This window comes from Pararge aegeria, chromosome 13 (assembly GCF_905163445.1).
Source record: "Pararge aegeria chromosome 13, ilParAegt1.1, whole genome shotgun sequence".
In the NCBI taxonomy this organism is placed as follows: domain Eukaryota; kingdom Metazoa; phylum Arthropoda; class Insecta; order Lepidoptera; family Nymphalidae; genus Pararge; species Pararge aegeria.
The window spans coordinates 12,352,982-12,474,877 of record NC_053192.1 but is presented as its reverse complement, the minus strand read 5'-3'; the positions used below and the strand labels follow the sequence as shown (position 1 = coordinate 12,474,877).

At 36.5% G+C, this 121,896-nt stretch overlaps 4 protein-coding genes across 4 annotated transcripts; 1 reads left to right on the top strand and 3 right to left on the bottom strand.

Annotated features, from left to right (window-relative positions):
- Positions 1-11,604: 11,604 nt before the first annotated feature.
- On the bottom strand, positions 11,605-25,459 carry LOC120628675 (alpha-amylase 2-like). Its single transcript, XM_039897227.1, has 9 exons — positions 25,283-25,459; positions 23,933-24,084; positions 23,642-23,822; positions 19,312-19,427; positions 18,373-18,609; positions 17,192-17,462; positions 15,262-15,462; positions 13,375-13,536; positions 11,605-11,666 (listed from the first exon to the last, which is right to left on the bottom strand). The coding sequence occupies exons 1-9, from the start codon at positions 25,451-25,453 to the stop codon at positions 11,655-11,657; spliced, it is 1,503 nt and encodes a 500-aa protein (XP_039753161.1). The 5' UTR covers positions 25,454-25,459; the 3' UTR covers positions 11,605-11,654.
- A 1,293-nt stretch (positions 25,460-26,752) lies between these two features.
- LOC120628640 (alpha-amylase-like) lies at positions 26,753-52,870 on the bottom strand. Its single transcript, XM_039897173.1, has 11 exons — positions 52,741-52,870; positions 51,026-51,195; positions 43,843-44,000; positions 40,107-40,278; positions 38,175-38,290; positions 37,559-37,748; positions 32,777-32,950; positions 30,838-30,969; positions 29,460-29,660; positions 27,560-27,721; positions 26,753-26,923 (listed from the first exon to the last, which is right to left on the bottom strand). The coding sequence occupies exons 2-11, from the start codon at positions 51,191-51,193 to the stop codon at positions 26,909-26,911; spliced, it is 1,488 nt and encodes a 495-aa protein (XP_039753107.1). The 5' UTR covers positions 51,194-51,195; positions 52,741-52,870; the 3' UTR covers positions 26,753-26,908.
- Positions 52,871-58,347: 5,477 nt separating this feature from the next.
- Positions 58,348-76,064, bottom strand: LOC120628684 (F-box/LRR-repeat protein 4). The gene is made up of 13 exons (XM_039897239.1): positions 75,673-76,064; positions 74,290-74,383; positions 73,713-73,905; positions 73,017-73,180; positions 71,440-71,561; positions 68,999-69,151; positions 67,186-67,283; positions 65,889-65,998; positions 64,702-64,857; positions 63,854-64,019; positions 61,802-61,987; positions 61,328-61,397; positions 58,348-60,653 (listed from the first exon to the last, which is right to left on the bottom strand). The coding sequence occupies exons 1-13, from the start codon at positions 75,898-75,900 to the stop codon at positions 60,543-60,545; spliced, it is 1,851 nt and encodes a 616-aa protein (XP_039753173.1). The 5' UTR covers positions 75,901-76,064; the 3' UTR covers positions 58,348-60,542.
- Positions 76,065-76,768: 704 nt separating this feature from the next.
- Positions 76,769-87,138, top strand: LOC120628903 (splicing factor 3B subunit 4). Its single transcript, XM_039897569.1, has 6 exons — positions 76,769-76,900; positions 78,449-78,532; positions 83,509-83,606; positions 84,426-84,602; positions 85,383-85,567; positions 86,612-87,138. Exons 1-6 carry the CDS (start codon positions 76,867-76,869, stop codon positions 87,063-87,065), a joined length of 1,032 nt encoding a protein of 343 aa, XP_039753503.1. The 5' UTR covers positions 76,769-76,866; the 3' UTR covers positions 87,066-87,138.
- The last annotated feature ends 34,758 nt before the right edge of the window (positions 87,139-121,896 follow it).

The window sequence follows — 121,896 nt, the reverse complement described above, 5'->3', positions numbered from 1 at the left end:
GGTGAATATAAGTTGTTATGACAGAAGGTAAAAGGTAAACAATAATGGCGCTGAGCGATCGCCAGCGATAATGAGAATATCATAGTCAAAATATGTCCGTAATATTTTCTTAGTACACAAATGCTATTAAAAGTTGTCATTTGAAGAATATTACTTCATCTGTTACCAATGGCACCTGGTATATGTCGGCGATACGCCAGGGTTTTCACGCTCGGTGTCCATTATAATAAAATAACTCACAAAATATCACGTAGTTTATTTTCGCACAATTGCTAGTATAGAACAGAGCCGATTTACATAAATTAAACGCTTTTATAGTTTCCTTACAATGGCTAAAACGGATATAGTAAATACAACTTCTTTTGAAACAAACAAATAAAATTAGGTACTGCAAAATAATCCTTAAAATATTCCTTAATATTTATAATAAATGTTTAATCAATTTAAATGACTTAAAATGATTAATCATTTATATAATACAGAGATTTGTTCATTTAATTGCAACAAACATTAGTCAGTCTAAAGATGGCGCTGCAGGCCAGATTTAAAATGAATTAAAGAAAGACTTATTGCATAAAATAATAAAGTTTGATACAGAATAATGATATTAATTCTATAAGATATTAATTTGAACATTTTCACAGTAAATAAAGTAGTTTAACAATAAATGGAACATCAAACATCTTTAAAACATTCAAACAGTCAAAACAGTGTCTATTAAATATCAGGCCCTAATAAGTAGCGGTTTCATGTTTACAAATAACTATTTGAATTTAAATCTGATATATTTCAGATATTTTTATAATAAAATATTCACTTTAACGATAAACTAAAACGTAAATATCAATAGTCGCCAATTATTGCCGACAGGTGGCGATTTGCGCCCATACGGCCATACTGACTCCAGCGCGTCCCTTGCGCTGTTTTTATGACATAATTTCAAAGGCCTCACCCATACTGAGATCTAGCCAACACACAAGGCATCACCCATCATGGGATCTAGCCAACACACAAGGCATCACCCATCCTGGGATCTAGCCAACACACAAGGCATCACCCATCCTGGGATCTAGCCAACACACAAGGCATCACCCATCCTGGGATCTAGCCAACACACAAGGCATCACCCATCCTGGGATCTAGCCAACAAGACCAGGTTTAAAAGGATACGCATGGTGGCCAGCCAGCGTTTAAGGAAGGATATTGGATAGGAAAAATAAGTTTCACGCAAACTCATTAATAATTACAATCTTAAATCATATCAATTATTAACACATTAATAATTACAAAATTAAATTATAAACCATATCAATTCACTCGTATGTTATCATGTAGAACTAACTTTGTCCGAAAAGTAAGTGGACGCACCCTCGGTCTCCACTGATTCCTCCGCCCATACGGTCAATTCGTCTGAGTTGTCAGAATCATTGAAAGGGTCTGATTGAGCTATGGGAGCGGGACGTAAGGCATCGTGACTTGCAATCTTTTCTGAACAACCACGAAGGTTAACATGCCTAAGCCTATATCGATCATTTGGTAATATTTCTAAAATTTCCATCGGACCTTCAAATTTTGAGCCTAACTTAGTAGTGTGTCGTTCATGGCGCCGCATTAAGACGAAGTCACCGACTTTAAATGGACGGATTGTGGCTTTACCTTTATCAAAACGAGTTTTATCGCTAAGGGACCGCTCGTCCATCCGTTTTTTAGCAATCGATCTAACTTCCTCTAAGTTGTCTGTTAGTATGTCATCGTCAATTTGCAATATTTTAATGGCAGGTGGGTAACATCTTTTTCCTAATAATAATTCCATGGGACTTTTACCTGTACTTTTTGATACTGTGCAGTTAATAGCTAATTGTAATTCTTGTAAAGCTGTGTGCCATGGCCTACTCAGTTCTATAACAGACATGTTATCCTTTATAACTTTCATTAATCGTTCAACCTGACCATTGGCCCTACTAGCTCCCTTTGCTACTACGTGGTGTTGAATCCCATATCGTTGACAGAAGTTTTTAAACTCTGTTGAAGTCATACTTTTATCTTGGTCAGTAATTAATCGCGATGGAGAGCCAAATATTGTAATCAGATTTTGAAAACATTTGATTGCAGTTTCACTAGTACGATCATTTGTGTAAATCATATGGACATATTTAGTAAAGCCGTCAATAAATACAAAAGCATATTCAGGTTCACTACGTTTTCCGTTCATTCTTCCAGTTATATCTGCATGAACGGTATGGAAAGGAACAGCTATTTTGTCAACGGGATGTAAAGTAACCTGTCTAGCACCAGATACTCCTTTTCTAACTCTACACATGACGCAATTTTCTACAAATTTTCTGATTAATCTGGTCATATTAGGGAACCAGTACTGCTCTCGCAATTTTTCAAGAATCTTTTCCCAACCGAAATGTTGAAGATTATCATGATAATGGGATATAAGATTCCATCTATAATTACGTGGAACTATAATTAACTTATGTGTCTTGTTATTAATCTGTACTTTACGTCTCAGTAATTTATCCTGAAGTATAACGTAAGTATCTGCGATATTCTTGGGAATCGAATCACCTTTCAATTGCTCTACAATACTAGATAGAGTTGAATCGCGTTTTTGTTCTACAAGGAGCCAGTTATGATCAAGTGTAGTGGTATTAATGGACCAAATTAGGGGTCTTGATTTATTAAATTCTAAACAGCGCTTTAATTGACGTCCATTAGAATTTTTAATTGGATTACGACTAAAAAAATCAGCATGAGCAAGTTTATCGCCCTTACGTTATTCAATTTCAAATTAAAAATTTTGCAAGAAGGCCCACCATCTATGCACTCTGGGGGTTAGGTCTCGTTTGTGACTCGAAGCTTTTAATGAATTGCAGTCTGTGACTAGTTTAAATGACCGGCCATGAAGGAAATGGCGAAAATGTTTAATAGCCTTTACCACTGCAAGAGTCTCTAGTTCGTAGGAGTGGTATTTACTCTCTGTATCTGAAGTTCTCATAAGCTACTACTAAAGGATTCCTATCTTGTCTCTGAATCAGAACGGCGCCATAACCAATTGAACTGGCATCTGTATGTAGCTCAGTTGGCAAATTTGGATCAAATATAGTTAAAACTGGGGAAGATGTGAGTATGTTAATTATTTCTCGTCGAGCAATTTCATGTCGGTCAGTCCAATTAAAAGAAACATTAGCTTTAGTTAGGTTGTATAGAGGTGCCATGATTTTAGAGAAATTGGGTACAAATTTTCGAAAATAACCTGCTAAGCCGTTAAATTGCCTTACTTCTTTTATATTTTTAGGCGTTGAAGAGTCAGTAAGAGCCTGAACTTTCCTTGGGCTTGGCCTAACAGTGCCATTTTCAATAATGTTACCAAGATATTCAATTTTAGTTTTAAGAAAAGAACATTTGGCAATATTTAGAGAAAATCCAGCCTGAGTTAATCTAGTCAAAATAAGATTCAAATTTATCAAACCCTGTTGCACGGATTCAGATACAACCAGAATTTCGTCAACATAAACTAAAGCAATATTATCTCTATAATCACCTAAGGCGGCATTTATGGCGCGTTGGTATACAGACGGAGCATTACATAGACCGAATGGCATTCGAAGATATTCAAACTGTCCATCCGGGGTTACAAATGCAGTTTTCTCGATAGAGTCTTCCGCTATAGGAATACCGTGGAAACCAGAGGCCATGTCTAAACAACTATAATATCGAGCTTTGCCTAATCTATCAATTTGGTCCGCTATAAGGGGTAAAGGATAATTGTCTCTAACGGTATTTGAATTTAACTCTCTGAAATCAACGCAAAGTCGGTCCGTACCGTCCTTTTTTTTAACTAATAATATAGGGCTGCTGAACGGAGACGAGCTATCTCTTATTATGCCATTTTCTTTTAGGTCTTTAATAATATCTCTGACCTTCTCACGTTCTAAAGGGGACAAACGATATGGTCGGCGTTGCACGATCTTATCGGGATTTTTTAATCTAATTTTTAGCTCCCCGGTGGTTACCTGTGAGACGCGATTTCCAGATGTGAAATTATCCTTGAACTCATTGATAATACGATAGATTTCTTTAATTTGTGTATCGTTAGTAAGGTCGGTATCTAATTCAAAAGAAGATGTTAAATTTAAACATTCATTGATAAAGAACTCGCGATTAATTGATATACTGTCCTCGCTAAGGGTAACGCTAAGGCCGGGTATATTTAGAAGATTAAAACCTATTAGAATGTCAAATTGAGTTTCATTATCACCTACTACATAAAACTCGAGCTCTAAGCGAACATTATCAATTTGAACTATAGTTTTAATGCTTTGTTTTGAAATAATTGTTTGACCCCCAATACCGATAAACTTCACGTAAACTTGCTTACGCTTTCCAGCAACGGAGCCAGCTATTTTCTCCCGAATTAATGAACAATCAGCTCCAATATCGAAAAGACAGTTATAATTTGTGTTTCCAATAATTACATTAAAAGTGGCATGTTTAATAGATGAACAATAATTAATTGTTTTATTTGGGGCATTACGTTCCGTCATTTTGACGGCGGTAACAATTTTTCTCTAAGTGGCCCTTACGATGACAGTATTCACACTCAATAACCTTAGCGTTATTAAAACTACCACGAGAATTAGAATTATTATTTGATTGTGACAAAACTGGGTTATTTTTAGATGGATTTTTGCAGTCTCGTGAGAAATGACCCGGCTTATTGCAATTAAAACATGTGACTTGATCCTTTGAAGGTACCGTGACACGTGGTTTTTTGACGTCATTATATTTACTCTCTCTATTTTCAATTTTACGCTTTCGAAATGTTTTTAGTATCGATACTAATTTGGGAAGTGAATTGGGGGTATTTCTCAACAACTCAGAACGAATAAATTCAGGATAAATACCTGTGATCAGTGCATCCACTACGTCGGCGTCGGTAGCTTCTGGTCGAACCCTCCTGAAGAGAGTCCAAGCCGTTGTAGCATATTCAGCGTAGCTGCTCGCTTGGTCTGAAGTGTAGCTGCGCCATTTCTGCACGTCATCCGCGTACCGGAACTCATTGCCAAACGTATGAGTTAGCTCTTCCTTCACTTGTTCCCACGTGGTTGAATGCAGTGACCAGGTGTCGGCCCAGGTCTTTGCTCGTCCTCTCAATTGTAAGATGGCCTTCATTCGAGCTTCATGGGGCGAAATATTTAACTTCGTAATGGTTTCGTCCACATTAGCACACCAGTCCCTGATGTCATGCGATCTCTCATCAGGGTTTAACGGCGGTAGATAAAAGTCATGGTGCCGCCGTAAAGGTGCAGTCTCTGTAGATAACGTCGCTCTCGCAGCGCTTGTCGCAGCAGTTCTTGTTATGGAGGTTAGGAGACCCATCACTTGTTCCATACTGAAAGTTGTACAATCTGGAGGCCCTGAAGAGTTTTGGGGCTGTGATCCCACCGCTGCTGTCGGCGATACGCCAGGGTTTTCACGCTCGGTGTCCATTATAATAAAATAACTCACAAAATATCACGTAGTTTATTTTCGCACAATTGCTAGTATAGAACAGAGCCGATTTACATAAATTAAACGCTTTTATAGTTTCCTTACAATGGCTAAAACGGATATAGTAAATACAACTTCTTTTGAAACAAACAAATAAAATTAGGTACTGCAAAATAATCCTTAAAATATTCCTTAATATTTATAATAAATGTTTAATCAATTTAAATGACTTAAAATGATTAATCATTTATATAATACAGAGATTTGTTCATTTAATTGCAACAAACATTAGTCAGTCTAAAGATGGCGCTGCAGGCCAGATTTAAAATGAATTAAAGAAAGACTTATTGCATAAAATAATAAAGTTTGATACAGAATAATGATATTAATTCTATAAGATATTAATTTGAACATTTTCACAGTAAATAAAGTAGTTTAACAATAAATGGAACATCAAACATCTTTAAAACATTCAAACAGTCAAAACAGTGTCTATTAAATATCAGGCCCTAATAAGTAGCGGTTTCATGTTTACAAATAACTATTTGAATTTAAATCTGATATATTTCAGATATTTTTATAATAAAATATTCACTTTAACGATAAACTAAAACGTAAATATCAATAGTCGCCAATTATTGCCGACAGGTGGCGATTTGCGCCCATATATACGTTAATAATTTATTTAACATAATTCGGCAACTTTTAATTTGGTTATTTTAATATACTTTTTGCACAAATTAGGTACTTATAAATTTCTAAAGACCTTGAATGTAATAAAATTCATTGATAAATTTTTTAACTACAAAAAAGAATTATTGCCGTTTAAAACAATAACAAACAAAGCAAATTACTTGTGCTTATAAAAAAACAAAGCATACATTTGGATTTCAAATTTCCGTAAGCAGTGCTTTTAAGATTTGCACACAAGCGAAACCCCTATACTGGAAACCTGGAAAACTCGCACACATAGAAAGAGCCAAATATTGTGTAAGCACGCACGCGATTATATCACTACACACCAGAACTTCCATGTGTGCTGGTGCACACAAGTAACGACAGATGCATTCAATCGCCGTGCTTCTATGGAGACCGCGGCGGCGCGGCGCATTAATTCGAGCGACGAATAAACGATTTGCCCGGCAATGGATACTTAATCGTGAAAACCCCAGCTAATTTTATGAGATTTAAATTATATTTAAAGCGTTACTTTTTATTTAGGGATACTGTTTACAACTCAAAATTAAAATATAGTCGAAATATTATGCAGTTTGTCTATTTTAGTTCTAAGCCATGACACGGGACTTGTCCATTGATTTACATAGAAGTCCGGCCGGTTTTAACTAGATGGCGCTTTTATAGTTTTCTATAAATTGTTTAATTTTTTTTCAATCTTTAAATTTTAAGTCGTCCTTATGGTCTGAGAGGCCCTGAGGTCAGGGTATGCACTGCTTATTTGCATCTATGAGATGCACGCCACTGCCGACATAGTGTTTTTCACCACTGGGTGGTTTGGGTGAATAGGATTCTTCTTCTTTTGCTTGAATAGGAAGTCTTGTTCTGTACTTTAAACTATTACTTTTCATCTCAAGCTCTCAAGGATTTCAATTATTTTTAGGAACCTGGTGGAGCATTCTGCAATCTGCTCCAGGATGTAATTTAGTGTCCTTTGTATTATATTTGTATTGGAGTCACATGCTGATTCCCGTAGTTGGATACCGTTTAAATGTGGCATAACGTCGGAATAAATTATCCAGAATTGCTCCACGCTCCAACATTGGATAGGTGAAATGTGACAAAACACTGTGACATTACATTGCTGTTTTTTTAACTTTATGCCACGTTGTAAACATATTAATTTTTATTTTCACTTATCTTGTTGAATACTAGCGGTTTTCCACGACTTCTTCCGTGTACAACTGCTGACGAATTTCCTATACAAATATACTCACGGCCGATTGGCGCAGTGGGCAGCGACACTACTTTTTGAGTCAAGCCCGTGGGTTCGATTCCCACAACTGGTAAATGTTTGTGTGATGAACACGTTTTTCAGCTTCTGGGTGTTTATATTACAACGATTTTGGATATTATTCATAAAAATATTCATCGGTCATTTATGGCTAGATTGTGATGTGTGTATTGTCGTAGTATATTATTATTATTTACATGCTTAATATACTCCAACCTACTGCGTCTTATCACCGCCTATACTATTATTATATGTATATTTATTCATTAGTTAGCTCGTATAGGTTGCAGCATGAGACCCGTAATCAAGAAATGGGAAATTAAATGCAAACATTTTTTTCTTATCCCGCTGGTTGTTTTAGAGAACAAAAAAATATTAATTTTTATAATAATTATTAGTATAGATTTACAAACAAACTTCAGCGCCTTGAGGCGATAAAATTATGAAATTATTAGTTACGAAACTTACATGATTGTAAGTAAAATCTAGGATCTAGTCCAGGATCTTAGACTTTTATACGCATAGTCAAAGACAGTAGATATATTTTTCTTCTACAAAGTATAATGGTTAAAATTTGCATCTCTTTCATTAATGAAACTTGCTAATAAGCGACTAACTATGCCTGACATTCTGATGTCTAGACTGAGTTACCGTGCTTTGCAATATTCATAAGTACAAGTTGCTTGCCCGTCGCTTCATGCTGCTATAATATTTGGTATGACCCTGCTGGTATAGCAGTGTTATTCATATAAAGACTCCGCAGGATAAAAATTTATGTTGTGAGGCTGACCTTTTTTAAGCGAGGCAGATTTTAGAATAGAATAGAATGGAATAGAACAAATGTTATTTCTTTAACTGTGCGTCCAACAGCTTGCGTTCTGGCGTATTTAAACTTTATTTTACATATGATTTTTAAAATAAACACTTTTAAACTTTAGACACTAATTAAGAACTGTCGAAAAAATATTCGTTAATATTATAATTTGCTTTACTTATTAACAAAAATTTCAAAATTACATCAAAAAAAAATTAATAAAATGCATGGGCAGAACCATTATATCCCCGGGGAAAGGATAAAAATGTATCTTCTCCCACAGCTTACTCAACTCTCAGAGCACATGCGCGCAAGTGGAAATAATATCCTAGTAATGTATGTGTAATAATAATCGGGGTAAACTTCTCCGACTCCCTGTTCCCGTGCTTTAGCAGGTGGATACGTTAATGATATCCCCTGTCCGGGGATAAAATCGGGGGATATAATTTTTGTCTCTTGCCTGTGCTAGCCTTGCTGTGGTTTTAAGTAAAAATGCCGAGTTCGATCCAGTCAGGGGCCATTTAGAAATTTATAATTACTGTGTTTTTACTTTTCTGGACCAAAGCTTTGGTCTGGTCTGTTTTTTTGACATTAATTATCTTTCTTTAGTCTTTTCCTTTTGTCATCATATACATTTTTTTTAATATTCTACGACAATACATACATCGCCATCTTGCCCCAGATACCTGTTGAATATTTTTATGAATATAATACACAAAAATACTTATATACAGATAAACACCCATGACAGACACTGAAAAACAATAATGTTCATCACACAAACATTTTCCAGTTGTGGGAATCGATCCCAGGGCCTAAGACTCAGAAAGCAGGGTCACTGCTGACTGCGCCAGTCGGCTGTCAAACACATAATATACATTAGGTACTATGAAACCCTTAAGTATATCAAAAAGTACGGTATAGATTCCAATCAGCCTATCAACGTCCCACTGGGCATAGGTCTTCATTCTTTTAAGCGTTCACTCTTAAAAGATTTAAGAGCATAAACCCACCACGCTTCTTCTTCGCGGGTTGGTGAGTGTTAACGACCACCATCAAAATATGTTAGTAAGAATAACCAGGTCCCTCAGTTTAACGAGCTCTACGAGGCTCTCCAGGCTCCTATTTGTATCGATGGGACAAATAAAAAAAGCCAGTGTAATTGCGATGGCATGTTCCCTAGAACCAATTATAAGAACCACTGAACTTCTTTAGTTTTTCCATACCTACCTATAAATATTATCGGAGCCCTTACAAGTAAATAATCAAAGTGAATAAAATATAAACAGCCCCAATCCATGTCCGATATCACGGTACGATTCAATCGAACCTTTTAAGGATTAGATTTTTGGGATCCCCTTTTCAAGTTTACCCGAGGGTACAAGAATTCTCTTTATTTTCCAAGGGAGATAAAAACAACCCAGTGTACTTAATGTAAGTAGAGTTTGATGTTTTATGCTATTGAACGTATAACCAAACCCGCGCATTTTATATATTTGTACTTTATCATTTTTTTTTTTTAAATAATTATACTACGAAATTAAACACACATCGTCATCTAGCCCCGCAGTAAGCGTTGTTATGGATACTTAATGTAAGTAGAGTTTGATGTTTCATGCTATTGAACGTATAACCAAACACGCGCATTTTATATATTTGTACTTTATCAATTTTTTTTATAAAAAAATAATTATACTACGAAATTCTACACACATCGTCATCTAGCCCCGCAGTAAGCGTAGCTTGTGTTCTGGGTACTAAAATGACTAATGAATATTTTTACTTATAATATACATATGTATATGATATACATATATCCTGCCTGAAATGACCTCCTTCACTTTATTTTATTTTTCTATTTCATTTGCTGTAACGTCACTTGGGTATCAGTTCAAAGAAAGCGTCATGGATGTAAATGCATTGCAAACGTTAAGCTGTACACCATTTCTGTCTGGTTTTACAGACACACATTCGGTTGCTATATTAACATAAGATGTACTGTTTGTAACACTTAACTTGTCTAAATAAATTTTCTTTCTTTCACATCTTAACTTTTCGAGGTTGTGTGCGTTTTAAGCAATTAAATATCACTTGCTATAAAAAGTTATTTTTATTTTGGGAAAATAAATCCATGCCAGCAAAAGCGAATGAAGTTGTAACTCAAAAATATTGTTGATTTTTTGTACGATGTAAAAATTTGTGGAATGATTGTGTACGATAAAAAGTGGAATTTGTCTTGGACAAGCAAATTGCTCAAAAGCAGCTTCGTTCCGACTCTGAACTCCCAAAACCCTCACTCTGTTAATCAGTACTTACAAATTCTACCTGTGAATATTAAGGAGGATTCTACGAAGTTCATCTAGGATTAATTAGGTGACGCGCAACCGGTAAATCTATACTGCCGCTGAACGACTTTCCGATACATTGCTATTTAAATATAGAACGCTTATTTGCGTTTTGCTTCATGGATAAGTACCATAACGGCGATAAACATATTTCTACGAAAATCCATTTTACTGTTCCTAACAACACAAATGAAAGCAGACCTACCTATTCATAATGCGACGATTATCGTGTATTGTTGTAACAATAATCACTACTTAACAATAATGGTAGCTTGTTCCTGAGAATGTAGGTAATGTGAATAATATCAGATAATGTGATAAACTTTTTTTTGTATCCTTGCTTGCCTTCCATTCTGGTATAATAAATAATCATACAATGTCTTACTAAATGAAGAATTCTCGGAAAAAATTTCATTTCAAAAAATGTTTAGCTAGAAATAAAAATCTTAATTTCCTTCGTAAATCAGTTTTGAAAATTGAAATCCACTAAACTATTTAAAATATGCATTGGTTTAATATAAATAAATACACCAAGGTGTTTATAAAAAATCCTATCGTTTGACGACCTCGTAGTTGTGATCACTAGCGAGGAAAGTTTGAGAATTGGAATTTCTGAATTTTCACTGGTCTGGTCTGGTCTGGCGACAAAGACGTGCCGCCAAACGATTTGGCGATCCGATACGATACCGTATAGAAGCCGATTAGGACTTTAATATAACTGCCGCTTTCTTCTTTGACTGTATCATCGCTTACTTAGAGGGTTAAAGAGGGCGAACTTGTAGTGGAATAAAAAATAAAGATTATAATTCTTTATACCGTGGAGTCTTCAAATAGCTCGTTGCTAGGCTACATCATAACTTACGTAAGGTGAAAAAGGTGGAATGTGTTACTGATAAATAAAACAATTTCAAAGAATTCATTGCATATGCTATTTACATAAATAGAAACTTATCTCTACTGTAATTTTCTTAGTCTTTGTCTCCTCCCCTCATCCAGTCTTCTGATCAACATATTTAATCTCGATGTTTTATATGCGCGACTGAAACAAAACGAGTAAAATTACTGTAGATAATAATTTGAAACGTTATAGCTAAATGTTAAAAATACATCGTTGGTCTTTTGGGTTGTATAGATTACGAGGTCCTAGTTTTGATAACTGATTCGGGCCGAAAAGTTATAAGCACCTGATTGGGTTTTTCTCTCTGTAATTTGCGAACCAGCTGGTAGGCAATACGTCTCTATCTAACACATAATATGTGCATTTCCCCCTCTAACATTAAAACACGTACCAGCTTGGAAATTACCATCCAACCCTATAAATCGAAAAGCACGTGAAACTGACAGTCTCGGTTTATGTCCTCTACTCCTAAAAAGGACACTTATGCCCAGCAGTGGAAAATTTAAAGTAGTCCGATGAATATGATGATAAGGGCGGAGCTAGGTAAAAAGTATGCGTTCATACCAGCCGCCCTTGAGTATACAACATGTGACCAATTACGAAATACTGTTTAAGAGTGCATAAGAATATTTCTTAAGGAAACACACTGACAACCCTATAGAGGATAAAAGACCGACACGCGCAAAGTACCTACGCTACGCGACGCGTACCTAATGAAGTGATAGGAGTCACTTGATTTTGATTAAGCATGTGATGTTAGGGCTATATCTATAATGAGTGTATGTAAGTAAATAAATAATGTTCCTCTAAAACTATTGAAATAAATTTCGGTTTTCATTTACACGTTGTATAATGTAAAGATATACTGTAGGTTTTTTTATACCACTACAAGTTAGCCCTTGACTACAATATCACCTGATGAATGATAAGTGGTGATTACATAAAATGGTAGCGGGCTAACCTGTTAGATAGTATGTCATTATTTTAAATCCATACTCCTTTCTACGCGACATCGTACCGGAACGCTAAATCGTTTAGCGGCACGTCTTTTCTGGTAGGGTGGTAACTAGTTGTCGAAGCCTTCCACCAGCAAATATATTCAGTCTAGAGTTGTAAAAGCCTAGCCTTCACTCCATAACTGCCTGTGCTATAATTTACAATCACCAAGCAAGTCGCTATTGCATACAGATTTATATTAAATGGCAAGAGCTTTCGTGGAAAATTGGATGTCCCAATTTCCCTTCGCAAGAGGATTATAAAGTAAACTTTGTCACGTTGTTCCATTAGGAATGTATCCACGTGGGTTTTTTTTTCAGTGAATTTTAGGTTCTCGTATGTATGTTTTACTTTCCAAGTGAAAATTAGTTTATAATAACACTATAACTAATTCTTCAGTGAACTAATTGTAATGTAGTATTTTATATAGTTGTTTTATAAGCAAAAATATTATATCACATATCAGCTTAACTAAGCCAAACCTTGTCTCGGTCTATTATTTCATTCTTTATTAATTAAAATTGTCACCAAATGCTTAAAATTTCTCGTTGCTTTGAGTACTTGGGCATAAAAATATTTTTTTTTTTAAATGTAAACCTGTGCAAAATAGAGTAAATCCATTGGCTACTTTTTTGTTTTGAGGGCATAAACATACAGAAGCGGATTTTTGTAACCGTTTATAAAGATGATAATACTTGAATGTTGAACAATATGATTGCATTAATAAATAATAATATTTTAACCACATTGAATCAGTGTGGTGGGTGTATGCCCTAAAATACTCTCCTACGAGAGCCGAGATAGGAGGTCTGTGACGAGAAAGAAAACATCACTTAACGATGATGATACTAACCTCAGGACCACGGTGGATGGCCAGGAACATGTCGTAATCGCCAGGGCCGATGACGATGTTAGCGCGTCCATTGGAACCGACATTAATTGTCTTTCCAGTACAACGGTTGTTCACTTTGGAGCCAGAGATGACGTCACAGTATGTACCCGATGGGAGGCAGGTCTAGAAGAAGAACGGTATCATTATTACTACTAAAAATATGTATGTAGTCTACCGAAAGCTTAAGAATACGGAATAGGAACTAAAAGTGAGGCTCGTCAACGGGCCAGGTTTATAAGCTAGCTCTACGATAGTACGGCCAACTTGTTAAGTTCTCTCTGGATAAAATCTGGATAATATCTGGATAATATCAGATAAAAGTGCCATTTCCGTTGTTAACCACACTAAATTGATCACACTTCAATCAGTTATGTCCCTTGTGGTATTTGTGAATAAGGATAGCTAGTTTAGTGAAGAGATTTGTGTCTCAACAGAATTGGCATATCAGCGAATTGATCGACGTTAGCTTTCGTTTTACCCAAATATAGCGCCCTTAGTTTCAATATAGTTTAAACTAATCCCAAATTTTAATACAACGTTTAAATTTTTAGACATCCTATTTCATTATCAAAATTTAAGCAGTTCCTAATTAATGTAATCATTTTACCATATTACAAATGCAAAAGGTAATCTATTTGTTTAGAACAACTACTGAACTAATCTAGACGAGATTCGGTACTTTTATTACAGGAAATTTAAGGATTCCAACGCGATTTAAAAATAAAATATATTTTTTAGTAGTCTGTAAGTGAGTTAGGGAATGGGTCTACTCATTTTACGTGGATAAAGCCGCGGGCACAGCTAGGAAAGCGTATAATCAAGAGATATATTGTATATATCGTAATTCATGATAATTATTCTACAAATAGGGACTAGATACCTCATACATATTGAAATTATAATTGGGTACTGTCAGAAATATCTATTTATAATATACATAATATGAAACAATATAATATTATCGAAGAGCGAGCGGTAAATTTCTAACTAGGTAATTATAATGAACCTCAGACATACACAGGACAAAGTAAGGACAAAATATGATATTGCCTTGTGTTCTGAATCACCTTTAAATATTAGAAATGTTTAAAATAGTTTTAAAATACTGCACGAAGTTCTTGCAACTAAACGTTTTTCATTATTTTTCCACGATAATTTCACTGAAAACTTTATCGCAATGGTATATTAAAAGATAACTTCTCTATAAAATGCTTGGTTCTTATTTTATTAAATTTTCAAGTAAGTATAAAACGGATTAGGTTTTTGGTTGTTGCTAAATGTATTATGACGTTACGGTCTACTTAGTCTAGCTCGATTACAAAACTTTCATATTATTAATTTAAAAGCTTTCGTTCTCTATATATATATATGTGTATATAACGATATACTATTCTATCACCTTATTCTGAATCTATTTGACGCGTTATTGGAGGTCTGCAAAATCTTAAGAGTTTTCCTTAACCTTTTGTCATATCCTTAAGTTAAATGAACGGAGTGTTGTAAGGGGATCCAACGCCGATTTGGCGTGCACTAAAAGCAGCTTTTTAGTATTGGCTGCTTCAATAAACATATTTTTTTTTCTATTTCAGGAAAATCAATATAAAACGCGTAAGTCTGAACGAACGAAAAACGATCTCAGCGATTGCTAATCTGAATGTCGAGTGCCATTATTAGATCCACATGATGGATTTGTTGAAGTTACTGTTTTAATCAAAATTTCAGACTTAAAAATTATGGTTTGACACCAAAAAGCTCAAAGTGTTTTAGATTCACCGACTATCGTAGCCGATATAAACTTTTGATAATAAAACTGGATGCTTAATCAGAGATGGCGTGTTACGTAATCACCTGCAAGCTTTCATTCATATTCCAGCCATCGTTGTTAAAAGCGACGAACGCGTTGGAGCCACGACAGAAGGCGATTTGATTGCTACCGTTGTCCCACCAGTTAAGGATGTTGCCGTTGCCAGCAATGTTACGCCAGGCCACCATCGAGAAGATCTGTCGCCAACGGTGCTCGCAGACCCAGCCGTTGCCGCATGAACCATCCTGTTACAAATAAATAATGAATTCATTCATTCTTTTCAAGGAAATAACGTGTGGACGTCCTTACAAAAGACCAAGGTAAATCCAGCAATAGACATCTATCAGTTGAAAAGATGGTAACGAAGTCTCACTTTTGGTAGACTCAATAACTGTAACGTACAATAGCAAGCATGCAATCGGTTCTAGAAACAAAGCTGAAGAATTTGTTTTCTATGTTACGAAAGTAACATATTAAATCATTTAAAGTTTGTATTAAACGTAAGCTTATAGAAAAGTCCTATTATAGTATAAAGGACTACGTAAACGATAAAAAATCTTGGGTGTAAATTATTGCTCTAACCAGGTTGCTCTTCTAATAATTTAAAATGACATTGTGAGATGGTGATAACAACACAACACCCGGCTAAGTTTGTTGTGGGCTTCTTCTTAGACCAGGACGCGTTTGGAACCCTCGTAGCTTTAGTTTTAAGTTTACGAATGTGGTTATCGCCATCATCTCACTACCGTGTGGTTCTTATGTACGCATCAAAAGTGCCACTTGTGGGCCGGGCCTACTTGAATAAAGATATTTTTGACTTTGACTTTGACTTTGAATCAATGATTAAATGTAAAATTTTATTGACGGTTACTTCCCTGAACTGAACGGAATGTCTCACTAATGGACCAGTTATTCACAATGCCTATCCAAAGGCGTCATCATAAGCCAACCGGCATTTAAAAGGAATAATAAATTGATATAATCATAAATTCAAATGTAATTTTAATGCCCCACTCCCTCTCTCCTAATCAAAGGGTCGATTGCAGAGGTACATTCATTACTAATGGACCAACCTTTGACGAGCGAAAAGGGCTCGCGAGAGATTAAAATATAAAGTATTTCTTGATTGAAAAAGGTTCTGAGATACCTTAATTTTCTTGACTTGTTTGTACTCGGACACTATACTTTTGTAAAACCCCCTTAAAACTGAAGCGTCAAAGAGAGTGCGACACATTTCTTCTCCTTCAATGATCCGTAGAAAGAAATATAAGATACCGACCTAGTTAAACGAGTCGCAAAGCTGGAGTAGCATTGGGTTGCGTAGTGAATCTGGCACCTTCGGGTGCCAGATTTAAAACGCAGCATCCGTTAGCTCTCAATAAGATGCTCAAACGACATCAAACGATTCGCTAAGAACCGCTAGCGGCAAGCGGCTCTAGACCGCGGAGTTTGCAATTTACTACAGAATACTTTACTATGTATACTTATATTTCCAGCAATGGAGGTTAATCGGTCAATATGCTGATGATGATGATAGATCGTAAGAAAAACGCCAAAAGTACTTTAAATCTGCAACAGTAGGTATATGCTTTTACTTAGGTTGCCCTATCTGTGTTCCATATTTTACCGTTTGGTATATATATTCAATCCATTAATATAGGTATTGAGCAGACGTAAAACTAAGATAAAAAATTGTCCTGGATCCTATCGGACATCTCTGTTAAGAAATTCCTTGTTTCTAGCCCGAAGTTAGAAAAATGGCATTGTGCTTCCATATGCCTCAGACAGCACGATGACATCGATCCCAATAAATTATTAGGACACTGAAGCAGCTTGCGATGAAATCAAAAAACCCCACCAACTCATCTTGAAACAGCCAGGACACAGGACTTATCGTCTGAAACTGTCTTTCCTGAACAAAGCCCTAATGGGGCATGAATAGGCTGGTAATAAATATTTAAGATTCAAACTTACAGAGTTAATGGATGGAGAAATTATATTTCCAGAGTGGTCCTGTGGTGGTCCAGCTTCCGTGTCCTGGAAACTGAAGCTGCTCATCAGCTGAGGCTTGCCGTAGGGATGAGCCAACATGAAGGCGATAGCTGCCTTGTATTGACGAGCATTCTTGTATGTGAGGATCGCACCTCCAGCACCGTGGCCTCGTTGATTGTCGTGGTTATCAATGAAGGTTAAAGCGTCACCCGAAGCCAAAAGACCCCAATTTGGTCCGAAGGTGCTCAACCACCTGTAAAGAAAGGTATAGGTTTGTGAAGAACTTTCAACAAAAAGATGGTAGAGTTATTTTCGTTTAGTGACGTTATCAAGACAGTAAACATACAAGCGTTAAGAATGATTCTAGGAACCTAGAAGTCATAATTTTAACAACCCTTTTAATTATTATATGTGATAAATAAGATAAATTTAAAAAATATTGTGTTCCTACTACCGACAATCGTGTAGTTTCAATATTGCCATCAAATTGAAGGCTCTGATGGAAATCTGCAGATTTTAAAATAAAATATTCAATGATAAGTCATCATCATCACCAACCCATTACCGGCCTACTATAGGGCACGGATCTCCTCTCAGTGAATGATAAGTACATCATGAAAACTTTTTCAAAATTGCCTGTTTTGAGTCCAAAGTATTTTTTGGTAAGCGTAACAAGAAATCCCTTCTTAACTTTACGTATTTTTGTTTTGTATGTATGTATAGTATGTATTTTGAGAAGGTTTTGTATTTTGCTTATTTTTTTTTTTTTATTTATCATCTATTGTATTGTGTGGGTACTCTGTTTTATTAAATCATTTAGTGAGAAGCTAAAGCCTGAAGATTGTAAGTTTGTTACGCTCATCAGGTTGAATGCCAATTTGCTTTTCATAGCATTTTTACTATGTAACATTACATTACATTTTTATTCGTTTTAAGATCAAAGCAAAAAAATTGAAAAAAAATTATATTCATCACACAAACTTTTTCAGTTCTGGGAATCGAACCAACAGCCTGACTCAGAAAGCAGGGTTGCTGCCCACTGCGCCAATCAGCGATTAATATTTTAGTTAAATTTTAATAGACCAGTTCAGTAAGTAGAATAAAGGGCCCTCAGCGTGAATAGAGTCCCCTAAAAGAGACAAGAAAACAATCAAACAACTCACCTAAGTTGATTCTGGCCCTTGAAACAGCGGCTAAGCTCCAAGCCAAATCGGAATTCAGTGACTGCAGCCAATGGAGTATATTCGTTTCTGGTGATGATTTCACCGCCAAGATCAATGACCTCTTGGAAAATATAAGGGCGAGCATTGTTAGGGAAACCGTGAGCAGTGTTAAGGTTTCTTAGCCTACTGTAGATCACTCTAAGATCTGCGGGCCACATGTGTTTCGCCGCGTCAATTCTGTAAATAAAAAACATTTTCTTAAAATATTTAATTCTTTTGTACGTCTGTATAACTAACTCTTTTTAAAAGGCTTAATGGATTTGCAAGAAATTATGTGTGTGTATTTCAATCGATTCCTGGATTGTTTGAAAACACATTTGTAGTATTATATGATTATACACATTTGTAGTAGTATTATTATAAGAGGCTCCAAGAGGCCCTGGAAATAGTCGTGCATATCATTGGTCGCTGCTCTGCACTAATGCACAAGCATAGCATATATCTAACAAACAAACATAAGCCACCCTTAAGAAGCAAAACCAATAACTCCAAAAAGTAAGTGTTATTCTCCTTTATCTGTGAAATCAAATCGGTTGAGCCGTTTCAAATTAGGCCAAACAAATAAACATTATGTTTTAAAATCGTGTATTTTGTAATGGTTTCTTGCTCATAATAATCAAATGAGATAAATGAAATCAAATGATACATTCATTTTGAAATTGAAGGCACTTCAATTTTATTAAATTGTGAAGTAGATGTACCTATAGAATATGCAGAAACATCCAAGTGCATCCGGTATTCGTTCGAAGAAAGTTTTGGCTTTGACTTTAAGAACTACAGGTGTCTATACAAAACCAAAGGGTTTACTGTGGGTGCAAGTAATTTAACATTTGGTATCGAAACATTAGTCACAGAAAATATATAAATTTAACTGCTTACCTGAATCCAGCCACACCCATTTCGATTAGACCGTTCATGTAGTTGACAATTTGGGTGCGTACATGTTCAGAGCCTTGGTTCAAGTCCTTGAGACCGGACAGTTCACAGTTACGTACCTAAAGGAAGGATACATAAATTAAAATTTTTGTTATAACTGTGGGCGAACAAAGAACCTTGACAGCAGCAATGTAATGGCGACTCCAATGCTTTTCAATAAGCTGACACTTATTGTTTTCGATATGTGACAATCACGAGTTCAAAGCCAGGTCTCCTTATCTTGGAAAATAATATAAAAGCAAGTAACCCCGACAAGCAACTCCGATGAGTAAGTATAGATGCAAAAAATTGTTTGCTGATAAAATGCTTAGAATCCGAGACACTTCAATGGTTTAATTGATTTTAAGAATGAATTCTGTTAATTTTAAACGTTGTGTGCACAACGTGGTTGATTTGTCTGCCGGGGGAATTCGAAAATGTCTACTAAAATTCCCCCGAGTATATTTATTTTGTGCCTTTTTCTTTTAGTCCATACCAAGCTATTTAGAAAATTACAAGATAGCAGTCTATACTCATAACAAAAATGATTAAAACTTAAAATAATTTCCACACTTCGATGTAAATTTTTGGCTTCTAAAACCAAGCAAACTCGACCACACATTTGGTTTTAGGACTGTTTTTGGTCGTTCTTGTACTATTGATGTTATTTAAAGGTAAATATTTAAGATACTAACAAAATTACTTACTTGAAAATTGTTTCAACGGTTTTAGATCATTATTAGCCCTATCTAATAATTTTAGTTACATGAACAGTATAGGACTAATGATATGTAAATCGGTTTCATTTTTAATCCTTAAATCGCTTTTCGGCAAGATATTAAACGAGAATCAACGGATTTGTGCTAGATTAATATTTAATAATGTTTTTATTACAAACTTGGAATGAAAGCTTTCAATTCGCCTCGGCTCCTGCCTAAATCAGATATGAAAGCATTATAATGACTATGTGAACACTCAAAATACGCAAATCCCAAAATCCATTTCGTAAATCTCATTTGGATTTATCACCTCAATTTTAATATAAGCTTACAATTTATTTACCTGTTATGGCATCTGTGGTTGTTAGCTTTATTTATTATTTGTGTATTTTATACAAAATCAAATAGCTCTCTGAAAGCGAAAACAAATTTCGGAGTGTATTCGTTACTTTTAGTATTTTACTGTATTTCCACTTCTACTGTCAAACATTTCTTGTTTTTTTAGGATTCCGTTCCCGAAGTTTAACATTGTAACCCTATCATACTAAGCCTTCACTGTCAGTCCAAACGTCTATCTGTCCGTCGTTCATTTTTGCTTTTTTCTCAATAATGTTAATATTATGTAGTAGAGTTTTATATTACATCTTGGTACGGAACCCTTCGTGTGCCAATCCAACTCGCATCTAACCAGTTTTAATTTAATTTCAATTTAATTAAGAATACTTTATGGCACATACAGGGAAATATTACAGGATACACAAAACATATTATACAGGTGGGTGCGAAAACACTCTCTTGCAGACAACCTTCGGTGAGTAGGTAAGGGTGACCAGTACTCTGATGTATTCACTTTTAATTCGGAGACTATGCAAAAAATAATAAATTTATGACCGAGAATTTGAAAACAATAATATACTTTTTCAAGATAAAATTTAAAAAAAAATTCAATATTCCAACAACCATTCAAAATTCAAAATTCAATTATTTCAAGTAACACTAGCTCCTTATATCTTTTAAAACGTCAAGTCAATCTGTTTGTGACTCTACCACCGGTTCAGAAGGCAGATTCTACCGAGAAGAGCCAGCAAAAATCTAAGCAGAGTATGAGTGTATTTAATAGATTAATCTAAATATTGTTAATACAAACAATGAAAGCTTAGAATTCTCCCAATTAATATTAATGACAGTATATAATATTGCGATGATAATATTAGATTATGTATTTTGATTTCAGCGAAATCACGTGGATTGATTAAATTAATTTTCGTTCTATAAATCCATTGTACTGGGTGGAGAGAACATGATTGGGTGGTTCCATTGTGCCAAACATAATATCAATCAAATGAAAGCTTAGATATATTCTACTCAATATTACCTAATAAAACAAGAATAGCAGGTATCAATTATGTATGTCGGTAGAATCAAATAGTATTGTCAATAAGAAATCCTACTAAACTTTTGTTATAAAAATGGTATTTATAAAAATAAGGAAGCTCGTTTTCATGTGCCTTGTACGAGTTAAAGCTTTAGGTTTTTCATTTAGAACTACTGCACTAAAAGATGATTCTTTGAGGAGCCCCTATCTTCGAGAATTGAGAATTCATTATTATTTCGGAGTTATATTTTGGTTTACCGCCACTGAGTAATTATTAAGTCATTGTAAAGTCAACATCTCCACAGGATGTTCGGGTGTCGGTCAAAACATGCGTAGTTGCCAAAAATCTGTTTGGTGTGGAGTACAAAGTTTGAAGAAATTATAACAACATTACACTGCTTTACGCGGTGTATAGTAAATATAAAGCTTCATGGAATTCCGCAAAGTAACGCCTGCTTCTATCCAATGAATTAATATAGTAAAAAAAATTAGAAGACAAAATGCTACAGACTTCAGGCCTCTTAAATATAAGCTATCAAAATTGTACGCATTAGTGGCGCCATCAGTGAATAGTTAAAACCACAATTGAAAGAGCATTTTAAGCCTAAAAGATGGTTTTTTGTAGTCGTAGATTAACCTAAATACCTGAGAACTCTCGCACTCGAATAATTTAACTCAAGAAATTAAACATCAATAAATAAGCAATCAAAGTCTATGTTTAAAACAGTAAATAGATTGTATCTTCTATCAATACTGGAAATATTATATCTAATATAGATATGCTATGATGGTTGATTTATTGTTGTAGATCAACTTAGATTATTATAAAATAATATTTCAAAACCAACACGTACAAGTGTAATTTGAGTTTTAAGTTTATTCATTGCAGACTAGTAAAACTTTGATAGCTTATATTACGGAAACTCTTTGTGAAAAGTAGGCACTGAGGAAGATCTTGTATAATGAAATACTTATTTGTATTGATGTTATCTTTTGATTGATACAGGTTTTATGTTTATGAATTATGAAATTTGAATTTGGTTAAATGTATTATTTTGCAATTTGACAAAGAACTTTTGTTACTATACGCCGGGGAAATTTCATACAAAGTAAGCTGTGAGCTTCTAGCTCGAATGGGTGAAATTAATATGGGAAACTCCGAAATTCGAATAATATTACTGATTGAATTATGAATGTTACAAACTTCTATTGCTTGCGACTCTAAAAAAACAAGTTTTGAAACACTTTATTAAAGAATCCAAGTATAAACTAAAGTCACAAAATAAACATTAGTAGATTTGAGTATCACGTCTATTTTGTATGCTGATTAGAAGTGAAAAACCTAATAGCACTTAAATATGTGAAATGGAATTTTGATGAAGACATTATACTGACTTCATAATGTTTCATGTATTCGGCCATGACCCAGTCAAATGGCTCATTAAACGTCTGTCACTTCCCAAAATGTCACTGTCCTATGGCTAATTAGTAAGACCAAAGGTTATTTAGTATTCCAGATACGGACGGTTGATCTTCATAAAGACATTTACATTAAGCACCTACCTACTGGGATATACTGACAATTACGCGTCATCCGTCTTCCGCATTTATTCTGCTCTCATTCAACTTTCAAACTTAGTATAAATAATTTTAATTTATGTATCAACAAACAAACCAGAAAAATTAAATTTAAACATAATAGATAATAATAAAAGATTACAGAGCAAATTCCGTTGTTCTACAAATTTATCTTCTTCATATTCATTCTTGATAGAGCGCTAATGATCGGACTTTAGTATTGTGGTGAAGCACACTTGACTACCCGTCACTACTCTTCGTAGGCATTTGCTTTACTCGGACAGTCTTATAAGAATAGTCTGTCTATTGCAGCATATGTTTGCTTTTTCAATGCCATGGACGACCTTTCGCGTGGTGTCAACTCTTCTTAAGGCAATTTGAGGTTCGATGGATACATTGACGCTGATACGTGACCAAAGAAAGTGCGAATACGAGCCTCTTAAATTATGTATAGTCGCTGTTTGATGCTAAGGTGTTTGAGAATTGACTTGACTGTCTGGAATGTATTCCAGGATACTCTCAACATTCTTCTTCTCTCAAGATGATCTATTTTCTTTTTCTCGCTTTCTAAATTGCTTGCAAAAAAATATGGACAGTTAAAAAAACCGCCAAATCAACTTACTCTCTCAGCGTTGTTGCCATAATCTTCTGGTCGAATGACACACTGAGGCCAGTTGAAGTCATTCCTGCCGTAAGGAACGGCCGGGTAGTGCCAGTTACCAAAGTTGGCAGTACTTCCTGCTGTGCCTCTGTTCTCCGACCAGGTTCCCGTCATGTGGTTAATAATTGCATCCACGTAGATTCTAGAAATATTCAATTATTTTAATCACCTTAAAAATCTATCTATGCCAAAACAAAGTATTTAAAATATTAGGTATACAATATTTAAATACCTTGGTTTTTATATCATTACCTGACACCGACATCGTTGCAACGTCTCACCATGCTAGCGAACTGCGCACCGTTACCAGAACGTGTGGTCAGAATATATGACATAGGCTGGTATCTTTCCCACCAAGGACGGTGTCTGGACCCAATTATCAAATTCTCATTGGGAGGCGAAACCTGAAAGAAGGTAAATGTAAGTAATGGACAAACTAGCACATAATTGCAAATCTCATAAAGTCTCATGGATTCACCAAGTTTTCTCTAGGGTTGTTAATAAATTGAGGAACCCACTAGGTATCACATTCATAAATACCATCTGCGACGATGTAAAGAATCTCTCAGCAATTCATATAGCTTGGATGAGCTACCTTTACACAATAAAAAGAGGAAAAATTAGGAGATCCTTAGATCTTTCGAAGTTAATGACAAAGCTCAGCTAGTTGCTAGGTAAAGTGGCATTAGGCGGAGCATACAGCGTTGTGGCCCAAGTGGCACCGGCAAATTCGGCATTGGTAGAAACTAGAAAGACCAGCAAAGCTTTTGTAAGGAGACACTAATCTCAGAACCGTAGAATTCAGACCTTGCTACAAAAGGCTGTGATTTATATGATACGTGATATTATAATAAAGAAAGTTATGGCATTATCACCCATCTTTTTCGGCCCCAATTACCAAAATAAATTAGAAACCAAAAACCACTAAATCAGCTTTGGTAGTCAGTCGTGCAGAATTCATGAGTATAGTCTACCTAATATCTATAATTTAATTAACACCTAGTATTAGAAAATCAGATTGAAAGCCAATGAAGATTACAGTAGCTGTAAAGGTTTAATCATGGTAAAGCGCTCTTATTTTTCACTGCAAAGAACCATCCTTTTTCAGAAAATAAAATTTCCGACCATTTATTCAGCGAATGGATTCTCGACAAATTCTCGGTTACAGGATACGGCTACTCCACCTTTCCTTTAATTAACTATTGGTTTGCAGTAAATATAGTCACTGGACGGTTTTCGAAACAAACTATAAATGCACGTTAAAATATGGAGGAAACTTGTAGAACAAGTTTAGATTGGAAAACAGAGTGCTAATAATTATTATCCGTTTTGAAACAAAGTTTTAAATAGTCTTTAGTTTAATTGGTTTTGCGTTGAATATTAATATTCCTCCAAAAGATAAAGAGAATTTTGGACATTGGACGGAATTAAATTGGTTATTGAATTCTCCACCAACAAACCAACAATGAGAAGGTTTTAGGCCACAGCCCACCACGCTGATGCTGTTAAGTGTGGATTGATAGACGTCACATGCGTTTGAAAACGTTTTGGAGAACTTTCAGGCATGCGTATAATAAAAATGTTTAACCTGAGCAAGTTTACCTGAATGCCACCGAATCCTCGCGGTCCAAGGAACCTCTCGCATTCATCTGCGATGTCGTTCCACTTCCACTCAAAGAGGTGGACCATGGTTGTACGTCCTGGGGCATAGTGCGGGTTCTTGAATGCAACCGCCAGACAGGCGGCTGACAGCAAAACGATGAGCCGCAGCATACTGGAAGAAATTTGCAGCTATATAAACTATTCCATTTATTTGTACAATGTATAATTGTAACTGATAACTTATTAAACTTTAAATATGAATCTATTAGAATTATCATAAATTGGAGTGCTTCGTTTTTAATTTTAACATTGTAAAATTTTTGACAATGTGAAATACTCATACACTGATTGGTAGAATGTACTGGGTTATTTTTAATATTACCAAATCTTGATGTACCTTCATTCTTGTGAATAAATAATAATAATTATTATTTCCCTTAATACTTAACTATTGAACCACTTAAAATATATAATAATAACGTTATATTAATTATAACGTTATTATTTGTTATGAATAATAACGTAATAATTCAACTCACCTTAAGTTTCTGCCTCCCGCGAGTATAATCCACGTTACTGAGCCCTCCTACTGCGATATTGCTTATAAATAGGTCTTCAGAGATAATCAGCTACTTTCTCAATAATTATAATTTTATTATCATAACCCTAATCCGAGATAACGGCCAATCGAAAATAACAAAAGATTTAGGCTACGTTCAAACCGGCATTTTCATTTATTTTATTAAGTGAAATACTCCCGTGGGTCTACCTCGCAATACGTTCGATCAATTTTGGTTTTGCTCAGTCATAGAGTGAAAACGACAATTGTTTCTGATTCTTCTTTTTAGGATGCTGAATATTCCAAAACGAGGTTCAAACAAACTATTGTTAAAACGGTGAAGGTCTGCACAGCAAAAGGGCAAAGTTTTCTGGTGGACCGAACTGGTCCCGTCATGCACCTCAACCGACCCAGTTTTTTTTTTAGTTAACTTATAATAATAATTTTAAGGTAAATGAGATTTGGAAGAGTATGGTTAACCTTTTTCCCGTATATGACCTAACCAGAGATGTGCGTGAAAGATACGGAGGGAAAATTCAACCAATACATCGGTCTATATTTTTGTATTTATTTTTATCAAAGATTTTACTCCTTATTTTTTTAGTTCACAATTCTCCTCGCATATCAAACACCCTTAATGTTTTCAATTACGTTATTAGCTATATCCAATCATATTTTAGTTATCAAAATCTCGGGATCCAATTCGATCTTATCGTCGTGTCGATTTAATTAAAGATATGATAAATATTCAAGTTCGCACACGTCTTCGTATCTCTTATTATTCTTAGGTTTTACTAACTAGATTTAAAAAGTATTATCGCGTTCAATAAAACACAAATTCTGCTTCTAAATGAAATAATTATTATCATTAATATATTGTTAATTTGATTATTATTATTATTATTTATAAATATTTCAAGTTATATATAAAATGCAATAACATAATTAAAATATCCTTTCGTAGACATTCTTAATCCGATTTAACGCTTGTCGAAGTACTTTCTTGGATTTTAGTTGATGAAAATTACGGATGTGCAGATTCGGCGGGTCGTATCGAGTTGAACATGTTAATAAATTCTTGACTGAAACAATAAAGTTTATATTATTCACGATTCACAGTACTTTCTCGTTAAACTCAATCGGTATTTGGCTTAAAAACCAATCTTCGTCGTACAGAGGGAAGCTAATTACTGACATTGTTCAATGCCGTGTAAGTATATACTTTTGCTCTTTTAGAACTTATTACCTTCATTTGGAACGTAATCACTGTTTAAGATTAACTTTTTTCCTTCAACAATTGCTCTAAGAAATGGTTACTGAAAACTGAACTGAAGTTATAACTCCCTGGTTGATGTTTATTTTGTGTCGTTCAACGACTCAATACCGGTACATACGTCTTATTTAAAATACTAATCATTCTTACTTGACTCTTGAGAAGCTGTTAAGCATAGCCTAGTGTGTAAGGCTTCCTATTCGGGGTGACCGAGTTTGAGCCCCGCTAACTTTTCAAAGTTATGTGCATTTTAGGCAAATACTACTTACTTGAACGGTGAAGGAAAACATCGTGAGGAAACCACGCCTGAGAGTTATCTGTAATGTTATCGATGGCGTGTGAATTCTACTTATCCGCATGACAAACGTGGTGACCCATGCTCTGTAGAGTTTGATGGTGATTTGACTCTTGAGTTTACCTTAACTGCTGCTTTGGATTATCTTACCTCTGGTCCAACATGTATAGCCAAGTGCATATCCTCAGCATCTTTAGCTATAAAGAAATCAGCTAGACCGTTGTTATCAACATTTATTTTGCGGCCCGTACACTCTGCGCCGATTTTTTCACCAGTAATAATATCGCAGTACGCGCCAGCTGGTAAACCTGTCTGAAAAGTCAATTTTATATCAATAAAAATGATCGAATATTCGACTGGAGTCTCTTTTACTGATATGCCATAGATAAGCGACACGTAATGAACGCTAATCAGTTTATACTATTTATGTTGCTACTGTAATTCTTAATATTATTAGGTTCAAATATTTTTATCCATGTAGACGCCCGCGCTATAAAATATCCATAGCGGTGATATAAAACAAGGTAACTGCATGACATTTATAGTCGCTTACAGTTTTGGGTAGAGGAATATGCCTTCCTACATTAGATATACTAATTAGCAGATACTATAGAATATACTGTTTTTTTTTTAATTATTCTTACTACGCAGTACATGTGCGAGATTTATGATTGCATAAGAATAAAAAAGTAAAAACATATCGCTTTTTAAATTCCAATAAAGGATGAAATGCCTTATGATGACGGAAGATCAGATTACATTTGTCACCCTCTCTCTAATTTCTGCGGCTGTCGTACTAGGCGACTAAGGAAGTAAAACGGAGAACGGGCAGGGCTCCGTGCTTATAGTACCATCGACTGCGATAACCTAACCGGTGAATCTAACCGGTGCTAATGGGAAGCCTTTCCGGTGTGAGAGGCCTTTAGTCCAGCAGTGGAATGTTCTGGGCTGTCGATGATGACGTTGAAAGGATGATTTACGCTAAACCGTTGCGAGAACGAGCCATGCCCCGTACGAGTTATTATTGTAGGCGCTGAGTACGGCCGAGCACATTACATTGACGGCCGATTGGCGCAGTTTGCAGCGACCCTGCTTTCTGGGTTCGATTCCCACTACTGGAAAGTGTTTGTGTGATGAGCATAAGTGTTTTTCAGTGTCTGGGTGTGTATATGTTTATTGCTATTTATTTATGTATATTGTTCATAAAAATATTCATCAGTCATCTTAGTACACATACCACAACGCTTACTTTGGAGCTAGCCGACGATGTGTGTATTGTTGTAGTATATTTATTTATTTATTTATTACGAAATACTCGTGATGTTAAGGATCAGTGTATTGTCCGTATCTCGTACGGAACACGACTTGTTTCCGCCACGGTCTAGCATAAATCATCCTTAATCTTTACGTTTAACCCGTCATAGCTATTAGAGACGGGTAAGTTTGTCAACATAATAGGCGCATACGTTGGCTTTAAAACTTTGAAGTGATATGTCGATTACGGTTAAGAACTTACGCAAAAGGTAAGTAAACTAATTGATTTGGGAAATTTGGGATTTCGGCTAACTTAAGTTAATAGTTAAGTACGGTTATCACCTTATAAAGGTTAAAATAATCCTCCCACCTCTAAAGTCCAGCGAGGTTTATTACAAAAACTTGTTTTATTAAACAAAAATTTGGCCTTGACTGACATATCACCTGGTTTTGGAAACTTACGATGCAGTCTAAGATGGTAGCGGACTAACTTGGTAAAGGTATAATCGATATATTTAACCACTATGGTTTTAACACGTCTTTGTACCGGAACGCTGAATCGCTTGGCGGCAAGTTCTTGTCGGTAGGGTGGTAACTAGCCTCGAACGAAGCCCACCAGACCAGACCACAGAAAATCCATAATTTTATAATTTCTAAATTGCTCTCAGCGGGGCTCGAACACGGTAAAGCTTCAGCACTTAACACAGGGCATGAGAGGCTTTCAACCTTCTTTCTTATATGTGAAAAATCTAACACAAGCAAACCGAAGACTAAAGATAGTAAAGTAACAAAATACCTGTAACGTTTGATACAAGTCGGTTAAATCACCATTAATCACGACAAATCCCATATCACCCCTTCCGAAGGCAATTTGTTTGTTGCCGTCATCCCACCAATTTAGTATGGGAGATTTGTTAACAGTGTTCCTGAAAGCCACCATTTGGTAGATCTGACGCCATCGATGCTCGCAGACCCAGCCTCCGCCGCATGTGTTGTCCTGCATACCATACTAATATTATAAATGCGAAATTTTGTCCGTTTCTTTGTTTATTAATTTAAGTACATTTTAACTATGTTGAGTATAAATGAGATTTTTGCATAGAGACAGCCGGTATCCTGGATACAAACTCAGGAAACTTTTTATCCCGTATAGCCTGATGAGAACTGTTCCATAGGTAACATACGCAGCGCGTAACGGTGTAGCAACTAAATCGATCGTGACAACATTTTTCGTGAAATAACTTTCATCCTGATGACAGACATAATAATAATAACTAAATGCTTCAGTAACCACAATCGCAATAGTTAAAAATATACAAAGAATTATAAAAATTAATAGGAAAAAAAGAAAAACATAAACAATTTAATCAAGTTAATGGGAAACCTCCTCAGCTCGATGGCACTAGATATCTGCCAAGGAATACTGCAGCACTGATATTCAGGACAAAGCATATTTTCAAGCCCGGGAAAACAAACTATGAACGAGAAATTTTTAAAAATTCCAATTATTCTACGACATACAGTGAACTTTCCGACTCTACGACATACAGTGAATCGCCCGCCTCTTTAAACTGAAAGCAACATTAAACAATATTTCAAGTTTACTACCACAGTACTGAAATTTGGAAGCGGCTGATCAAATTGAGTTAATTGATTTAATTTTCTGCCACATGAGAGGAATGCAATTGATAAAATTCAAACCACCGCACTGCGCCGCTTACACTCGATACAGGATGTTTCTTATACACCAAACTATTGATTCAATATCGCAGTTTTTGTTTGTTTATATTCCAATTAATAAATAATAGTCATTGGGCAGATTAACAGGGTCAATGTTTTAAGACGAAAAAAAGGCATCGTGTATAAAATTTGGTTGAGTTTAACTTTTTTATTATAATCAAATTATTATTATAAGTGAGCCATGTTTTGACGGGGTCAGAATAAAGAACACACACTATTCATCTTTCCAAGGGTGATGTATGGGGCGACTAAGAGGAAATAACGGAGAACGGGGAGCAGCTTCCTATGTGCTACTACTATCTACATACCATCTACTACGATCACCAAAACATCGGCCCAGCATGGTATTATGGGCAAACCCACCCACTTTTTGTCCAGTTGACCCCGACTGTTATAGGCTGTGGGTGATAAAATTATTAGCACCAAAATCTTACGTCGTTAATACTCGGCGATACGATGTTCTCTTTGTCATCACTAGGAGGACCTTGATCACTGTCTTCAAAGAAGTAACTGCTCATCACACGAGGGTTCCCGTATGGGTGTGCCAGCGTAAAAGCTATGGCTGCCTAAAAGTTAAAAGATTTGTTACATTACAAAACAGATCCACAACTAGCGTCGTACTTTCAGATAGACTAAGTAGTTAATTTTTTATATAGTGTAGACGCTAGTCTAGCGTAACCCAGCCCGCTTCGCCGGGCTAGATTTAGCTTTATTTTTATTTAAACAATAAACTTCCATCATTAAATTTTTAATTTAAGTCTCATAATATATTAAATCATTTATATCTCTCCGTATTCATTCTCTTCTATTCTCTTCTCGAGCGGGTGAAGATCATTATCTACACTCATGTACACCCAACAATAGAATATCATCATAGTATATAAAAGCTGTATTTGACAGTTTGACAGTAAAAAAATAGGAGTGCTTCGATCGTCACCAAACTTTACAGGATTCCTCACCACGTCAACCCGGAGATTCCCTGAAAGTTTAATTGAAATCGGTCCAGCCGTTTCGGAGCCTATACGGAACATACCCACACACTTTCTCTTTTATATATATAGACAAGATATTGACGGACAAATCAGATGGCCCATCTGATGATGAGCGGAAAAGTATCGACTATGAACAGAGCAACACTTCGCAGGGGACACAAGTTCAAAGTGCCGCTCAGTGACCATCTACGAGGCGTAGGTGTAAAGCCTCATCTGCCAGTTATTGCACCGGCCACCAAGCCCTTTATATCGGAACATTACAATAAATGATAATAATAATAAATAAATAAATATACTACGACAATACACACATCGCTATCTAGCCCCAAAGTAAGCGTAGCTTGTGTTATGGGTTCTGAGATAGCTGATGTTTTTTTTTTTTGACGTGACAACGTCTTATAATTCGATGGAGCCGGCTGCACGCACGAAATAACATGACGTGTGCGGCGTTACCTCGCTCTGAGGCGTTCCATTCAAGGCTTGAAATGCAAGTGAGAGCGCGGAACGAGCGACAAAGAGGCACAGTCGGCCTCCGCGTTTGACATCTGTCTCTCTCCTACTTGAGTGAGCGATGCGTCCGCGTGGACAGCTTCTATACGATAATACATTTACATGTTTTCGGCAAGGATGAAGTGCAGTGAAAAGTGAATGTGGTGTCAATTGTTTATAGCAACGATAATATCTATCAAACAAATAAAATTAAAATTTTCTTTTGAAAAATGCAACCATTCCATCAGTATTTTCTTACGACGTTGTCACGTTCAACTATCGTCAGTAAGCCGACTTTACAGACAACCAATTTTTTTTTTTATAAATATAAAACACATAAATACTTATAATACACAGATAAACACCCAGACACTGAAAAACATTCACGTTCATCACACAAACACTCTCCAGTTGTGGGAATCGAACCCACGGCCTTGTACTCAGAAAGCAGGGTCGCTGCCCACTGCGCCACTCGGCCGTCATAAACAATGCTGCATGGAAACAAACCAAGCGCAAAAACATAAAGTGCTTGAGCACTAATGAACTTCATTTAGTCAACTTTTACACGTGCAAAGAATTTTCTTACCTTGTCGGTTATGAAAATTACGTTTCATTTGCTATACGCCGCGAAAAGCAGGAGAATCAGGAGAATCGAATGTAATTTATAAATTACTTCAATCTTTATACTCCACACAAAACAGATCTTCGGAAATTTACTCTGTACGCATGTTTCGCTCCGACACCGGATTATCCTCAGGAGATGTTGACTTACAATGAATAATTGTTAAGTAGCACACAGTACAAATTATCTCTTGCTTTACGCGGAGTATGGCAAATTAAGCTTAATTTTCCTAATATATCATGGAATTTCGCTAAGTTCTGTCCAATATACCTTATAAGCCCTAGCTTCTTTATATGTCAACACATCGTTACTTCGCTGCGTGTCGTGATTGTCGATGAAGACAAGTGCAGTTTCACTTGGCGACAGGCCCCAATGTGGGCCCCATGATATCAGCCACTTCATAGCGTTATCACCACGAAATACATTTTTCAGTTCGCTACCAACCTACAAAATATTTTATTTATATATATCATCATCATCATCATACCGACCCATTACCGGCCCACTGCAGGGCACGGGTCAGCCTACGGCCTTAACTCTATCTCATTGTGGGAGGAGTCCCACAATGAAAAGGGGTTAAGGCCGTAGTCAACCATGCTGGCCCAGTGCGCTTTGGTAGGGTTCACACACCTTAGAGAACATTATGGAGAACTGACATGCAGATTTCCTCACGATACTTTCCTTCACGCACATAACTTAGAAAAGTAAGGGGTGCGTGCCAGGAAACGAACTCAGCCCCGAAAGTGAATTCCTGCCCACTGGGCTATCACCGATTTATATACACGATTTAAAAAAAAAAAACAAACAACACAATTAATATAAGAATAATAGTAAATATTTTTAAAAACATTAATAATCTGATTTAGTAATCTGATCTGATTGATAGATTGCACAAATTAAAGAAATAACAAAACAATAAAAATAAGATGCGCAACAACAAACATTACAAAGGTCTCCTCTCGGAAGGAGAAGGGTTTGAGCCATAGTCCACCATACTGGCCTGGTGAATCGGTTTACTTCACTCGTCCTTGAGAACATTAATGATAACTCACAACCATAGAGGTTTTCACAATCTAAAACGTCTTCGATACCAACGCAACAAACGTCTTCGATACCAACGCAACGAGGCTTAGTACCGAAGGTGCTCTCTTCGATACCAACGCAACGAGGCTTAGTACCGAAGGTGCTCGCAGGCCGCAGCATTGCCCATTTTAATGACCAAACTTATTCTTTTTTCAAGGTAAACAGCTCTAGGATCTCCGGTAAAGTAGATAACCCTTTTGGAAATAATTTTATAAAAAGAGCACGAACCTCCAGGCCTCTATGGCCCTAGAGTTCTACCGCAAAAGGCACAAAAATAATACAAGGTTATATTTATAATTATCTTTTTCTTAAACTTAAGAGCTAACTTAGCTCTCGTCGGTGTAGCCTTTTCCAACCTTCTCTATCCATGTCCCTCTTTTACATCTTTATAATCCTATATAAAGTTTATAAGGATTTGAATTTGCCGTCAAAAGTGTTTTTTGGAGAAAAAAGGAGAAGTTTCTTAATTCGACTGAACGCGTACTCGAGGTCAACCGACTATTATAGGTGGTGGTAAAAAAGAAGCTGAATGGATATTTCAAATTTTTGCAGGGAGGCTTGGCTTGTTGCAAATACGGCCACGCTTTTCAGCGTTTCGGTACGCCGCCCTGTAAAACCCAAAAACAAAATTCAAAATTCAAAAATGTTTTATTCATGTAGACCTTATCATAGGCACTTATGAAGTGTTCATACGTTTGAAGTTACACTAATGTTAGTGGTGGTTATAGAACTAAAACTAGAAGGGGTTCCAAACGCGCCCTGTCTCAGAAGAGCCCACAAGAAACTTAGCCAGGTTTTTTTTGCTATCACCATCTCGCAGTCTAGTTAATGTTGAGCTATAAAGTTAAAGCAATTCATACCCAAGCTCTTTTATCGTACATGTAATCCTTAAAATTTTAATAGGATTTTTCTATAAGCTTACGTTTTATAAAAACTTTGAACTTATTGAGAGACATCTCACGGATTTCATCTGGTATTTTGTTATAAAATATATAAAGGTATCGGAGCCAGAACTTTTATTAAAACAAAAGTTTCGTAAGTCAACTATAATATAACTTCTTGTAGATTCTAAGTCTGTATGCATAAACTTTCCTCGATATGAACTTTAGAGTAGATTCCAAGTTATGGCTAAGCTTACAAGCGCTTCCTTTATGATGTATTAACGTACCCACATCCTCTTATAATACCCTGGTACTTTAGTAATCCCATTTAAAATTTAACTCTCAAACCCTGCTGGTTTTGTTTCATGAAATAACTTACAATTGCGAGTCTCTTTTAACTCCGACGCAAAAACGAAGGGGTGTTATAAGTTTCACCTGTTGGTGTGCGTATACCAAGGTTCGGGAATAGTGACCCTGCACCGGAGACGTAATATTGGAGAAACCCACACAGGTTAGTAGTATAGTAGTAAAGTAACCATTTGTGACACAGCTCGCTTGTTGCTTACCTCCCTCGCACATTGTCGAGCGCTGTGATTTAAAGTTGGAGGTCCCAGATTCGATTCTCGGCAGGGCCCAATTTGGGTAATTATAATTTCTGGGCTAGTGTAGATTTAGCGTTCCGGTACGATTACGCGTAGAAACCGATTAGGGTAGTTGGTTAAATGTAACTGCTATACTTCCTAACAGGCTAGCCCGTTACCATCTTAGACTGCATCATCACTAACCATCAGGTGAGATTGCAGTCAAGGGCTAACTTGTAGTGGAATATAAATAAAAATAAAAATTCTGCCGCCAAGCAGCAGATGTGTTGTCTTAAGGACGTGGCTGCCGTGTAAGAATAGGCAGATCTGGTTTTAACCGGGTTTGTTTCGATAAAACTACGAATGACCTAACTTTTGGTCATACAAGCGATAGCTTTAAATAAAGAACTATGTAGGTTATGTGAGTAGTTTTATATACACAATTTTTATGTATTATCTATAGTTATTTCAGCGCACGCCAAATATTGTGGTATAAGAAACCACGGATGCCACTTCTGTTAAAAGTTTCTCCTTACAACGTCAAGAGACAAATTACTATTTATTTTTTATTTATTTTGTTACATAATAATGTGATACCATCACTGATTATTTCAAAAAACAAAAGACTTAATCGAGTGATAAGCAATAATAGATAAGTAAATGGTTCGTGCAGAAGGGGCACGCGACTTTGGAAGCAATGCAGGATCTTCATCAAAGGCACCTCAGCCATTTTTGATCCTGTGTTTGCTACAAAAGATGCGTCTACTGTATGACTCGGAACAGGTTTTAATTTACTGGTAAAAATTGTTCCGGTTTTAACCGGTTGATTCTTCTTTAATCCGGTTTATGCCGCGATTGTTTAAAAAACGTGATGCTTCGGCTAGAAGATTAAATTTATGTAGAAACGTTTGATTCTTTTACATAAACGACACCGTAGCCTTAATTTATTACCAAATAAAACTATAATTTGTCTGTTTATCTGTTACCAAAGTTAGGCTCAACTACTGAACCAATGTATGTGAAATTTGTAAGTTATTTTTTTATTATTTTGCAATAGGTTAGACCTTCAATACAATATCACCAATTGGTAAGTAATAATGCAGTCTACGATGGTAGCGCGCTAACCGATAAGAGGTATTACAGTTAAATAAAACCAAACGCCTAAACAAATATAGAACTGGAACTGTGAATCACTGGACGGGAAGTTAATTTCGGTAAAAAGCCACAGTCGAAAGTTTCGACCAGATCAGAGAAAATTAAGAAATTAAAATTGTCAGAATAATAATAAAATCACAGATCTGACTGCACCATTGAGGTAGCTAATATAGCTTTTGTTACCAATACTTTGGTTCACAGCTATACTCAGCATGTCAAATCTTCTTATAGAAATAACTTGAATCCTAGAGATGACATGGGATAACGTTTATACTAAAAAACCCAGAACAATGTCGCGGCCAGAATCTAGATTACGCAAATCGAAGTTATATTCAGTAAAGATATAATCTCATTTTTATCAGAAGTTATTTAATCGCATCATCATCTTATCTTAATTTGATGAAGATTTATTAACCTGCCAACAACAACACAAAATTTTCACTTCCCGCGACTTACTAAATTGATTAATCGTGATTCATGTGTTTAAAAACGCCCTATCATCAACAACGTCTTAACAATACTCTGGTTGGTAAAGTTATAATCACCATCTTTACAGTTTAACCCCCTGTTACCCAAAATATAATGTACACAGTTTTCGAAGTAGTTGAATAGGGTGTATATGACCAGCGCCCCTACCGAAATCTTTCTGAAATTGTATTTTTATGTACGAGTAACTAACTGATAGTTTTCTTCTAACCGTTAGGTACTGCTACTTTAAGGCATAGTATATAAATATATACTTAGTCTTAATTCAGTGGCATCTCTAAAAGCAGTTTACTCCTCCAGATGAATAGGTTAATTGACGTTATAAATCTCTATAATACCTATATATAAAACCTGGGGTGTTTGTTAGAAATTATACAACGTGTAAATGAAAACCGAAATAATAATTCACAGGCTTTAGAGTTAAAGTCAAAGTCAAAAATATCTTTATTCAAGTAGGCCCAAGGGTGGCACTTTTGATGCTATACACATTATGTACTGTCTCTGAGACTTATCTGTGGAACCGAAAACCTAATAGTTTTTTGAGTAAAACACTGCCTGAAAGAAATCAGGTACAGCCCTAACATCACATGCAAAATTAAAAACATGTGACTCCTGTCACTTTATTAGTTACGCGTCGCGTAGCGTAGGCACTATGCGTGTGTCGGTCTCTTATCTAAAATAGGGTTGTCAGAAGTAAAAACTTTAAATGTTTTGAATTAGTTTGTTTGGAAAAATAAATATGCTGCCTTTGATTTCATATATGTACAGGATGATTCCTTATTAAATATTCTTATGCATCCGTCAACGTGACGCCATACCTGTTCTAACGTTGACACTTTTATTAGAAAGGGGGTAAAAGTACTTACTCTAAATTCAGTGACATCTCCAAGGGGCGTGTACTGCTCCGGACGGATAGGTTCATTGCCGTAATAAATCACCTCTTGGTAAATATAAGGTTTCGCGTCTGCCGCAAATCCGAATGCGGGATTGAGATTATCGAGCCTCTTATAAATCTCTTTGAGATCATTCGGCCACATGTGTTTGGCTGCGTCTACTCTGAAATATTGTTATTTATGATCATAATGCAGGGACTACATCAGTTTGTACACAAATCGATCTAGACTAAATAACCTTCAATTAGCATTATTTAGTTATTCTAAAAAATCAACTAGCAACATTATAATTAATAAATAAATATACTACGACAATACACACATCGCCATCTAGGCCCAAAGTAAGCGTAGCTTATGTTTTGGGTACTAAGATAGCTGTTGAATATTTTTTGTATGAATATAATACACATAAATACTTATATTATACAGATGAACACCCAGACACTGAAAAACAATCATGTTTATAACACAAACATTTTCCAGTTGTGGGAATCGAACCCACGGCCTTGTTAGATCTTTAACGGCCACGGCTTTATTGCAGGAATAAAGTAACGTTTATACTAAGTTGGTTAACTTAAAATTAAGTTACCTGAATCCCGCAACGCCAAGTTTGATGAGAGTATTAAAATATTTGACTATTTTTCTTCTCACATACTCTTCGGTTTGATTTAAATCCTTCAATCCGAGTAATTGACAATCTCTGACCTGAAACAGATATTCAAATTCAAATAAAGAATTCAAATTCTATAGAGCTTGATACGTCAATATTAATCCTTAATATTACCGATTTTATCTTATCATTCGTCTTTATACAAAACGCATATTTTAACTACGACAGTTTAATGTGTTTGGAGATCTAAGATGGACATAGATAAGCAAACGGCAAAATGAGTAACTAAATAGGTACTATTATAAGCGATAAGGTATCACCCCCGCCAGCGCGACAACGCGGAGGCACAAATGGTGACATCGATGACTCAAGGCCCATCGGAATTAATAACATCCCCGCGCGCGCCGACGACGACTACGCTGACAGTGACGCCGACATTTCACGGACACGACAAACCAACAGGCCCAAAGCCAATGATGGCGGGCCCTAGCCCCTAGACAGGGGCTAAAACAACAATTACCAGGGCAGCATAGCTGCCCTGCGAATATGACCCGGGTAAGGAGGCGTTGCCTCGAGGCCCGTACCCCCGACCGGCCTATTGGCCGCTTGGAGATGACCCACACAAGCGATAAGGTGAGGGAGCCTACTATTATCGGTTATAGTACATATTGTATTTTTTTTTAAGCCTGAATTATATTCGTTACTTCAGGTATATACCAAAAACACGTGAAACAAAATATTCAAGGCAATTTACGGTGCTTTTCGTAGGTATACGAGGGTTATTGTTTTAAAGGATTTTTTGAGCACCATTACTATTTTTTTAAATAGGGAATGTAACTTTGCCTCGTCGTTTCACCCGATTTAAATATCCGGAGGTACGTTATGTTAAATAGCCAGTAACCTCTTTTATCAAACAGATTATTATCTAATAGTTTTTCGTACCACACAAATATCAACGTGCATCTGTACCTATATATTTGTGTGCATAGCTTAATACCACCTACGTTTTGGAGTCAGGAACTTATGTACGGAAAAACTTGTTGATAAAATTTGCATAAGATGATGAAGATTCTGAGTTAATATTACCCGCTCGTTTGTGCAGACTTAACCCTTAACAGCACCCGTAATTTCCAACTAAACTACACTCGTGGGGTACTTAAAGCCTTCCAATATTCAACTAAAGAAAGAAAAGTCATCTTTTTCTATTTATGTAAAATTGCAATATTTTTACTTATTAAATACCATGTGTGACTCGTTAATTATAAGCGCAGCACTGGTTTTTTAGCCAGCTCCTTTATCTTCATCATCATCGACTCATAGCGACTGTACAAGCAAACAAAATAAACAAACCGTAACTCGAAAAGAAAAATATTAACAACTAAGACACACACAATTATCTTAATTTTATCTATGACGGACATCATCAAACCAAAAGCAAAGTTTAACCATATTAAAAAGTGATACTTAGAGGTTACTTTATGTAGATTGTGATTACGTAGCGTACGTGTTCATGGATGGTTAATACATATTTTACAGATAAAGGAGTTTTTAGAAAAATTCGTATTACAATATAGTATATAACTATATATTACAGTAAAGTTACGAGAAATCAAGTGAATAAAAATGTAAATCATTATTCGGGGTGGTCATAGATGCCACAGCTAGGCTGCTCGAACCACACAAACTAGAATTGATAAGCTGGCTCAAATCCAGCTTCTTTAAGCTCTCGAGGAGTCTTAAGAATACATGTAAATACAACGGTGACGATAGAAATATTTCTGAAAATGTGTGTACTAGGGGACCATAGTCCCCCGCGAGTGTTGTTGAGGGTTAAAGCCCGCCTAATCCTTTGAGAAAGGACGTCTTTGAATAGAAATGAAGACATTAGAAAATATTATGCTCTTAACTAACCTCACTTGCATCATAATAGTTATTTATTTCACAGTAAGGATGGTGAAAGTGAGATGCATTATAAGGCACGCCAGGGTAATCATATTTATCAAAGTTAGCAGTACTGCCACCAGTTCCTTTATTATCAGTTTGGGAACCTGTCATATGGTTGACCACAACGTCTGCGTAAATCCTGTAAATAAAAAAAAATATGTTTATATCATCATTGGAGTTTTAATCGGTAATGTAATGTTTATATTCTCTTTGATTGTATCTTATTGAAAAACTGTGGTGGTGGGAGATGTTAGCCTTTTGTACTTAGAGTATAATATACCAGTCTTTTGTCTAGGCAAACTAGGGCATTTTATCTTATTTATCACTGACATAGGGCCTATATAGACGGCTTTATTTTTAAATTTGCCTATAAGATAGGAAGACAGACTGTAACACAGAATCGAACAAAATAAGGTTTCTTATCAGAAATATCATATAAAATCATATGTACTGAGAACACCCTAAGAGTCCTTGTTGTTTAGTTATGACATAAGCTTTCTTAAAAGAAATCGCTAAATTATACATAAGAAAGTTTAATGTCTGGATTGAGCTATGCACAGATAATTTTTTATTACTGGATGAATAGTTATCACTACGATTTCATCTGATGATAAGTGACGATGCAGTCTTAGATAAGTTAATTTTATTAATAATCAATCATACTTGACGACATATTAATACTACGTGCGCTTTTCATTGACAAGCATATCAATGAGCTAATTTTAGTAACTATGTAAATGTCATATAATATTGTAGATAAGCTAAGTTTTAAGCTATTAAAATATCACTTACTTCAACGGTGAAGGAAAACTTTGTGAGGAAACCTGCATGCCTGAAAATTCATCATGATGCTCTCAAAGGTGTGTATAGTCCACCAACCACCACTGGGCCAGCGTGGTGGACTACGGCCTTAACCTCGACCCGTGTAGTGGGCCGGTAGTTTGTTTATGTGATGATGGTACTACATAAATCCTATGCTACTTTTCCTACTATTCTACTAATATGAAATTTGAATGAAAAACATAAAGATGTTTGGATATATGAATGTTTGTTTCACACAGTTCTAGTAATACTGTAACTAATAAATCAAAATAACACAAAAGCTATAATTTACTGAGAGATACTTTACAGTTAGGCGTAGATAATGTGGTGGGATTCTATCTTTAACAGTTCCAAGAAACAATTTTTAATTTCACGGGAACTCAGAAATTCTACGCAGACAAAGTCGTGGGCTTTTTTTTTTTTGCTAAGACACTTAGGCGTTACAATAAAAAAATATTTTTAAATATTTTCACTTAAATCTAAGACCACAAAGATTACATATACGTAACAGTACAACAGTTTTTTAACATAATAGGTTGATAATGAGGTATATAGTAATTTGCAAGTGATAGGTAAGTAGGCTATAACTTATAATTAATTATATTATACTGCTTGACTCCAACACGGTAGCTTTGTTGTTTATCTAGACAACCTACGTGCATTATCAGTACCTACTTAACAAGTACTTATGCACATTCTATGCATTTAAAATATCTACTGATATAATACTGGTAACAATAAATCAGTAATTGATAAAAACATTTTATTAATACATTCAAATTGGTAGATTACTTATATAATATTTCATTAAACTTAGTATCATTTGCATTTGTAATTACCTACTAATATATAATTCATATCATTGTAGCAATTATGCCCCCCTAGTCGTTACGCCAACCCTCCCCGGGGTTTTAATTAAACATTATGTCAATGTAACTGTCAATATATATTATTTTATTTGGAATGGATGCACGGATACATATAGAAAATATCCGTAGACTGTGCGCGCTAGCGTCGCTTTATTTTTGCAACTTAATTTTGAAGTTATAATTCTTTTGGCGCGTTAGGGTATTAAAGATGCGCGCGCACACCGTCACAAAAAACCGACACCCTGAAGTTAGCTATCAGACATCACATATGACAGTGACACTTTCAATTGTCGAAGTCTGCGGGCTCTTTCCGGTGATTTGATTGATTTTAATTAAAAATCTCAAATCTTCATGTTGAGTGAAACTTGGTTTTCCGATAATGAGATAACTAGTTCAAATTCAAAAATTAATTCAAAATATAAGTACAATATAAGTACATTCACGTTTCTTTTGCATTTCAATACAGTTTAGGAATAAGTAGTAAATTAATTAGTCCTTGTCTGCAATCTTATTAGTTGCTAAGAGATATTGCAGTCTGAGATGGAATACGGATGGTATGGTATACAGCGGGCTAGCCTGTTTGCCGTATGGAATTGGTTTCTACGCGATATAGTACCGGAACGCTTAATTGCTTGGCAGCACGTAGTTTTACGTAGGGTAACTAGCCATGACCGAAGCCTCCTACCAGGCCAAATTAGAGATAATTCAGAAATTATAAACTCGCAAATGGTAGTACCCGCTGAGGATCGAATTAATACCCATCACTCATAATTCTATTGAACCAACTTATTTTATGTATGTATATAAATAAATAAATAAATATACTACGACAATACACACATCGCCATCTAGCCCCGAAGAAAGCGTAGCTTGTGTTATGGGTACTAAGATGCCTGATGAATATTTTTATGAATAATACATATAAACACCCAGACACTGAAAAACAGTCTGAGCATGTCTGTTTTTTCACACAAACATTTTTCAGTAGTGGCAATCGAACGCACGCCTTTGGGCTCAGAAAGCAGGGTTTTTGCAATCTGCGCCAATCAGCCGTCGATATATTATGTATATATTTCCTAGTTCACAACTACACTTCATTATTTTATAATGAGTGGGTAAAATTGTTGCGAGTGGTGTTTGTGGTCTCCTTTGGCCCGTATTCTTTAATGAGTACACTTTGCCCTAGTGGCCATCAAGAAGTACACGTACCTACCCGCCCCTATAATAGCTTCTGGGAAAAGCTTCAAGTGTTTTTCTTCCGATTTTACTGAATAGGCATATAAGAAGGTACTTGAGTATGAAATTAAGGCTACCTTTTTACCAGGGATGTGAGAGGATGTGTACGATGTACCCATAGTGTTGTTGAAAAAATATCGATAGTTTTGGCAATGCCAAATATTTCGATTAAGTATTACGTTACCGCCCTTTGTTTGGACTTCTGCAAACCATTTTTAACTATTTTTTATAACTGTATACACTAACAAAATGTGGTTCTAAAAAAAACCAATTTCTTGAAATTTTAGCCGACCAATGGCTATGGCAATACCATAAGATTATATCGTAACTAAGGTCTTAGTTTTATCACTAACATAATATAAATTGTTATATATTATAATATGATGATAACTTGTTGCACCCCATGGTGAATAATTCTGCACACCTAATTTTTTTAATGCAATTAGGCACGTGTACAGACTAACTCATCGGGAGCACTGTTAGGCGTGGGCGTAGTAGTAAATTTAATTCAAGGCAGTTTACTTTGGCCAAAATAACGCAGGTGCCATGTATTTTCCAAGGTAAAAAGTAACATTAATCCAGGGTATAAAACATCTATGCATCCATACATTCTTACAAATTGAAACGTTTATATTATAAGCAGGATTATTGAAGAAGCCCAATGTAAAGCAACTTGGGAGCTCTTAACTCTAAATTCTCACCCATAAAGGCCTGTTTCCAGTAGGGGGCATTATAAGACTCAGGATGATAACGATATATTTGGTCTGACATCTTACCTTACGCCAACTCTGTTACACCTCCTTGTCATATCTAAGAGTTCTGATCGATTCCCGGAACGTGTGGTAAGCTTGTATGACATAACTTGATAGCGCTCGTACCAAGTTCTACCTTTATCGCCTGTGTTAATAATCAGATTCTCGGATGGAGGTGATATCTGTAGATGAAGAATTTTAATTAGCATCATTGAATTATATAGGTGTTAACCTACTGTTTAGGTGGTATTGCAACTGCCTCGTTTGTGGAATGATTAGCATGCTCGGCTGCAGATCAGATCCCAGACTCCATCCCCGGGTCGGGCCAGCGAATAGGTGCCAATTAATGGGTGGGTTTTCAATCAAGAAATTCTAAATAAGTACCAGCACGGAGTCTTGAAATTAGCGGTGAATCTCCCCTGTTCCTCGAAGAGCACGTAAAGCTTTTGGTCCGGTCGTGTCGGAGCCGTCCCATGAGACTATGAGGGAATATAGAGGGTTCCTGTGTGGGTGAGTTTTTGCGCATAAACTTGTCTAATATAATATCTCCCGCGTAGTTGGAAAATCTCTCTGGAGAATGACCACCATAGCAGGAATAGAGAGAACTGTGTTACCTGGGGGTGCACGCGGTTCGGATTTCTATTAACTACTTACTACTTGTTGGCACCTGCACTTCTCCAAGTCCTTACATCATCATCGCCGTTATCAACCCATTGCCGGCCCACTACATGGCACGGAATCCGTACCATAAATATCCTCCATGAGAGCCAAAATCAACCACGCTGACCGAGTACGGATAGACTTCACACGCATTAAAGAAATTTATATTGTAAAGTCTCAGGCGTGCAGGATTCCTGACGATGTTTTCCTTCACCGTTCGAGCAAGCGATATTTAATTGCAAAAATTCAAACATAGCTCTGCACTCGGTCCCCTTAAAAAATAGGCAGAAGCCCCAACCACTAAGCTGTCAGCGCTCTCGCTCCAAATAAGTGGCAACTCTCCTTTTTTTTCTAGCAGATGGACAATCTGTGGACTGTGGAATGCACTCCCAATAAGCCTACGACAGTCAAGGTCACTAGACATATTCAAACATCTTGTTAAGCCCATTATCTTGAGAAATAAATACGACAGTGATAAACTCTTACTCATATTTAAGTGAGTATCGTATGGTTTAGTATATATTACTTTAAAAATTTTATATTTATTATTATTATTATTATATGTCTGTATTCATGATAAGTATTAGTGTGTAATTGTTTATAAGTATGTATATAATAATAATACACCCCACCAATCCAGTTTCCCTTGGTTTTCCTAATCCTAAGGTTGCCTGGAAGAGACCGCTACTAAGCGATAAGGCCGCCCTTTGTATCATACTTTTTAAGTTTATTTTTGTTGTGTCCATTGTTTTCTATTTGTAGAGTACAATTAAAGTGTATAAATAAAATAAAATATCTACTATCTACCGTTCTTCTGTACAGTCATATATTGTAAGCACCTGTGGCGATTCGCCTTTATATTTTATGAGAGTAGCAACATTATTGTCTATGGTTAGAGAAACTGTTAACGGTTGATTAGAATAAAAGGTTGAAACTTAGCTAAGAACAAAAGATGTAAAACTTATAAAGTAAATGTGTTTTGTATTTACAATAAACAGTTATTACTTAATATATCAAATAGGATTGTTATTTGGTGTTCCCCAATCCTATAATGGTGACCCCGACGTGATTGTCGTCGTTATGAAACTTTTTACCAGTAATAGTTCGTTACCATTTTATCCCTGGACAAAAATTATGGTGTTAGTAAAACGTAAATTATTCAAGACGCCTTTTTGATGACCCGTTTTCCTCGTGCCTACTAACTGACCCTACGTACCTACCAAGTGCTACAGGGGCGATCTCTCGGGTGTCCTACCCTGAGAGTATTCTACGGTTTTCTTCGATGTGGTGTTTGCATGCAGGCTGCATGCCCTTACAACGAAGATGACAGTGTGACAGTGCCAGGTACCAAATGTGAGGAGGGACTGTTCAAGGTATTTATGGTGGAAGTGTTTTTCTTGAACTAACAGGTACATATTTACCTAGTGAAACATAAACCTAACAGTAACTATTACCTAGTGAGGTAAACGAACAATTTTTAATTATTATGACTACCTAATTAATATACTAAAAAAACATTTTTCTTGTAAATAGTTATACCTAACCATACTTAATTATAATTTTCTGTTTCTACTTTTTATTAGTAAAACGGTTTAATTAACCATTTTGCCTCTATTTAACTAAATTAATAGGTATTTGGTCTATTGTGTGTGTTATTATGTATAATTTTAGGAATTTATAGTTTTGTTTCTCCGGCTTAGCATTAAGTTCAACATTTTATTTTCTCTACTTAATAACTCTATTTCTAATTAATTTTACAATGCATGTAGGGTATTTGGCTGATTAATACACTGTAAACTAGTTTAACATTTTAAGCAATTTTACTAAGGGGGTACCGCAGGAACATATTCAGTTCATTCTCAGTTTTAATTATCTTTAATTTTTTTATTTGGATGTTAAGGTATAAGGTGTTTCTAATGCTACTTTACCTATTCTAATGTAATAATTAAAAAAAAGAAAACAGCCTACCACTATTTAAAAAAAATAAAAAAAATGTTTTTAATTGCAACTAGGAGCTTGCTTTATTAACAATTATTATTATTATTTTTATTTTTTTTTCTCTGCTAGAGACTTGTCTGTTTGTTTATCCTGTATATATACTTTGTTTGTGTATACATAATGGCTGAAGAGCAGTTACATAGCAAAGTACAGGACTTGCAAAGACAATTAATGGAATTGCAGTCTTTGCCTCAGACGGGTACTGTAAATGGTATAACAGTTAAGTTACCCACATTCTGGCGAGAAAAACCAGTGATATGGTTTGCGCAGGCTGAAGCCCAATTTGAGATTGCAGGCATAAAACAGGATTCCACCAAATATGGATACGTCCTCTCCATGCTTGATGAAAGGATGGCTGAAGATGTTGAGGATATAATTGAGAGTCCTCCTGCGGATAATAAATATGACCACTTAAAGAGAGAGCTCATTGCTCGCTTCTCTGTATCAAAGGAGCAAAGAGTACGCGAACTCCTGAATAATGTTCAATTAGGTGATAGGAAACCTTCGGCATTCCTTCGTCATTTGCGCTCTCTTGCTGGCTCGTCAAATAATGATGAGGGCATTATAAGAGAGTTGTGGATGCGTAGGTTGCCCCAAGAAGTGCAGAGGATCTTGATGGCCCAACGGGATTTACCTTTAGATAAGGTAGCTGAGATTGCAGACACCATTGTTGAGGCACCAGCATCCTCCTGTTTTCCCTCCTCCTCCGTAAATGCAGTTGTTTCACATACAGATGTGCAACTATTACGGCAGCAAATGGATGAGCTTACAAAAAAAATGGTCGAGTTTACAAGACAGCCAAGGTCGTCCTCTCGTTCTCGCCCGCAACGACAACAGTCTTCTTCTCGCTCTGGTTCCCAACTGTGCTGGTATCACAAGAAATTTGGCAGTAAAGCCTCAAAGTGCATCAGCCCTTGTGACTGGAAACCAGAGTCGGGAAACGACCAACGCAATCGGTAGAGGCGGCTGCGGATTGTGACCTTATTTCACGCCGTCTGTTTGTCACGGATTGTCAGACCAAGGTAAAATTTTTGATTGATACTGGCTCTGATCTGTGTTGTTTTCCTCAAAGTTTACTAAAGGCACCCGTTGAACAGACCGATTTTGACGTACGTGCGGCGAATGGTACTACAATTAAGACCTATGGTACCATATGCCTTTGTTTGAATCTGGGCTTGCGCAGAGATTTTAAATGGAATTTTGTTGTGGCTGATGTGGGTACGCCTATCATCGGTGCTGATTTTTTGGCTCATTACCATCTGTTACCAGACTGCCACAAAAGCAAATTGATTGATGCCACCACAAACATTTTCACAAAGGCCACTATCGCAAACATTGCCCAACTTAGCGTCAAAACCATTATTTCAGGAGATTCACCCTTCTTCGAAATATTAAGGGAATTTCCTGAGATAACGCGTCCACCGGGTATGCACAGGGAGATTAAACATACCACTGTACATCATATCTTGACATCCGAGGGTCCACCAGTAGCATGCCGTCCACGTAGACTTGCAGCCCAGAAGTTACAAGCTGCCAAGAAAGAATTCGAGGACATGGTTAGCTGTGGTTCGGCGCGCCCCTCAAATAGTCCTTGGTCCTCGCCATTACACATGGCTAAAAAGGGGCAAAATGGCTTTCGGCCATGTGGGGACTACCGCGCATTAAACGCCCGCACTATCCCCGATCGATACCCTGTTCGTCATATTGGGGACTTTAGTCAGGATTTGGCTGGTTCTACGGTATTTAGCACTGTGGACCTGGTCAAGGCATACCAGCAAATTCCTGTTCATCAGGATGACATATCTAAAACAGCAATAATTACACCATTTGGGTTATTTGAGTTCCCCTTTATGACGTTCGGTCTTCGAAACGCGGGACAAACCTTTCAGAGGTTTATTGATGAGGTAGTACGAGGCCTCCCCTTCTGTTTTCCCTACGTGGATGACATCCTGGTGTTTTCTCATACTCGCGAAGAGCATGTTGAACACCTGCGCATCCTTTTCAAGAAGTTATCTGAATATGGGGTCGTTATTAACTCATCCAAATGCGTGTTTGGCTCCGAGGAGGTGACATTTTTAGGTCATCGGATTTCCAAATACGGAACTTGCCCACCACCGGAGAGAATTGAAGCTCTGCGGGATTTCCCTTTACCGAAAACGGTTGAAAGCCTCCGCAGGTTCCTCGGCATGGTAAATTTTTACCGTCGATTTCTCCCGAAGGCAGCTGAATTACAAGCTCCGCTGGTTAACGTGTTAGCGGATTCTCAGCTCAAAGGCGCAAAACCTGTTCCTTGGACACCCGAAACAGAATTGGCATTCCAAAAATGTAAAGACCATCTAGTTAACGTCACTCTTCTAGCTCATCCTAACAATACAGCTCCACTAGGTTTATTTACCGATGCTTCCTCGACTCACGTCGGTGCTTGTCTCCAACAACGTGTCGAGGATTATTGGCAGCCGCTCGCGTTTTTTAGCAAGAAGCTCACCGAGCGGAAGTCTGCATGGCCTGCCTATTATCGAGAGCTGCTTGCGGTCTATGAGGCTGTTCAACATTTTCGACATGTTTTGGAGGCCCAGCATGTGACAATTTATACAGATCACAAACCACTGATTTATGCTTTTACGCAACGCAGGGAGAAATTGCCACCCCCGCAGTTAAACCAACTTACATTTATTTCGCAGTTCACTACAGATATTCTTCATGTTAGCGGTAAAGATAACGTAGTAGCAGACACAATGTCGCGCGTTGAGGCAATACATTTAGAGGAAGATTTCGCTGCCCTCGCAAAAGAGCAGGAGAATGACCTCGAGCTTCTGGAAGCGAAAACAAATTCTTCTCTTAAACTTGAGAAGGTGGTTATTCCAGGCACGGAGTTGAAAATTTTTTGCGACGTGTCAACTGGGAAACCGCGTCCTTACTTGACCCCTTCGTTTCGTCGGGCTTATTTTAATAAACTACATAATCTCAGCCACGCAGGCGCGCGAACTACTGCGCGATTGGTGACTGATCGTTTTGTCTGGCCTAGCATGCAGAAGGATTGCCGCAATTGGGCCCGTTCATGTACAGCTTGCCAGCGTAGCAAAATAACCCGACACACGTCCGCTCCTATAGGGGATTTCGACAGCCCGACTAAGAGATTCCGACATATCCACATCGATATAATTGGTCCTCTCCCTCCCAGCAAAGGATTCCAATATTGTTTGACTGCTGTGGACCGGTTTACGAGATGGCCTGAGGCCTGGCCAATGGTGGGTATAACCGCGGAAGGGGTTGCAGATACATTTTTCCGAGAATGGATTGCTCGGTTTGGTGTCCCTCAGGTCGTGACTACAGATCAGGGGCGACAATTTGAGTCTGGTTTGTTCCAATCTCTGATGCTGCTATGTTCCGCTAAACGGGTTCGCACCACGAGCTATCACCCGTGTGCGAATGGTTTAGTGGAGCGCATGCATCGCACTCTTAAAGCTGCTCTAATGTGTCATCAGGACACATGGTCCAACGCTTTACCGGTCGTGCTTCTTGGTATGCGCTCAGCTCTGAAAGAAGATATTCATGCTTCTGCTGCCGAATTAGTGTACGGGGAACCCTTGCGCCTACCTGATGAGTTTATTGCTCCAGCGCCCAGTCCCAGTCCGAAAGAAGATCCATCTCGGTTTATAGCACAGCTTCGGCAGCATATGGCACGCTTGCGACCGGTGCCGATTTCAAGACACGGGCGGAGGTCTTCTTTTGTTTATAAGGACCTTGCCGATTCTTCTCACGTTTGGTTGCGAGACGATACAGTACGACCCTCCTTAAGGCCACCTTATAATGGTCCTTACAAAGTGCTCAACAGAACCGACAAAAATTATACTATATTGATAGGTAACAGAGAGGTTGTGGTAAGCATCGACCGCATAAAGCCAGCGTACATTTTACCGAACCCCTGTGCAGAGACAACAACTCCCGCCGTTGTAACCGAGGAAACTCCAATCTCGGCCGACGATGGGACACAGGCTAAGCCAAAACGATATACAACCCGCTCTGGCAGAAGCGTTAGATTTAAAACTCCTATTGACGTTTAAGATTGTTCTTATTATATTGTGCTAAACTTAATATTATAAGTTTTTTTTTTTTTTTACTTTATGTTTGTTATAGGTTATGTTTGTAATTTGTTTTATTCTAGATTTATGCGTTTGTTTCTGTAGTTAAAATTTTACCAATTTTATTGTCTCCGTAGGGGGGTGCTGTGGCGATTCGCCTTTATATTTTATGAGAGTAGCAACATTATTGTCTATGGTTAGAGAAACTGTTAACGGTTGATTAGAATAAAAGGTTGAAACTTAGCTAAGAACAAAAGATGTAAAACTTATAAAGTAAATGTGTTTTGTATTTACAATAAACAGTTATTACTTAATATATCAAATAGGATTGTTATTTGGTGTTCCCCAATCCTATACACCTATTATTTAGGTTTACAAGACTGTAGAACTGTAACTGACAGATCAGGACTCGTTTCAGTTATGTAGTCTTCGCAAGCAATATTTTTAACTTGGTTTAATAAAATTACCTGCACTCCTCCAAATCCTTTTGGGCCGAGAAATCTTTCACACTCATCAGCGATATCTCTCCACTTCCATTCGAACAGATGGACTATTGTAGTTCGGTTTGGTAACATGTTGTTTCTAGTGTCACCATTTACTAGACTGAAGGTTATAAGCAGTAGATACAGATTCATTTCTAGAACCAAAAGTTTGATTAGTAAATTTCCTACCCGGCCCCATCTCCATAAAAAACTAGTAGGCAGACCATTCTATTGAATAGAAAATTATTCTGTATATATAGATACTACCAGATAACGCTTTATACATGTAATTGAACGAACCATTTTGGTTGGGGATTAGCATTAGGATTGAAAAAAAATAAGTCTTGCGTCCAAGTTTACTTTTGGTGATTGCTAATATATTTTTAATCGTACAAATAATTTTATTGTTCCCACAACCAAAAGGCGATTTATTTTACCTACGTATTCAGGAGGCAACTAACACCAACTAACGCTTGATTTCTAAGTACTATTTGTTAGTTCGGGTCTTTCCCCCGTTTGGTAAGACTACTAGGGGGTTCAGAGACAGAGCATGATCTTTCCTCCACCGATACACTCTACTTCCCAGACTCTCTCCCTGTAAAACTGCGTCTAATCAATGCCTATCAGGTTTGAGCTCGCGAAAATTCGCAAATATGTACAGGCTAATACAACCCCAAGCGTGTTATGGAAGCTGAGATAAAATATTTAGCACAGCGAGTTGTTCAAGAACCAATAACGTCACACCTACTATTTGACCGTTCGAGTCTTCCCCGTTTGACTACTAGGGGGTATGGTTTTCGAGACAGAGCGTGAGCTTTGCCCCACAGACATACTTCGTACACTCTATTAAAGCCCTTCTAAACCGCGTATAATCTGTTACAACTTTATAAAGTTGGTAAATTATTAAACTTTTGATAACTATAAATTGATATTTGCCAGATATTTTATTAAATAGATAATAGATAGTTTTAAGAAACAGTTAACATTATATTTGATTAACAACGAATGTTCATGACATTGAGTTGGTGGGTATTTTGTTATAAATACGACTGCATTATCGATGCACCTCTGTCCTTCATGTACTCGATAGAAATACAAAGATGCCAACCGGTGTCTAGTCGTTTATCAAATCTGTGCCAACCAGGTTTTACGCTCGCGAAATTCGAGACGAAATGAAGTGGCGCTTGGTGTTTAAGAACTATCTGTTTGTTCGGGTCTTCCCAGTTAGGTCTAGACTACTACAAGGTACCTCAGTTTTACAAGTTGAGGTAAAAGTATTAAACACAGACTACCGACAAAAGCTATTCAAGAGACTATACTTAGTTATTAAGTGAGTCTTTAAAAGGTAGGTACATGTTCGTCCTATAGTTCGTTCGTCGATATAGTCTAATTCCTTTTTTTTTTTTTGCTATCGGGGGGAAATCTTCAAAGATACACTAAAACCCCCTCGGTGGCTATCCTCGACACATATTTTGAAGGCTCCGGAATCTCCTAAGAACGCACCGGTGCAAGTATAATAGTCTACTTCCTAGACTCCTTCATTAAAAACACGTCTAATGAGTTTTAGGCTCGCGCAAAATTCACAAATGTATACTTAGTACAACCGCATGAGAGCTCTAGAAGTTGAGACAACGGTGGCTAGCGAGTAGGTAGGCACCTAAGCGTTAACTTAGATCAAAAATGCAAATCAATTTACTTACCGATTCAATAATTATCCAAACGAGAGAATTCACAACTCGTAAAATATTATAGCTCAATAGGTTATCCGTAGGTACAGATAACACATTTAACTAAGAAGTGTCAAATCATTTTCAACGGGCGTCTCATCTCTGTGAATCTCTCCTTAAGTAGATATGCATATAGTACTTATAGGTATCATTAGGTATTCATGATAAACAAAGCATTAATAACAATATTTGGTCAGGGCCGGCTTACGCCACGCAGGCCAATATATGGGGGTCTTTTTATGTGCCTTCCTTCATATAAAAATATTCATTGTTAATGGAACCATAAGCCTGAAGTCTGCATTTATTCGGCATTATGATAGACTTGACGACCTCCCTGGGGCAACGGTGAGCACAATGAATTTATGGTCCCGGGTTCGATTCCCGGCAGGAACAATTTGGGAATTCATAATTTCCGAATTTTCTCTGGTTTGGTCTGGTGGAAGGCTTTGGCCGTGGCTAGTTACCACCCTATGGACAAAATCGTGCCGCTAAGCGATTTAGTATTCCGGTGCGATGTACCTAGCGTAGAAAATAATTAAACTAAAGTACAAACATAAAAGATAAATTAACAAAAAACCAACGTTCTAATTATTATGAGAAAGACGACAACTGCAATTTAATTTTGCTACTTTCTTACAACTTTAGATTTTGGGGTCTCTTTAAGGATTGGTTCCTAAGATTAATGCCCCCCGCCTTATTTTAATGTTGAAAGCGGCCCTGCCTCAGATTATAATATGGACTAAACTGCATTCATGCAAATGTGGAACGAATTGGAAACGAGAAATACATTCAAAATGGTCTATGCAAAACAAACAATAGTCTTTATTGGTTAACATTTAATTCAGAAAATAGCAAACAATTACATATATCAATTGAAAATTTCCAACCAAATAGTACCTACTATTACAGGAAATTAAACACTTCAAACAGATAAAATAATATATCCCGTAAGTTAATATATTAATATAGCTTAATTCTATGGGAAAAAATTGACAACAAGCAGCCTTTACAATGAATAATAATTGAACACTTATTTAATTGACTTATTTATATTAATAATAACATATTTATATTATGTACTTATTAACACAACATTAATATTTTTGAACAACTGAAATAGGGATGTTTTGTGATGTTTTTACCGGTAGTTCGAAAAATGATGTTTTTTTATATTTTATTGAATTCATAAACCGTATAAATTCTTCAGCAAACATTCCTATCATGTCTTCATAGCACTATAGCCTTAGTGCAAGATTTGCTCGGTCGCAGTCGAGGAGTCGGTTTCGCGTATTGTACTATACCATTATACCTTTTGACGGTGCAAACTCAATACCGTCCAATTTTAATTAACTCAATAGCGTTTCGCATCGAGAGCTCTAGCTGCAGAATAAGATCCATTTTACTTTGATGTCCAGTAATTCGATACTCGATAAAGGCTCCTCGATTGCGTGCGAGCAAATCTTGTACTAACGGAACGGTAAAAAATATTAAGTACAAAATAACCACGAACTTAATTACGAACCGAAATTATAACTACACTGCCATTATCAAGCTAAAACTGAAGTTCTGACTTTTCCTGCATCTGCAAAAGAAGTTAGAGCTCGAAATAAAAAGCTAGAGAAAACGAGGTAGTATACCTATCATAAAGGCGCTTTACCTTTACCTCTACCTTTTTATCTCTTTATGTTTCCGGTTTCTAAAACAAAACGAGTTGGATAAGCATACCTGCTTTTGCATTGATAGATAGCCTGGTGGTCAGGGTTTCGGCTTCCCTTCAGGTGACCAAGTTTAATGCCCGGCTGGCAACTCGGTGTTCTGTATGGTTTTAATTTATACAATTAAACATTGCATAAATTACTTGACCGGTGAAGAAAAACGTCGTGGGGTAAACTGGACGCCTGAGAGTTTTCCAGTGTGGTGGACCGCAACCGCACCTGGCCAGCGTGGTGGGACTACGAACCAATGGTGATGGTTATGATGCAGTGCGAGCTCCTTTTACAAATGCAGGATAAGTCTAAAACTCTTCTTTGGCACGGCAGTATAGTTCCTATTGCACAAAGTATAAAACAATTAAGTTTTTGGGCCTTCCTCCCCCTTAATATAAATGGGATCATATTTTAGAGATAAGATAATATATAGTTAAACATTGTCTAAATAGTTTGCAATAATAATTTGTTAATAGTGATAATTGTGTCTGTAATTTGAGAGTTAATGGGCCGATAAAGGCTAGAACCCGGAGACATTGAATTAAAAAGATGGGCTTAGTAAATCGTCCTTTCGAACATGGTCAAGTATACATAATGTAGGCTGAAAAGATTGTCCGTATCCTTAGCCTCGTATTAATAAACCTTAGATCAAGCTAAGAACTGCTTCTCAGTACGCTGTAATCTTAAACGCGACCTAAATTTAAGAGTGAACGATAAGAGTTTTGGACAATTTTAAGGCTTTAAATGGATTCTTTTAAATAAGGTCATATCTACACTGACGGTGGTATCGCACGACTCTTACAGTCTAAGGGTTCAGAATACCCAATTTTCAAATTATTTATGGTTTAGTTCATGAGTGTTCTAAGAGATGGTGCTGATTTATATGTCAGTCGAACTTTGTTAAAATATCATGTAACCCCTTAAAGCTATCGTAACGCATGTGGGAATATTTAAGTTACTAAAACTTACGCTAGAAAAGGTTTACCTTTTATCTGTATATTAGGTGTAGACTAGACCTTAGTTGTCTTTATTAATTCATGAAAATTGGCAACCATTCTAGGTTTAAGAAAATTGTAAAGAAAACATAAGTACATAAGTACTTATTAAAAAAAAATGTAAAGAGTTATCAGTACATGCATACGTATTATTTTCCTACTACATTATAATTACTATTAAATTGACACAAATGCTATAAATCGCACTACAGATCTAAAATCCATTAACATAACATAACTAGGCTTCTTAACAATGCTACCTATGGCCTGAATAACATTTATTAGCATCAATTCGCATTTTACCTCTAAATTGTATACAGGGACGTACGCATAATTGCAGCATGTATCCGCTTATTATTTGTTTAAAATGCGTATAAGTGTTGCACAATGTAAAGTGTCAAACAGCGAACGTTCGTGCAGTAAATACGGGGTAACACGCTGTTTTATAGCGAACCCTTTGAGTGTTACGCGCTTCAGTCATTACGTCGCAGTCATCACAAGCGCCGATTTTAGATACTTCGGGGCTTTATAAGTTGTATGAAAATATAGAGTGAAAGAAAGCGAAATATCTGTATTTCGTAGACAAATATCGAGAAGAACCTATTGTATGGCATACGGTCCTACGGGCATCCAGAACATTGTAATAAAATAAAATTTAAGCGTGTTACGTGGAATTTAGGACGCGTCCTAATGATAAATTGCACCTGGCGACACCGGGCACTATCCACCTTTAAAGGATGCGAAATGCTCTTAAGAGCATTACTTCTGATAAATGTAGCTGAGAAAGGTCCCTTTTAAAATTTTGTGTCAGTAGTATTAATAAGAAAAATAAAAATATGTTTATTAATATTTCGTAAGTTAAATAAATAAAATTCCGTTGGTAGCAACACTAGGCTGGTCTAGTAGTCCTGTATGTAGGTGCCTATTTAAGTAGGTTTTATATTTAGTTAACATGCTACTAACATGCTGGAAACAAATTATTTTGACCAAATTTGGAACATAGTATTTGAATAGTAACGAACTTTTCTATTAATATAGTCTTTTGAAGTGGTTAAAGTACATTGTGTAGAAGCTCGACTTCACTTTCAGGGGCCAAGTTCGTATCCCAGCACGCACGTCTAACTTATGAAAACTTATGTGCGTTTTAAGTAGTGTTGCCCAAATTCAGTCTTGGTCTTGCAGTCTTGGTCTTGTTCTTGCGTTTTTGCAAGACCAAGACCAAGAACAAGACCGCGTATTTTTAGCAAGACCAAGACCAAGACTGACCGTGCAAGACTTGAGCAAGAACAAGACATAGCCTGCAAGACTCTTGCGTCTTGCAGCTAGGACTTAGCGCTATTTCACGGAGTAGTTAGGTGTAACAGTTCGGTGTATAGGTAGGTAGGTACGCTTAGGAATTCTATGAGACGCAAAAAACTATATCAAAGAATATGAAAAACTGGACCTATGCGCATTACGACTAAAACATAGCGAATAAAAAAATATCTATTAAAATCAAACTGAGTGCATGCATAGTTATGTTTTAACCATCGGCACTTTGATAATGCGGCATCAAAGGTTTTGTACTTACTTCTCAAAGAAATTTGCCGCTTTTCGGAAGTACATGGTTATGATACACGCGCCGGCGGCTTCTTTTGAAATCTAAAACAATCGTTGCCGCCGCGCCGAAATCATAACATTTGACACTATTCATGCAAAATAATTTCGAATTTTAAGAGTACCTACAGGTGTTCCAAAGAATAAATAAGTTTCAGAGTGCTTAGAATGAAAATGAATACATTATACTGATCACGCAAGTAGTATTATGATTAGGATAAAATGGTGAGGATAGGTAGTAGATGTCATAATAATTCATTCTAGTAAGTAATTATAATATTGATATGGTTTTAAACTAATTACTTAGGTACTATTATTGTACATTTAGTCATTATATTTCTAAAGTTTTTACAAGAAAAAATAGCAAAAAAGTGTTCGAATATCTCTGAGAGAGATGATGAGAGTAAGTATTTACTAGCTGTGCCCGCGACTTCGTCCACGAGGAATAGTAACTTTGGATGTATAGTGACGTTCAGGATTTATTTATTTATTTTAAAACTTCTGTCATCAAACATACAAACGAACTCTTCAGCTTTATTCAAATAAATGATAAATCGTAAAACTCTTTTATTAAATTTCTTATAAGTTGAGGGTTCAATCTCTTTCTAGACAGATAAGTATTGTTCTTTAAAATACAGTCAAGTTATTGTAATTAATTTGTTTTTTTACATGTTTTAGCAAATGTAAGCTTATAAATCATAAATGTTTATTAAGAAACAGTTACTTCCATGGAAAACGACATATAGGTCAGTTGATTTTTCGAATTTCTTATCAAATCTTCAGTTATTTATTAATCTGCTTGATCTTTACTATGGCTATGTTAATTCAAGCTCACAATGTTCCAATTCTAATACGTTTTTCTAAGATTTAAAGTAAACTTTAATAAATAGTAATAGACTAATAGGTAATTGCAAGACTTGCAAGACTCTTGCTGCAAGACCAAGACCAAGACCAAGACTGGGAGCGCAAGACCAAGACCAAGACCAAGACCAGGTGTATTGGCGCAAGACCAAGACCAAGACTGGCTAAGTCTCGTCTTGTTCTTGCATTTGGGCAACACTAGTTTTAAGTAATTAAAATATCACTTGCTTCAACGGTGAAGGAAAACATCGCGACGAAACCTGCATGACTGAGAGTTCTACATAATGTTCTCAAAGGTGTGTGGAGTCCACCAATCCGGAATGAGCCAGCGTGGGATGAGAATGAGAAGGGCTTGAGGCCGTACTCCAGTACTGCCTCAAGCCCTTCTCATTGTGGGAGGAGACCCGTGCTCAGGCTCCGGTGTGGGCCGGTAATGGGTTGATGTGATTTGATGATGATGATTTTCTTTACATTAATACTTTTTGTCACTAAATTACCATTCATTACTATCAGATTTCCGTTTCTGTACGGATAGACAAATCAAGATAAACGGAAGTTATGGGTAAGTGAAGAGTTTCAGTTGATAAGTATATACGATAGTATATCGTATATGCTTATCTACTTCGTATGTATTTACGTACTCTTCACTTGCTATGGTATACTTACCATAGCAGCTGAAAGCATGTGATAGCCGTCGGAATTTTACGCAAGATTCGAATAAGTGTGTATAGAACCCTCCGGCTAATTGCGAATCGATGCTGATAAATATGATCCAGGATTAATACATTTTTCAGTCTTCTTATATAATAATATGTGTAACTACAATCTACTAAATGTATAGATATATAAATATTCCAAAAATCACAATACATAGGCTCTTTACATAGGAATGTCCTAATTATACAAATTATAGACGGCACGGGTACTAAGCGCCCAGTTAAAGAAAAGTGGCAATGCACACAAATCTCTCCTTTAAATTGGCAAGTTTCACAAGATTCATATTCCAATGCTTAGAGACATGGGAAACCCAATTTGATGCTTCGCGGATAATCATTAGAATTTTTCTCTTGTTACCCTTTATTACGTTTTATTTTACGTTGGACATAATGACCCACCTAGCCTCTAGGCAGAGAACTAAAAATCATCGGCAGATAGCTGAATATCCATACCGACTATTATAAAACAATTTTTTTCGCCTCACTAGATTTAAAAGGCTTATTCTAATAATCCGAGCGCAAACTTTTTTTTTATCCGCTAGCGTGGTAAAGTTATTCGAAATTCGAATGTGACATTATGTGGAGTAAGTATTTTTTTCATGCGATTAAAAAAACAAAAAGGAACGCAAAAAAATTTGCTATATACAAAACGATCCACTGTGTTACAAATAAAAAGAGTAACAAAAAATGTAAGAGTAACAAATTTTAGGGAAACATTTAGCGCCCTCTAGGCGGAACTAATTGACAGTTGTCTTCCCCATTGTTCCGGTATCGCTGTTATGTAAGTTATTCGATTGAACTGAAATTTGGTTAAGGCACAGCTTGCACCACAGATACAGTTCCTGAACGCACAGCCCGGTATACCTAGGAGAACCAATGACGAGATCGCTTGCATCCTCAAATAATATCTAATATCTTTCAACAATACAAACCTTTTTTTTTGGGATATCAATTACAATTGACTTCTTAGCCTTTTTTTATCTTCTTTCGTTTTTTGTTTTTTTAAACTAATATTATTTAAAGCTTATTTTGGAAAAGATTCAGTTTTTTTTTGTAATTATTCTTTTTTATTTTACAATTAAAAAATTATCGAAAGATAACAAGAAACCCTTCTCTACTATCGCTAATTTGTGATGCAGTCAATGATATGGAGAAACAGGATTGAAATTAAAATATTATTGTTTTTTATTAAAGGAGAGTATTAGTAGTCTCTCTTTCTCGCATTGAGTATTAAGTTAATTTATAGTCAAGTACATTTATTTATGTGTTATCAATCAATTTATTTATTTATTTCAAATAGGCCTAATTTATAAGGCCTTTTAAAACGCCAAGTCTGTCTGTTAGTAGTGACTGTATATCAGTTCGTAACGCTATGTATTCACCTATTATTTTTGATAGAGTAACTAGAATATTATTCAATTATTGTTTCCTATAAAATCCTTCGCGTGATTTTATAGGAACGCCATGTGTGGCAAAACAGTGTAACCATTTTTTTAAATATATTACAGCTTGAAAACGGGTATTTGCAAATAAAGATATTCTCTTCGATTATATCTGTAGTAGTCACTATAAAACTGAGTAGCGTACATCGTACAATAAAATCGCGAGCATTCGCACACTTAATAAATGCACGTACAAACACAAACTCTTCTCACGAAGACGAAGCGAAGTTACTTAGTGTTACGGAAACTTATACGGAAAGAACATAAGGTAAGGTTAAATCAGGCGTCCAGCTCTTTAAAAACTTACAGCCAATAGCGAGAGGCGCTGAGTTAAGCGTGCCTTGTGATTGGTTGTAGGAAAAAAAATCATGTAATGACGCAGGTTAGACACAATAAGTGGACCTAGCTTTATAGTTACTTAGTAAAAGGATAAATCGATAAATTTTAGAAAGAGAAGATTTATCCAAAGCTCGGTGCTAGAAACAAAGCGTACGGTGCAGCATTCAGGTTAGCCGCTTGGAAGGATCTCTTGATACTAACATGGGGATATTGTTTTCGCCATTCCAGTACCTTTAAATAAAAAATAACAGTTATAATTTTTATAATATCTTCTTGACATCTTTTCGTCCAAAACCCCTCAGTGCCTGAATACCAAAGTCCTCGAACAGTGAGTGTTGCCAGTGATGACTTACGGATCAAAGACGTGGTCGCTAACTACGCCTCATAAGACGGCCCAGGGTCACTCAGCGAACGATGGAACTATGCTAGGAGTATCTCTACGTGATCAAATCAGAAATAAGAAGATCCGTTACCGACATAGCTCAACGAGTCGCGAAGCTTGAAGTGACAATGGGCGGGGCACATAGCTCGGAGAACCGATGGACGTTGGGGGTTCCAAGGAGTTGAAGTGGCGACCCCGCACCGGTAAACGCAGCGTTGGTCGACCCCCAACAGCGTTGGTGGACAGACCGGACAATCGGCCCAGAATCGTGGAGTTTGGAACGCCCTACAAAAGACCTATGTCCACCAGTGGACGTCAGCCAGTTGATTCGATGATGATGATGATCATAATTTTATTATTTTTATTACTGTTTTTACTTACTCTTGGAGGAATTATCAATTTTATATGCATTTTAAATTTATAAAATTGATGACGATGATATCTAATATCGCAAGAATAGTTCATTTAGAACTGGCTACTAAGTTATAGGTGTCAATTTCCAATTGTTAAGGATTTGAATTACCTGAGATTCTTGTATCTGATCGCAGAAACTGACGTCCAGAAGTCTCAGCTCTCGACATTCTGCCAGTATGCTAGAAAACAATAAACATTTCTTTCCGAACTTTGACATTTTTACTGTAGAGAGAACTAATAATTAAATATGGACAAGGATAACATCTTTCTTTCGCTGTGGTTCATTGTTGAAAAAAAAAAACAGTTTAAGAAGCCTCATTTTGGAACTCATCATCTCAATCGGTTTCCATAGATCAGAGTGACAAGTGTGAGCTTTTGTACCAACGTTTACTTATTCGATCGCGTGAAAGTTAACTTCGATTTATATTTATTCAAAGAGACAGTACGGTTTTCAAATATTGAAACTAGATGGCACTTCTTCGATACCATATAAATCATAGTTAACTTTCACTCGATCGAATAAGTGGATGTTGCCAGAAAATCTCACACTTTGCAATCAGGAGCAACGTATAAATATACTTACTCAGAGCATATGTCAGATGTCACAGCCCTAACTCCAAGCAGGTCGAGTTGCGCCAACTTTGGTATCTTCGGTAATAGAATGCGCAAATCTCTATCGCATACTCCACGTAATGCGCCCAAGAACAACTTGCGTATTTCACCCCCAGATAGCGAAGCGAGCCATTCCCCAGATCCGCCCGCTTGCAGACTGAAATAATAAGGGTGAAATTGATATTAAATATACTACAACAATACACACATCGCCATCTAGCCCCAAAGTATGCGTAGCTTGTGTTATGGGTACTAAGATAGCTGATTGATATTTTTGTAAGAATATATAACTCGCTATAACGAGTCATTCACTTAAAATAATTATTACTTATCTATGTAATTGAGTATTATGTAAGTTTATAATTTTATTAATTGTAGATATTATGTAATTATAGTATGTATGTTTATGTAAGTTTATTTTCTTTTTTGTAACATACTTTATGCACCATCCACTTTACAACTTTATTTTATCTTCGCACGCTCAGGTTGCCTTTAAAAGATCACTTTTAGTGATAAGGCCGCCTTTGCACCCTAGGACTAAGTACTATTACTGTTTTCCGTGTTTTTTTATTATATCTTTCCTATTGTTCTGTTGCAATAAAGTTTTTTCTATTCTATTCTATTCTATAAATACTTATAATATACAGATAAACACCCAGCACTAATAAACATTCATGTTCATTTCACAAACATTCTCCTGTTGTGGGAATCCACAGCCTTGGACTTAGAAAGCAGGGTCGCTGCCTACTGCTCCAACCGGCTGTTATTGGAAACCTTGAGGCAGTTTCTACGACGTGAAAACTTTTGTGTGTTAGCCGCTTGCTCATATTTTCACATGTTAACGACAAATATGAATAACTAACTTTTGCCCCCGCGTTCCTCGCTCTCGTTTACTACGGTTTTTTACAAATTCCGTGAGAAACTTTTTTTTTCTGAGATAGAAAGAGACATTATAATATGCCTAACGTAGGCTACGTTAGGAATACAACGAAACGTAGGCAACGAATATTTTTGTGACACTTCTTAATTAAAAGACTATTGTTCAGAATTTTAAGTGTTAAGTAAATAGTAGTAGTAATTCATATGTGAAATAAACTCGTAGTATATAAGAAAATTGCACGTCAGAAATTAGCACTATACCCATTTACAGCATCATTCTTTCAACTAAATCTATGCGAAAAAATAAAGTTGATTTATTGCAAAGTTTGGGCTTGAAGGACGGACAAACAAACAAACAAACAGACAAAACTTATCGTCATACTATAGCGACAAAGATATGACTGCGGGTGGAGATCGTGTTAACGGTAACAGATTTGTACTAGCTGCTAACATAACCGAAATCTTTACGGAGGCGGAATTATCTCAAACTGAACACTGATTAGTATGCCAAGCTAAAAAGTAGAGTAAATTTAACTATAGAACGTTTAAATGAAAATCGAAATAAAACTTCACAGGCTTTAGAGGTACATTATGTACTGTCTCAGAGACTTTCCTGTGAAAACGTAAACCAAATAGTTTTTACTGTAAGAAATCAGATACAGCCTCATCACATGCTAAATTAAAAATTATGTGACTCCTGTCACTTTATTGGATCCGCATCGCATAGCGTGCACGTTTCTGTCTTTCATCTTCAATAGGGTTGTCATAAGTTAACACTTAGAATGTTTTCATTTGTATGGAAAAATAACTATGTATGTATCTTTTGATTTTTACAGGGTAAACGTAAACCAAATAGTTTTTACTGAAAGAAATCAGATACAGCCTCATCACATGCTAAATTAAAAATTATGTGACTCCTGTCACTTTATTGGATCCGCATCGCATAGCGTGCACGAGTCGGTCTTTCATCTTCAATAGGGTTGTCATAAGTAAACACTTAGAATGTTTTCATTTGTATGGAAAAATAACTATGTACGTCTCTTTTGATTTTTACAGGGTGATTCCTTATGAAATATACTTATGCACCCTTCAATATTATTTCGTAATTTTGTCCTACGTTGTATATTGAAAATAAATCGCTTACCACCATCCAACGTCTAGCTCCTGCAGGTTCCTGCAACTGCCCAAAGCTCTAATGCCCACGGCGGTCAAGGAATACGACTTCCAGAAGTCAACTGACATCAGATCTGGACAATTTGCGCCTAATGCTAAAGCAACTTCATCCATTGCCGATATCATTTTGCAGGAGCCTGAAAGAAGGGTTAAGTTAGTGTAAACTCAAAATACGTTACTCTTCGTATTTACGTTCATAACTGTAATAGGTACGTCTCGCGGCGTTACCCGGGTTTTACGCCGAGTTACGTAATTACATTTTTAAAAATCGTTAATTGCAGACTATCATAGGAATTGGATGTATTTTGTATCAAAAGTACCCTACGTTATAATCATTCCTTTTAATTTAAATCTCAAAGCCAAAAGTCAAGTCAGTCAAAGAAACAGACAAACAGGCAAACAGACAAACAGGCAAACGGACAAACAGGCAAACAGGCAAACAGGCAAACGGACAAACGGACAAGCAGGAAAGCAGACAAACAGGCGAACAGGCAAACAGTTAAATAAACGAACAGACAAACAGGCAAACAGGCAAACAGAAAATCAGGCAAACAGGCAAACAGAGAAACAGACAAACAAACAAAAAGGCAAACAGACAAAAGGACAAACAAACAATCATCATCATCATCATCATCATCATCTACAGTGCTATATAATATTATTAGTACATATATATAAATATTAAAGTATTCATCAGTTATCGTATGGCTGGCTATTGCCCTAGTATATTTATTTATTATTCATTTTATTTATTTTGGTTTGTTAAGTATATAAGTGTTAGTATAAACTAGTAATATAAGGAGATGTTTATAGGCCTACCAACATTAAGATGCTGTAATCCAGGGTTGGACCATACGATGGCAACAGCTGCAGATGTAGTAATATGAGTTCTATACAAATCAAGCCGTTTTAGTTTCGTAAGAGATGCTATACAGGACCACTCGGTGCAGCTTACTACGGAGCGAAGACATAGCTCTGAAAACGAAAACAGCCGCTAATGCTAGTCGATCAAGACTTTTTTTATAATTTTTATCCCTTCAAGTGGAGGTAGGTAAAGCTACACTTGGAGGAATTACAAATTTTACCGATGCCGAAATTAGTATATGCCTTTTACATCAGTCTTACAGCGACTGTAGCGCCATCTAGTAGGAAACATTGCAGTTTCGATCTACTTTTCAAAGGTCCATATTACAATGAGAAACGTTTGTAACAAGAAATGACACATTGCTTTTTTATAATTTTATAATAATGTCCTACTAGATGGCGCTACAGTCGGTTACGAAATTTTTTTTATGCATATTAAATTCATAAATTGATAATTCCTCCACGTACCTACACGTGGAATTACACACAAAAAAAAATTATAATAAAGCAATGTCATCTCTTGTTTTAAACGTGTCTCATTGTAATATGGTTTTTAGAAAAAGTAGATCGAAACTGCAATCTTTCCTACTAGATGGCGCTACAGTCGCTAGAGCCGTAGTTTAATTGGTTAAAGCGCTCAGGACGCGATTGCCAATGAGTCGCAGGTTCAAATACTGTCGGTTCCGGAAATTTTTATATGCATTTTACATTTATATAATTAAAATCGATCCAGACTACTTAAGTGCGGTCAATTCTTAATGTCGTGGACATGTTCGGTTAGGTTAGGTTACTATAGCATTTTAGAGTTAGACACCATATTTTCTTTTAAATTTTTACGGAACATGAAAATATTAATTGAAATGTTTTTTTTCTTTTCGCAGGAGCCTAAAATGTTGTTTACCCCTTCACTTAGTGAACGATCTGACATGTGTTTGTTTACATTTAGTCCGCGGATAAATTGGTCCCAGTACATATCACCATCTATAATCATTTATGGCCAGAGAAGCGTGGCGATTCTACACACAAAAAGCCCTTTCTCGTGTAAAAGAGGAGGCCAGAACCCATTAGTGAGACGTTAATATGCTGACTATAGCCTTGAAGATGAAGACATACAAATCAGACAATGTAAAAATTAGACCTACCTTGTAAATTAGAAGAGGTGTCAACTATGGCTCTTAGCACAAAATTGTCGACAAATTTGCAGCAGTTCATTCTTAAGTGTGTTAATTCAGCGCCACTGTCCTTTAGAAAACTGGAAGTAAAAATTTTTTTTTTTAGTTCTCTCAATTTTTTTTTTTAAATAGTAAACAAGTACCATCATATCAATACATTAACGGCCTACTATAGGCACAGATCTCCTGTCATAGTGAGAGATGGTTAAGGCCGTAGTCTACCACGCTGACCCAGTGCGGATTGGCCGTTGAGAATATTATGGAGAACTCTACTCACGATGTTTTCCTTCACCGTTTAAAGCAAGTGTTATTTAGATTGCTTCAATTAAAGAAATGTGTTATATGCGTATTAATTCCTTACAAAAAGTTAGAGGGACGTGCTGGGATTCGAACTTGGGCCCCCTAAAGGGAAGTCGAAGTCTTTCCCACTTGGCTATCACCGTTTTAAATAAACAAGTACATCCCACGTACATCATATATATAATTTTTCACATTTCGACCTAGTCACATTATTAGGTTTACAATTGTTTTATATGTTGATTAACAATGAAAATAATCTTAGTTTAAATTCTTTAGCTATCTACGAAACCTTTTTTTAAAAATAATGCATTCATTCCATAGACTCATTATATTATTGCGTTTGGAGGGGTTCATTGAACAGAGAAAATAGCACCAACTTATTGGTGCTAAAATGCAAAAAGAACACCAAATAAGTCGACCTTGTATTTCCGACGTGACAGTAAGATTAAACTAAATACAAATGGTGATCCCTGATCCATCAGTATCTATTTTCGCATAACAGTTCTAGCAAGGCTAAACCGTATTTTCCCAAATATTTAAGTAAGACAGGATTCTTTTGTGGTCTGTAGTAGTTCATGAGTGCTAGAAGCGGTTGCACTGGTCATAAACCAGTTCAACCTCTCCAGGTTCAATTGACCTGCCGAGTTGTGACAGCAAAACGATTTTTTTTTTAAATTTTCGTTTCTTTTTTTTTTAACTACTCTTTTCACTACTTCACTCGTCACTCCTCTTTTTTCCGCGGCTGTCATACGGAGCGACTTAGGAAAAACGGAAAACGGGTAGCAGCGTCCTCTATGCTACTATTACTATCTACTGCAATAACCAACCCGTCTGCCCAGCGTGGTAATAATGAAAAAACCCAACTGTTGTAAGGGGCCTATTGTCCAGCAGTGGACTGCTGTAGGCATAGTGTAAAATATTTGATCGTAGGACCATATCTGCATTTATATAGATGTTTTATACTTACTTGACTACATACTGCGGTTGAATCATGCAATGGCTACCGCACCAAGACAGATCCAATTTTTGTAGAAATTTGCATCGCACTGACAAGGTTACTAGCACCTGAGGAGCAAAAATAATGTTTTGGAGTACAAAATAACTTGAACTGAAATTACTACCTCGGTGTAGAAAATTTTAAGCCATAAAACTTACTAGCCCCGCATATTCTCAGATAATCTAATGTTAGGTAGGTAGGTGTTCAAATGTTTGTTATTCCTTCCTTGTTAGACCTCCCTGGTGCAATTTTGAGCGCTGTGAATTTAAGTAGGAGATCCCTGGTTCGATTCCCGGCAAAGACAGTTTGGGAATTTATAATTTCTGAATCTTCTCTGATCTGGTTGGAGGGAGGTGGGAGGTGGGAGGCTTGACCGTGGCTAATTACAACCCTACTAACAAAGACGTGCCAATTCAGTATTCCTGAACGATGTCGCGTAGGAACCGATAACAGGTATTAGGTTTTAGGTTTATTATAACTTCGAACCAGTTAGCCCGGTAGCATTTTAGACTTACAACATCACTTACGACCAGGTGTGCCGTGCCGGGGATCTAACTCTATATATATATCTATACCTTAAAGGAAGCCGGAGTCTTCATACTATCATCGCTTATTTACATATTATACATTATACAAGCGGACCCCAGCGCCATCTGTCGGGCTGATTTGTGAATCTAAACCATCCAGGGTGCCACCCAAAGGCATACCAAAAAATTCATTTAAATCGGTCCAGCCGTTTAGGAGGAGTTCAGTGACATACACACGCACATAAGAATTATATATATAAAGATTATTATTAATCTAATATGGCAGCATTCCAACTTAATAACCTTAGCACGCATAAATCAATGGCACAATTACATTCACATACCATGTGTATGTAAATTTGCAGGCAAATGGGGTTAGCAAATGACAATGACACTTATGTAGATTTTTAATGCGCCACCCGTAACCAGGAAACTTGGCAAATGCTCCCTTACTACCATCGCTTAGAGTAATCTTATTTTATTACTGGACTATAAGATTGGATTCGAGAACGTAAACATCGTAATCATAATCACATTAGGGAGTTAATTAGGGAGTTCTAAAATCCAGGGTCATGGGCCGATTGTTTCCAGCATCACCCACGAGCTCGTTTGATGTCTGTCCATATCGTTGGGGGGCGACCAACAACCTTCACCACCTTAGGACCCCAACGTCCATCGGTTCTCTGAGCTATGTGCCCCGCACATTACCTCTTCACCTTGGAGAATCATTGAGCTATGTCAGTAACTCTAGTTCTTATAGAGATCTTCTTATTGAATTACCTAAAGATACTCCTAACATGAGTGACACTTATCTTTCTTATCCGACCCTTTATTGTTTATTGTTCATCATATTAATTTAGTTTAATATTCATCAGTTATCTTAGTACCCATAACACAAGCTACGCTTACTTTGGGGCTAGATTGCGATGTGTGATTGTCGTAGTATATTTATTTATTTATTTATTATTGTTGTTTATTGTTATTAGGTACACAAAACAGGTAATAACTAAAAGTAGATCTAAATATAAGTAATAACATGTTTTGTTTTAAGGTACAACCCAAAGTATGTGTACACAACTAAACAATATAAACAATCTATCAATTCAATATAATACTGCTTTCAGTAATGAGTATAAGCCCCCTAGTCGACGCCATAGAAAACGCCCGCGTTGGTAATGCCAGTTTATTGAGCCGATAAGACGATAAACGGTTGAGATACGCGGCCACAATTGTAGAGTGAGTGTAGAAATACAAACCTGCGACTTTACGCAATGCCAATAGGGTCTGAGATCAATACTTCTGTAGAGTATAGCATCCGAAGCCAACCTTCTGAAGTGTCGGTTTACTTGTGCGCAGCGACATAAAGATTGCATGTCCAGGAATTTCATCACCGATAGTATTGTTTCGTCCTGTAATCGAAAATGATATGAGATGGAATTTTGAATATTGGAAGCAGGCGTTACTTTGCGGAAATCCATAATATATTATGAAAATTTGACGGCCGATTGACGCAGTTGGCAGCGACGCTGGTTTCTGAGCCAAGGCCGTGGGTCTGATTCCCACAACTGGACAATGTTTGTGTAATGACCATGAATGTTTTTCAGTGCCTGGGTGTTTATCTATATATTATAAGTATGTACGTATATTATTCATATAATTAATTATCAGTCATCTTAGTACATGCATTGTAGTCATACATTTGAAATGCCGTAGGAATAGCAATTTCTCATTTCAAATTGGATCCATGCTTTCCATCCGGCTGCTGTGGTATTCGATTAGCATTATTTTTTGACTATATAATTTAAATAGTCGTTGATTCTTTTTTTTAATGTAATTTAATTGAGAGAAAAATTTTGGATTTCAGATTCCAGACTCGATTGGAAAATTGTTGTGGTTGCGGTTGTATAGAACACGTTTTAGGTATAACTTAGTTTTATATTAGTACAATTGTTTCCATAAATTTAATGAAAAGATTTATTATAAAATGGAAACATTCATTTTAGTTTAGTCATTTCTAATAAATAATCTTCTAAACAGGCGTATCAAACAATAATTTCGAAAGTAATTAACAGAGATATTTGATATCGATATAAACACCTTTCAGAAATAATAATTTTATAGTGATGCACTGAATAGACTACATTTAATATTTATAAGTTTAATGTTCCATATGTCAGCTACGTTAAGAAAATTATGACACATATGGATTCAGTCTGATCGTTTGTACTTTGAATAATTCAAGAGACGTTCAAAATAATGAGTCTCGCATGATGGCTAGGTCATTTTCTATTGTTGATGACGCAATGCACGAGATGTTTTATCGCTGACTACGCGGCATAGTTATGGAACGCAGAATTTTTTTTCCTGCAACCTCTCTTAGTCGCTATTACATACTTGTATTCCTTATTCCACCACCATTCTCATCTAAAAAAAGTATTTTTGTTTCTAAACTCAGATACGTTCCACCCTTTGAGGGGTATACTAGCATCCTAAAGAAACCTACACTCTAATTTTAAATGTCCCTAACTTTGAAAGACAACAACAGCGTCCCTCAACAGTCTTTTCCCCCTCCCTAATTAATAAGTACTCTATGTTCTATGTCACTCCCCACATAACCCTCTACTGCCTGAGAAAGTCTCGTAAAATGGGTCCAGCCGTTTTCTAAATTAGCCGGAACAAGTACAGACATTTTATAATTATATATTTACCGTTTCTACATTGATAACCATTTAGTAAAAGCTATAATGTTGACATTAGATACAGACAATTAATTTTATTTATTAGTATAGCTCGGTATACTTGCAAACTTCTGATACATTACCTAATACCTACTCCATATTTTTTTTTAATTTTCCGCAAGCAATGAGCGTGCCTATCGGAAATAAACCTAAACAAACTTCTTATCTACCCACTTAAAAATAGCAAAGCGAATGTGATTTAAACAGAATCAATACTGGTTAGTTAATCAAATACGAATTAAGGTTCATACAACGTCATTAGGAGAAGAGGAACAAGTACACCGCCTATAAAATGTATCACTATTAAACTTATTCTTATAAAAGGACTGGCCCATATTTTACCCGGGATTGTGTGTTTTAAAGTGTATATTGAATTTTGTTTGATCATAATCTAGGTCCTTCATCTAGCTTCCGTGGCCATAGCAATCGTGTCCTTATCAGACCTTCAATGAAAACAGCTGATGCTATGGTTGTCACCGCGTATTTTTTTATGACAACTTTGTACATATACGTTATTCATTATAATAGATGCCTTAACGGTAAATAGCAGATTTTATGGTTGGCCCTTACGTGCTGCGACCCACAACTGTGTACAGTTCTCTTCTGATGTTGGTTTAAACGATTTTTACATGATAAAAACGAGAAAGGAAATAACGTACATAATATATAAGAACTATCGTTGTATACTATAATATGTGTTAGGGCATGTTTGTGTGCGTATTTATGTCAGTTTGCAAATGTGCGTGTGTTATTTATGTGCATATAAACTCACATGCATACGCATGTACATAATGAAATCATAATATCATTATTTATCAGCTTGTTTAAAAGGTGTACAGGTATGTGTGCGTGCGTGCGTATATAAACGTGCGTATGTATGTTAGATTAACGTGTTTGCGCGTATTAATCATGATAACATCTATTTAACCGTTTCTTAAAATAAATTCAGTTTAGCTTACCGGCAATCGTTGAAAATCACCCAGTGGAGGTCCAGTGTCAAGGTTATCTGCTTGCATCAATATGGCAGGGTTGCCAAGTTTCTCATGGAGGTTTGAAGCCAACACTTTGTTAAGTAGCATTCCTGAAAACGATAATGCATTACAGAATATTGGTGTGGTGTGGCTTTAGCCGTGGCTAGCTACCGACAAAGACGTGCCGCTAAGCGATTTAGTGTTCCCGTGCGATCTCGCGTAGAAACCGATTAGGAGTGTGACTACCATACTCCCTAACAGGTTTGTCCGCTACCATCTTATACTATATTATCACTTACCAGGTGAGATTTTAGTCGACGGCTAGCTTGTACTGGAATAAGAAAAGCCTAGCCTTTTTAAAAGTTTGGAACTGCATGATTTGCAGCAAACCTTTCTACACACGACGACCTTTTTTTTCGACGTACGTACTAAATTTAGCCGAATTTTGGTAACACTCATAATTGTGTTTTACATTCATAATACAAGTATTAATTACCTTAAGAGTTCTTAGATATGTTTTAAGTTAAATACCTCTGCAGAAGTTTATTTCATCCTTGATAAATTCAACTAGAAGTGTAAAAGATTATTCAATATAAAATATATCTATTGAATCTTTTTCATAACAATAAACTATTGATTTATTTTGTTTTATAGTACTAATATTATTAACTACACGGTTTTTAGAATGACAGATTGCATTAACAATCAATATCATCATTAAATGTATATAACAACAGATTACCGCGGTAATGAGGAAAACACAGATTGATATGCAATTAAACGGTGGTTAATAGCTATTGTACGCGATAGATTATTGTTTACGCAACAGATGTTTTATCGCCGCTGTCAAGGCTAAGGTTCATTTCTCTACTAGCTAAGGCACTTCCTAGTTGGATGCGTTATAAAACATAGATTGTATGACAAATAACTTTCTTATTCTTTAGCTCTCATATTATTATGCTTCAAAGAGTAATATACACCTTTAGTTTCAATATAAAAGTCATCGCATCAACTTCCTTGCACAAAGGTAAAATAAAAACCCAGCCTAAAAAAAGATTTCGTTGAATCGTGATTGAATATCGGAACACTGTAACGTCAAACCAAAACGGCCATTATATTTCTCATTTTAAACTCGCAAATTCTGTAATCGAGTTTTACTTCGCTAATGGCACTTTCTGTTAAATTAAGGACAAGTTTGGGCTTTTAAACAAAGTGCATAAAATCCATTTTATTCTGATGTTACAGTATCGAATCTTCGATTTCCTTAGGCTTGATTACTCCATGTAAGGTTTACTATACTTTTAGCTATGCTCAGCAAGGTTTGTAACCGTTTTGAGAAATTGATTTACGAAAATCCATTAGATATTGTTAAAACAACCGGTGTCTTGCACGTGTACAAAACGGGTTAAACAAAATAAATAGGAACACGCAACAGCGCTTCCCTTCAACTCCCGCCGCGCTGCTTAGTATGAAACCGAAAACCATCGGTCAATCAACCTTATCAATGCTCATACAATCATTCTTTTCAATAAAAATTAAGTATTTCATTTTAATACGTTCCTCACCTTTTTCAACTACCGGTGGGGATTTCTTCTTGAAGAACAAACTTGTATATGCAAAGTTATTCTTAATATTTGCCAAATTCGCCGGTACTCTTCCTCTTAAAAGGACCGCATCTAGTTCTGTGTAATATGGCAGCAGTCTATGGTTGAATTCAAGCCTCAATATCCTATTTTAAAACCAAAAATACGTATTAAATAGCTATCTTGTCGGTTGACGCCGTGAGTTTGTTGGAGGGAAATATAAATTGTTTAACGACCATATTTAAAATCTTACATTATAGACTTTATGCATTTCATATAATAATGTTCTACTATACATATAATCACACACAAAAAGTAATGAAAAGAAAAAAAATTACTGTATGAGAGGACAATATTCTTTTCTTGTCAACTATACGCAACTTTTAATCGAAATCTTTCAATAAATGGAATTAAATTCATAAATCATATTTTGTACAGTAACTGTACCAGTTATTTAACAAATATTTTTTATCTTTATTTAAGTAGGACTTTTAACTAGGATTTGAAAAAGGCTCTATTAAAATGTCTGTCTATCCAAAGTGACTTGTCAATCAGTTTGGAAGGCAGATTTAAAAGAATAGAAGTTCTAAACTAGTTTTTTAGGTGTAACAATCAAAAAATTTAACAAAAGAAATATAAGAGGTAAAGGTTCCATAATTACTGTAATAATGGCATTACCTTGTAGGGAAATTAATTTGTCTAATAGTTGGGCTAAATATCCTAGGTGTATCACCAGGGTACTCTGGTTCTCCTTCCCACAGCAGAATCCATGATGTTGGTCCAAAAGCCCAAATTCTGATTAGGGCGCCAGGATTATATGTTTCAAATACTGCAACCTCTAATGGGTAAACTGCTCTCTCGAATGCCACCTCTAACGAAATTATAGAAAAAAAAACTATAGTTACATTTATAAACTTAATAATAACTTTAGTTAAACTATTTATATTCTAATCTAATTCTTAGCAGCTGAGATACTGATAGCATTGCCCCTTTGAATGGCCTAATTAAATATGTAGTTTGCCAAAATTATGCCCACTAAAAATGTAGCACCACATCTGATGGACAGATTTCTATCATGACCGAACTTTACTTATTTGCTGTTGTCATGATAGAAGTTTCTTAAAGTGTTTTTAGATATATCTACATTGCTTAATGTAATGTTAAATGGTGAATTTTCATTGTGATTCACTTATGGTATTTTATTTTACTTATATTATATATTAATGGGATGAAATAATAAATCAAAAATACAAACCTACAAAATCATGACTTGGTATAGCGCTGCTATTCTGAGGCATGTATTCTTTCTGAACTGAAGGTGCCTCATCCCACCAGGTACCATATGTCCTCTATTAATAAAAAAAAACCAATAAATATTAAAGACTTAAATCATCAAAAGTAATTCACCATTCTATCTGTTTAAACAGATTACTCTTAGCCTTTGACTGCAATCCCACCTGATGCTAGTGATGACGTAGTCTAAAGATAGTAGCAGTTTAACCTAAAAGGGGTATGGCAGTAACCAGCAAAAATTCTGCATAGAAATTCCCAAATTGATGATCAAACCGTCCTGGGTTTGATCTCCCAGTAAAGAGACAAAATGTGAAATGTGTGCTTTATATCTTGTCGGAGTAAATGGTTTTCAAGAGATATACGATTAGTGAACCAAAACCTCAGAGTTACCTGTTGTTTGGCTGCTAGTTTACCATTCCACTACATTTTTCTCTATTCCAACAACCAATTTCCTTACAATATTGAAAAGATTTTTTATTGTTAAAAAAAACATTGATATACTATGTCAATTCCATTATACAGTTACAACAAAAAAAGTTAATCATCACAACAATAGATTACATTACAGGAAATTTTGTCAGGTTGATGTTAAAAAAAACTGCCCAACTGTAAAAGATACTGGTGTTATATTTATTACAATATAAAGAAAATTATATTATGAGAAGCTATTAAATATAACTTGCTTTAACGGTGACGTAAAACATTGAAAGGAAACCTGCTTACATGAGAGCTATCCATAATGTTCTCAAGGATGTGACAAGTCAACAAATCCACCAGCTTGACCAATCAGCAGGGCAAGCACGGGCAGGAGACAAAAATTTTATCCAATGATTATATCCCTTGACAAGGGATACAATTAACGTGTCGACCTGCTAAAGTACAGGAATATGGAATAAGAGAAGTTTACCCCCATTTATTATTACACATGTATTTTTTGGATATTATTTCCACTTGTGTACCAATGCTCTGAGAGTTGAAAAAGCTGTGGGAGAAGATACATTTATATCCTTTCCCCGGGGATTTAATTGTCTCCTGCCCATGCTAGCCATGCTGGTGGACTACAGCCTAAACCCTGATCATTATAAGAGGATACGCATACCCTGTAGTATGCCAGTAATAGATTGTTGATGATGATGATGATAAGCAAGAGCTTATAGGTGCTATGAAAAATCACGACAAATCTTTTCGTGATTTCCATCTTTCCTGTCCTAGACGTGCTGTTAATTTGGACGTTTGTAGCAGTTTACAAAAAACATTTTTAATTAAGTTCTCTCTAATAGTATTTTACTGTAAAAATAAAACACTATATACATATATATATATATATATATATATAGAAGCTTACCATAACAAAGGCCTGAGGATAATCTCCATAATCTGGGAAATTAGAAGGCGGGCCACGCAAGTTGAATGCAGTGTACGACACACTTATTTCGCTGCCATACTGGGAACTAAAGTCATCTACATTCTGCACAAATTGCTCAATAATATTCTGTGAATCCTTGTCATCTTCGGGGCAGGAATCCTCTTTAAACCATAACAGTGACGATATTATATCTGCTGCACTTTGCATTTTACGTTAAAAATATTTCGATTCTTTGGTGGAAAATTCTACTCTTTTGACAAACGGCAAGTCACCGATACCACTACAAGTCTTATTACCACCAAAAGTAAAAACACTTCAAATAATAAAGTATGCGGAGTCAGAAATAGTGTTTTAACCGTCCGTCCGTCAGACCTTTAGAATCCAAATAAAAATACAACACAACAACAATGAAGTCGTTCGTTTTAACTTGACGGGTGATCCTGCAGTGCACAGACAACTAATTGATCTAATTGACACTTGGCAGTCGGCTCTTCATAGGGCAATAATAGGGCAGTACAAGGGTCACACACACAGCACAAGATAAAACAGTACAGAAGGATACAGTGTTTCAAGAATGTAACATCAAGCCGTCGCGGCGTGGTGTTTAACCAAATATGCAAAACAGTTAAATGCAAAAAACTGTACTGTATTTTCCGCATTACTCCATTTCCCATGGTATTAAAAAAAAACGATAATCTTATGTTTTGAAAAGTCTTGTTGCTCAACTCTAATATGTCGTAGCGTAGGCACTTACGTGAAATTGAGAAACATCTTTACCCAATCTCGAGAATAGGCAACCGGACAGTAATTACAAAAAATCTTAAATTTATTTTAAAACAAAAGGATCTTTACAAAAGTAAATAGAAGGAATTGCAGACATTCTTTCGCTATTTCGTCTTGCCAAGACAACGTTTTTTTATTTACTATAAATACATTGCGAATGTAAAGGGATAAATTGTTTACGAAGCAACTAAGCAACTAAAAAAGTAGTTTCTGATTTATGTGGTCCGTAATCTGGCATCTGCTGTGGTTTGATGTTGACATCACAGACCAGTAAATATTGACATGTCAAATATTGACAACTGTGAACTGTCATTGATTATCTACATAAAAAAAATGCTATAAGCCTTAGCCTTAGCTTGAGCTTAGGTAATTATTAATTAATTACAAACCATGGCCGCAGGTCCGATAGCGGAGCGTAATCAAGGTATATAAACATTCCTGTAACTTATTATTGAGAACATAAAAAATGATGCGAAATGAAACTATTTTTGAGGTTATGGTTTTCTATTATTTAATGTTTTAGAGTAAACTGTAACATTAATTACGGCATTCGACCAACTTCTTTACACTATTGACACTATAGAACCTAATTATCACTTGTAGTATAGCAGGGTATAGGTAATTGCATTTGTCGGTTTTTTATTTACAACTGGTTTGCCGCGTCCAAACTTGCGTTCGTTTTAGCATTATTTATTTGTATGCCTCAAAAAGCACAATATGTCATTGGTTCTGCCAATAATATTTAATTTGGCAGCAACAGTTGTTTTTTTTATAGTTATAATTGACGGACCAAGCAGAGAGCCTATTGGACGTTTTGTGGAAATTGTTGTGTGAATTGACCATTGCCTGTTAACAGAACAAAACTTCACAGGGCATACAAACACGGGGAATCCATCCTGTAAACTTCTGACCTGTGTCCATTAACCTGAGGCTTGGGTGTTTAGCTCCATGTGCCTATAACTACACCAGCAACCAATCAATTTAGGCTCAAACAAGTTATCAACAGGTTGCAGCTGTACCTTAACATTAAACTGAGGGTTGAATATTTCTTACATACATACAAAATTGATGCATACATACAAAATGTATAGTAGTGAGATGATAGTGATAATGACACACTACTTCACTTAGTAGAAGAGCCTTAAGCTTCTTTGCAAGAAGTCGAGTTTTTTGTGACAGAGTTTGTCGAAGTATTACCACCATGTTTATTTCTGCTGCTAAGTTTCTCGGCCCTGAAGGGTGTGGGTGCCTGTGTAATTACAGGCATGTGAGGCTTATCACAAACACATAGATTGATGGAAACAGGATGGCATGTTGCAGTTGCATGCATTGTTAATATAAAAAAAACTACTTTTCATGTCAAATTATGCATTTTGTATGAAAATAACCAGTTTGAAACTTATTGGAAAATTTACTGAATTAGGCAGCTGGTCATTATAAATGAAATGACGGCCGACTGGCGCAGTGGGCAGCAACCCTGCGTTCTGAGTCCAAGGCTGTGGGTTTTGATTCCCACAACTGGATGTTTATCTGTATACTATAAGTATTTATGTATTTTATTCATAAAAATATTCATCAGTCGTCTTAGTACCCATAACACAAGCTACGCTTACTTTGGGGCTAGACGGCTACGTGTGTATTGTTGTAATATATTTATTCATTATTTATTATTATTATTATTATTATAAATTAAACCTGATTCTCATTACATTCCGTCCAACAGGCTGATAGAATTATTTGACACTCTTTTATCCAAAAGTTGGTTACCTTTTCCTGCGATTAGTATTGGAGTGTGTAGGTGTAGATGATTTCTTTCTCTCTTGTATGCGGGAGAAGGACTGTGCCCAGCTTTGGGTTGTTAAATTAGGTGACCATTACTCAAGGCAATGCAGATGAGGCAAGTGCAAGGGGAGTGCTGGGTAGAATAAACTTATCCATTACAACTATTATACAACTTTATTGCTATTTGCAGATGCAACCATTTATGTGGGAGGTTTGGATGATAGAGTATCAGAGAGCTTACTCTGGGAGCTTTTTGTGCAATCCGGACCAGTTGGTATGTCACCTTATTGGTAATAGTAACTCTGTGATATAGTTATCTAATTAATGATAAAATTTTGATTATGCAAATATTAGAATTGCAAAATAAACATTTTTTTTTCAAAACTTTAGAAATTGAATCTTTAAGAGTTTTAACTGTTCTTTTAATAAAGTTTGTAACTTCTTAAAATAAAATGAATTCTTACAAAATTTTCAAAAACTAAATTCAAATGCATTTGGCAAACAGAATTTAGAATCCTATAAAGTTTATATTTTGCATAATTGGATATTTTAATAGACAACATAGAAGTCCTAGAACATTGTCTTGCAGTTGCAGTTAAATATTCTAGGCTATAGGTTTCCGATTTTTCTGCGACATTTCCTTCATTCCCATTCAAACTAACATCCCCTATTTTACACAATATACCCCAACTTACCTCATATATTCCTCTACTCTAGAGATGGGCGTTTTCGTAATATTTTGTCATCGATGCGCATCGTTTCTAAGTAAGCCGCATCCGATGCCGGCATCGTTTTTTTTGGCATCGATTCGACAACGGAATTTACCAAGATTAGATGTTGATTGCTGACTGAAGTCTGCGTATCGATACTCGGCAACGGTACCATAATGATAACATTTGATTTGATGCCTATTATTTAACGAAACTACTTCTACTTGTACCTAAGCTAAATACCAAAAGTTATAAACAAACTCACTGTGTATTTTATTTTATCTATCTATCTATATACATATAATAAAACTGTAACGGAACGAATTCTGTACATTAAATATATTTTAAAAAATTTAATTGGAGGATGCTTTATTATCGATCGATACTGAGCCCAAAATTTTGAATTTTTTGTCTGTCTGTCACTCTGTCTGTATCTTGGCTGCGCATCACACTGAAACTACTGGACGGATTTAAATGAAACTTATGATTTAAGTTCATACTACGAGGTAAAACATAGAATACTTTTTATCCCGAAATTCTGCACGGTTCCCTTGGGAGAGGGGATGAAAGTCAAAATATATATTTAGTTGTAATTCATTAACGCATACTCCGATTTCATTCATTCTTTTTTATTGGAAAGAAAATACTTACGGTATTTTCTTTCCAATAAAAAAAGATTGTCCTGTAATTATTTCAATGTCATCAGTTTAGTAGTTCAGAAATTATAGACATCATAATCCTCAGTACTAGGACCAAAATAACTTGAACCCCGTTATGTACAGGAAACTTTGAAAGTACGGCTCATCTTAAGCTGGAATAACACACTATCGTTTATTTGTTGGTTTGTCTTTCAATCATGCTGCAACAGAGCTACGGATCGACGTGATTTTTTGCATGGGTATAGGATGGGGACCTGGAGAGTGGCATAGGCTACTTTTTACCCCGGAAAATTAAAGAGCTCCCGCGGGATTTTTAAAAACTAAATCCACGCGGACGAACAGTGTGCAATAAAAAATATATTTTCTGATTCTGATTCACTTTCGTCATTATAATATTTAGTTGAGACAGAATTAAAGGTTAAAAAATAAACAAAAAGTAGTTAATATTAGTCTTTATTTTTAACAAAATTGGAGTTCACATTGAGAAAAACCAATTTTTCTAATTTGGAACTTGAAAGCCGAGTTCTTCGTTCATTCAAAATATACCCGGCTTTGGAGAATATCCGTTCGCATGGCACAGAAGTTATCACAATATTGCACCTGGAACGGTATATTTCTGCCAACGTCGGGTATATTTTGGAATGACGAAGCCACCATTCACTGGGATCGTTCCACTTCCCGTCCACGCCTTGCCGGGGCAAAATTTCGTCATCCAAGTACAAGCGCATCTCCCTGATCGCTTTGGATAATGGCGTCCCTGGCACTCTAGTTTTGTTTAACTTATTGTCTACTTTATTCCACACACTCGATCCAGAAACAGTTGCATTAGGCGCTACTTGTACTGTATTTAGGATTGGGACCTGTCTTGACAAAATACCTGCCATCAGCTCGTGGCAATGTTCTTTAATGGCATTTTTGTTGGTATCAGATTTAAACATCTCTAACTTAAAGCGAGGGTCCAACAGCGTGCACAAGGCTAGAGACTTGCTCTGTTCAATATTCTGGAATCGCGTATCGAGGCCCCATTTCAATTTTAATAAAACGTTTTGTATCACCTCAGCGTCTATGTAACGTCTGTTTTGAAGCATTTCTTGGCAAATATCTTGAAGGCTATTACTTAAAACTATTGCTAGTCCCCCAGTCACATAGTTCTGACCACTCAAAGTAGAAGTAATTTCTTCAAAAGGTGCTAAAACACTTACCAACAACTCAAGGTTTGTCCACTCTTCTTCCGTCACGATTGGCCAATCTCTATTTATAACTGCTGTAGTGGCTTTGACTGCCTCACTGAGCTCCATAAACCTTTTTACCATGAGGTAAGTAGAGTTCCATCTTGTGGCTACATCCATGATCAGCTTTTTTGGCTGCTCCATTCCCAAGTGGTTGCTTTGATACTTCATCAGTTTTTCAGTGGCTTGGGTGCTACGTTTAAAATGTGCGACAATTTTTTTTACTTTTTCGATCGTGACTTGGATTGGTATGACGGCTTCTTTTACAATCAAATTAAGGGAGTGTGCAAAACAACCATAATGCTTCCATTTTAATTGGGTTATTATTGCATTGCAAACATTGTGTGCATTATCAGACACTGCGAAATTTACTTTGTTCAGTAGATTCCATTCGAGAATAATGCCTTTAATTTGCTGTGCAAGGTGGTCACTTGTGTGACTGCCGGGACATCCTTTGCATTCTAATAATATGGACTTAAATTTGAACTTTGGTGAAATGTAGTGGGCGCTAACTGCAATGAAACTGTCATTGTTATTGGAGGTCCAACAGTCAGTTGTTATACATGCAGTTACCGCTTCTGTATTTAATATATCTCGGCATTCATTCAATATTTTTTCATGTAATGCGGGAATTAATGAGTTTGATATTGTCTTCCTTGATGGCGGTATGTAACCAGGAATCCATGATAGTAACTTTTGGAACCCTTTGTCTTCCACTATGCTGAATGGCTGCATGTCATCAATAAATAAATCGAGCAAGTCTCTGTCAATTTTTTTTTTCATTTCTTGTGATACCGGTTTTTTTATATAGGAATTTATTGTGTTTTGTCGGCGTTGTCTAGGAGGAACAGTAAATCTATCAGAAATTAAAGACGATGGCGGCTCCGCGCTCGCAGACGTTGAAGGGAAGTCCGGTATTGCTATTGCTTGCATTTCTATTGCTTGTATTTGTGCAGGTTGAGGTGGTGCTGATTGACTTATAGAATATGAGGATGCCAGAATATGGGGGTGCTTTTTTTTTAAATGTGACCTTAAGTTTCCTGTTGTAGATTTATAATTGATGCACTGACTACAGTACTTACAGATCCCGACAGTCTCATCTTTTTTGTCGAAATGATCCCAACATGGGTTTCCTTCTCTTCGTGGCATGATCAATTAGTTAATTATAAAAGAAACACAAATAAAAGTTTAAATAATAAGTTTCACTCTAAAATTTCGCGCGCAATGAATTAATCACAAAACAAAATCAAAACAAACTCAACCTTGAACAAGTGGCGCTCTTTCTACTCCATAGATCTCGCGTTCACAAGAAGAGACGTGAGCGCAATGAAATAGGAATGGTATAATAAATCAATGCGCAAGTGCAGTTTAAAAAAATAAGTAGCTACATTTTATGCATCTTGCAAGAATAATTTGAGGATATAACGAAAAAAAAAGATAAGTACCTCCTTAAGTCATATGACTTAAATAAACTTAGGATGATATGAAAGTGTCGTAATAGTAGATGCGTTTGTAATCTTGTTGTGAGCAAAGGCGGCTCTAGCCCATGTAGCGCCCGTGTGCAATCAATATCTTGGCACCCTCTAGTATACGTGCGGCCAAAATGGAATACTTACAATACAAGAAAACTGTTTGACTTACAGTTATATTTTCACCAGTGAAAGGAAATTCAGGTGCAAAAAATGGTGCAATTTTAAATGATGTCGGGAAGCAAGCAAGCGCGGCTCGGCGCGGCGCCCCCTAAGTTCCTGCGCCTGTGTGTGTTGCACATCCTGCACCATAATTAAAGCCAGCACTGGTTGTGAGGTGATAGAGTAGATACTAGATAGGTAAAACTGCTCTTTCCAGATAAAATTTAATTCTCATAATTTAATAAGGGACTTTTGAAGGTGACCTTCATGTCAGCCCCATCGGTACACACAAAGTATTACAATTATAATAATACAATACAAAATACAATATACAACTATAAATACAATATACAAAATGAACTACCTATATAACTATATCAATTTGAGAGAATCACTAGCAAATCTATATACTTTAACAGCTGAATTACTCAAAGGATCGCTAAAAATAGAATTAAAAATACCAGTATTCATAAAATTTAAATTTAGTTCATACATTAGATAAAATTTGATGTCGCTTCTAGTAACGTAATGTCAATGTCTCAATCACCGATCGTACCGAGAGTGAGCGAGCGAGAGATACGTCGTCGGACATCTTCGATTTGGATTTTGGTGCGCGGCGTTGTCCGTCGGTGCCGAGTAGTGAGTACCGATGCGCCGTCGCGCCCGTTCTCCGTTGCGTGGTCACCTGTCTCGCTCGGCACGGTACCGCACTCGTTGCGGGCATCGCATCGGCATCGGCATCTGTTTTTCAATATATTGGCATCGGATGCCGGCATCGAGTACTGGCATCGTTGTTCAAAAACGTTTTTACAAAAACGACCATCTCTACTCTACTCCTATGTGGTATTTCTTGATGTTGATAAGACTCAAGAATTGAGATAAATGTTTTTTTAAATGCAACTGGTAGTCTTAAAGATTGAGCTGTGAGAACCCAAAAACTAACTCTTACTTTAACTTATTTTATTTATATGGATGATAGGACAATAATGATTGCTTAAACATTATAAATTGGTGTTTTCAGTCAATGTGCATATGCCAAAAGATAGAGTGACACAAACACATCAAGGCTATGGATTTGTTGAGTTTATGGGTGAGGAAGATGCTGACTATGCTATCAAAGTAAGAACTTTTATAATTATTTAAGTTACCATAGATGGGAAGATGACATCCAAAAACATTGGGAGCTCTATGGATTAGAGTTGCAAAAGACACAGTCCATTGGCGTCAGTTGACCTTTGCCAAATGGCACACAGATATAAGAGACATTTTATGACCTGTTTTCTGCAATTAAGATTTTTTATTTTTTTTTATTTTACAAAGGTTGCCTGGCAGAGATTTTGAGAGGTTGGCTGGCTGGCTATTAAGCGATAGGCCGCCTTTTGTGTTCTTCTTTTTTCTATATGTTTCTGTTTTTATTATATTTTGTATATGTTAACAAGTTGTTGTATGCAAAGAGTTTAATAATAATAATAAGAATAAAAGTAACTGTATTGTGCCACATAGAAACCGATTAGGTATTATGGGTTTAATAAATCTGCCATGACACTAACTGGTTTGCCCTAGGTGATCTTAGATTGTATTATCACTTACCAATAGGTGCGAAAGCTGTCACAGGCTAACATCTAAAAAAAAATAGGTTTAACTGTAGCTTCCGCTTAACATTTATCTTACCAACCTAATCTAAACATATAAAAGATAAAACACTTATGCTGTACAGTGTGTTATGTACTTAAGGTCTTGTCTATTATTTATTTGGATAGAATTTCTGAATTTAGCAATGTTATTGAAATAAATAATCGAATATTTGAATTTTTACTGGTTTTACTCACAAAGATTTATATATATTTTAAATTCCAATATTTACTGTTTTTATCTTGTAATTGTGTGCAATGAAAAAATTACCTATGTATCTATCTTGCTAATATGAATTTTTCACAGGTCATGAATATGATAAAGCTGTATGGTAAGCCAGTAAGAGTTAATAAAGCATCTGCACATCAAAAGAATCTTGACGTTGGTGCTAATGTCTTTATTGGTAATTTGGACCCTGAGGTCGATGAAAAACTGCTATATGACACATTCTCTGCCTTTGGTGTCATATTACAAACACCTAAGGTAAGATTTTTTTTTATAAAATTGTGGTGGGTTTTGTGTTTTTGGCAAATAATATAGGATTGTAATTTTTGCATTTCATTTAAAATATTTAATTACATTGCATTTGATACATTATTATTCACACATCGCCATCTAGTTCCAAAGTAAGCGTAGCTTGTGTTTTGGATACTAAGATAACTGATTTTTATTTTTTATGAATAATATTTATAAATACTTATAATATATAGATAAACACCCAGATACTGAAAGCATTTATGTTCATCTCACTAACATTTTCCAGTTGTGGGAATCGAACCCACGGCCTTGGAATCAGAAAGCAGGGTCGCTGCCCACTGCGCCAATCGGCCGTCAAGGCCGTCTGTATTATATTTCGACTATGGGAATTTCTTTTTTTGTTTATTCAAAGGTTGTAATTTGGCAGGTAATTGATATATATCATTTAACAATTTCCTGGCGCAACGGTAAGCTCTGTGAATTAAATTAAGAGCCCCTTTGGAAATTTATATTTTCTGAATTTTCTCTGGTCTGGTCTGGTTGGCCGTGGCTATTTACCACCCTACCGATAAAGACGTGCCGCTAAGCAATTCAGTGTTCCGATGCGATGTCGCGTAGAAAACGATTAGGGGTATACCATACTCCCTAACAGGTTAGCCCGCTAATTTCTTAGACTGCATCCTCACTTACTACCATGTGAGATAGTTAACTAACTTTTAGTGGAATAAATAAAAATAACATTATTGTTTTCACAATAGGACTAAAAGCACCATTGTGATATTTCAGGTGATGAGAGACCCAGAAACAGGCAACTCGAAAGCGTTTGCTTTTATAAACTTCGCGTCATTTGAGGCGTCTGATGCTGCGATAGAGGCGATGAACAACCAGTACTTGTGCAACCGGCCTATATCTGTGTCATACGCTTTCAAGAAAGATGTCAAGGGAGAGAGACACGGTTCCGCTGCTGAGAGGTAAACGAATTTTTGCTAACTTCACAGATGCTGCCCCCTATGTGCAAGTCCAATAACTAGGTTAAATTTTAACATTAAATTATCATCATCATATCAAATCATTACCGGACAACTAGGGGGCACAGGTCACCTCCCACAATGAGTCCTCCACGCTGGCCCACGGTGCGGATTGGTGGACTCCACACACCTTTGAGAACATTATGGATAACTGAACTCTCAGGTATGCAGGTTTGCTCACGATGTTATCCTTCACGGTTAAAGCCACAGATATTTTAATTTATTAAAACGCACATGACTTAGACAAGTTAGAGGTGTGTGCTGGGATTCGAACTCGCCGCCCCGGAAAGTGAAGTCGAAGTGCTTCCCATTGGGCTATCACCGCTTCACATAAATAATAATAATAATAAATAAATAAATATACCATAACAATACACACATCGCCATCTATCCCCAAAGTAAGCGTAGATGAATATTTTTATGAATAATATACATAATTACACTGAAAAACATTCATGTTCATCACACAAACATTTTCCAGTTGTGGGAATCGAACCCACGGCCTTGGACTCAGAAAGCAGAGTCGCTGTCCACTGCGTCAATCGGCCGTTAAATAGAAATAATAGACTAACCAAAGTTATTTCGATTAGGAGAAGTAATTCATAAACCATAGCCCTGGCTATCGTTGTTATGCTTACTATAGAAACTAGTTTCGCCCCAGATACGTAAATACTGTTTAAGAAGACAATGTAGAACACAGTAGACCATGTAATAGATATGCATTTTCGTAAGATTATTGCACTTTTCGTATGGAAAGCATGAAGCATCCTATAAAACTTAATATCAACCAATGCGACTTTGAATTTTATAATTATAAATCAATAGCCATAAAACAAGCTACGCTTACTTTGGGACTAGATGGCTGTAGAGTATTGTATATTTATTTATTTAATTTTATGTCTCCTTCCAAAGTATGTAACTCTTACGGACAATGCCTCAAACCAAAGCAGATTAAAGAAAACTTAGAACTCAACCTATCTGTTTCAGGTTACTTGCAGCTCAGAACCCTTTGTCCCACGCGGACCGTCCTCACCAGTTGTTCGCGGACGCTCCACCAACGATCATGGGGCCGATGCTGATGGCACCACCGCCGCCGCCTACACCATCGCCTATGCCACCGCCAGGACCGCCAATCAACGCCAGGCCGCCACCCCCACTGCCAATGTCCGCGCCGCCACCACCACCGTCTTCAATGCCACCACCGGGCCCGCCACCACCGCCGGGTCCCCCGCCTCCCCCGCCACCATTCCACCACTACCCACCTCCACCTTTCGGGCCGCCTGGCTTTGGGCCGCCGCCACCGCCGGGGTCGAGGCCCCCTCCACCGTGGAGGCCGCCGCCACCTTCCTTCAGGCCTCAATTCCCTCCACGTGGGCCCCCGCCGTTTGGACATCCTCCATTCCCCCCGCATCACCCGCCTGAACCAAATTATAACTACTAATTAAGTAATATCGATTGATTAAGAATTGAAGACTGTGGAGAAATATAAGAAAATTTTGAAATTTCATATAATTTAATATGTTTTATTTCCCAACCTGCTGGAATCGCCTGTAGTTTCAGTAAATTCGACGATGGATCACGAAGTCCTATGTCCATGCACGCCTTCTGCTCTAACAATAACTTATTAAGTACAAATGGACCATCGTTGAAGCTCTTATTTGTAAATTCGTACTAAGAAACCAGTATGATACTGAATGAGGATTTTGAGAATTTGCAGATCATTTTGTTACCTTGTTTTAAGGACATATAGTAGGGAATATATTGAGGTTCTATATGTTGGTCGCCAATGACCTGACAATGGCTCATTGACTCAAAATGCCAGATTTTGCCACTAAAAAAATTAATAATTAATGGCAACAACATTATACTTCAACGACAATAATACTAGTTAGGAAAATCATGGGAGTGAAATTATACGATGAATCGAAATGCGCGTGCACATGGTTACACGATTTTAACAGGATGAAGGTAGTTGCGAAACCGAGTGAGAGGGGAATACATCGTCCGCAAGCTTACCTTTTACGATGCGCGCACACCGTCACAAAAAAACGTTACAAAATGAGCTAAAAGGTTTGACAGTGTACATTTTCAATCGTCAAAGTCTGCGGGCTCATTCCGGTGTTTTAATTGTTTTAATTGTACAAAAATCTCAAATTTAAATGTTCAGTGCAACTTGGTAGTTCGATAATGTGATAACTAGATAATGCGTTATAACAAACTTTTCAATGTATTAAATACCTTATTTCTATTGTTAGTTATTTTTATCTTGTTACGCCAAAGAAGTATTACTTCTTACGCGTGCACATACACGTTTTTTGGTAACTATAAATGTCTACATCGATTACAATAATAACTCAACTACTCAGGGGAAATGTGGCATTTTACAGACCGATGGGCGATAGTGTCCCGAGGAGGTGGTAGTGGCAACTCTGCACTGAAAACCGCATATGCGTAAACCACCAACAAGGTTTGCAGTTCATAAAACAAGAATCGGGGAGTTGCTGGATATAAGCGGCAATAACTGTAGCGAGTGGAAATCCCTAAAAAAAGGACCATGGTCCAGTAATGATGCAATCTAAGATGGTAGCGAGCTAACCTTTTAGGGAGTACGGGAGTCATACCCCTGCTGCTGGAATAAGAGCAAAAAGATACTACAGCAAGAATATTTATTTACCTAGCTTGCGCTGCCATCGAAGCGTTTTTATATGGCGTGCAATAAGAGGACAAGAAGAAGCTTTTTTAGCTCCATCTGCCAGAGGAATTTCAACATGAAGTAGAATATGTGCAAGATCAAGATTGACTTACCTAGCTCCAGCTGCCAGAGAAGCGTTAAGCGAATTAAGTTGTCAATGTATATGGTGCAAGGGCAACTTGTGTACGACCACATCAGACGCAGAGTACTGCCACGCGGCCTGCAGTGATGCTATCTGTGCTATCAGTTTTCAGCGACATCGCACCGGAAAATTAAATTCTTAGCTTCTCACGTCTTTGTCAGTAGGATGTTAACTAGCCACGGCTAAAGCCTCCCACTAGCCAAAAAAGATGAGATTTATATTATTATTTAACAGATATTATAACCCTCTGCCGCTTTGTCCATTTCTATTTTTCTAATAAAAATATTTTATTTATTCAGCATTGCGCAGAGTGGCTTCATTTGCCAAGGAATATTTAAAGGTTCTTCACACGTGTAGCGTTTTACCTACTAATAAAACTAGGAAGGATTATAATATAATGAGTAAGAAGTTAGAGGTATCTACCATTCTACCAATAATATTATCTGACTTATCTTAGAGAATACTCTAACACTGTTGTGGTATACTGCTGCGATGCCGACTCAACTTGTCACCATTGTAGTTCACTATTAACAACCCATTACCGGCTTACTACAGGGCCTTCAGAGTGAAACTGTTTGAGGCCGTAGTCTACCACACTGGTCAAGTGCGGATTGATAGACTTCACACGCTGTTGATAACTTTATGGAGAACTCTCAGGCATAATTAAAAAGAATGGAAAGCCGAAGCCTTACCCACTATTATATATACAGTCTATCGCCGCTTATATTGAACAGTGTTACATAATTTTAATTACCTATTACAAATGGGTAGGTATCTACCGGTTCCAGACGGACGTGCCGTCAAGTAATTAAGTGTTCCGGTACGACATCGACTATATACCTACCCCGTTACAGGTAACTATTGAAGACTGCATTATCACTGACGACCGGTAGGGCTAGCATGCGCACCACGAGATAGTTATCTCTACCCGTCGTTTTTTTTTCTATAAGGATTGATTTGATAATGGATAGACATAACTCTCGTGGTGCGCGTCCTTGCCCTAGAGGTGAGATTGCTAAGAAAAAACGGGTAAGAATCTACACATCTATACACGCTAAGTAGTATCAACCCCTCAATATTCTGAAAGTATGAAAAAAAACGACTATCATGTGAATGGACAACGAAAAGACAACTCTGTAGAAAGATAACAAAATATCGTACCTATTTGTGAGCGATGTAGAAACGCCGCCTGCTCTTATTGGATGCACTCGTTTGTGCAACCGGACTGGACATTCAGCTTTTATGAGAGCTTTATGAAAAGTACAGATTTAAATTTCATGTATTGGACATGTATTTTTAACATAGGCACATATAACTAAGGGTTTTAGATGAAACAAAATGGCGGATTGAATTTTTATTTGTTTTTATTTGTCTATCGCTTACTAGCTCAGATGAGTGTTTATACGTTGAAAGGTTATATTTATAACATAATGTAGCTTTAGCTTATCATCTATCCCAAAGGCACTATGCATTATTCCGCGAAAAAGAGTTAAATAACTCAATAAAACAGAGTACAATAATAAGTTCTGCTTGCACAGACCCTCACGGCCTGCTGCCCCGGGCCATGGCCTTTTTGGCCCTAGGGTAAATACGCCCATGGTTTAGGCTACCGCTGGACGTTGGGGTCCCAAGATGCTGGAATGGTGAACCCGCTCTGGAAAGCGCAGTAACAGATTACATAAAACGAGGGAACGCAGGGAGTCGCAAGCGGTTAAAATAGTAGCAGACATCCCTACAGACCTATATATTCAATAGTTAGCCCTGTGGCTGTGATGATGATGACCATGATCGTAGTTCCCACTTACTACACTATATAGGTAAGCTACACTACCGTCCTGTAATTAGAAAGTCGATTTTGAGTTTTAAATGCAAAGTTATAAGTACAGTTTAAAATTCTTCGACCACTCTTCCAGGTTCCACTGGTTTGAACAACTGTTCCAGGTAGAATAGCTTGTAGGTCGTTAACTGTTACATTTTAGATTTTTACTTCACTTAAACGCATTTCTCGACTTGGCACACTTTAAAGAACCTTGACGGGATCGCCTAATTTTTCTCGTAGCATACATATACAAAAAAACGCGTAAAAATTTCAATGGAAAATATCAAGTTAGTATCAAAAAAGTTATCGATTTTTGAGACGGAAAACACCGTTTCGTCCCATCGCGGCAAACATTTATGGCGTGAGATTTGAACAGCCCCTAACTAGTTCCGGTACCATTGTGAGAGTGCTACAATAATTGTATGTTTAATGTGTCTGAAAAAAAAACATTTGTATAATATGACACGCATAATAGCGATATAATACCATTTCATACGACTGTATAATCCCCGTGCACTCACTGCATTGCTATCCGGTAATGGCCTGTCAAATTGGGATTAAAAACGTCGTTAACTCGAAAATTAAACACAAATATTTGTGTACGTGTGCACTCACGTCGGATTATGTCTACGTGATTTAAATTTATCTCATCCATCGCAAGTTCCGCACTTAAAACAATACTTCCTACCATAATATGATATTCATTTGAATACCATAGGCTCTAGGTACCTGCCTCATAATCTGTCCATAAGGCGGTCCTTTGAGGACTGTCATGTGACGTGTCATTATTAACAGTAGTAGTGGAGCTTTTTGTGACAGAGCTCGTCCGTGGAAGAACTACCACGATGCTTATTTCTTGCCGGGGATCGAACTCGATCCCCACGAAATGAAGGCCAAAGCCCCAACTACTAGGCTATCATCGCTTAACAGAAGATATACCTACTTTTAGTATGATTTCATGTCAAATAACCATAAAAATATAAAAAAGCAAAGCTTACCCTATATCAAACAGATTAAAGGTATTACTTAGGTATCATTTCAAAGCAAAGGATTGGAGAAAAGAAAAATGTTTTCTATCAGCATTGAAAGACGTAATCTCATTCTAACGATAAAGCGGGATGAAATATGTATTGCTGTTGTATGAAGTTGTGGAATACTTATCTATTATTCTGTACGTGAGCGCAGGCAGGATTATTCCCAGGGGGTGTATCCAGAGCCGTTACTAGGTTAACAAAATATACAAAAAAAAATTGCTAAAAAGGAAAACCGACGTTATTAGACAACTAGAAAGCAAGATATAAATATTTTCTACAACCTATTTTAATTCGGGACCTATGACTAGGTAATAGATCTTATACTTCGACTTCCATTGTAAATAGGAGCAAGGAATTGTGACGATCATAAATTGCTTACGAACGATATACAATAAACGCATCGCAACCCGTATACCTTCAAATTATTTTCAGTCATACCGTTTCAAACAAAACAAGAATTTTGAAATCGGTTTATATATGACAGAGTTCTGAGATAACAAGCATAAAAAAATACAACCGAATTTATAACCTCTTCCTTTTTTTGTAATTGAGTTAAAAATCCAAATTACCATCACAATAACATCTAGTATGATCCATCCACAGATGGGCACAGCAAGTAGGTAGGTACTGTTTTATCGCGCTAATCTCAGAAACCTAATAGTTCTATATTTCGTAAAGCTATTGAAAACACGGGGGTGGGAATTGACTGTTAGAAATCGCCATGTAGGGATAAAGTTTTATGCCCCTACAATGACAGTTGTTTGGTTCCGTCAGGCGTAGTTCGGATAATATTGTCTAGCTCAGGTATTTGTTTACATCACTTATTAGTTAAAGGTAGGTAGGTATCTATTGAACTTTTTTCATGAAATTCCTTCTATGAAAGACCAAAGAGGAATGAGGCACCGCAGTAGAAAATAATGAGATTGAGAATGATGAGTATAATGATAAAAATGGAATTCAATATAGAATTAGTACCTAATGAAAACTGAAACGATCCTGTATTTTAAAACGGTGGGTGGAAGCACACCTTGCACTTCACTGAACCGGCCCATGATTCTGTAGATATTACAATAGTATACGTGTAGAGACTGTATTAAGATCGGTTTCTTTTGTAGCCATATCAATGATAATATTATAAGGTCGGATTTTATTTTCACATGAAAGATCCTCGTAAAATGTTATTAGAACTGCACTAGTTTTTCTTTACCGGTTTTTGTTTGGTAAAGGTTTTAATCAAAATATATTAATTTCAAAATCAAACATTATATAGTAGCCAGATACCTAAGTATATAAAGAATATTTGTTAGAATCATTGATATAAATGAATAGATAGGTATATTGCTTGTGCGAATAAAAAATCAAAATTCATTTATTTCAAGAAGGCCTCATATTAGCACTTTTGAAACGTCAAGTCTGTCTGCTTGTAGTGACTTTACCAACGATTTTACATTTTACATTTTAACACAACAAATAATAAAAAAAACGGAAAAATTTTGTGTGTGTATGAAGTGCGTCACTGCATATCACTGCAGAAGGGTTCCCATTTTAGCTATATAAGTCACTGAACCCAAAAAAATTGGGCATTTACATTATCAATATATTTTGAGATGCAGAAAATGTCATCAGAGATCCATGTAACAAAGACGTAGTAAGGGTTTATCTGATTTTGAGGCAAATTGGGCCGATCGAGAGTTAGTGTTATTTTATTCATTGCAAAATATCAGTTCGACGTATTTCTATTCGGGCAGTAATGCGAATTTATGTACGTTTGTGAAATGCTACTTTTCTGAAAGCTGGTAAGTTGAAGGCATACCTTATAAAAATTGCAAAAAACATTTTGTGACGGAATCCTCAAGAGCAATAAAGTCACTTTCTAATGTAAAATTTATTTTCAAGTTGTTAAAAAATTATATTCTTACTTGACTAACACACTTGCATGAAGAAAGTCTTTTTTATTGCCTTCTCCTTTATTTATTGTATCGCACTAAAATACAGTGTACCTAGTTACAGTTAATGTAAAAAGTGTAGAGGCAACTAATGTATTTATAATAATGTTAGTAATGATACACCTTGACCGTACTTTTTTTAAGGGTATCCTAGTGGATATCATTATGTCAGACTACTGAGATCCATCATCTGGCATATCTCCCTTTTAAGGACCAAGAAGTTAGGCTACATCAGTGGCTATCTGGAGCCAGGAAAATAAAGCAACCACCATGAGAATAGTTTCTTAAGGGGCCATAGGCTGACGATTTCCCTTTTTTGGGTTTCGAACACTAATTGTGACAATGATCGTTAAAGGCCGCCAATTCCGCCAATGAATTTGAATTTTTTACTGAGATCCATTATCTGGCATATCTCCCTTTTAAGGACCAAGAAGTTAGGCTTCATCAGTGGCTATCTGGAGCCCGGAAAATAAAGCAACCACCATGAGAATAGTTTCTTAAGGGGCCATAGGATGACGACTTCTTTTTTGGGTTTCGAACCCTAATTGCGATAATGATCGTTAAAGTCCGCCAACCCGCATCGGCGCAGCATGATGATGGGCGTATGCTCTTAAATCCTCTCTCCTATAACAGAGAAGACCTGGGCCCCGCAGTGGGTCGTTAATAGGTCGTAATGACGAGGATATTTACATACAGAACCTTTACTGACTTTTAAATCTCGTCAGGTAAGCTTCAGAGACTGTCAAACCTTCTCGTTATAAACTCATTACAAATTCAAATTAAAAGAAAGTTTTTATGCAAATAAATTTCCTCTTTGCATGTATATACCTGTATTTGAACCCCTTCTTTTTACATAATCTTGTAGCTTTACAAGCAACCCGCCCCGAATTTACACACGTGCAATACTACTACTGCATGTGGAGCAGTTCGGAGCAATTAATGTTATGCAGTATATTCTGCATATAAACTTTCATCCTAAATCACTCTAAGTATCTATTGTTGAAAACTGCATTAAAATCCGTTGCATAGTTTAAAAGATACAAGCGTACAAACAGAGCGGGGGAGCGATTTGTTTTATACTATGTAAAGGGAAAGATATGGCAGATAATTTCTTTACAGCTTCTATTTTTTACCTAGAAGTAATTGACGGACCAAGCAGAAGTTACATATTCCTCTTATTAAATCGGCAACCTTGAAAAAGAAATAGACAACTGTTTGTTTGGAGTAGGAAACAGATTTTTTCATAAACCCACCCAGCAACTCCAAAAAAAAAAGCTGGCTTTCAAAAAATATTATTATCAAATGATTAGTCATAGTGATTATTCACTTCTAATAAATTTCATAAAGTCATATGACACGTAAACTTCTAAGAAAAAGCTATATAACTACCTATACCTCAATATCAAACTATGTTTTATATCAAACCATTCTGTAATCAGTTAAAAAGCAAGCCATAGTAGGTATCGGTACCAAAGTCTTTTAAGCACTTTGCCCTCTTACGTCTCCATGGAGTATTAAAGCTGAGATCAAACATCAAAAGCGGAGCTCTCCATTATGTTTGCTTTATTATATGTCACTAAGTACTTTAAAAGGTATGACAACAGCTCGTAAAATTTTCAATCTTCTGCTATATATGTGGAATTGTTAGTAAGGTTTCGATTAAAATAAAAATGCTTTGAATGTAGGTGTCATTATTATGTCAAACAATGGACGTCCACTGCTGGACGTAAGTCTTCTGTAGTTCAAGGACAGTGGTGGGCATGTGCCGCTCTGGGTGCAGCGGCTCCTTGCGACTCGTTTGATGTCATCTGTCCTCCTCTTCGGAGGTACACCAATGCTGCGCTTACCTATGCGTGTTGGCCAATCCAGCATCTTGGTACCCCAACGTCCATCCGTTCTCCGAGCCATGTATCCCGCCCATTGTCACTTCAGCTACCCAACACGTTGAGCTTTGTTGGTAACTCTAGTTCTTCTACGTAGGTTTCATGCATTCATAAAATCCATCTGATCATACTAAGAACTGAACTTTGTTCGTAAGGGGCTAATACAAATTTAAAAAACCCGGACACATTCATATGATACCAATATTCAGATAAGTATTTGTGAAAAACATGTAATACGCCATTTTGTAGCGACGGCCATCTTAAAACGATTTTCTTCAAACATAGATCTAAGAACACTGCCTACTAATTCACCTATACTTTTAGGAAATCGGTGCATAATTTTTTCATTGAAGCCCTCTACAGTGGCTGGTCTTCAAGCAGTGACAGACAGACGAAATTCCATTACTGAGTTTTGGACGTCAGCCAGGGCGGTGCTGTGGAAGGATTTTCAATTCTGAAGTCTGAATATAGGTGAAATGAGGGCTCTTTCACCGCCTATGCTCGAAGAAGAGTATGGTTTATCCGGTAGTTTTACAGTAATTTTGTAACGTTGGTTTATACGATATACGCTTAACGACTTACCTGGGGCAGCGGTGAGTGGTATGTTTTTAAGTTGGAGGTCTCTGGTATTGGTAATTTATAATTTCTCAATTTTCTCTAATCTGGTCTGGGGGGAGGCTTGGGCCATGGCTAGTTATCCTATCGACAAATACGTGCCGCTAAGCGATTTAGAATTCAGGTACGATGTCGCGTTGTGCTCTGATTGCATTTAAAAATAGCCCATCGTTAAAAAAGAAATCAAAATATTTTTTTTCACGTAGGCCTAATAAGCACTTTTGAAATGTGAAGTTTATTTCAGCATAGGACTGTAACAGGCTGCTTATTATGTGCATGCCCAAAACAATGATAAATAACACAATAATAAATAAATAAAATATATAAAGAATGAATTTCCAAATAAAAACGGCGTCATTTTAATTTTCTTCCATTTTCACGCTTCAAACTCTTGGCAATTGCCAAATCTTTGTTCGCAACACATCAGCAAGCACCGCTGTCTCCGGTAATTAAAAACGTCTACCCGCCGGACAGCCCTTAAGCCCTTATCCACTTTTCATAACAACGTTCGGTGCAAATTAGAACATGGAACGATTCCAGTTTTGTTTTTGTAATCTTTGACAGATTAAGAGGTGACAACCTAACTGTTAGGACTCTGAGATCGGTACGCACATCTTTTCGGAGCTATGTGGCAAAAAAAGCTTAATTTTCATAGTAGGTATATCACGGAATTCTGCAAAGTAACTCCTGCTTCTATCCAACGGTGTTAAAGTTTCTTTCCGTACTTATATGTCTTGGGAGTCTCTTCACTCATTATCATTATTCAAATCAACAAACCGTTGGGTATTATGTTTATTGATTTTTTTGCCAATACCATTAATTTATGGGGCGTCCAATCTTAACGGCCCAGGGCGCTGAATTTTAAAACACTCCACTTTAGATGTTAGATTATAAGCAGAGCATAAAATGCGTATCCCGCCACACCCTAGTTAACTCTCACCCACATTCAGCTGTGGTGTTTGACACAGAACCAGCGTCAAGTGTTTATATGAACAAGGCTTGTGTCACTCGCAGCGGAGCTAATTAGGTCGCGTCGCGTCGAGGGTATTGGAGCCAAATAGAGCCGAATGAACGAGTATTTCGTGTCCAATCTGTAGTTAACATCACCTTGCAATCGGTGCCAGTAAATACGTGGTGTTACTGTGAACACTGGATAGCTAATTTGCTAAAAGTCAAGCTATTTTTCAGGTTTTTAGGTGTAAGAACTGATGTAGGTAACAATGAAATTGTTACCTACATCAGTTCTTTTATTTTATATAACCGCTATAACCCCCGCTACCATCTTAGACTGCAATATCATTTACCACCAGGTGAGATTGCAGTCAAGAGCTAACTGTTAGCGGAATAAAAATTTGGAAATTGTACTACATTGGTAGATATTAATTAGCCAGTATAACACATGTGCAATCGTTAATGCTGTCGAAGTTAGAAGCCGTGCTATCCTGTTACGAGTATGTAGTCATCTGACATTATTAATTATTATTAATGTCGCTTCCATTAAAAGTTAACCCGTACTTCTAATTGGTTTCCACGCGGTATCGTACCGGAACGCTTAAACGCCTTTGTCGGTGGGGTGGTAACCAGCTATGGCTCGAACCAAAAAAATCTCAAACAGACACAGCAATTTAATTTATTTTTATTGACACCAGGATTATTGTTTATTTGGAAACTGGACTGTATGTATCTTTCTCATAGCAGAACGTCAAAACTTTTTCATTGGCCATCTCAAGACACATCACTACTACGTAAGCACTTTAGTTCAGAAATATATGAAGCAAATGTCCAGTAGAAATGTGTTTTTACTATAAAGATAAATGTTATTGACTTTAGTAAAGTGAAGTGTTATAGTCCGGCCGCGGATATATTGCGTTGCAGACGTTTGTCATTGGGTTGGCTGGCAGAGATCGCTTTTTAGCGATAAGGCCGCCCATTGTACCTGTGTTTTATTGTGTTGTTTTTGTTTATAATTTAATTTCTGTTAGGTGTGCAATAAAGTGTATTTTCATTTTTCATTTCATTTCATTTTAAAGGTTTTAAAATACAAGGTTGTACAAAAATAATGTTAAAGGGTGCATAAGCATATTTCATAAGTAATCACCATAAGGTAAATCACCTTACAAAAATATTAAATCAAAAGAAGCATATTTATTTTATTACTAATTCAAAATATTTCAAGTTTTTACTTTGACAACCCTATTGAAGATAAAAGACCGAAACGTGGATAGTACCGACGCTACGCGATGCGTATCAGGAGTTACTTGATTTTACTTTTGCATGTAATGAGGCTGTATCTAATTTATTTTAATAAAACCTATTGCATTGGTTTCCTCAAAAACTATTAGCGTTTAGGTTTCACAGATAAGTCTAAGAGACAGTAAATAATGTACATCTAATGCCTCTGTAGTATTATTTCGGTTTTCGTTTACAAGTTGCATATAATATGTTATAGCGCTAAATAAATAAAAAAAAATCAAATTCAGCTTCATCGTGTTCTTACCAGTCCATTCTTTCGGTGTGTGTGATTAAAGTACTTACTAATTAATATCTACATAAAAGAAACAAAAGTGGGTTACATCAGTATCGTAGTATTAATTCTTATCATATTCTTATCATTATAGACATTCAATTTAGAAGTTGTAGCGAGCTTAAAAATTGAAGGACGGAAATGACACACGGCTTTCATATAAACTGTTCCTACGGGATGCTTGAAAAACAAAAAAAAACGCGGGCGAAGTCGAGACAACCGCTAGTGTTATATAAAGTGCCTGTACATTTATCTAATTGCCATCGGAAATAACGGTAAATTGATTGAAAGCAAGTATTTTTTCGGTAGATTGGTAGCTATCCATAGCCAAAACCAACCACTCGACCCTATTCTCACAAGAAAAGGCCTTTGCCCAGCTGTGGGTCATGAGGGTTTGAAACTGGATTTACTGAACTCCTCTATGGAAGCAATTCACGTAGGAGGCAATGAATGACATTGCAAATTCTTGTAACAAAGACGTACCCCTGCTAGTCCAAAGGGAGGTTCGGATTGAAAGGCAAATTGGGCTGAACGAGAATTAGTGTTATTTTATTCATTGAGGAAATTCGGATCGACGACCTTCGTTTCTGTTCGTGTTTCAGCGAAAATCACACTATGTACGTTTGTTTGGTTATGTTTAAATGATAACTAAGCACGAGTCTTTCAAGATTCGGCTTTTTCCCGGTGGAGTATAAGAGGTTCAATTATTGCCTTAGTTTTTCGCATAGCCGTATTTCCTGTTACTCTAGAACGAAGTTCCTTCGTCGTGACGTAAGGAAAAAGCGTTATGCTCTCTCGATGCAAGTTTGGCTATTATTTTAAAAAGATGGCAACCCTACCTACCTACTTGTTTATATGTTTTTTTTGTTCCACTATAAGTTGATGCACTTTAAGATGGTAACTAACTGTTAAAGATTTGGTAGTTATGTTAATTGTTAATACTACCACCATACCATACCCATAACAGGTTTCTACGCAACGTAGAATGGCTTGGTGGCCCCTCTTTGTCGGGACGGTGATATCTGGCCACGTTTAAAGACGACGAGAAAATTCAGAAATTAGAAATACTTTTTCCAGTATTTTATACCTTTTATGTCATAGTATTTTAAATAGTTTGCTATAGTATTCATTTATTTTCCATTTAGTTTAAAGCATTGCCCAGTTATTTTCGGCTTATAAAGTTAATTGTACGTTAAGGCAGATAAACCATTTGTTCACGTTAAATGTAATTGTTGCTACAAGTGCAGAGAATGGCCAGATAGCACGCAAAGCTGAATTTATTGCAATGGCTCTATTAACAGACCAATTGCTAACTAGCCTAGTTGCCAGGTTATGCCACATGGGATTTATCTATTTACAAACCGGCGACTGTTAGGTCGGTAATTACACCAAAAAGGGTAATGTTTACCTTGTTATATTTAACCAGCACGACTAGCATGGATTTGAGACAACTTTATCCCCGGGAAAAGGATAAAAAATTTTCTTCTTCCACAGCTTTATCAACTCTCAGAGCACTGACGTACAAGAGCATATAATATATGTGTAAAAATAAAGGGGGACAAATTTCTCCAGCAGCAGCAGCAGCAGATAGCAGGGGGCGTTAATTATAGCCCTTGTTAGCGGATATAATCGGGGGATATTATTTTGTCTCCTACCTTTGCTAGCCCTGCAGAGATGGCCAAGGGATCAGGAATTCACTTTCAGGGGGACCGAGTTCGAATCCCGGCACGCACCTCCTTATTTTGTAAGTAATGTGCGTCTGAAGCAATTCAAATATCACTCGTTTTAACGGTTAAGGAAAACCTTCTGAGGCAACCTGCATGGTCTGAGAGCTCTCCATATGAGTGTTAAATCCTCTAATCTGTACTTGGCCAGCTTGGTGGACAACAGCCTAAACCATTCTCGGACGAGAGCAGTACCCTGCAATAGGCCGGAAATGGGTTAAAAAATTTGATGACATTAGTGTTATGGCTGCCTGCGTATTCAAACAGGTCCTATCAATATATATATCCAATTTTTTAGGTATTGGGGTTTAATGCGATGATTTTTTTGTTCAGCCACTTGCCTCAGAGCGGAGGTATATCATATATGGATACATTTACGGAGTGAGTCTAACAAAGAAAATAAATGTTACAAACAAGGCCTGCGGCTGCCTATTAAACCATTTAGTGTGTCTCTAACCTTACTTCAAAACATAGGACTCTTATGTAATCGGCTTTCCCCCATTTCTTACCTGGGGGTTATTTAGTATAACCCTTGCTTAGTGCATACCAATGAAAATGACTTGTTTCTTATATTGCAATGTCTGTGACTTTCTTCTCGGTTTCAATGTTGCATCTTGGCTGCGCAGCATCACTTCGTCAGTAACTGGGTGGTAACTAGCGCCGATCGAAGGGTAAAAAAAAATTATAAATTCCAAATCACCCCCGTCGGGAATCGAACCGGAAACCACCCATTTATAAGATCACAGCGCTCTTCATTGCACCAAAGATCGTAAAACGTCGTGGAAAGATAGAGTAAGTATATATTTGGGGCTCTGAGAATGAAAGTAAGGCTAAAGTAATATAAGAAATTTAGATTAATTTCTGAACGTTCGCTAATCTCTCAAAAACACTTTGGAGGGGGAAAACAAAAAGAGGGAGGGTGCGTGCAAAATAATTAATGAAGTTGTTCATAAAATTTAAGAGATATTGTAAATTTCAATTTTAAACACCACTTTTAGGGGCGACGAGTTGCAGCTATGCAAGTAAGCAACTATACCAAGGTCAGCAATTGGATGGGTTTTGGTTTTTACTCCTTCTTTATCCCAAATGGAGAGAGACCAGCGTCGTCAGATTCTGATCAGAATTTGCTATAATCTGCGACCAGATAAATCTGTACAGTGTTATTTATCTATTCTTCTTTCTTCTCTATATTTACGAAAAAAAAAACATTGATGTCAAGTAGCCAATTGATAAGACACCGGGAGCCATCTTTGCAACGAAATGCGCCCGTATTTATATCAAAATACCCACCAACTCAATGTCATGAACATTGGTTATTAATCAAATATAATATTAATTTTTTCTTGAAAACTATCTTTTAACTAATTAATAATTGTTTCTTAACTAACTAATAATTATGAGGGTATTTGTAAAATCTTATCAATTTAAAAAAATATCTGGCAAATATGAATTTATAGTTATCAAAAGTTTGGTTATTTACCCACTTAATAATATTACTTTAACACAATTGATGTCTACATAAGCACTTTTGAAAAGTCTGCCTGTTTGTAGTGACTCTACCGCCGGTTCGGTCTCTACTCAGAAGAAACTCAGCAGTTGCTCTTTTTAAGCATCAGTATTTTTGCAATTAATATTAGGTATTTCTCTGTCTTTCGAGAGGTAAGAGTGGAGCGGCGTACAATCTTGTTATCATATTCAGATACCTAATGTTTCTTTTAAAATTCTATATTGTAATCTAAAGCCTGCCAGCTTGTATTGCCCAGTGTAAAAGGACATAGTTTTTTATCTCTTTTTCTAACGAGGCTTGAGGTTTATACCCCAACAGTGGGACATAAGTAGGCCGAGAACAATGATACTGATAGATGCGAAGCTATCCACAAAATGCCAACACGGACATTATAGGATGTCATATCTCGATATGACAGCTTGTATTGCCCAGTGTAAAAGCACATAGTTTTTTATCTCTTTTTCTTACGTGCCTTGAGGCCTCTTACCCAACAGTGGGACATAAATAGGTCGAGAATGACGATGCTGATAGATGCGAGGCTATCCACAAAATGCCAACACGGACTTTATTGGATGTCATATCTCGATATGACATCCTATAATGTTCGAATCTCGATTCGGGGCACATAAGTGAGCCATAAAAAAGAAGGATGACCTCTTAGTACAATATTAATAGCAATAACTTACAGCCGACCGAACCACTGGGAGGTGATGCCCATTATAGGTCATCTAATAATGGCAATATGTTCCAAAGGGATAATAGGGAGCGACGTAAATGGGACTTAGTGACCACTCCGCAGAGTTGCCGCTAACGTAAAGTGTAATAAGGATTTGGCTTTAGATTCATTAAGGGGCGAACTTTTAATAACCGACGAACAATTTTATAGGCGATGCGAGAGTTTGTGTGATTTATGGTTACGAGTTTTTGCAAGTCCGAAATTATCCGATAAGGCTGATGTTTTAACTCAAAAGTTAGTCTGAAGAAGTTTTATATTATGCTTTAGATCGGAATAATTTCAAATGTTACTAGCTAGGGTGCTAGGGTGGATAGGAGATAAAAATAAATATGTTATCAAATGTGGTGCTTTTATTTTACAAGCTGCGGCTATGCAAGTAAATCAATTAAACGTCATCAACTGGATGGGTTTTGGTTTTTACTCCTTCTTTATACCATATGGAGCAGCTTCGTGAGATTCTGTCATTAGATTTAACCTAGAATGTAGAAAATCTTAATTGGCTATATTTTGCGATCAGATATATCTGTTCTTTGTATTTTATGTATACATATTTATTCTCTTCACGCATAAAAAAAAACAATTAATTTATGTCAAGTGGGCCTTATATAAGCACGTTTGTAAAGTCGAGTCTGCCTGTTTGTAGTGACTCTACCACCGGTTCAAAAGGCAGATTCAACAGATAAGCCGGCAAGAAACTCAGCAGTTGTTACTTTCAAACATCAGCATTCTTACAATTATTATTAGGTTTTGTCTTGGTGTGCTTCCAAGCAACCTTTTTATCATAGTAAGATACCTATTGTAATTTTCTATACTGTATTCAGGGTTGCCAGATCGATTCTTCCTGTTATCGGGATCAAAAACCGATTTTACCCGACCGATTCGTTTTAACCGTACCCGGCTTTGGTCGGAAGAATTAAAAAAATAAGTTAATAATATTAATTATATGAAGTAAACAAACATATTTTTGCATTGCACTGTAGATATATAAAAAAAAAAACATAGTAGGTATTTGTGACACATAAGATAAGAACCGAATGAGCATGTATATTGTTTATGTTCTTGCCATAAGTATTTGTCGTTTTTTTGTGTGTGTTGTTTGCAAGTTTCGTTTCACAAAAATGTGAACTTAAAATTATCGAACTGGTTTTTCGGGAGATTATTTGCTTGGTCGGGAGTCGGGAGGACATACAAAAATTCGGGAGAATCCCGCCAATTCCCGACCGTCTTGGCAACCCTAACCCTTTTATTTTACTCACATGAGTACAATTAAGTACCTAATACCTATATCATAGCGCCACCCACTCGTCTTTACTATACATTTAAATAAAACAATGTTGACGGCAGACTGGCGCAGTGGGAGGCGACCCTGCTTTCTGAGTCCAAGGCCGTGAGGTCGATTCCTACAACTGGAAAATGTTTTCAGTGTCTGGCTGTTTATCTGTATATTATAAGTATTTGTGTATATTATTCATAAACATATTTATCAGTCATCTTGATCTAAGCCACACATAACACAAGCTACGCTTACTTTGGGGTTAGATGGCGATGTGTGTGTTGTCGTAGTACTATATAAAAATTCAATTTGAATTCGTTCCATTTTAATGTCTTGCTCTCGTTCCTTTGTAATAATTGTAAGTAAGAAATAAAGAAAACCTAAGAATACTTTAATTAATGTACTTTTAGTAGCTTAATAGAAAAAACTGCACTACTATTAATCTATCAACTATTTTGCCTTCTTTGTTAATTTGAAACCAGATTTCTGCTTTAATAAGAATCTGTAACTTAATCTACACTAAGATAAACCGAGTCATTATTTAATTGAAAAGGCGTGAATGATGTAAATAAACTGCGCAGAAGCGAGATTTAAAAATTTACAGATTAGGTAAAGTAAAAAAAAATGATAATAAAGAAAAAAATAAAAGATAGAAATAAATATTTTCTACAACATTTTTAAGTCGGTGCCAAGTAAAATGTACAAAGTTGTATGTATAGATCATATACTTCGTATTCCTTTTAATATAGTAGCAAGGAGAGTAACAGTAATTTTGGCAGAGTCCTGAACTAATAAAAATTAAAAGATAATACAACTGAAATAAGAACCTCCTTTTTTTTGTATCTCAGTTAAAAATAGAAATTGACCTGTGAGTTTATTACAATCACATAAAGCAGTACTTTTATAAAACAATTATAAAATCAGAGCGTGAATAATATTAAAATCATTCATTAAAAATCGAAGTGATTTAGTTCGATCCCTGGGACGAACTTTTCGAAGTTATGTGCGTTTTTAAATTGTATCTATACGCAATTAAAAATATCATGGTTAAGGAAAACATCGCGAGGAAAGCTGTTAACCTGACAGTTTTTCATAATGTTCTCAATAGCGTGTGAAGTCCACCAATCCGCAATTGGCCAGCGCCAACGTGGCCAAGTGCGGATTGGTGGAAAAAAGATGACTCGTGGCCTTTAGTAGGCTGGGGTTGGGTGATAATGATGACTGCCTTAAGTGTCGTTTATATTTCTCAAATCTCCTTGTTGACGACTCCGTATAAATTCGTGCATTTAATCATAATGCACTATCTAAAATACGAGTATAAATCAATAATAATTAAGAAATTACTTTCACTTGAATCCTATACAATTTTCCTTGATCGCTTAAACATTAAAGTTAGCAATTAAATTGTTTAGAATTCCGGCTTTTGATTCCGTGCTTGTTTTGTAAACGTTCCTGTAAACAAGTTTCAGGTCACTTGCAGCGTAAAGCCAATTAGGTCGCGTCGAGTCGAGGATATTGGGACCGAACGAAGTTGAATATACGTGACTTTTTCAGCAACTGTAATTAAGAACACCTCACAATATCTTAATAATTTGTACGGAGCTCTTATTCGCCATGTGTTTCCGAAATAATTGTCTTCTCATTTGTCTTATATTCAACTAACTGCCATTATTATATCTTAAACTACTTATGTGCCCAAATAACTTGTTATGTAAGGATTAATATTTCTGTTCTATGGCTAATACGTAATAACGATTGAAACTCACATATTAATTTTTTTATAGTGCTACTGTGCCTTATTTTTAAAATATATACCTATATTAGCAATTAGATAAATAGAGTTAGAAGTTAAGGCTTGGACTTAAATTCGAGCCCGTTGAATATATGTATTCTTTTTGTTTATTTATTTATACTCTTTACTTGCAACCCTACAAGTTAAAAAAACAGAAGAAGATTGAAAAAAAAAACAGATAGAAGCAGTATACAAAAGGCGGTAAGAAGCGATCATAATTAAAAAAAAATACATACGATATACAATATTGCATTAATTAATGTCCTAACCAATAGTTATTATTTTTATCACCTAGACTTCCGGCTAATAGGTAGACTAGGTAAAGTGAGTGTACATCAGTAGGACAATCATCAAATTATATTCAACACAGGTTAATCACAAAATCATATTCTTATTTTAGGCATTGAGGAGACAAAAGACAACTTTTAAATAAATGTGTGGTTCACTGTCTGCTTATTCTAAATTCGCTTTTGACAGGCTATTTTTAACAACTGACGTTTCATTTATTTTCGTTATTTCCGTACATGGCAGTTATTTCTGTCTAGAGTTGGTTGCCAAAAACTACGTGGTCATTTTGCCTTTTAAAAAACTTCACGTGAAATTAAAGAGTAGAAACAAAGCTCGTACTCCACTCGGTGTAACGAATGAGCGTATGAGTTAGCATTTTATTTTTGAACGTTCGTCTGAAAAGTTCCTTTCGGACTTCACTGTCCAAATTATGGGACGCCGAAGCGACTGAGTGTTTACAGATTACGGTGTGGGTGTTTTTTTGGGTTGGGTTTTTTTGGGGTTGGGTTGTGGTCAATATGTAACTGAATATACAGTGCCTGATTAAGCAAGCGCGTGGTCCGTAGCGAATTCTTTAAAAGAGCCCTTGATTTGCTAGGTTCCTAAAGTATAAAGTGATAAAAATACAATTCAATACTCAATACGTATAAACGTATCTAAATACAATACGTATTTGCTATCTATAGGTTACAATTTTGTGGGTAATTAATAGTGTAGTAAATTACTAAAGGCGATGTCTGTGTGCGTGGGCGTGTCTGTCAGTCAGTCAGTCAGTCAGTCAGTCAGTCAGTCAGTCAGTCAGTCAGTCAGTCAGTCAATCAGTCAGTCAGGCAGAGATGAGTGGTATTAAATATGCGGGGCCCTCTGTCGCGCGGGGCCCGTAGCAATTGCTACTCTTGCTACGTGGTGAATCCGATACTGTGTATATAGTTTTACCATGACCTCTACCCGTCCGTCCGTTTTTCTTAGTGCCCTCAATACTAAAAAGCTGCAATTTTGATGCATATACATATGAATTACGCCGACAAAGTGGTAAAAAAAAATATAAGTTGTTAGAACCGCTCAAATGTGGCGTTCTAAATCGGTGTTGCCTGCAACTTCAGTACTAGACAAGAATGAATAGTGATTAAATTTTTATTATTTTGCTTTACCGGTGAAGGAAATCATTGTGAGGAAACTTTCAAACGTGAAACGGGGTCCCGGGTTCGATTTCCGGCCGGGCCAATTTGGGAATTTATAATCTGAATGTTACTCTGGTTTGGTCTGGTAGGAGGCTTTGGCAGTGGCTAGTTACCACCCTACCGACAACGACGTGCCGCTAAGCGATTTAGTGTTCGAGTGCGATGTCGCGTAGAAACTATAACTATATAACTACTATACTCCCTAACCGGTTAGCCCGCTACCATCCTAGATCGCATCAATACTTACCACCAGGTGATATTGAAGTCAAGGGCGATCTTGTAGAGGAATTTAAAAAAAAAAAGTTCGCCACATAGGTCTCAAAAACGAGGGTAGTCTACAAATACATACTTGGCCAGTGTAGTCACTAGTGGCCAGTGACTGCGGTCTAAATCCGTCTCATTCTGAGAGAAGACCCATGGCCTATAGTGGGCCAGTAATGTGATGATAATGATGACGATGATGAGTAACCTACCTAACTTTAGGCCCGACCTGGAAATTGAATCCAGTTTCTCTTGATCCAAAGTGGCCAAGACCGGCGCAGTTTGCAGCGACCCTGCTTTCTGAGCCCAATTCCGTGGGCTCGATTCCCACTACTGGAAAATGTTTGTGTGATGAGTATGAATGTTTTTCAGTGGCTGGGTGTTTATATGTACATTCTAAGTATATATGTATATTATTTATTAAAATATTCATCAGTCATCTTAGTACCCATAACACAACAGCTTGTGTGTATTGTCTTAGTGTATTTATTTATTTATTTAAAAAAATAAGAGTCAAATATGTTTTGCGTTGTGGTAATTAAATAAAGGTTGCTTTTGAATATGATGATACAATCCTGATACATGTCTGAAATTAATTGAGCGGCAGAAAGACGAAGTTTGCGTTGTTGTAATAGAACTTAAGTTAATCAGGAGTTCTGCAATTTTTAATAATGCGCTTTAAGAATACTAGGCCGTGGTAACTACTTTGCATTAATTAAAAATGGTTTAACCTCTTGCAGGTCAGAGCGTCGCAATATCTGATGGCATCACAAATTCACGAAAAGAAACTCCATTCGCAACAGCAAGCACGAAAATTTTGCTCCCCACACATTTTCGGGTCATTCAAATTAAAAATCTTCAGAAGCCGCTCTGGCCGCCGTCCAAAAGTCACTAATGGAATTTTGTCCGTCTGTGACCAACCTCTTCACAACCATCGACTCTAGAGTGCTTCAATGTAAAAATTATTCACCAATTTCATGAAATCCTTTTACTAAGAAGCTTCTTAAACGCATATGTTATGGTGGAACCTTGCCAACTGCATGGAGTATTGAAAAGATGTCGTTAAATTCTTAGCCTAGCCGCTTAGTGGCCATATCGTTTTGTATTATGGTCTCTTTCAAGTTTTGAGAGTTTTACTCGAATGTCTGTAATATTTTACGGATTATGTATAGGTAAATTCCGTTTAAAGGCGAACTCAGTCGTTAAAAACGTGTGCATTTGAATATGTTGTTATATAGGTATATATGGTATATTCTATGATGCTTATTCTAAATTTGGCGAGTATATTTGCGCATTTAAAGATTGTGGGATACATACCTGGCCAATTGAAATGGGACTGGGCGGGCCACGTTATGCAAATTACTGATGAATTGAGTGCAAAGACCATCTCACAATGGGTCCCACAAAACAGAAAAAGACGTCAAGGCCAACCAAGACGTCGATGGCGCGACGAACTCGACGCCAATAATATATAATAAATACTGGCCACAAATAACTACCGACCGTGATAAGTGGTTTCACCTTTTAGTGAAAAACACAACAATATTTTCTTTGAGAATACTCATTTAATTAATCGTGGAATAATTAAATTCATTGATTAATTTATTGCTACCTAATATTCCTTTTCTTGTTCCAAAAGGTAGCTGTATATTTTGCTACGAGAGGGTAGTGCATTCATTATTATTTCTAGTGTAACGACCACGATATTACTGAATAGATATTAGAGTTAGGAACGTTGTTTTGCAATCTTATTCATTAGTTCCTCAATGTCCCAACACTTAGCCTCTCCTCTTTCGCCGCAGACAGCGATATAGAGCTTAGTTATTTAGTTAGACGTTATTGTTGCACGACTAGGCAAGAGAATCCTAGAGAGTTTGAATTTTAATCCACCCTGTGGACAGATAGTTAAGAACATACAGAAACCGTGTAAAAAACTAATATTGAAGCACCAAAAACCAGTCCACTTCAATAGTGTTTCTCGAACAAGCGGTTAGTCACTTCATGCCGTTTAGCAGTTGACAGTAATAATTTTACCTCTAAACGTTAACCATAAAATGGGGAAAATGGGAGAATTTTGTGAGCTAGCAACATTCCGCGAAAATGAAATAAGACTTGCGCGGGGCGTTTTCCCTGTTTTTGGACACATGCTGCATTCAATAATAGCTGAATTTGCATACAAAAATACAGAAGAAAAATAAAAAAAAACACAGACAGAAGCACCATGCGAAAGGCGGCCTTATCGCTTAGTAGCGATCTCTTCCAGGCAACCTTAGGATAAGGAAAACAAAAGGATAACAGGCTGCAGGTTGTGTTGCAGTTAAAAAATATATATATATACTAATACTTGAACTAGATTACACAAATAAAATCTAATATCTTCAAACGAGCAATTCTTGTATATATATAATTGGAATCTCGGAATCGGCTCCAACGATTTTCATGAAATTTAGTATACAGGGGGTTTCGGGGGCGATAAATCGATCTAGCTAGGATCGATTTATATTGGAATCTCGGGCAAAAAATATCCTTTTTGAGAGATTCTGATGCGTGCGATGCGTGAACGGTAAACGTTACGCCAAACGATGGAAGTATATAGTAAGTATATCGGAATTGTCGGAATTGTTGTTTCTTTAAAGTTCTATAAAACAGTCCGCGACAACATAAGAATATTTTTTTAAGTCGGCTCATTCGCCTTCGAAGCCGCGCGGGTAACACATAATATAATAAATATAAAAAAATATATATCATAAATAAATTAATAACAGTAAATACACACGTCTTTAATGTAAATTATTGTGATTTTTGACATCTTTCTTAAATATATCAAGTGATTTAGACTGCCTTATGTCGATTGGGAGCACATTCCACAGCTTTATGGCTATTAATGTGGGTTTTGCATATTCTTAATTCAGTGCCTGTTGAGCTATCGGGGATTTATGCATGAGTTTGTCTATTAATTAACTTGTGAAGCAAGGACTGCATGTAGGACTTGATGCGAGTTAAATTTTCAATCTCCCGACGACGCGTCGAACTAATGACGGCTCGGCCTTTTAATACATTTTTTTTACAGTTAACTTTTTAGTCGCCCTAGTATATAACTTTCCTGTTAAAGCAGGATAATTATATATATTAATTCTGTGTGGTACCATACCAGAGGATTTCTTTCAAGGGGAGCGAGAGGCGACTTTAGTCAGTTTTAAAAGCTGTTTAGGAAACGATTTAACATTAGAAGCAAAAATAAACTGGCAGTGCAGGAGATTGTATACAATTCTACAATAAACTAGCAGTTGATCTTGGAGATGACTCTGAAAAATTTCAAATTTTGTGTTAAACTTAAGCTTATAGAAAAGTCCTATTATAGTATTAAGGACTACGTCAACGATGAAAAATTCTCGGGTGTAGGTAATTTATTGCTCTAACCAGCAGCTTCTTTAATAATTTCAATAGTTTTAAGTGACAATGTAAGATGGTGATAACAAAAAAAGAATAACCGGCTTAATTTGTTGTGGGCTTCTTCTTAGACCAGGGCGCGTTTGGAACCCTAGCTTTAGTTTTAAGTTGACGAATTTAGTTATCGCCACCAACTCATTTATATGTTATATTTTACATGTAATGTACTCATCAAAATTACAATATATGTGCCTATTTGAATAGAGAAATATTTGACTTTGACTTTGATGACATATTAAATGATTAAAACGACTGAAACGCCCACTTGTGGCCTGTAGCCGTACATAATAAATAATAACCAACACAGAAGTTATATAAAGTATTTATGTACATATCGACTTCGTAAAAACTCCACTAGAGAGCAACGAAAAGTGAACTTTATATCGTGCGTTAGTAAGTGAATGTTTGGTACAAACATGTGAACAATGACACTGACAAACATAAAGACCGACAAAGAAGTCGAAATTCATAACAACTGTCTTTGAGCTTTGAAGGCTTGAAAGACACCATGATTTTATTTCTGGAATACCTAGTAAAACTCGACTAAGGAATCCAGGTCACGTAGTTTTTAGCCTAGATAGAACGAAAGTAACTATTTGCGATACGGTTTATACGACCTCGTATGTAGACGACAAATAATTTGTTTAACAAAATTAGAATAACTTAAGTACTACAGATACTACAAAGACGGCGTAAAATAATAAAATTTGAACCCAGGACTGGTTCATTAACAGTTTAGCGTAGCTCTAGCGGCCTAGCCCACGGACCCATTGGTCTATTAGTTACCATTCATTCATGCGTTCATTTGGGGCAGGGCAAATTGTCAAGAGCATTGTCTACCCCCATGCATTAATTCTTGGGTTTAGCTATCGGTTCCGGTTGTTATCCAGCACGTGATAATTAACGCTAAAGCCTGCGAACTTGTGTGGCCAGCGTGGACTGTTTTGGATCTTAATCCCTCTAATGAGACACGAGGCCTGTACCGAGCTGGACATTAAGGCGGTGACACTAGCGGATTCGATTTCAGCACGTTGCTAACTAAAACGCTACCTAAAATGTCATTTGGGTTCTCCGTGCTCTTTTCCATTTCCACTTGTATATCCAGCTTTTAGTTTCCTGACTTAGTTTTTCGTACTTATATTGTATTTTATTTTATCCCAAAATTTAATACGTTACTGAGAAAAAGTTATTCGAGTACCGGATAATTATTTAAACCAGGAATATAGTCCTAACTAACATATTTATTTTGAAGTAAAGAATTTCACATTTAATAACAGTAGGCATATGTTGTTGGAGCCGAATTCCAGAATACTGAGCATCTTAATAAGGTAAGTTTGATGATGATGAAATTCGTTATCTATGAAGCAAGCTTGTGAGTAACACCTCCAATGGTCGTAATTTTTTTTTATTCCACTACAAGTTAGCTTTTGACTGCAATCTCACCTGGTGGTAAGTTATGATGCAGTCTAAGATGGTAGCGGGCTAACCTGTAAGGGAGTAGGTTAGTCATACTCCTTATTGGTTTCTACGTGACATCGGAACACTAAATCGCTTAGAGGCACGCCTTTGTCGGCAGGGTGGTAACTAGCCAAAGCCTCCCTCCAGACCAGACCAGAGAAAATTCAGAAATAATAAACTTCCAAATTGGCCCTGCCTGGAATCGAACCTCCTACTTTTATTTACTGTGCTCACCGTTGCGCTAGGGAGGTCGCCAAAAATACAATGTAGTTCGTGAATTACGTCCCACTGACCGCCCGCAACGTCCAAATGTGTAATTTTTACATAATTTATGTTCCGCGCTCGGATTCGCTCTGGGTTATCCTTAGGGAGCATATGATTTATACGGGACAAAAGTATCATTTTCAATATGAGACTATAACTAAATCATAATATTATGTAACCTTAAGGCTGTTACGTATCAAGTTTGCGTTTGACTATATATAATACTACCCCTAGTATATTTATTTATTGATTAGAAAGCCTTCAATCTATCTTAAAATATGGACACATTTAGCAATTGTTTTATAATGCTGTACACCCCTATTATAGGCTAACTCAGCATGCATAACCCAAAAGACACTCTTTGTTTACCAGCAAATTTTGTGATTTATAGCCGCTAAACACAAGAAAATTAAAATATTAATTTATATATATCAATTTTTTAATTATTATTATTAAAAAAACTTGCTGTTGCGTAAAACTTCCATGCTTTCAACCATCATTTATTGTTATAACTAAAGAGAAAGGTATATCCAAGAATAATAACTAATTGCTTATGGCTTTATAGGAAGGTCCCTCGTTGGAGACTTATAGAGGGCATATTGAATGGGACCCTAATTTTCCCAAGGAAAATCTATTCTTGGAACATTAAGCCGCTTTTCTATTGTGCAAGTGCGTTTAGGGTATGAGTTTGGAACATCGTCGCAAGGTCTTCCGTTACTAGCAGACGCCAGCAACGTCATCTGCATAGAATTTATGTCATCCCGAAAAATTTTACCAATCTCCAGAGAGCAAGCTACCGGCAAAGCATATAAATGCGAAATCCCTCATTTATAGGAATAACTTTAAATTTTTTTGAGAGTAGTTTTGCAATTAAATATGATTTATAAGAGCTAAACGCCAACTGTTCATAACCTTTTACAAAATATTGTTTTTCCCGAAGCGGCAGGGGCATTAAAGGATGAGGAGTTAGTTCTCTCGGCACTTCGACCTCAGCTCTTTTATTGTGGGGAGCATAAATTGCTTACCTACTATATACCTACCATAATTTAAGCATAATTCGTGTAATACTTATTGGTATTCATCATCAGTTTCGAAAGAAATGCTCAAGTTATATAAAAAAATACTCAAATCGCTACAGGTGTACTTATAATATATGAAGAGTTCCCTCGATTTTTCCAGGATCCCTCCAATAGATCTTCACCACGTAAAATGGGACCACCTCTGAAACCTATGAGATATACAAAATAAAACGAAATAAACAAAATCGGTTTATAATTAGCGGAGTAATCGCGTAACAAATATAAGAAAAAAAACATACAGTTGAATTGAGAACCTCCTCCTTTTTTCAAGTAGGTTGAAAAGAAATACTTTTCTACAGTTTTTATGCCCTTTGGGGATGGAATGTTTTTCGGACACATACTTATTTAATTTTTACTCAGAAAAGCAAATGCTTATTTTCACTTAAATGTCAGAATATCACTGTCAAATTCATGACGTCTGAAATTCAATCTGCTGCTTAGTATACGAATAACTTGCATGCAAACCATTTGCACAGTGGAAACGCAGCTTTATATTGTTGGGTGCGTACTGCGAGGGATACAATTCTAATGGTAATTCCCACAAAGCCGTAAGGGGTCGCGAGGGGATAATGGTGTGATAATATGCTGTCTGTCATTGTGTTTACAACGTTGCAATGCGTAAGTTTAATTAAAACGGGACCTAGCGCTGCCGTTTCTTTTTGCTGTCATCACCATCAACCGAGAGCCGTCCACAGCTGGAGAAAAATCTTGTTGCATGCCTGTCAATTCCATCATCATCAATTCAACCAATTGACGTCCACTGCTAGACAAAAATCTTTTGTAGTGTGTTCCAAAATCCACGGCCCTAGCTTGCCTCCAGCGGCTCCCAGCGACTATCCTGATATCGTCTGTTCACCTCGTTGCGGGCCGACCTACGATGCGTTCGACAATCCAGTACCTTAAGATCCCAACGTCTATCTGTTATCCGAGCTATGTGCCCTGCCTTACTACTTCAGCTTCACGATTCGTAGCTCTAGTCCTGCTAAGGATCTCCTCATTTCTGATTTGATCACGTAGATAAACTCCTAGCCTTGCTCTCTCCATCGGTCGCAGAGTGACTTGTTATGGGGCCCGTAGTAAGCGGCCACGTTTCAGCTCCGAAAGTCATCACTTGGCATGCCTGTGTCTTTTGCTATTAACATAAACAAAACCCATAAATTTTGTGAGCTTGTCTTAGACCAGGGAGCGATTGAGAACCTTCCTAGCTTTATATTTAAGTTGAGGAATTTAGTTATTACCGTCACCTTACAATAATAGTAACTATTTAGCTTCATAATTGCCTGAGATAGGTCTACACGAAATAAATCATTTTTGAATTTGCGGTTCGCCCTTGATCGCCTCGCCCAGAACCTTGGGACCCCAACATCCATCGGTACTTCGAGCTATATGCATTGTCATTGTCACTTCAGCTTCGCGATGGGTTGAGCTTTGTTGATAACTCTGGTTCTTCTACAGATCTTTTTATTTCAGATTTTATTGTGTAGGTACAGCTTTCAGCATAGCTCTTTGCAACTCTTAGCTTTATTTAGAGGCCTACCTTAGAAACTTACTAAAATTGCCAGTGCAATATTTTTTTTCACTTCTTTTTGTTATCTCAATCGATAAACATAGCGTGGGCGTCTTCTATAAGCTGGGAAAAATGTATCTCATCAGAAGCATAAGCTGCAAAAACTTTGGTTTGTAAGCTTTCGTTTGTCGCGAGCGTCTGACTATAGAACAATTATTCGCAAACCGAAGAACTTTAAGACTTCAGTTTTAAACATTCACTTAAACGTTTTGTTACCGAACTGAGAGATTCTATGTCAGTTAGATCAAAATGCACCACACCGGTAATTGGCCTTTCTGAAGGTACTTTTTCTACCCTAGTTTCGCTTGGGTTACATTTCTGTCAGAACTTTTACCGTGCTAAAAAGCGTACGTAGGTAACTAATTTTATAAGACTTTAAAGTTTTAAAGTTTCATGCACGTCCATAAGACCTGAAGGCGATCGAACGTGTACGTAATGAAAAAAGTTTTCTTATTAATGTTCACTTCTGTAAAAGTAGCAAAAGTAGGATATGAATAGCACTAGCACTTTAAATATAATAGCACATCAATATAGGCCGTTTGCTTGTTCCAGCAATAAGAAAAATAATAAATGCTTAAGGATACGCAGGTTGAACCCCAAACGAATGACGAACTCAGATAGTATTTTAAGTTCGTTGTAGAAAACAAATAAAATAGTCGAAATAAAAAAAACAAAACTACCATTCATTTCATGTTGAATTTTTATCACAGTTGATTTTATTTGACGAAAACCATTTTTAAAAGTGGCACCGTTTTAAAAATAAAATACTTTTTACTGGAAACTGAATCTAAAACCCTGAGGTAATAAAGTTTTAGTGAGAATTTCGCTTGAAAGGAATATTTTCGCCGCTTCGTTATTTGTTATCGCACATAAACTGAACTAAAGCCCTTACGTCCGTAGGATGTGTCATCGTGATAGCCAATGAAAAAGTTTTAACGTTCCAATATAATGATTTAGATATAGTGGCCAAATTTGTTCTTCTTGGACGCCAATAGATAATATTACGCTCTTTTGTAAGAAAACTCATTTTCCGAGAACTCTAGCTTGGATTATTAACAATTATAATGGTAATTTCATATATAATTTCATATAAGATACCGAAAATATAATTCGTTCGTTAAGGTAATTTGACTAAATATGTATTATATTATGTTGAATTTGAATAAATAAAAATATGGTAAATAACCCCCCCTCCCCACACGCACACACACACATGCATGCACACACAAACACACATACACACACGCACACTTATACTCATAATAAATTGAATGTTAATAATGTAAACTTCTAAATATAATCTCTGTTTTTTCTCTAATCTCGATGCACATATAGGAAGACACTGTCCCCCAAGATACGGGATATCCTAGTTTAGGATAATTTTAGAAAAAACATTGTACTTTTAATCAAATAAAAACTAATTTTAATATTATTATATAAGTGTTTCGTTAACTACCTCGCTGGTTTGGTTTAGCACTACACATTCGACTACTAAACACAAGGTCCTTGGTTCGATCCTAGGTCAGGCCAAAAATAGTTAGCTATTGGATTTCTCTTTCTAGGAGTTCCATTAGGATGCATGATAACGTAAAATAATTTATTAGACAGCTCTTCTTTCGTTCCTAGTACCCTAGTACTTTATGATGATCAATAATTATGATGGTAACGTGATATACATACGTGTGAGTTGCCTTAACAACTTCGTTGGTTTAGCTAAGCAATACACATTATACTAAAAATCATTTCGTTCGATTCCGCTTCGGGTAAAATATTGTTAGAACTGAGTTTTGCAAGTAAAACGGACTTTTTTAGGCGCGTTGAACACTTTTGGTTCAACAAAAGCCATGTATACTATATGTATGTGTGTATTATATATGTGTACTTTTTAAGTGAACAACTAGCGGGAAACTCGCGTCATCGTCACAGCACTCTTACCATGAGCATGTTTACTGTGCAGGTATTTATGTACATGTCTACGGAAGGGACGAAGATAATGGGGCTGGCTGAAAACCAGTGCTGCGCGTTTTAGTTTGCAGCTATACTGAGCCAGCTCCTTTGTCACACATTTTTTTTATTTTTATACTTTAACAATTATTTTATTTCTCAAATGTAACATTTTACACAAATGTGTGACAATAAATACGATTTTTCTTTCTTTCTTTCTTTCTTTACAACGCCAAAAGATTGCAACGCATGTTATTGTTTTTAGAAATTCAAATAACATGTCTGGCGATATAAAAAAAATCCTCAAAAATTAAAGTTTATTGAAGCATCGATGCTAATAGTTTTTATTAGAAGTGTATAATATTATGGAGACCTTGTCTATAAGATAAGTCTTTTCATAATCCAAAGACGTTATTACTAAAGTTCTTACGTGAGCTTCGTGACTCCACAATCGAGCACAGTATTAGTACCGCTTTTAATATAAATTTAACAGGATCAAAGACTTTGGTACACTTAATAGCGTTGCCGTGTTTGAGAATGAATAATTTTGTGTGCTTATATTTATTAAAACGGCAAACTTTGTGATTAATTTTAATTTCAGCAGATTTCTGCCTTCGCACAAAAGTTTGAACACTATATATAGTTTAGCTTAGCTTTTGTGAATAGCGGGTCGATGATCTATGAAAATTAAAGGCTCTTATTAGTAGATTTTACACGCAAGATGCTGACAACTAAAATAAATAAATTATTATCATTTAACGACAAATTTTGACGGACACTTTTCTCTTTTTTTTAAAATTCCTTTTTAAGTAAAGTTGGCTGTATCATCATATGTAGTCATCTGCAGTCTAAGATGGTAAAGGGCTAACCTGTTAGAGGTATGGCAGTTGTATTATACCTATACCTCTAATAATTTTCTACGCGACATCTTACTAGAACGCTAAAACGCTTTGTCATTATCGGTAGAGCGGTAACTAACCACGGCCTAACAGACTAGATCAGAGAATATTCTAAGACCTTCCACTTAAAACCAACTAAACCAGCAACAGATCTGGATAATCCGATATCCAGGTAGGCTATCGAATTATCCAGATCTGTAATGATCTGTATTCGGACAGTAATGCCTAGGCTTATCAAAGGTAGGAACATAAATATAAATAAATATGTTACGACAACGCACACATCGCCACCTAGCCCCAAAGTAAGCGTAGCTTGTGTTATGGGTACTAAGATGACTGATGAATATTTTTATTAATAATATTCATAAATACTTAGAATATACATATAAACACCCAGCCACTGAAAAACATTCCATGCTCATCACACAAACATTTTCCAGTTGTGGGAATCGAACCCACGGCTTTGACTCAGAAAGCAGGGTCGTTGCAAACTGCGCCAATAGGCCGTCAACATATTAACGTACCGCCTATAGCTAATTAATCTTGAAACGGGCTTCAACGCTGGCAACCGTCACGCGGAAACTGTGTGATGTACTAAAAATAATGAACAATTTTGAGCTCCTATTATGAGAACCTTCGTATTTTTGTAATACAACAATAGAGGCAATACCACTTAAGCTTAATGAACAACTCCATTAATTTGATCCCCTGATGTCGCGAACTGGTTCCCCTCGGTTCGCCCTCTGTAAACGATTAGCGTAAGAATCGCAAATAAGATTAAATTTGTTCATTTTTACTGTATTTTCCGATGTCCTTTAGGGTTTATAAAGGTATTTTTATCATGGAGACCGTAGAATGTCTACCGTTTTCGTAGGTATAATATGCATATGTAGTATGTACTTATATATTTATTTATACTTGTGGGTATGCGTGTGTATGCGTGTGCATGTGTGTGAATGTGTGTGTGTGTGTCTGGCTGCATTCGTATTTATGCAATCCCTTTGAGTAATTCGAACTAAACTGTATTATTCTAAATGCGATTTAAATTAACGCAGTCGCAAAGGAGATCTCCCGGCACAGTGATGAGCGCTGTGGTTTCGGGTCCCAAGAAGGAGGTCCTGGGTTTGATCCCAGGCAGAGACAACTTGAGATTTGGTAATGCTCTAGAATTTGTCTGGTCTAGTGGGAGGCTTCTGCCGTGGCTAGTTACCGCCCTACAAACAAAGACGTGCTGCTATGCGTATTAGCGGTCCGGTACGATGCCGCGTAGAAAGCGATCAAGGTATTAGTTTAACTGCAAACAGGTAAGCTACCATCTTAGACAGCAACATCACTTACCACCAGGTGAAAATGCATTATCGCATATTTATTCATATTATAAACCTACTATCTGGGTATAAATAAACATTGATACGCGTATCAAATCTTCAAAAACTTCGTACGTACGTTTGTTTACTTGAAAATATTTCTCATGTGTCAGCTTATCTTGCCGTCTTGAACAGAGCAAAACTGTCTATGCTAGTAAACATTCGTATCATAGCAAACCAAAATAATCTGACCCTCTTACGTCTTAAACTAGTTCTCTTCGCTTGAACACAAAGTATGAGGGCGGGATTGAGAAAGGCCAAGATAAATTGGGCATTAGCCCGACGAATTGAGGAAATTTTCATGTGTAATCCACTAATGCCGAGATTGAATTGAACTGATATTTTATGAAAGTACTAGCGGTTCCCTGTGATTTCACTCGGGTACAACTTCTGATCTTTATACCATACAAAAATTCAACCGCTCAAATACACAATATACCTCGACCCACCGTGTCACACACCCGTGTCTAAGTCGTTTCTCCTGAGAATCGTAACTTTGCGGTAGTCCGTGATATACAATGAACATTAAGAACATTACTCCGCGAAAATAGAGTTAGTTGAATAGACGGAGAATAACATAGGCTACTAAGATTTACTTCATTTGCTCCTAAGTGCAGTACCGTCATGTCAAATCATCTTTACCGTCAAGAGTTTATTGACCTATAAAATAAAAAACCAAATCCGACGGCTAGTTCGAGAGATTGGCGCGTCCAATAAGCAACAAACTATTGAGGTCGCTTTTTAGAACCTAGACAGAAACAGGCGTTACTTTGCAGAAGTTTATGGTATAAAATGAGCATTACCTAAACTTAATTATTATCAAAATTAAGCTTAATTTGCTATACTCCGCGAAAAGCAGGAGAATCTGTGTGGTGTAATTTATAACCTCCTCAATCCCCATACCCCACACCAAACAGATCTTCGGCAATATACCCTCCACGCACGCTTCGCTCCGAAACCGGAGCATCATCAGGAGATGTTGACTTTACAATGAATAATTGTTAAGTTAGAATAATACAGTTTAGTTCGAATTACTCAAAGGGATTGCATAAATACGAATGCAGCCAGACACACACACACACATTCACACACATGCACACGCATACACACGCATACCCACAAGTATAAATAAATATATAAGTACATACTACATATGCATTTCATTGCACATCTAGTAGTAGGGATCCTAGATTACGGATAACGATTGATTCGTTTATCTTAAGCCTTATTTCGTTTACCTTTAGGGCTAATGGCAAGGCTAAATGCTAACTAAGCAACGTTCAAGATTGCGCACGGCGAACGACCAATAAAAAGAAGCGAGCGTTGGTTTAAGAATCTTGTGATTGGTCGCATCGCAATAAACGGCGCGGCGCTTGTTTTACCTATTATGTTTAATTGGGAGTGGATCAATTCTTTAACGGCGCGGGTAGGTAGAACCTATTGTGTTTTATAATGCTAAGAGTGGATAAATCTGTGGGAGGAGAAGATATTGTCCTTTATCCGTTGAGAAAATGACCCCTGACCATGCCTGCAGCCATTCAGGTCGACGCCACGAGGGCGACTAGTGGAGCTGGCAACTATTTGCCGGTTTAACGAATGCTGGAATTCGACCGGTGTGGAGTGTATAAGTGAGTGACAACCTTTACCCTATAGCAATAACAAGTTACACTTATAACTTTACGCAGTTGCATGTTTTTCTTCGAACTTGGTGCATTTTTGAAAACTTTATATAGAAGAATCCTCTGAATAAATGTATAAATGTTTGTTTGCCACAGAATTGTGTGTTTGCGAGAACTTTATGATGCATACAAAGAAACTTTTGTACAAGTTCAAAACTTAAGTCGGGAATATGAAATTTATTGCCTGTTTTAAATTCGTTGTTCTTTTCTGTTCTTATGGTAGTGAAGTAGGTACATAATTGAATCTTTTGAGCTGGTGTATGGTAGCACTTTTATAATCTTAGACCACGGAAGCAACGCTTCCAAACTGCGAACACCATGGATAAGTCATTGGACCCAATTCTTACATACCTACGAGTATAAATAAACCAGCGGTCTCTCGTGATTTCGTCCACGTATACGTTAACCTTAAAAGACAAAGATATGCTATCGCGGACTTTATTTTAGAACTCTTAAAGAGACATGATTTTTTCGAAAAAGTAATTTTTTCGAAATTTTCCCAAAAGGAAAAAAAAAACCCCGACTTTAAAACATTCCTCATCGGTGCTATGCTCCTATTGGTCTAAGCATGATATATATCCTATAACCTTACTCGATAAATGAGCTATCCAATATTGAAAGATTTTTTCAAATAGGACTGTTCCTGAGATCGTCGCGTTCAAGTAAATAAACAAACAACAATAATAATAATAATAATAAATATACTACGACAGTACACAAATCGCCATGTATCCCCAAAATAAGCTTGTTTTATGGGTAAAAAGATGACTGATGAATATTTTTATGAATGATATACATAAATACTTATAATATACATATAAACATCCAGACACTGAAACACCAAATGTATGGATATACAACTTCAAATGATGGACTTTCATACAAACTTTTTCATCCATTCGGGGGTAGTATTTAAAAAATAATTACCAAATAATATATTATTTTTATTTTTTAATGAAGGTACGGTACACCCCTTTAAGTAAATTGTTTTAAATTAAAAATGTTTTCACTAACAGAAAAACGAAAACTACGCAGTAGTGATGTAAACGAAAGTTTGTTTCGAAACAAGCCGGCTCCCGCGGGAATCTCGTGAATGGAACAACTTTGTTTATACTTCTGATAAAATAGCAAAAAAAAAAAAAATTGGG

What these genes read in the sequence shown, in the direction of transcription:
- LOC120628675 (XM_039897227.1), bottom strand. Translation starts at nt 25,453, where the DNA reads ATGCTGCGGCTCATCGTTTTGCTGTCAGCCGCCTGTCTGGCGGTTGCA. An exon ending in TGCAACGATGTCGGTGTCAG is followed by an intron (nt 23,823 to 23,932) that starts GTAATGATATAA and finishes GAATATTTCTAG; the next exon opens with AATCTACGTGGATGCAATTA. An exon ending in TTTCTCCATCCATTAACTCT is followed by an intron (nt 15,463 to 17,191) that starts GTAAGTTTGAAT and finishes TATTTGTAACAG; the next exon opens with GATGGTTCATGCGGCAACGG.
- LOC120628640 (XM_039897173.1), bottom strand. Translation starts at nt 51,193, where the DNA reads ATGAATCTGTATCTACTGCTTATAACCTTCAGTCTAGTAAATGGTGAC. An exon ending in AAGGATTTGGAGGAGTGCAG is followed by an intron (nt 44,001 to 51,025) that starts GTAATTTTATTA and finishes CTTCATCTACAG; the next exon opens with ATATCACCTCCATCCGAGAA. An exon ending in TGTAACAGAGTTGGCGTAAG is followed by an intron (nt 40,279 to 43,842) that starts GTAAGATGTCAG and finishes TTTTATTTACAG; the next exon opens with GATTTACGCAGACGTTGTGG.
- LOC120628684 (XM_039897239.1), bottom strand. Translation starts at nt 75,900, where the DNA reads ATGCAAAGTGCAGCAGATATAATATCGTCACTGTTATGGTTTAAAGAG. An exon ending in CAAATTAATTTCCCTACAAG is followed by an intron (nt 73,181 to 73,712) that starts GTAATGCCATTA and finishes GTTTTAAAATAG; the next exon opens with GATATTGAGGCTTGAATTCA. An exon ending in GTGATTTTCAACGATTGCCG is followed by an intron (nt 69,152 to 71,439) that starts GTAAGCTAAACT and finishes TTTCGATTACAG; the next exon opens with GACGAAACAATACTATCGGT.
- LOC120628903 (XM_039897569.1), top strand. Translation starts at nt 76,867, where the DNA reads ATGGCCGCAGGTCCGATAGCGGAGCGTAATCAAG. An exon ending in ATGCTGACTATGCTATCAAA is followed by an intron (nt 83,607 to 84,425) that starts GTAAGAACTTTT and finishes AATTTTTCACAG; the next exon opens with GTCATGAATATGATAAAGCT. An exon ending in TCATATTACAAACACCTAAG is followed by an intron (nt 84,603 to 85,382) that starts GTAAGATTTTTT and finishes GTGATATTTCAG; the next exon opens with GTGATGAGAGACCCAGAAAC.